This window comes from Lagenorhynchus albirostris, chromosome 2 (assembly GCF_949774975.1).
Source record: "Lagenorhynchus albirostris chromosome 2, mLagAlb1.1, whole genome shotgun sequence".
NCBI classification, from domain to species: domain Eukaryota; kingdom Metazoa; phylum Chordata; class Mammalia; order Artiodactyla; family Delphinidae; genus Lagenorhynchus; species Lagenorhynchus albirostris.
In genome coordinates, this window is record NC_083096.1 from 97665543 (window position 1) to 97781699 (window position 116157).

At 39.7% G+C, this 116157-nt stretch overlaps 1 long non-coding RNA gene across 1 annotated transcript; it reads right to left on the reverse strand.

Annotated features, from left to right (window-relative positions):
- Nucleotides 1-3136: 3136 nt before the first annotated feature.
- LOC132516055 (uncharacterized) lies at nt 3137-101696 on the reverse strand. The gene is made up of 3 exons (XR_009539242.1): nt 101551-101696; nt 19108-19137; nt 3137-3438 (listed from the first exon to the last, which is right to left on the reverse strand). It is a non-coding gene; the product is annotated as an uncharacterized LOC132516055 (long non-coding RNA).
- Between the last annotated feature and the right edge of the window lie 14461 nt (nt 101697-116157).

The window sequence follows — 116157 nt, forward strand, 5'->3', positions numbered from 1 at the left end:
ATATAGGGAGAAATGCTGAATGTAAAAATGAAAATAGACAGCTTTGACCTAAAAGATTTCCCACTTGAAGGAGTCAGGCACCTAAGAATCTATGGGCTCTGTTATTTCCTCTAAATCAGGACGGAGACCATGTTTGTCTCAGATGACAATAATCTTCTTAAGCCAGATGGCACCGGGCAACCTGACATTTTCCATGCCTCTCAGGATTCTGCAGGAGCAGCAATGGATTTGGCAATTTTATTCTCTTCTCAGGGATGTTCTTAAATTTTTTCAGAGAATTGCTATAACACCCTTTCTTTTTAGATTAGCAAACTGGACAAAACTTAGAAATAATTGTGCTGTGTAACTTATCTTCAAAGCAGTCAATCCAGAAAGACCACTGTGAAGGTCTACTGGACAAAAGTTTCAAGACCATAAATGAGATGTTTGTATTGGAAGAGATCTGAAAATCATCTAGTCCTGTGGTTCTCAACCACAGAGCAGTGATCAGGTGTAAGAGCTGTTCTTTGGAAATTATTTATTTTTAAAAAATAGATTAGATTGCAGATAATTCCTATGACGGTCATCAGGCTTACTCACTTGCATTCTGAAATGCTTTCCTGACTGGGAGTAAAGAGGTGGAGTTAAACAGCAAGTTTCCTGTGAATTGCTCATAACCCACAGTCTATCTTATCAGCTACATGGTTAGTAAGATAACAGACATTCTGTTAATTATTATTGTTGCTGCAATTAGGAAAAAAAGATTGCAATCTTTTTTTTTTAAGTTATTTATTTATTTTGGCTGAGTTGGGTCTCCGTCTCAGTTGTTGTATGTGGGCTTTCTCTAGTTGCAGCGAGCCGGGGCTACTCTTTGTTGCGGTGTGTGGGCTTCTCATTGAGGTGGCTTCTCTTGTTGCAGAGCATGGGCTCTAGGCACTCGGGCTTCAGTAGTCGCAGCACGTGGGCTCAGTAGTTGTGGCACATGGGCCTAGTTGCTCCACGGCATGTGGGATCTTCCCGGACCAGGGATCGAACCCATGTCCCCTGCATTGACAGGCGGATTCTTAACCATTGCACCACCAGGGAATTCCCAAGGCTGCAATCTTATTTGTTTTGCATCCTTGCAAAATATTCATGGGTTTCACCTAAATCTGGGTCTGTGAAAAAGAAAATCATCCATTCTATACTGTGGTGGAGAAAAATTTGAGTCCCTCTGATGAAGCCCAACCCCATCCGATGTAAATGCAGCAAACAGCGACCACCGGAATCACAGGGAGCAGAAGCTTGGCTGGGTCTGGAACTCAAATCCTGAGTGAGCTCTTTCCACTAATCTCTGGTGATACCAGAATATCTGCCTTTAGGGTTGGTTATACATTACAAATAAAATAATTTTGAATAGTTCCATTGAATATCAGCAAGGAAAAGGAACGCATGACTATTTTGAGGAAAAGGACATAAAAATAATTCTTTAAAGATCAGACATACCAAGAAAGTAAAAGAGATAATAATAAATTTACAGAATGTAGCATTTGATTTATTGCAGAAAAAAGAGTAACATCTAAAATATTTCAAAAATAATATCTTGTAGGCATAATATATTCTTCCTCTGTGGCCCTTAACAAGTCTGTTATCTTATTCATTTTGACATTATCCTTGGGAGGAAGGCCCACTTTACAGAATGTAAACAGTAAAGAGAGTGTTTCGTGGTTTTCCAAGATTATATATTTGGAGGCAGGATGATACTGCAAATCCTGGTTCCACCCCTTTTTCTTTCTGAGCAACCCAAGGGAAGTTACTTTGCCTCTCTAGGCAAAGGTTTCCCCATCTATAAAATAGGATTAAAAATAACACCCATCTAACAGGATTGTCTCAAGGGTTACATAAGATCATGCAAATAGAGTTAACAACACATTTCATGGTAAACAGAAAATACTCAATAAATATCAGCTCCTCCAGAGAGAAAGGGAGAGCATATGTGAACAGTGATTTGTGATCTGCTTCTATTGGATTCTTTGGTAAACTGATGAGACAGCATCCAAAATACACCAATCTTTTAAAATAATTTTTGGCCAATTATGTAAACCAGACTGTCTACAGTTTTGGATCATGAAGAGAGGAAGAATGGGGAAATTGAGTGACCCTATGTGAATTTGCCCTATTCTCCATTTTCTGTGTCGCTGGGGTGTATGAGTGTGTGTGTGTGTGTGTGTGAGTGTGTGTGTGTGGTGATCATTACTGGAAAACAGTCTTCTGGAATCTGAAACAGAAGGTCACAGTATCATCTTGAAGTCTGCCCATCACATAGTGTAACCTGGGGATGAGATTGAAATGGAGAGATTCAGAACACTGCCTCAACACCGGGCAAACGATGTTCTATAATAGTGTGGTCCCAAGTGTGGTCCCCAGGCCAGCAGGAACAGCATCACCTGAAAACTTACTAGAAATAAAATTTTCAGACCTTACCCCAGATCTACTGAATCAGCAACTCTCGGGGTGCGGCCCAGCAATCTGTGTGATTGTGGTGCTGCTGAAGTATAAAAACCACTGTTCTCCAAAGAGTCCTCCCCAAGGAAATGCCCTTTTCTTCCTAGGCTATTGAACAAAAGCGACCAGAAACATATTCCTATGGCCTAACCTACTTCTTAGCACAGAGCCTCCATATGTATCAATAGTTTTGTTCTGGAGAACATTAAGTCACGGATAGAAGTGTCAAGATGAAATTAACATTATTTTATGTACTTGATCCAAAAAATTTAAAAATGAGGGCAATCAGAGACATAATATTCTAATTTCCTATTGTAGTTTGCTTTTTCCTCTAGGTTTAATAGCTTAACAACTTTTGAACTGGACAAGATCTTGGCATTTGTCTAGTCCAACTAAAGCCCAGAAGAGCCATCATGTGCTCAAGTACATGAGGTTGTTTACAGCAGAAAGCATAAAGACAACCCAGGCCTTTGGCCTAAAATTAGCTCACTGCTTTTCCAGTGAACTAATACACTGTGCTACTTTTTGAAAGGTAAAAATGCCATAGAAATTGAGGGAACTTAAGAGAAATTTTTTCTGAAATTCTAATCTGGCCTATCCCTAAACCCAGTTTCCTAATGCTTTTACAGATTCTGTAAAAGACATCTGCTCAAGTGACGGGTGACATTGCTATTGTCCAAAAAGTCATAGAGGAAATTTTCCTAAAAATCATAGGGTTAGATGGTGGATGGATGGATAAAAGCCATTGAGTAGGGGATCAAAATCTCTTAGGTAAAGAATTACAGTTTTTCAAACGTCCTCCACTCCCCAAATACACACACTCCTGCGTCCCAGGAATCTCTAAGAGACTCCTCCTGCTCTCTCTCCCCAAGTTGAGATTCAATCATTGCTCCTGAAGTAAGTCTCCATGGTGAATTCCAGGATGCATTCTTCCTCCCAAGAGGATTCTTTGATTTAGCATGAAGTTCAAAGCCCCTGTAAAAGATAGAAATGTCCATGTAAGAATGTCTGGAATGGCTGTATCAGGCTTTCTTGGGGACTGAGAACCTTGTGTTGATAAGAGAGGTATTGCAGTGTGGTCACTGGGGCTGCCATGTGACAGTATCAGAAGAATGTAGTAGCTTTGTGGGGAATAACATTAAAACAATGCCTACAAAATGACTAAGTCAGTTACAAAATATAATTGTTCTAATACTCAGATTATTATCGTTAAGTATTTATAAAATATTTTCAAGGACTCTATCATAAGTCGGTTTTACTCTATTTTCTTTTCCCAGCAGATTTAAACCTGGTCTCCCTCCTCACAAGCCCATGGCATCAGGCTTTCCATATGTTTCACATACAAGGGGTACCAATTAAAAGCATTGTTACTCTTTTTTTGACAGATCTTCAGAAGTCAATCATCTTCCTAGAAATTCACATTAAGACCTTCGTTAGCAAGTTGTATGCACTTGATTTTGCCTGATTTTAATACAGAGGTACTCTTTCTAGTACACCAGGAAACAGTTAAATGAGATCAGCTAGAATTGCCTTCAGCCAACAGGGAACTTGTATATCCCCCTTCACTAACCTTGCATTTGATTACACTATAATCACAAAGGAGGGAATGGTTAGATCACCCACAGTAAATATAATACAACAAATCTAACCCACTTTCCAGTTTCAGGATAGGACAGGCTTGTGGAGACAATGTGACATGATGCTAAAAATAGAGAAGAACCTTGTAGTCAGAAGAGAAAGTTTCACTCTTTACTCACTGAGTAACGGTAGGCAGCTCAAAGTCTGAACTTTCCATCACCTGTTAAATGGAGATGGTAATGACAGTACCAGCTTTACATATAAGAAAAAGTGGCCACCAACACCCAAACTAGAGTGTTTTAAATATATTTTAGCCTTATCATCAGCAATTCTATCTTTGGAGTAGAATTATAGTGTCCAAAGAGATTCTTACACAGATCATTAAGGGTCACATACATGGACATTGACTTCAGCATCCTTTGGAGTGAGGTAACTAGAGGTAATCTGGGTGCACATCACTGAGAGAATGCGTAGAGGAAGTTATTTGTCATTAGGTAAATGTATCATAGGGAAAATGTACACATTGTATGGTAGTTAGAAGCAAGGGACTAAATGTACACAGAGTACGTGGATGAATCTTAAATATACGGTCCTGAGGAAAATTTTAAAGTAAATAGAATTATAAAACATAAATTAAATGTAGACAAAAACATGTATTTTGAAAGAACACGTACAAACCAAAAGGTACAGAATGAATACATTATAATGGTTACCTGTGGGGAGGTGGAATGGGAATGAGCAATAGGAATAAAATGGAAGAAAATAAAAAATAACAGAGGAGTCTTGCTTTGACCAGTGATGATAATGTGCCATCAACTGAGGGCATCATTAACTCAATCCTCTGATGTCCAGACAGTGAAAAAAATATTATATAAATGGTATTTGTCAAGAAGATAATTGTTGCCTCCCCGCCAAACTCTTCATCTCTTTCTTTCAACTCTTCATTGAAGAATTTTCCTTCCTTTGATCCTCATTCATTAACCATAGCAATTCTTCCATTAGAAAAATTGATATGAATAACTTATTTATATATTGTTTTTTGTATCCCATTGTCTTATTCACTCTAATACTATTTTTTTTTATTACTGGATAGAAAGAAAAGATTAAAATAAAAGGCTCTCCCTTTTATGGTGGAATTTAACACCAAGGTAAATGGGTGGACTCTTTGAGAGCATGGTGGATCCTCCACTGGTGCCAGATCACAGACATTAAATGTCATCAGAGACCTGTGACTGTAGATTGAAAATTTGAATAAGATCTCATATATAATCAAAAAACATCACAAATAGCTGATTATTCTCTTCTCTCTTTGAAAGTTGGCTTAAATTAGAAGTTTTCAGGTCAAAGTTGTCCCCCTACCATTCTTCCCCAACACACACATGGCTTATTCAGTGAATATATCTACTTTAATCTACTAATACCTTTGCGATTTTGTGTGTGGAGTGATACAGGAGAAGTGAGGTACAGTTGAAAGACTTGAATAACTAGGACTTGGGGGTAACAAATAAAAGACTGATTAAGGTAAAACACAGTTTAATGGATGCACATCCAGCTTGTTGCCCAGCAAAATCTCTCTCATCAGTCACCCTCACACTGCCTAGTCATCTTGTTTACCCCCACCAAGGAAGTGAAGGAGTTACAGTGAGAGGCTCTCTTTTATGTATTAACAAAAGGGCAGGCGTTTGTAGGTGTAATGTGGAGGAGGTTTCTTATTCTGTGGATTATGTTTAACTTGTCACCTTGTCATCTTTCTTCTGTGTTTCTTATATTCCCGCTTTTACATCTTCACGTTGTTTTACTGACTCCTTTTTCCATGAGATGTTAAGGGTCATCAAGTTTTCATAGCCATTGTCAAGACACTGTCATTTTTTCAGGAAAAGCACTCACTGCACTTGTCCCTTTCTACCTGGTAACTTCTTTATGATATTTAAAGTGTTGAAGACTCTTCTTGTTCTTTCCTCATTTTGATTACTCAGTCTCCCAGATCTCCTAAGGCAATGAAAGAGCATAATATCTGGCCTGCCCTCAAGAGATTTATCTTCCAAAATAGCTTTCAAAAATAGTCTACAGTAAGACCATTGACAAATAAGAGCCTTAGACATCTCTTGCTCTCTCTCTCTTGCTGTCTCTTTTTTTACTTGATTTAGGAGCATTTCTGTAATAATTATTTCACCAGCATGCTCTGTGGCTTCCAAGAAACATCCAAATATTGAATAAAATAAAGAATTTTAAGACACCATTATTTATGGTATACTGACTTAAGTGGATGAATTTAATTTTAGTCATCTGTGGGAGTTTAAATTCTGTTATGATGTCCAAATAAGAATAAAATTCCATCTATATTATTTGCCTGGATTTCCTGTGGCCTGGTATTGTGGAGCACTGGAAAGTTTGACACAGAAATGTGTTGACCAGACTGGATGCTGCCAGTTGCTCTAACCAGTCATAAGCCATGGTTAGAAATTAAAGGCAGAGGAAGGTTGATTATTTTCCCTCCTGGTTTCTAAGGAAATACTGCTAGAATTTATGGATCCAAAGGGAAGAATGGAGTAGATGAATGATATTTTGTAATAATAAGAGCAGGTGTTGGTCATGGTATAGCCTTCTCTTGTCGTCTTGAGGAGCAGTTCAGACAACCAGCTTTCCTTAAATGCATTTCTACTCTGGTGCCTGGACTGAAATATACAATGCACAACTCTTTAAAAATCCTATGATTCAAAGCATAATCTTCATTTTCTGTTTCCCCTCAGAATGATTTGTCAGAAAAGAAAAGAACTGTGTCAAACAAATCTCCAGAAAAGCAAAATAACATAACCAATAAAGTCAATCATTTCTTTGATCATTTTCTTTATATTATCTTAATAATTTCTTATAGGAAAATCCAAAATCTACATTTCAAATGTTCTTACAGCTGACATGGGAGCAAATACATGGTTTGCTAGCTTTTCCCCCACAAGCCTTGATGTCACCAAACACATGATGCGGAATAAGATAGGGCTGAAACATTAATGTGAGAACTGGGAGAAGGTCCAGTCAGAGGCAGCTGTGTTGGAGTTAATGGAAATGATGCGGGGAGGGGAAGTGGGAAAGCACCAGTCAAAGGTGGTAAGGAGCTGGGAAACATGGCTGAGAAATAAGCTGAGGGAGAGATTTGGACTTGTGCTCTTTTCTATCCATCCTCATTGCACTAGAAGGGCAATAAGGATGTTTGCTGTATTGCCACTGCAGGACAGAAAACCAGCCAGGTCAGTGCAATGTTAGCCAGAAACAACAGAGCAGTGCCAGAGGCCAGCTAGAGGGGAAGCGGGTAACAATATATGCAGAAAGAGCAGCAGCCCCTGAGAATTCCTTCTACCCTTTCCCTCCTCTTTCCATATGCTGACGTTGTGCTAGCTTTGCAATGTGTCAACCTAGCTAGTATGAACTACATTTCCAAGAATTCTTTTTCTCTGTATTTCCAGTTAAAGACTTTTGCACAATATTGGATAGTAGAAGTGACATAGCATTCAGATTGTTTTGGTTTGGTTTGGTTTTGGGGTGGTTTTTTTTTGTTTGTTTTGTTTTTCCTCACAATGTCAGAGCAAGATAACCAGGAGTTTTTGAAGTTCATGAACATTGTCACCTTGCTGGCTTACTTCATGGACATGCAAATGATCCAGATTCTCTTAGAAACTCCTTCATGTTTTCTGATTCAAGAGCTAGATGTCTTGGGTCCACGATGAAGTGTTCCAACATCTCACTGCCGTGAGGTTGAAAGCAGTGAGAACTGACACAGGTTCCCATCCAGCACTGCAGGTTCCAACTCATGCTTATGAGCTCCAGTTTTTCCTTGCTGTCTCTGACTTTATATCCACGTTTCCTTTCTGACTGACTTCTCTACAGACTTCAAACTCCAGCATCAGAAATGAAGACAACAGCCCAGCAGAGACTGTTTAACCAGCTCTTTCCACTGTGTAGGCTTGAATCACCATAACAAATCCATTAATATAGCGAAATAAATGTATTTCCTTCAAGTGATTCTCCCTAGACTATACAGAGATCCAGTAGGTTACAAGCAAAGGAAAAAGCTTTCAGAAAGAACAGTCCCCTAGGTGAAGGCATGACAAAATTTGTCAAGGAACAGGGTCAACTGTGGAGAAGAGGAATGGCAAGGGGGTCATGAAAGAGTCTTGCTCCCCTACTGGGATGACTTTCCCATTCTGCCCCTATTCCTGAAACTTACCACAAGGATCACAGTTAGCCTGGAATTTAACATTTTCATGAAAGCTAGTTGATACTCCCAGAGGACTATGAGCTCACAGGCACACTAACAAGACATCTGATACCAGGATTAAAAAACAAACGGAAAAACTTATACCTGAAAAATAAGGCTTAATTAACCAGAGAGATAAATTATTTAAATTAAACATTATAATTGTCTTCAAAAAGATGAGGAAGATATTATTAACATAAAGAAAGAACTAGCAGTTATAGAGTATAACCAAGTGGAAATACTGTAGCAGAAATATAAAATTTGAAATAAAGAACTCAATATATGGTATAATAGAAGAATAAATACAGTTGAAGAACAAGTTAGTGAGCTGAAAGGTGAGAATGAAGAAATCTATGAAAGCACTAGGAAGAAAGTTGTGGAAAATATAAAGGAAGATTTAATAAGAGATGTGAAGAACAGAATTAGGAGAGTCAACATTTATATGAGAGTCACAGAAAAAGGGAGAAAAACAATAAAAAGTAAAGGTCTACTTGAAAGAATGAAGACCAATTATTTCCCAGAATTAGAGAAAGATGTAAGACCTTGGAATGAAAGGGCTCATAAATTATAAAATGGCATAACGAAGAAAAGAACTGTACTTATACATCTTATAATAAAATGTTAAAAATTAAAAGACAGAAAAAATTCTAAAATGCTGCTGGAACAAACTGCAGATCACCTATAAAGAAGTAAGTATAAAAGTAATATCAGATTTTGCAACAGTAACCTAAATGCAAGAAAACAATAGATATTGTTTTGAAAGAAAAGAACTTCCTTTTTTTACTTTCACAGCCAACTAAGCTATTACTGAAATGTGACAGAAAAATTTCCTTGGGGGCATATAAGGTCTCAGAAGTTTACTGCACAAGAACTTTAAAAAAAAAAAAACCTTTTGGAGAAAGTGCTTTAGCAAAACGAGCAAGAAACTCAGAAGGAAGCTATAAAATACGTAGTGTTTTCAGTTAACCAGTACTGCATAACAAATCACCCCAAAGCTTAGTGGTTTAAAACAATAGCATTTCTTTTGCTCACTAGTCTGCAAACTAGGCAGGTCTCTGGGCACAGCTCTCTCTACCCACTTTAGCAGTGGCTCAAAGGTTGGTGTGGAGAATTATCTGAAGGTTCACTCACTCATGTGACGGGCTCCTGGGCTGAAGAAGACTCAATCACCTGAAGAGTGGAATAGCTGGAACTGCTATCAGTATCTCAAATGTAGCGCTGACTCTCCACGTGATCTTTCCAGCACAGGGACTTCAAGGTAGCCAAATGTATAACATATTGACTCAGGACTCCCAAGGCATGTGCCTCAAGAGAAAAAGCCAAGTGGAAGTCATATTGCTTTTTGACCTAGCCTATTCCATCTTGTCTGTCAAGTACGAGTATGATATTTTACATTGTTTACAAGCTAACAAGTTAGCCTGCCACATTTTTATGAATGCTGGCAGAAGGCACAAGACTCTTGGGTCAAAGACAAAGGATAGATCATTACTTGCAGTAATAGCAGTAGATGGAGAATAAGCATTTTCTTCCGCTAATGCCTGGAGCCCCAGTTCCACAGGGTGATGAACAGAGGGTCAAGTGACAACTCCTCATACACTGGGTTGCATTACAGAAGAGGAGCATTGAGCTTAGGAAATACAAATATATTTTACTGGACAGTAAACATGCTCATCCTTTGCTCTGGAGAGTGACACTATCTCTATTCCAAGACTTTAAGCAAATCTGTCCTTTGCTCTGGAGGGAGATAACTATTTTATCTTCTAAGTCAGTTTATTACAGAAATATCCTTCCAAAGTTAGTCTAGAACAAATGTGGTCAATATCTCTGCTTGGAAGACATGATGAAATGCAAGAAACTGACAGAGAATTGTCTCTCAGGAGTCTCATTTCTACTGCATTTTATTTGTTAGAAGGATAAATATTTACTAAGGGAGATTGAGGCACAAGGACTTCTGCTTCCAACAAAGATGGAGTAACAGGACCAGATTCACTCTCTAGTCTGAAACCAAAAACTGGACAAAATATATGAAACAATGTTTTTCAAAACATTGGAATTAGACAATGAGTGATGGTAATCCCTGAGAAAACAAACAACATAAACCCTATGATTGCTCCAGCTACTGACTTGAGAGAGTTTTCCGGCCTTGACATAGGGATAGGGATCACAAGCAGAGCTCAGAAAATTCCCTGAGACAGAGCTGAGTGTCCAGGGAGATCAAGGTGGTTAGAGTTCCCAGGGCAGAGTACAGGCGAGGAGAGAGCTGTATCCAGAGATGGAACCATTGGACTAATAAACTTACTAAAAGTTACTGCTATCTTAAAAAAAAAAAAAAAGAACTAAAAAACCAAAAGAACTCCAAGTCTCAAGCTCATTTATATCAACCCAGAACTAAAACTGCAGAAAATAACAATAGGCAAGAGCTAGAGGACAAAAGAGAAATTTTTTTCAAAAATATGGAAATTAAATTGTGTTAAGATGATTGCTTGTATAGAAGGGAAATATGAAGGGTAATAAATTGACAGAAAAAAGTATGTGTAAGTAAGCCATACAAAAAGAAAAATAGAGTATTATTATTATTATTTTGTTTTGTTTTGTTTTGTTTTGTTTTTTGTTTTTTGTTTTTTGTGGTACGCGGGCCTCTCACTGTTGTGGCCTCTCCCGCTGCGGAGCACAGGCTCCGGACGCGCAGGCCCAGCGGCCATGGCTCACGGGCCCAGCCGCTCCGCGGCACGTGGGATCCCCCCGGACCGGGGCACGAACCCGCGCCCCCTGCATCGCCAGGCGGACCCTCAACCACTGCGCCACCAGGGAAGCCCTAGAGTATTATTTTTAATTGGCTAGATTATAATTTAATCTACCCAGAGGCAGGAGAAAATAGTTTTTAAGGAAAACAAGGTAATTAGAATATATAAAATGAGCTAGCAGAAATGTTTTAATATAAGAGTAATTAAAATAAGAATATATGGATAAATTTAGTGATCAAAAGAGGAGAGTTTTGGGCTTCCCTGGTGGCACAGTGGTTGAGAGTCCGCCTGCCAATGCACGGGACACGGGCTCGTGCCCCGGTCTGGGAAGATCCCACATGCCGCGGAGCGGCTGGGCCCGTGAGCCATGGCCGCTGAGCCTGCGCTTCCGGAGCCTGTGCTCCGCAACAGGAGAGGCCACAACAGTGAGAGGTCCGTGTACCGCAAAAAAAAAAAAAAAAAAAAAAAAAGAGGAGAGTCTTAGTTTATGTTTGCAAAACCAAGACCAGGAGTAGGTAGTTTACAAGAATCACCCAATTATAAGAAAAGGATAAAGAGAGTTGAAACTAAAAGGAGAAAAGACAAATATGCACCAAAAGAAAGCCAGGATAGAAATTTTAATATCAAAATACACTTGAAAATAAAAACATCATAAGAGTTGAAGAGGGATGTTCTCTAATGCTAAAAAAAAATGCATAATCATCAAGAAGTCACAGCTGGTAACTGGAAATACTAACTCACCTCTCTCAGAAAGTGATATGTGAAGCAGAAAATTTCTTGAGAATTAAAATGAATTAGCTATAATGAAAAGAGCATGGGACTTGATATCAATTCAAATTGATCTCATCTCTATTGGGTTCCAGTTTTCATCTCTATGTCCTAGCTTTGCTCCTTTCAACAAGTCACTTATCTTTGAATGTCAGTATCCTCCTCAACGATAGGATACACAATACCTAGCTGACCAACTGTGTGACTTGTTTGCCTCTCTGAGTGTCAATCTCCAATTTCTATGGTAGCTATTTAAAAGTACCTGCTACGCAAAACTCACCAGGTTGGTCAGCCTTAAATAAGAAAATGTATGTAAACTGTTTGGTGAAATGTGATGTCCTATATTTTATTATTGTTGTTCTTATCATTATAACAGCAATTTGCTCACTGTTTAGCTGTACTGATTTAAAAGTTAGAACATGTCAATGTAATAATATTATCATGTATGTCCACAGAATACATATATTTTCACACTATTTTTCACCACCCGAAGAGTTAGATGGTGTTGATATCTCCACTGTAAAGACAATGACACAAATTCAGAGAGTTCATGGAACTTGACAAGGACCATCTAGCTAGAAAACTAGAGCCTGTGTTGAACTCATATCATCTCGACACCACTGTTAAAATACATTATATTCACCAAGTAAAATACATGTAACAAATATTCTAATCAAACAGTGAAGTGACACTCTGGAATGAGTACAGACTAGAAAAGGAGATGGCCCCTTAGCCCTTAATGAGCTGTGGAGGGCATAAGGAAGTCATTAGAGAAGCAGTCAGGTTTCATTGCACCTCAGAGCATGAGAGAAACTGCAATGTCATAAATGCAGTGAGACGTCTACTTCCCTGAGTCCTCAGCCAATGGTAGCCAAGAATGGCACGGACAGCTTGATACTGTCAACTATTCCACACAATGCTCTATTTCAGAGGAAATGTATGGGGATAGTTTCCTCTCCTACACATGGCGTTTCCTCAGAAATCACAAAATGAAACCAGATGCTGAAACAAAGGAATGGTCTTTCTTAGCAGGGGTGGAACCAGTTGAATGCCCTGGTCTCTGTTCTCTCATTTATCAACAGCATCCAGGAACCCACTGCCTTTCTAAGCAGGAAAGGCACTCCATGTGCAATGGAGCCAAGAGGATAAGAAGAGTCTCAGTGGTGCGGTTGTTTGGAAGACACCCAAGGCATCTGTCAAGCACCTTCTCTCAGTGTTAGTGAAAGGCAAGACTGGGTTAAAATTGTGAGGAAGCCACTGTAAGTCCTCTCCCCTCCCCCATCCCATGTTTCAGAATCTTCTTGCTGGGAAAGTCCCATTTCCCTTTCCACTTACTGGCCAGCTTTCTCCTGCTTCCTCATTGCTCTGGCTACAAATCTCATTTTAATCATTTACACCTAGGGGTAAGAACAAAAGCTTCTGTTCTGGGGAAACTTAGCTCTTCAAGCTCCATCTCCAGTTGTTGACTGAGAATCTCAGTCACCTTATTGAGGCAATTTTGAGGAGAAAGAGGAGGAGCTATGTGTGAAAGAAGCTGAGGGTCCTTCCAGGCCTGTGAAATCTCAGAGCTGAGGTGTAGACTTCCTCCCAGGACTGCAGGGCAAAGGAGTGGGCAATTCCCTTTTCACTCGCCAGCTGTGAGATCCAAATCGCACCATTTATTAACCGAGAATTTTGAGGAAGGAAATTTTGTGGCTACCATGTCAGTGAGGTGGAAAAAATCCCATTAGGGGTAAGTGGGCTGTTTTACCAACCACAAAGAGGAAGTTAAAATCTTTACCCACTGAAGCATGTAGCTCTGCTATTTTGGGACCAGGAGTGATTAAACCAGTATTAGGAGAAAAGCAAACACAAATTATGAGAGTTTCTAATTAAATAACACACTTCAACCTTAGACTTTCCAGCAGAAGGTAAGACTTGAGAATAAACGTGGTCCCATCTTTTTTACTTTTAACCATAAAAGTTATCCACATTATGAACTTTTCACGGGAAACTAGTTAACCAGAGCCTAACCTGCTGGGGTATTATCAGAGCTGAACTGATTGAGGAAAGCAAATATCTAACTCCAGTCAGCTCTGTGTGGATGTAGGAAAATACTCACCTCCAGCCTGTTCTAGCCATTCTGTCCCACCTAAGGGGAGAGGGGGCAGGAAGTGAGAAACACTTCTGAAGTTCCCAGTCCAGAGGCACAGGCTCACTAAAAGACTGAGACCTAATCATAGGACTATAGAACACTTCCCCTCTCCCACACCTCACCACCACATTACTAAAGGCCTCTTGACAGCAGTTCCTTTCACCTGCATCATGTCTAGCTATCAAGATCCAGCAAGGACGTGGAGCAACAGGAACTCTCATACATTACTGATGGGAATGCAAAATGGTACAGCCACTTTGGAAGACAGTTTGGTAGTTTCTTACAAAACTAAATACACTCTTACCATATGATGCAGCAATCATACTCCTTGGTATTTACCTAAATGAGTTGAAAACTTAGGTCCACACACAAGCCTGCCAAAGGATAGTCACAGTGAAACGGAACAGGACCCTATGGTCCTTGACCCCCATGTCCTCTGCCTGCCTTTCTTCTATGGAAAAACTTTAGCTAAAGAATAAGTTTAATCAAAGAAGTCAGAAAATGCAGAAACAAAGGAAAACAGTCCAACAAGACTAAATAATAATAGTTTAGTCGTTAAGCATAGTCAAGGACTTTTAGTTCCTTCTCAAGGGCTATAGATAATATTCTGAGCCATATCCTGTGAGCTGTCACATAGGTACTGAAACCCCTACCACGTAGAAAAATTAACTACATGATGACCAGACTGTAACCATGACATGAACTGCCACAATTCTAAGAACTGGCCTCAAAGAAATAGGAAAAAACTGACCCTGGAATTGAAGATTTACTGTACCTAAAACAATCAAGATGACACTGATCAGACCACCCCATGACCAATTTCAAGATGACTGTCAGAGCTGACTGTGCTGTTGTTACATGTAGCCCCCTCCCTCCGCCTATAAAAGCTCTTGCCCCCGATTGTCAGTTGGGAGGGAGTTGGCCTCTGGACAGGAGTCCGCCCTCCCCCACATTTGCCGGCATCCAAAATAAAGGAAACTTCCCTTTCCACAAATCTTGGCTCTTTATTGGCTTTTGAGCAGTGAGCAGCTGGACCCCCCCCCACACACACACACTTTCAGTTACAGTAGCAGCTTTATTTATAATTGCCAAAACTTGGAAGCAACCAAGATGTCCTTTAGTAGATGACTGGATAAATAAACTGGGATACACCCAGACAATGAATATTATTCAGCACTAAAAGGAAGTGAGGTATCAGGCTATGAAAAGACATGAAAGAAACTTAAATGTGTATTACTAAGTGAAAGAAGCTAATCTGAATAGGCTGCATACTGTATGATTCCAACTCTATGACATTCTGGAAAAGGCACAACTATGGAGACGATAACAAGATCAGTAGTTGCAAAGAGTAGGCACAGGGAAGGATGAAAAGGCAGAGCACAGATGAATTTTAGGGAGCTAAAAATATGATTTTAAAAAGATGGATAAATGTTATCATACATTTGTCCAAATCCATTGAATGTCCAACACCAAGGGTGAGCCCTTAGAACTTTGGGTAATTATGATGTGTCAATGTAGATTCATCTGAAGTTAAAAATGTACCATTCTGATGGGTGATGTTGATAGTGGGGTAGGCTATGCATGTGCCTAAGGGGTATATGGGAAATAGCTGTACATTCCTCTCAATTTTATAAAAAAATATATTAAAAAATATAAAGACTTTAAAAAAAGAAAGAACCATTTGGCCATGCTATCTCAGTGTCTGACCACTTCCACCAAAAAGAAAAAAAACCCAAGTAAATTTCACTTTTCAGTACCAAATCTATGTGTAAGTTGCATGGCTGTTTGTTTAATAACAAGGGAGTGTGGCTGGAAAGTCAGAACTAGTGGTGGAACCCAAAGTGAGTAAAGACCACCCAGAGGCATTATTCATAAGCTATCTTCTTTGGTTATAAATCCTCAATAAAACCATAGTTTTATAACAAACATTTAGTGGAATCAAACTCGGGCATCTCAAGATTGTTATTAATTTCATTCACATTCAATCGGTCCAGTGTTGCTGGCCTGACACCTGGAGAGCACTAATTAAGCGATAGCAATGGCAGCAGGTGGTGATGTATTTCAAGTGTGCTTGCGAAAAATATTTTTTAAACAACTATTTTGGCAACAAAGTTCAGACCAACCCCTTTCAGGTTAGTAGGCCTTTAGGTCACATTTTGAAAGGCAAAGAGATTTCCTGTACAATAATCTTCCTCTATCTTTACTTCAATTGCAAAGTAAACTCACTGTAAGACATTTAATTTATTTTTCCCAGCAAAAGGATGATTGATTGCACCCAAATGAAGAAGGGGGTTCAGGAAGAGGAAAAGATAAATGAGCATTCCTCTGCCCAAAGGACACATTCAAACTCTTATGCTTAGCCCATAGGACGGTTCTGCTCTCCATCGTCCATATGCTGTAGTCTGGGGATCCAGTAGGGAGCAATTACCAACCATGTGTGCACATAGCATAAAGCATGGAGCACCGTGCAGCCTCCAAAGACTCTCAGTGTAACCAGAGTATATAGTTTCCTTTAAAACAACAATATTACAGTAACTATTCTCACACTGCCATGGAACCTGATTAAATGCTGGAAAAAATCTAAGCTTTTCTGCCTCAACCACTGCCTGGATTTGGAGAGGAAGAAAAGACAGAAAGGAACCCATAATGGAGGGTGAAGAGCTTGTCAGAAAAGATTTCACAGGAAGGATATCCCTTGGGCTGAGACTTGCAATATGAGTGGATACTCTTCTGGAATTCTCGAAGAAGGGGCAGTCTGAGTCAAGATTCAGAGGTGAGAAACAGCCTGGCATATCACATCCATGACTTCCACCTCATCCTCATTGCCTGGTGTGTGCTCATGATTTGGGACGGTAGCATCAAAGCCTGCACAGTTTAAGTGGTTCTCTCTTACTCTCTTCCCAGTGCCTGGGGTGCCAGATCCATTCTAAGGAGTTCTACCCTAGGCAATGAGCAACCTCAAGGCAAAGATAGCATGATCAGAGCTGTGCCTCAGAAAGATCACTCAGGTAGCAGGAAGAAGGATGAATGGCAGAACCATTCGGAATTAAATGTAACAGCCCAGAAAGAGTAAGAAAAGTTGCTGGCCTGAACTCAGGGCCAGACTAAAATATGTGGAGAACCTGAGTTGGCTAATTATTTGCCCCTACAAACTGGTATTTTCTCGAATTTGCTCTACATGTGTTTAGAGAAGGGACTGGGTGCTAATCAACACCCAGCCCTGTATTGCCCGCAACCCACCTGCTTGCCAAGGCAGCTTAGAGACCACCTGCTGTTACTAAAGCAGATTCCATGAAGGCCTCAACTCTCACTCCAACAGCTGCCATTTCCTCCTTAAAGGATTATGGTGTAAACAAAATTTCTAATGGTCTTTAAGCACCCCTTATAGATTAGCATTCTAGGCTTTAAGCTGGCTTGACATACCTCTTGGTCTGTCTGTGCTTAAACTAAATCATAGCAGAGTATTTAGGTAGGAAAAGATAGACACAGGCACTATTAAAAAGGAGAATGTGACGTGGTGACTGAAAAGCAGGAGATAAGGCAGAGGGAAAAAGTCAGTAATGGACAATGAGAAAGAAGAACTGGAAAGGCAGGAAAAGAAACTTGAAATAGATGGGTCTTAGAAGCTGTATTAGGGCTGAATAACACCCCTCAAATCACAGAGGCTTAACATAGGAAAATCTCAATCATGCAAAATCCAATGTAATTCCCAACAGGGAGGCCCTCCTGGGAGGCTCTTCTCAAAGTGGTGACTCAGGCTATTTCCACCTGTGGCTCTGCCTTCTCATGGTTTTAATATTGCACTGGTGTCAGTCTGCCAGCAGGTGTTTAGAGGACCATGAACCTCAGTTCAGAAGTAATGTATCACTTCCTCTCACATTGGTGGCAAAAACTAGTCATGGGGCCCACCTGGACATAAAAGGGACTAGGAAATGTAATATCCATCTGGCTGCTACTGTCCAACAACTCTGCACCACGGAAAGGGACCCCAAAACGGTCATCTCCCAGCCAACTCTGCCACAGACAACAAGGGGAGACAAAATTCAAACATGAGTAATTGATAAAGATTTTTTTTTTTTTAGATTCCATGAAGAACCTAGGGACAGGACAGGAATAAAGATGCAGATGTAGAGAATGGACTTGAGGACACAGGGAGGGGGAAGGGTAAGCTGGGATAAAGTGAGAAAGTGGCATGGACATATATACACTACCAAATGTAAAATAGATAGCTAGTGGGAAGCAGCGGCATAGCACAGGGAGATCAGCTCGGTGCTTTGTGACCACCTAGAGGGGTGGGATAGGGAGGGTAGGAGGGAGATGCGAGAGGGAGTGGATATGGGGATATATGTATATGTGTAGCTGATTCACTTTGTTATAAAGCAGAAACTAACACACCATTGTAAAACAATTATACTCCAATAAAGATGTTTAAAAAAAATTCGTTTTTCATTCATCAAATGAATGGGTAAACAAAATGTGGTATATACATAATATGTAATATTATCCAGCCTTAAAAAGGAAGGAAATTCTGACACATACCAAAACATGAATGAACCTTCAAAATATTATGCTAAATAAAATAGCCAGTCACGGGCTTCCCTGGTGGCTCAGTGGTTGAGAGTCCGCCTGCCGATGCAGGGGACACGGGTTCGCGCCCCGGTCCGGGAGGATCCCGCATGCAGCGGAGCGGCTGGGCCCGTGAGCCGTGGCCGCTGAGCCTGCGCGTCCGGAGCCTGTGCTCCGCAACAGGAGAGGCCACAGCAGTGAGAGGCCCGCGTAGCGCAAAATAAAATAAAATAAAATAAAATAGGCAGTCACAAAAGGACAAATATTGTATGATTCCTCTTCTATGAGGTACCTAGAGTAGCCAAAGCATAGAGACGAAAAGCAGACTGGTGGTTGTCAAAGCTTGTGGGGAGGGTGAATGAAGAGTTGTTTTTAATGGATATAGAGTTTTGGGGAAGACAAAAATGTTCTGGAGGTGGATGGTGGTGATGTTTGCACAATACTGTGAAGGTACTTAATGCCACAGAGATGGACAGTTAAAATGGTTAAAATGGCAAATTTTATGTTATGTATACTTTTCCACAATAAAATTGTTTAAAATTTTTCATGAAGTTCTCTAGTCCTGCTTAGCCCTGTAAAAATATGTAACAATGAATACTTACCAGGCATAAACCCTTCCAGGAAAAGGTTACCTATAAACAGAAAAGACATAACTTTTAATAATATATATATATATATATATATGTATTATCTACTGTAATTGAATTAAAAGCCACAGAATAATTTGTCTCCAAGGCAACCTTCAACTCTAGTAGAAACTGAATCCCACAGGTTTTCAGGTCTAGGCAAAAAGCAACTGGGTTTCTTTAAGGCTTTGCCTAGTTCCCTTCAGACCTGGATATGTACCCCAAATTTGTGGCAACTTGATCTATCACACAAATAAGGACCAGAATATCAGTGGAAGAAAAGCACGAGAGCAAAACATATATATACAATATGGCACTTCTTTTTCAAATTAATATGATATTATATACATAGTATATATAATATATATAATATTATATATATGCATGTATCACTTAAAAATTAACAGTAATCTACTGTAAGCAGTGTTATCACAAGAAATGGTTGATTTCTTCTGTATACTTGTCTTCTTTTTCCAAAATGTAGTAAATGTGTATTACCTTTATAATCTACTAGTCTAAGAGGCAGATAGTTTCTCGGGCTCTGAGATGGTTGATCTTGTAAACTTTGGGAAAAAACTTCCGAGTAGACGCAATAGTGGATCTCTGAGATACACCTTCCCTCCAGAGATTTCTTTTTTTTCTTTACTCAAGAACATTTAACACCTTCTAACTTGAGTAGGCTTAAGTGTCCGCTGTAACTTCATACTTCTCAGAGGACCAGAAGATAAATCTCTTGTCAAGGAACGTGCCACATAAACAACTTCCACAGTGATTTTAACCTTCCTAACAAATAGTTCTGTCACAAAGGGCACAGAGGAAGTGACAGGACATCTAAGTAAAATATGCAACAGTGGCAAGAAATGCATTTGTGAAACTGTCCCCCAAAGTCCTGACAAACTACATTTGTACTCTCCTTTTTCCTTTTTTGCCCACCATTATTCTGACCCTCTTGTTTTGAATTTCTTATTTGCTTGTCCTTCTTCAGTCATCTCTGCAGCATCCTTTAAGACAGTTATTGGGCCAAAGGGAACAGGAATTCATTGCTCACGTTATAAGTGTCTGGTGCAAAGGAAGCACTTAAGAACTTTTTTTTTTAAGGGGCCAAGACTGAAGACTGCAAAGCCGCCATTGCATTACAAATGCAGTGTTTGGCTAGTACTTCACTTTAGTCCTGCTACTAGGGAGGCTTCAATGGGGCCAAATTTGTAAATCCCTAAGGAGGAGCCAAAGTAGAGCGATTCATTTTCATTGCCTTTGGAGTAAGGGAAGGAATTATAAATTTGACAATACTTTTTGTTTTATACACTTTTATAAAGATTAAGGTGCGCATAATTTAAATACAAAAGTTCTTGCATTTCTTCTCACACCTTTTTCTTTCATTGTTTTTTTTTTAAATTTTATTGGAGTATAGTTGATTTATAATGCTGTGTTAGTTTGAGGTGTACAGCAAAGTGAATCAGTTATACATATATGCACTCTTTTTTAGATTCTTTTCCCACATAGGCCATTACAGAGTATTGAGTAGAGTTCCTTGTGCTATACAGTAGGTCCTTATTAGTTATCTATTTTATATATAGTAGTTTGTACATGTCAATCCCAATTTCCCAATTTACACTCCCCACCCCCTTACCCCTGGTAACCATAAGTTTATTTTCCACATCTGTAACTCTATTTTTGTTTTGAAGATAAGTTCATTTGTACTCTTTTTTAGATATGGGTTGATATCTCCTCCAAGGTGACTTAGGGTCCTAGAGGGTCAGAACTATGTTTTCTAGCTTCTCTTATATAAGGGGCAGAGTTCAGCACTTTGCCAGACATGTGGCGGTTGCTTAATATATACATGTTGATTCATATTTTTAATCAAGGAATATATGTACTTTTTGAACACAATGATAACAAAAATATTCTAAATATCAATATTTGAAAGACTTTCATAGAAAAAACAACAGCACAGTCTCCTGTACACATCCCCTATTCCCCACCCATCCTTGACTTAGGCAACTACTTTGAATTCTCATAGTCATTTCTGCTGGCAATTTTTCCATATTACTTTCTCATGTGCCTATTATTTTTTGATTTATCAAATTTACATCTTCCCTGTTGACTTTTTGCATCCGTAGAGGATTTAATGCCCTTACACCACCACTGCTCACACACTCAGTTCTCCTCTCCCCTTGTCCCACTAAAGGTATATCACAATGGTAGGAGAAATAATCAATGGACATATTACAAAGATAATGTAAATATTATTCACTGCTCAGCCACTGTATGCAATAATTACATTTTCCTTTGTTAACAACCTTCTGTTTTGCTTTCTTTTATCATTTGCAAAGGTTTCTATATGACTAATTACTCCATCATATTTGTTAAATATTTGTCTGTGTTATTTTTCAAGAGCTCTTTTCTTTCCCCTAGGGTTCTCCTCTCTGGATTTTTGCATCCTTCTGCCCAATGTCATCCTGGGACTTCCTTCTCTTGGCTGCTATTCCTTAGCTAGCTGTTTCCCAAGTCTTGTCTTCCTCTATCTAGATTTACCCATCATCAATAGCTTTCTATGACAGGATGCATGGAAATTACACCTTTTGAGATCTCATATGTGTAAAAGTTAATTATGTTTTCACACCTGATATCTGAATACAAATGAGCCAATGAATGCGACAGGGAATAGCATGTTCAAAGACCCAGAGGCAAGAAAGCATGGCACATCTGTGAAACTATAAAAGAGTCACTGGCTTGCCCCAAGCAGACGAACAATAAGACACTAGATTGTAGCATCATTTTTATAAGAAGAAAAGTTCAAATGAGAACAAAAGAAACAACTTCAGCTGACTATTAATTCAATAACTTATCAAAGCCAAGAATCATCTGGAAGAGCACAAGACAGTCTTATCTATAGAGTCAAACAGAGTTAGAGAAAATACCATTAATGATTTTACATTCTAAACCAAAATTCTAACAGCAGCAAGATGTTGTGGAAAAAGATGAGTCAAGGAAATGTTTTTCTGCTGCTTTCAATAATTTCTCCTGCTTCCGAGTGAGATGGTTATGGCTGTTTATTCATTGTAGTGGTTCTAAAACTTGACTGTGTATCAGAATTACAAGGAAAGCTTCAAAACAAATCAAGTTCCAGTTTTCACCCCTGACCTACTGAATGAGAAATTCACTTGGCCAGAGTTTAGGAATGAGAATATGGGATGAGGGGAAAAGAAACTGAGATTATTGTGGATCAGCAATTAATGGAAGCCCACCTCTCTTCCATGCTTTTAGAATGTCCAGTTACCCTCCTACTCAGGGAGCAAAGCCTATGCCTTATACCTCACTATATTCCAATGCCCAGAACTCTCTCTGGCTAATGGCACACACTCAGTAAACTTATGTTGGATAAAAGAATGGATGATACTCTTCACCTTAAACTATAATTGCTGATAATATACCTGCCCCACAACCCTACCACCCTTAACTACCCTGCAAGATACTTGAGGGCCTGAATGATATGCATTACATCAGCATACCTAAATAAAATACCCAAAGTATAAATACAGGAAACTGTAAATAAAATAAGAAGGAAGTTATTGAAATACAGAAGATACATTGTATGTAAATTTAGTATCTGTTTTAGCTGGTTATTTTCTTTCTGATATCAAAGGCTCAAGTCAAGGCATTTTGTTGCTGTTTTTTTAAAGAATATGGAAGCAAAACTAAAATTTCAAGATTGCAGATGAGGCTGAGAAGTAGGGAGAAGAGGAGACAGCCAAAGACCTCTGGGAGACTCTTCCGTGCTGAGGTAGAATTGAATTGGATGGACATAGGAGTCCTATTAACAGGAAATTTTGCAATGTTCTTCTTACACAACTGTTAATTAGCCGCATATAGTCTCTGTTGTATTTCTGGGTAAATAAATATTTACATTATGGAAACCATATCTGACTATTATTTGCAAGAGATAATGAACAGCTGACTAATACCATCTTTAGTGAGGACATTGAAAACTTCCTCATCCAGGAAGACGATACTTAACAGGGTAAGTTTAACCAGTGAGCTGCCAGCGTTTGAAAAAAGAATCAAATAATTACAATAACAAGCTTCAAAACAATTATCCTAAAAATTTTAAATTCAAGGGCTAAGACTTTGGAGTCATCTGAATCTAACAAATCTTGAAATATCGTGCCACACAAAAGTGTAAAAGTCCCAGACATGTAATTTTTGATGATAAGTCTTATACAAGGATAAACTTTGTGGTAAGAAATTTTCCTTCTTTTCCTTTGGGGAGAAAGAGAAATTCTGTCAAAACATCCTATGGTCATTTTCTTTCCTTTCAGTTTTTAAATTTTTTTCTGGTTATTAAAATAATAAGCATTTATTTGTAAAGTACACACAAGTAGAATATCATCATTTTTTTCTGAATTCCTTACACAACTGAAATATAGCATGTAAATTTAGAATCTTGACTTTTTTTCACTTATTTGTAAATAAATTTTTGACCTATTTCTGATTGTTCTCTTGTAATACATTCCAGAAGAACAAATAGGGTGTGAACACTAAGAATTTTAATATATACAGCCAAATTGCTTTCCAGAAATTTTGTACCAATATACCACCAAAATTTGATGCCCATTCTATTTCACTCTAATTAGCACTGGATTTTTAAAAAATTTTTCTTTGCTAATCTAAAAGACAGAAATGTAGTTTCCTTTTTGTTTTAATTAGCATTTATTTGAGTACTAGTAAGGCCGTTTACATTTTCCGGTTAGTTACAATTTTCTTATGTGAATGGGAGGTTCATGTCCTTTGCCCAATTATCTCTAAAGGTCTTACTGCATTAATTATCATTTTGTATGAGTTCTCAATATGTTAAGATTATAAACCTATCTATCATGTTTCATACAAATACCACTTTCTTGATTCTAAGTTGCCACTGATGGGAAGACACACCATTACTTTAATAACAGCTTTTAGAAAAAAAAAGAAATACTATATTTATAAGATGTTAATTATAAAATGTCTTGATTTCAGGGATGTTAAAATACAGGTAGTTTTAAAATGTTAAAATGTGGAGAATGTTAAAATATGGAGTTAGCTCCAAATCAATACAGTGTGAATTTACTGTGAATTCTTATAAATTAATCAGATCATCTGATACCGAACAGAGTCATATGACCAAATATCTAAAAATGTACCCAGTTTGATGAAATACATGAATTTTAATATGGGTCATTAATATGTTGAACCAGTGGCAGTTCCTTGAACTTGGATCATAAATTATTCTAAGCCATTTAGTTGATAAGTGCTGCTTGATAATGTAGAACTTGACAGACAAGAACTCTGCTGTGAATGTTAATATCATGTGACTTTTATGTGTCAGGAAACATACACATCTACCTATAGTCATGTATATATGTATGAATATATCTACCTATCTGTCTATCTATCCTGAGTATGTATGTATGTGTGTGTGTGTGCACGAGTGTGTGTGTGTGTATAATGTTCCATTAATATTGAGTGTTTAACATTTACGAAAGCTGCCATCATATGGCCACTTTACCAGAATTCTTTTCATGTTCATTATCCATCAAGAATCATAGAAATTCCTAGAAAATGTGGTTGTTTTAAAATATGAGTGTTTGTTCTAGTATGCATAGGATGGATAAACAACAAGGTCCTATTGTAGAGCACAGGTAAATATATTCAATATCCTATGATAAACCATAATGGAAAAGAATATGAAAAAGAATATATGTATATGTATACTGAGTCACTTTGCTGTACAGTGGAAATTAACACAATATTCTAAATCAACTATACTTCAATAAAATTTTTAAAAATGAAATAAGAGTGTTTGTTGATGTGGAGTTATATATGTAAAACTTATTATAATGGCATAGTGTAAATCGAATTTCTCTTACAGCATCAAAAGCTTAAATGTGGTACTGTGAGTATACTTCCTTACAAGCCAGTGGTCCATACGTAAGCCACCCACACACACACCCACACACCCAATAACAGTAATTATAGCTATCATGTATTGAGTGTCTGCTCATGCGCTAATCACTGTGGAAGAATTTTGTGAAGAAAGAGCAGTCCAGGCAGAACCAATAGATTGGCTCCAACTTCCTTGCTTATTCATTCCAATAATCACCTGTATGCCAGGCACTGTTCTGTGTGCTGGGAGTACTGAGGCAAACGAGAAAGACAAGGTCCCTGATCTGGTATTCTCATTGGGGTAGGCTTGCCATAAGAACAGACAGTAAACAAGTTAACAACTAAAGAAGAAAATGTCAGAGTGGGAGAAGTGCCATGAAGAAAATGAAATACAGTCATGTGGCCGTGACTGGTGGGAAGACCTGTCTGAGGAAAGGTGTCCTCATAGGGTGACCAGGACTATCTTCTTGAGTCTCAGACCCACCTGCAGCTGCCACTTTAGCTTCCTCTCTAGAACCGGCAGACTATGCTTCAAATTAATTGAAGTCTGATTGTCTTGCATTAAAAGGGGGATAATGACTTGTCTGTCATTTAAGAGTTTATATTTGGGTATAAATATTATTCAAACTGTAAGGTAATTGTTGGTTCTTAGCAGTATTATTTAAGATGGTTACTGGGTATCTTGTTCCTCGTGACAATAATAACTACCTCAGTAAGTCCCTTAACCAAAGGCTCTTTGGAGCTGTTTATCAGGGCAGCCACCAACTAAAGCCCATTAGTGGAGGAGATGTTCCTCCCAGTCTGGATGAGCAAACCCAGTTCCTTGGGGTCCTATGGTTGCTAAAGTGAAGCTCACTCCAGTCTCTGCATCCTTGTGCTCCATCACTTACCTGGAATGATGGAAAAATGCGATGTTTGTTCCCCACTCGTCTGGAGACATTTTTTTCCCTTTACCATGGTTCTAGGCATGGTGGGAGGGAGCAATAATGCATGCTTTTGTTTTGCTCACACCTATGAAACTACGTTTTCTGAGTAAAGGTCATTCTACTTTTAGTTGAATATTTAAAATTTGTCTTTAATTAGCCAGCACTACTCAGTCTGAATCACCTCACACTTATCCCAGCCCTGTTGGCTCCTGTCTTAATTTAAATTTTCAATACTTTGCTCATCATGAATTTTTTTGCATTAGTTTTTATTTTTCCAAAATATTGCATTAAAATATTATTTATCTTGATTACTGAGTTACTCCCTTAAATTTGGTACCTGAGATGAGCACCCTGCTTTCCTCACCCTAGTCCAGATCCTACCCTGAATTACTGTGTGGACCAGAGCCCACCTCCCAACCACATTGAACTGGGAGTAATAAATGTTTCTTGTGCTAAGCCACTGATGTGTGGGAGCAGTTGTTATAACACCTGAAGTCATTTACCTTAATTAATTCAATTTATTAATTTATCTTGGATTAACTGTATCCTGGATACGCAGTGGATGTTTCTTAAACTTATCCTTTATTTAATAAAGACTTCTATTTCTGTAATATCCAAGATTTTTCTTGTGGCTAACTCAGGAGATGTACTGATAATTAGCTTCTATTATCATTTTGGAATCCATTAAAAACCTTATATCAATGTGGTTCTGCTGAGAACGGTCTCCCAGTTCTGATAACATACATATCCAGTTCTTGAGAAACAGTATAGCATAGCGGTTATATGCACAGACTGTGGGGTCAGATGTTCTGGATCTGAACACAAATTTGGTAGACTGAGGAATCTTAGGCTCAATATTAAATTCTTTGAAACTCAGTTTCTTCATTAATAAAATGGGGCACGATTTAGCTTCAAGATGGCAGAGGAGTAAGAGGTGGAGATCACCTTCCTCCCCACAAGCACATCAAAAATACATCGATATGAGGAACAGCTCCTACAGAACACCTACTGAATGCTGGCAGAAGACCTCAGACTTCCCAAAAGCTGTGTGGCTGACAGGGTCTTGGTGCTCCAACTGGGGGTCAAGCCTGTGCCTGTGAGGTGGGAGGGCCGAGTTCAGGACATTGGACCACCAGAGACCTCCCGGCCTCATGTAATAACAAACGACGAAAGCTCTCTCAGAGATCTCCATCTCAACGTGAAACTGGCTCAACTCAATGACCAGCACGCTACAGTGCTGGACACCCTATGCCAAACAACTAGCAAGACAGGAGCACAACCCCACCCATTAGCAGAGAGGCTGCCTAAAATCATATTAAGTTCACAGACACCACAAAACACACCACTGGATGTGGTCCTGCCCACCAGAAAGACAAGATATAGCCTCCTCCAACAAAACACAGGCACCAGTCCCCTCCACCAGGAAGCCAACACAACCCACTGAACCAACCTTAGCCACTGGGGGCAGACACCAAAAACAACAAGAACTACGAACCTGCAGCCTGCAAAAACGAGACCCCAAGCACAATAGATTATGCAAAATGAGAAGACAGAGAAATACACAGCAGATGAAGGAGCAATGTAAAAACCCACCAGACCAAACAAATGAAGAGGAAATAAGCAGTCACCTGAAAAAGAATTCAGAGTAATGATAGTAAAGATATCCAATATCTTGGAAATAGAATGGAGAAAATGCAAGAAACATTTAAAAAAGCACCTAGAAGAACTAAGGAGCAAACAAACAATGATGAACAATACAATAAATGAAATTAAAAATTCTCTAGAAGGAATCAATAGCAGAATAACTGAGGGAGAAGAATGAATAAGTGACCTAGAAGATGAAAGAGTTGAAATAACTACCACAAAGCAGAATAAAGAAAAAAGAATGAAAAGCATTGAGGACAGTCTCAGAGACCTCTGGGACAACATTCAATGCACCAATACTTGAAATATAGGAATCCCAAAAGAAGAAAAGAAAAAAAAAAGAGACTGAGAAACTATTTGGAGAGATTATAGTTGAAAACTTCCCTAATATGGGAAAGTAAAGAGTCAATCAAGACTGGGAAGCACAGAGAGTCCCATATAGGATAAAGCCAAGGAGAAACACGCCAAGACACATATTAATCAAACTATCAAAAATTAAATAAAAGAGGGCTTCCCTGGTAGCGCAGTGGTTGAGAGTCTGCCTGCCGATACAGGGGACACGGGTTCATGCCCCAGTCAGGGAAGATCCCACATGCCATGGAGCGGCTGGGTCCATGAACCATGGCCGCTGAGCCTGCGTGTCCAGAGCCTGTGCTCCGCAATGGGAGAGGCCATAACAGTGAGAGGCCCACGTACCGCAAAAGAAAAAAGAAAAAATTAAATAAAAGAAAAAATATTAAAAGCAGCAAGGGAAAAGCAAGAAAAAACATACAAGGGAGTCCCCATAAGGTTAACAGCTGACCTTTCAGTAGAAACTCTGCAAGCCAGAAGGGAGTGGCAGGACATATTTAAAGTGATGAAGTAGAAAAACCTACAACCAAGACTAGTCTAGCCAGCAAGGATCTCATTCAGCTTTGACAGAGAAATTAAAACCTTTACAGACAAGCAAAAGCTAAGAGAATTCAGCACCACCAAACCAGCTTTACAACAAATACTAAAGGAAATTCTCTAGGCAGGAAACACAAGACAATGAAAAGACCCACAATAAAAAAACCCAAAACAAGAAAACGGTAATATGTACATACATATTTATAACTACCTTAAATTTAAATGGATTAAAGCCTCCAACCAAAAGACATAGACTGGCTGAATGGATACAAAAACAAGACCCATATATATGCTGTCTACAAGAGACCCACTTCAGACCTAAGGACACATACAGACTGAAAGTGAGAGGATGGAAAAAGATATTCCATGCAAATGGAAATCAGAAAAAGCTGGAGTAGCAATACTCATGTCAGACAAAATAGACTTTAAATAAAGATTATTACAAGAGACAAAGAAGGACACTACATAATGATCAAGGGGTCAATCCAAGAAGATGATATAACAATTGTAAATATTTATGCACCCAACATAGGAGCACCTCAATACATAAGGCAAATGCTAACAGCCATAAAAGGGGAAATCGACAGTAACACAATCATAGTAGGGGACATTAAGACCCCAGTTTCACCATTGTAGTGATCATCTAAAAAGAAAATAAATAAGGAAATGCAAGCTTTAAATGATACATCAAACAAGATGGACTTAATTGACATTCCATCCAAAAATAACAGAACATACTTCTCAAGTGCTCAAGGAACATTCTCCAGGATGGATCATATCTTGGGTCACAAATAAAGCCTTGGTAAATATAAGAAAATTGAAATCATATCAAGTATCTTTTCCGACCACAATGCTATGAGACAAGATATCAATTACAGAAAAAAATCTGTGAAAAGTACAAAGACATGGAGGCTAAACAATACACTATTAAATAACCAAGAGTTCACTGAAGAAATCAAAGAGGAAATCAAAAAATACCTAGAAACAAATGACAATGAAAACACAACGACCGAAAACCTATGGGATGCAGCAAAAGCAGTTCTAAGAGGGAAGTTTATAGCAATACAATCCTACCTGAAGAAACAAGAAACATGTCAAATAAACAACACAACCTTACACGTAAAGCAATTAGAGAAAGAAGAACAAAAAAACCCTGAAGTCAGCAGAAGGAAAGAAATCATAAAGAAATGAGCAGAAATAAATGAAAAAGATATGAAGGAAACAATAACAAAGATCAATAAAACTAAAAGCTGGTTCTTTGAGAAGATAAACAAAATTGATAAACCACAAGCCAGACTCATCAAGAAAAAAAGGAAGACGACTCAAATCAATAGAATTAGAAATGAAAAAGGAGAAGTAACAACTGACACTGCAGAAATACAAAAGATCATTAGAGATTACTACAAGCAACTCTATGCCAATAAAATGGACAACCTGGAAGAAATGGACAATTTCTTAGAAAAGCACAACCTTCCAAGACTGAACCAGGAAGAACTAGAAAATATAAACAGACCAATCACAAGTACTGAAATTGAAACTGTGATTAAAAATCTTCCAACAAACAAAAGTCAAGGACCAGATGGCTTCACAGGTGAATTCTATCAAACATTTAGAGAAGAGCTAACACTGATCCATCTCAAACTCTTCCCAAATATAGCAAAGGGAAGAACACTCCCAAACTCATTCTATGTGGCCACCATCACACTGATACCAAAACCAGACAAAGATGTCACAAACAAAGAAAATTACAGACCAATATCACTGATGAAAATAGATGCAAAAATCCTCAACAAAATACCAGCAAACAGAATCCAACAGCACATTAAAAGGATCATACACCATGATCAAGTGGGGTTTATCCCAGGAATGCAGGGATTCTTCAATATATGCAAAGCAATCAATGTGATAAAACATATTACCAAATTGAAGGAAAAAAAACCATATGATCATCTCAATAGATGCAGAAAAAGCTTTCAACAAAACTCAACACCCATTTATGATAAAAACACATCAGAAAGTAGGCATAAAAGGAACATACCTCAACATAATAAAGGCCATATATGACAAACCCACAGCTAACATCGTTCTCAATGATAAAAGACTGAAACCATTTCCACTAAGATCAGGAACAAGATATGGTTGCCCACTCTCAGCACTACTATTCAACATAGTTGTGGAAGTTTTAGCCACAGCAATCAGAGAAGAAAAAGAAATAAAAAGAAGAAGTAAAGCTGTCACTGTTTGCAGATCACATGACACTATACATAGAGAATCCTAAAGATGCTACCAGAAAACTACTAGAGCTAATCAATGAATTTGGTACAGTAGCAGGATATAAAATTAATGCACAGAAATCTCTTGCATTCCTATACACTAGTGATGAAAAATCTGAAAGTGAAATTATGGAAACACTCCCATTTACCATTGCAACAAGAAGAAAAAACTACCTAGGAATAAACCTACCTAAGGAGACAAAAGACCTGTATGCAGAAAACAATAAGACACTGATGAAAGAAATTAAAGATGATACAAACAGATGGAGATATATACCATGTTCTTGGATTGGAAGAATCAACACTGTGAAAATGACTATACTACTCAAAGCAATCTACAGATTCAATGCAATCCCTATCAAACTACCAATGGCATTTTTCACAGGACTAGAACAACAAATTTCACAATTTGTATGGAAACAGAAAAGACCCCAATTAACCAAGGCAATCTTGAGAAAGAAAAGCGGAACTGGAGGAATCAGGCTCCCTGACTTCAGACTATACTACAAAGCTACAGTAATCAAGACAATATGGTACTGGCACAAAATCAGACATATAGATCAATGGAACAGGATAGAAAGCCCATAGATAAACCCACACACATATGGTCACCTTATCTTTGATAAAGGAGGCAAGAATATACAATGGAGAAAAGACAGCCTCTTCAATAAGTGGTGCTGGGAAAACTGGACAGCTAAATGTAAAAGAATGAAATTAGAACACTCCCTAACACCACACACAAAAATAAATTCAAAATGGATTAAAGGCCTAAATGTAGGGCCAGACACTATCAAAGTCTTAGAGGAAAATATAGGCAGAACACGCTATGACATACATCAGAGCAAGATCCTTTTTGACCCACCTCCTAGAGAAGTGGAAATAAAACCATAAATAAACAAATGGGACCTAATGAAACTTAAAAGCTTTTGTACCACAAAGGAAGCCATAAACAAGAGGAAAAGACAACCTGCAGAATGGGAGAAAATATTTGCAAACAAAGCAACTGACAAAGGATTAATCTCCAAAATATACAGGCAGCTCATGCAGCTCAATATCAAAAAAACAAACTGCCCAATCCAAAAATAGGCAGAAGACCTAAATAGACATTTCTCCAAAAGAGATATACAGACTGCCAACAAACACATGAAAGGATGCTCAGCATCGCTAATCATTAAAGAAATGCAAATCAAAACTAAAATGGGGTATCACCTCACACCAGTCAGAATGGCCATCATTAAAAAATCTACAAACAATAGGGGCTTCCCTGGTGGCGCAGTAGTTGAGAGTCCGCCTGCCGATGCAGGGGACACGGGTTCGTGCCCCGGTCCGGGAAGATCCCACATGCCGCGGAGCAGCTGGGCCCGTGAGCCACGGCTCCTGAGCCTGCGCGTCTGGAGCCTGTGCTCCGCAACGGGAGAGGCCGCAACAGTGAGAGGCCCGCGTACCGCAAAAAAAAAAAAAAAAAAAAAAAAGTAAAAAAAAAAAATCTACAAACAATAAATGCTGGAGAGGGTGTGGAGAAAAGGGAACTCCCTTGCACTGTTGGTGGGACTGTAAATTGATACAACCACTATGGAGAACAGTATGGACAGTCCTTAAAAAACTAAAAATAGAACTACCATATGACCCAGCAATCCCACTACTGGGCCTATACCCTAAGAAAACCATAATTCAAAAAGAGTCATGTACCACAATGTTCACTGCAGCTCTATTTACAATAGCCAGGACATGGAAGCAACCTATGTGTCCATCGACAGATGAATGGGTAAAGAAGTTGTGGCACATATATACAATGAAATATTACTCAGCCATAAAAAGAAATGAAATTGAGTTATTTGTATTGAGGTGGATGGACCTAGAGACTGTCATACAGAGTGAAGTAAGTCAGAAAGAGAAAAACAAATACCATATGCTAACACATATATATGGAATCTAAAAAAAAAAAATGCTTGTGAAGAACATAGGGGCAGGACAGGAATAAAGACGCAGATGCAGAGAATGGATTTAAGGACATGGGGAAGGGGAAGGGGAAGCTGGGACGAAGTGAGAGATTGGCATGGACATATATACACTACCAAATGTAAAATAGATAGCTAGTGGGAAGCAGCCGCATAGCACAGGGAGATCAGCTCAGTGCTTTGTGTCCACTTAGAGGGATGGAATAGGGAGGATGGGAGGGAGACGCAAGAGGCCGGAGATACGGGGATATATGTATATGTATAGCTGATTCACTTTGTTATACAGCAGAAACTAACACACCAGTGTAAAGCAATTATACTCCAATAAAGATGTTAAAAAAAAAAAGGGACATAAAATGGTACCTATCCCACAGTGCTGTGTGAGGGAGAAATGAGGTAAAACTCAGCATATAGTCAGCACATGGTAATTATTAGTAGTTATCCTAATATTCTTTTGGGTGGAGGTCACTTTTTACCTCTCCCACTTTGGTATTCATTGTAAATCTGAATTGAGAAGATACTTACCAACTAGCAGTGCTGATTTGTTTTAGCAGAACCATGGACGCTAAAGCAAAATTTAAACTGAAGCTTAAAAAGCTGCACAGTAAAGAAGTTCCATGTCAGTCCTGTTGCTGGGAAGGCAGTAGTATCAAAAGGCAGGGTCACAGGAGCCTTTGGGATTTCCATAGCCCAGAAGCTCAGGTGCCAACCTGACTCCAGAGAGCTTGGGTTCCTGCCCATAATGGGAGCTGTCAGCAGGGGAGTTATAAATATATATGGAATCTCCTCTCCCATTGGATGAAATTCAAAATATGCACTGGCAATGAGAATTAAGATATCTTTGCCAAAAAGAAATCAAGAAAAACAATGGACATTGGAATTTTCTCTGGAAGTCTACTTCCCACAGGGAGTTTTTTTTTTGCTTGCTTCCTTGCTTGTTATCTGTAAATGTCTCAATTCACAGAAAAGGACTAGTAACAGAAAAAAAGAATATTACAATATTATCCCATGTCTCAATGGAAACTTTTAGAAGAGGAGATCAGATAGGAAAATTAACTTGCTCTTTCAATTTACCAAAAAGATTTGTGTCCCGGATTATGGACTCGGATTCATTGAGCTTAAAGCCATAAGAAACCCTTGAAAGCACTCAGACACCTCCTTCTCCCCGCGCCCCTCCTCCTCCTCCTTCTTTTTCTTCCTCTTCTTCTTTGCAAATGAAGAAACTAAGGCCTCAAAAGGAAGGAGAAGGGCTTCCCTGGTGGCGCAGTGGTTGAGAGTCCGCCTGCCGAGACAGGCGACACGGGTTCGTGCCCCGGTCCGCGAAGATCCCACATGCCACGGAGCAACTGGGCCCGTGAGCCATGGCCGCTGAGCCTGCGCGTCTGGAGCCTGTGCTCCGCAACGGGAGAAGCCACAACAGTGAGAGGCCCACGTATCACGAAAAAAAAAAGGGAAGGAGAAGCTAGGTCCCCTGACTCTTGGTCTACTGCTTATTCAGTATGATTCTTCACCTGGCATATGTTCCCCAGTCTTTCTTAAGAGTTCTACAGTCATACAAAAGCCCAGCAATGACTTTCACGCTGCCCAAAGACCTCATAGCAGGACACTATAAACATGATAATATTTGTAAATTCCAAATTCTTCTTATACTTTTAAATATTTGAAGTGGAAAGGATCAAGCAATGGTTTTGAAACCAACACCAATGTCTCTTTCACGGGATAAACGTTACATTTTAGTTGCTTGGGGCTGGGACCGCAGACATACATCTGCTCTTTTATTTGGAGACTTGGGCCCTCTCAGATAAGATTTGTGTTTTGAAAGAACACAGAAAGAAGGAGGAGCAGCTATGGAGGGGCTGCTAACCAAGGAGATTATCTTTGAAGGCACCTATGGGTTATGAGACCCTAAAGGCATAAAACCCAAAGAAATTATGCTTCCTTTATGTATTCATGCAAAGAACATACATGCCATGCACTGTGTACAAACTGGAGAATCAAAGGCTCTGCCCCAAAGGGGGGCAAACACGTAAGAATCTATAATGCAACCTGATAAACATAGTAACTAGCCTGGATTCTAGATGTCAGGCAGGGCTACAGCAATGGGGACTAGTGACCCAAGTTTTGCAGGATGAGTAAGTTTAGGTGGACAAGATAGGAAGGGTGTTCCTGACAAAGGAAACAGTAAATTGTTGTTCATCAAAGGTGGTGACTGGTGACTAAGTTCTGAAGGATGAGTAAGAATAAGTAGACAAGATAGGAAAAAGCAATCCAGAAAGAGGAAGCCAAGTAAATCTTGAAAGTTTCTTTCCAGTCCTGATAAGCTCATGAAGGGCAGGGGCCATGTGCTGCTCAACTTTATCACCCTAACTCTAGCACAGAGCCTAGCAGAGGGTAGGGTATGTGGAATGAATGGCTGTTGAGTAAATGATGGATGGATGCAAGGAGCAGGCACTCTCCTTTTCAGCCTGCAGAATTCCACACTCTATCCCAAATGGGGCCTGAGAATCTATGTACTTTTCCAAGCTCCCCTGAACCTCTGGCATAAGACATTCATCAGACACTATGACCAAGGGTAACACCTGGCAGCAGCTGCTCAGCTGTCCAAGACACACCAATCTGAAGAGGAAGGTACTGTTTTCCTAATTTTGGGCTCTGGTGGGAAATGAAGTAAATCTTAACAAAGAGATAAAAATAAGCTGCAGGATAAATCAAGTTGTCCCTTAATAAAAACATGGACTAGGGCTTCCCTGGTGGCGCAGTGGTTGAGAGTCCGCCTGCCGATGCAGGGGACACGGGTTCGTGCCCCGGTCCGGGAAGATCCCACATGCTGCGGAGCGGCTGGGCCCGTGAGCCATGGCCGCTGAGCCTGCGCGTCCGGAGCCTGTGCTCCGCAACGGGAGAGGCCACGGCAGTGAGAAGCCCGTGTACCGAAAAAAAAAAAAAATCCACCTTAAAAACATGGACTAGGGGTATGGGTGGGCGGTGGTGAACAAATTAAATTCCCCTTAGAGAGTGGACAGTCTTCCTTTGATGTTGCTTTTTAAATTAAGGATCTTTTTATAGTATCTGGATAAAGTAAGCTGTTCCTCTAGCTACACAGCTGACTGAATTCAAGAGGAACGTGGCTGAAGCTCCCCAGATCCCTAGTCTCTGAAGCCTTCTCCTGCTTCTGGAAACTAGAGTTTGGGCTAACAAGCCTTTGGTTGTGAGAGCATTGGGGAAAATCATTTTCATCATGTTGGATTTTTTATATAAAAATAATACACACCAATGTTATTTTTTTCAAACAGAACAAAAGGATAACATAATCAAGTAATATTCATAATTGTTGGACCTAGGTGATGGGTAAATGGGCAGGGGGCTCATTGTATCATTCTTTCTATCTGTGTATGATTAAAATTTTCCATAACAAAATGTATTTTTAAAAGGAGTTTTTATCCATCCCCGTGGTCTATATCACCTTAGGCCTCCAATTCCAGAGTTAGACATGGTAATGATCTCTTCTATAACCTTCTAAACATTTTCTGACCATTTACAAACACATATATCCATGTACAGAGCCTTACTTTTAAAGTAGTATCTCATATGCATATTATTCTGAACCTTCATTTTTCTTTCTTCTTAACAATACATTGCAGAATTCTTTCCACAGCAAAGCATGCAGCTCTCATTCTTTTAATGGCTATAGTATTCCATTAGAAGTAGCTATCAACACTCTGTACACTCTGTGGAATTCATTTTTTTATATATTTGCAAATACAATAGGTGAAAAAGTGTTTCATTAATTATAAGTAAGGGCCAGCATGTTTTCATATGTTTATTGGTCATTCACATTTCTTTCTTTGTGAAGTTCTCATTCAAATCTTTTGCTCATTTCTCTTTCAGGAAATTTTTTGTCCTATCTTTTATTTGTCTGTAATGTTTCTCTAATAATAATAAGGCATTTTTCCTCTTATCTGATGTATGCTGAAGATATTTGGGGGCACAGTGTAATGATGTGGTCAAGAGTAACACTCTGGAGCCAGATGACAGGGCTGCTGGAACCCTTGTCACTCCTGACAGGTAATACGGCCAGTCTATTCCAAGCATCCATCCATTGAATTGTACTGTTGGTAAAAAATGTTACAAGACTTGCCACTCTTAATACCAAAGACACCAGATAGGAAAAATTTTATCAGCGCATGTATGCGCGCGCGCGCGCGCACACACACACACACACGCACACACACACACACACACACACGCTAGGAGCCTTCCTATGAGCCTTTCTCAAGAACTTTCACAGGTGGATCCAACCGCATCGACCTCTGCCAAAGCCTTCAGTCTTTTCATCTTCCAGAACGATGACCCGTTTGGAAATACCACCCCTCCAGGGTGCCCTGACTACTGAACCACCCCCATTCCCACCATTTCCTCTCCTCTTCTCCTCTCTCTCCTCTCTTTACCCACTCACCCACTCTTCCCCCTCACTTCTTGGAGTCCTCTCTGTTGGGGAAACTCGGCATACACAGAAGAGACGGCCTGGTTATTCTTGATTCCCCACCCAAGATGCAAGCCTCTATCCTCTCCTCTCATCACAACTCCGCATTCCTCTTCTCCTCCTAAATCTTTCCTCTGAAACTTCCGTCACTCTCATCCCATGATAAAGCTCCCTACATCTTCATGGAGCTTCCCTCTTTGCCTTAAGTAAGACTTAGCTCCCTTTCCTGAGACACCAATCAGCCTCTTGAGTGACAGCTGCTCCTTTTCCCACATCCCATATAAAACTCTGGGGTCTGAAGATTAAAACAGGATCTTCCTTACTCCCTACTGTTGCTTTCAGACCATTTCCTATCCACACTTTTGAAAAAAGCCTCTATTTCCTGTCACCAAACCTACAAACTTACCTGCAGCTGTATCCTTAATTTCTATCTCTTTTTCTCCTATTTCAATATTCCTTCCTGTTTAGAGTTGACCTCTCCACTTTTGCTCGGGGCCGCATTCCCCTTACACTTCTGGAGGTACTTTATTCCACTACTTTTCCTCCCTCTCCAGTACCTCCCTCTCCTGTACTTTTCCTCCCTCCCCTGTACCTCCCTCCCCTGTACCTCCCTCTCCTGTACCTCCCTCCCCTGTACCTCCCTCCCCTGTACCTCCCTCTCCTCTACCTCCCTCTCCTGTACCTCCTGTACCTCCCTCTCCTCTACCTCCCTCTCCTCTACCTCATCCATCTCCATGAATGACTCCTTCCCATCCACACAGTCTGCTGAACGTAGTAAGGGATCCACTGGACAATGATTAACTGCACAGACTCTGGGATCAGGTAGCCTATGGACAATTCCTGACTCCACCCTTTATAGCCACGTGGCCTACACAAGTTCTTTGCCATCTGTGAAATGAAGATCATAAGAATATCTCGCTTTATGAAGATTACATTAGTGAATATGTGTAAAGCATTTAGAGCAGTGCCTGATCTACAGCAAGTATTATCGAAGTGTTTGCTAAATAATTCACAATTTAAAACATGTCTCTCCTTTCACACACAAACAACAGTGTACTCATCCTAGATCCCACTTTCCTCTCCAGTCACCACCCCGAATTTTCCTCTTCCCTGACCAGCCACGCTTTTTGAAACAGTCTCTTGCATTCACTTCCTCCACTTTCCAACCTTGTATTCATAACCCAACTTGCTGCAGATGGAATTCACTAAATCTACTCTTACCAAGGCTAATACTCACAACTTCCTAGTTGAATCCAATAGCTGCTTTCCAGCCTTTATTGATTTGTCATTAGTGTTTAATGTCACCAAATATCATCCCCTTGAAAGGCTCACTTCTGACTCTACAGCACCATCACCTTCTTGTGATTCTCCTCCTAACCGTCCAGCCACTCCCCTTTGCCCCTTTTATGTTCCTTTTCTTTGGCACAGTCCCTGAAACAGTGATGTCCTCAAGGTTCTGTTCTAGGTTCCTCGGTAACCCCAGGCACTAACAAAGCTTCGAGTACCATTGCTGTGCAGATAATTTTCTAATCTCAATCTCCATTCCAGATCTGGGCTGAGACATGGAGAGCTAGCTGCCTCCTGGACAGCCTCACTTGGATGAAGAGCTAAAACTAGTAAGTTTAAACGTGTCAATGAGTCTGCATCTTCTCAAACATCTCCTGCTCTCTGAGTCCCCTCTCTTAGAGAATGGTGCCAGAGTCCACCCTGTCCCCCAAACCCAAATCCCAGACTTACTTCCTGGGTGCTCCCCCCCTCCTAAGCCTCCACATCTGGTAAATCAGCTATTGCTCCAATATCTTCTAAGTCCATATTTTTCCTGCATCCCAATTCCACTAAGTTTCTGGCCTGCACCAGCCTCCCGACTTGCCTCTTCCCTCCTCACTGAAGCCAGAGCGATCTTTCTAAAACTCTGACCTGATGCTCTGTTTCCTCAGCTGAAAGCATGTCAGGGGCTACCTGTTGCCCTAGAGTCCATCCAAACTCTTAACCCAGCAACCAGGGTACACCAGAGGTCACTTTCACCTGCCGCAGAGCTGATTTTTAACAATCCAGGAATATTGCATGCCCGTTGGTAGTTGGTAGCTGATATCAGCCACAACAGGAACAGTCTATGGAAATCAGCCGACGCCCCCAGAGCTGGTTTACCTGCCCACATTCACCTACCACCTCATCCCCTAAAACTTCCCAGCTGCAGCTCTGCTCTCCAGCTATACTGAATCACTGCCAGTTGCCTCTCACTTCTGTGCCCGTGTACTACCACTGCTTCTGAAGGGCATCTCCTCCTCTTCTGTAGGCGCTCTCCTACTTATTCCTGCATTAGCACTCACCTCCTCAGGGGGGCCTTTCCTCAAATTGACAGCTGTACTCCTTCTGTGTGCTGCCACAGCACCCTGTCCTTCATAAGTCTGTGTCAACATCTATGTCTACATATAAAATGAGGGCTTGCTATTTGCCACACGATGGAAAAGAAGTTGACGTGCATGACCTCATTTAATCCTCACAATAATCATAGGAGAGGTTGACTGCTTAAATGAAGACATTTGGTCTTAGAGCAGTTCTGTAAGCTCCACTAGTTCAGAGGCTGCCTTGCACACCCAGTACATATGACAGTGCTGGTACTTAGTAGGTGTTTGACACAAGTAGATATTGAATAAATTAATTCTAAATCACTAAAATAACTGCTCGACAAATTCTACATTATAACATTCACAGGTCTTTGTCCCTACAACTTATTAATATTCATACATTCTCTAGAAGCATACAAATGATGCTGACTGAAAAGTTTACCCACTACCCTCCGTAAATAGCTGGTGCAAGAACCCTTTTGCAGGCGGCAGCAATCAAGAGAGCACCCTAAACTACTGTTAATCAGACCCCAGCCCCACACTGCTCCTGGGTTTCCATGTACCTGTCAAGCCTCAGGGGCTGGAGCTTCTCTCTTAAAAGCATTGGCTTCTTGAGGTTCTGCAAGATGCTTAAGTATTTTTTCAGTGTTTTGTTTTTAAGCTGTGATTTCTCCGTGACCATCCCTGAGATTCAATTAACCTTTTCCCACGGTTTCAAAATAGCAACCAAAAAGCTGGGTTTTGAAATTGAACCGGAGACAAGGGTTATGAACCTGAGTGCTCCCCCAGCCATTTGGAGGCACTGCAGACGATGAGGGCACAGCTTTCAAGAACTTTTACCCAGAAACAGTTTCTCCCAACAAAACGATGTTCATTTGGGAAAGAAACTGCTAACAACCGATTTTACCTCTGGGATTTCTTTGGCGTTCATGACGAGTGTCTATAGCACCTGGGTCAAATGAGAATTATTTGTGTGATTTACTTGAGCCTCTCAGGAAATGCCAAAGTTCCAAATATTCTGGTCATTAAAAATTCTTGGAAAGAGGAGAGTGCTCCAATTAGACCCAACTATAAGAGCTTTGATGCAGGACGAAGCTCCATCTGGACCCCAAGTAATCACTGAGGAATACTTTTTCACAGGGAAGTAAACCATGCTCTCATCTAGCTTTATGTCTTCCATTGGTCATTGCAGGGTTTGGAACTTCCACTTGGAAGTCGTTGGTGAGAATAAAAATATTTTCATTTATTATTTTATCCACAGCACCCACTTTCAAATAAAATGTTTCTCCCTCCCTCTTAGGGTTTTTCCTAGGTTTGAGTTAATTCTTTGCACAGGGAATAAAGCTGGTGCCAAGTACAAGTTAATAATTATATTATGCTTATTCTCTGGGGAAGCTGAAGTCTGATCAACTTCCTCCACATTGTAGAACTGTTTCTTCTTTCCCTTGAAGGTTTCCTTGCTCTCCCCCACCCTCCCCCCAACCACCACACACAAATGATTCGTGTTTACCTTTTCTGTCCTAGTCTTCTTTTGCAAATCACTTTATTCTCTGTAAAACGCCTTTGATAATGAGGATCTCTAACTGTCTTCTCACATCCCATTGGCATTAGATCAATTGTACAAAGGTTATCTTGAGGTTTCGTCTAGACTTTTAAAGAAAGCATCCTGGAAATAGTTCCAGGCTTTTTGATTAACTAGGCAGTTCTGGAAATCGTCTGCTTTTGTCATTCCTCACGTGAATTACGGTATTCATCGCTGGCCCTCTGTATCAGGGTGTGCTGCTGAGAGTTTCTGCTAATACAGGATGCAACAGTTTGGATTCTCATGAAAGTGTTCATTCTGAGGTCATTTCACCTTTATATATGAATCTTTATTTAGATCTTAATAAATGAGAGAGTCAATGTTAGACCTTTACTAAAAAATTCTACCAAGCCCTTATCATAGAGATCAGTGTGGCCCTCAAATTTTTTTCCTTCTGATGGCCTTAACCTCTTTTGGCTCAATTTAACTTTGTTTCAAAGGAATTTGGATCAGAGAAGACTGTGTAGGCAACCACTCTTCATGATTATCAACTTTGTTCCTATGTGGGAATCTACATGCACAATTCAGAAAACTATGGTGACTATAATTTTATTCAAATTGATCAGTAGCGTGTGGCTGGCTGCATGGGTGACGTCAACATGTTGATTACAAAACAAGATCAGCTCTACCTTCATGAGATGGGGCCAAGAGCTGCTTCTTGCTAAGTAGTCTCTTGCATACTTTGTCACTAAAAGAAAGGCAGGGAAGGAACTAACCTTCATTGAGTGCCACATGCCAAACACTCCCGCAAACAATTTACATGGGTTTAACTGAAAATTCATGATTACAGGAGGGTGTGAAATAGCTCTTTATAACAATAAGAATGGGGAATTCCTTAACCTAGGGGTGTTATGGATTTTACAGATTCTTGTTCAGTCTGAGGGAAATTTCTTGAGGGAAGGGGTTGAGTAGCTGAGTTTAAAAGACTTTCCTGTCTTGAATAATTATTGGTCCAACTCATGAATGTATTTTCTCAGTTGCTGCTTCCTGCATTATTAGCTTTGCCCTATCTCTGTGTTATTAAGTATTTAAAGCAGCTCGTTAATAATTTACTGCTCTGCTTCTATATGGCTGTTCAGCTGCTACCCTAAGGTTGGAATTTCTCCTGGGTTGCAGCTCAGTTCTTATGTTGGCTCTTGTTCTGCTTGGGCTGCCGGTCCTTCTCCCTTTTTCAGAAACTCATGGCGATATTTCTGGTTGACTCCTGATGTTACACCTGCTAACTCTTGCTGATTCCTCCCAGATATTTCAACTCCTGGTCCGTTCTGGACTTGTTCCACCTTTTTTGGTTTCCCATTTTGTATAACCGCACTCTAGATCTGATACACAGGACATGATTGACAAAGGCACATATGGTTGTCTATATCTAGGGACCTCTGTATGGTTACACTGAATAGATCACATTGACCAAAAGTTATGACCAGGATGATTCTGGAAATTATTCTTTCCACTGGCCTACAGGTCTAGGCTTGAAAATAAAATCAAAGAGTAATCAAGTTGTTGATCCTAAAAACCAACAAATAGTTGCAGGAGAATCTAAATCTGCTTACCTATTTTCTTGAGGAGTAGCATGTAGTGAGTTAATAATAAGTAAGGAACTATATGTCAAAATCATTTTCTGATGTTGCATAAGTCTTATATGACACCATACAATTGGAAATCTCTGATTTTCTGACTACAGAATGGACTTAGTATAGTGCTAGTTACCAGATATTTAGTGTAGTTTCTTTCCTGATTTCAAAGACTATTTTTTAAATATTAATTTTTTGGAGAAAATTTTTTAAATTTAAAAATAGTCTTTTGTAAAAGGCTTGGCAATTCCTGCATGAGAGGAGAATGATTACAAACTGATTAAATGCTGATTAAATGTAGCTTATCTCCCAAATGGCTGTCATCAATTCTTTCCCCCCTTTTACATGCACACAACACCTCCATCTAAAGAGAAGTCCATTCCTTCACCACTCAGAATCTGAGCTCTCCCCTGAGTGCTTCAACCAATAGGATATCATGCAGATGACATTGTGTCAGTTTTGGGTTTGGTCTTTGTAAGGACTGGAAGTTTCCATGTCCTGGAGCCCTGAGCTGCCATGTCAGAAGTGCAAGATACTTTGCTAGACAGAAAGACTACTTGGAGGAGCTCAGAAATGACAGACATGTGATGAAGAAGCCATCTTGGACACTCAGCCCAGTTGAACCTTCACATGGTTCCAACTCAGCAGCTCTACAACAGCAACTGTACGAGAGACCCCAAGTGAAGTCTGCCCAGACAAGCTCAGTCAACTCACAAAACTAGGAGAGATAATAAGAAATTGCTGTCTTAAGCCACTAAGCGTTAATGTGTTTAATTACATAACTGTAGACAACTAAGACAAATGATTCTCAAGGTTCAGGATAAGGCAAGAATCCAAACCAAGTACTTCCCATTAAAAATTTTATCTCTGAATTTCCCTGTCCACATCCAACTCATTTGGCCTTTCTCCAGTTGTTTTATCCATAATTTTAGTAATGAATGTGAATTATACTGTTAAGCCTAAGTCTTATATATGCGTACATGTATATATAAATCTTAAAATTTGTTTATAAATTTACTATATAAATACACACAATTCACAAAAGCTATTGGCACATCACAAGGTCAGGATGGTAGGATTAATGGTGGGGAATCCCAATGGAGATCACCAAATTTTACATGTCAATGATTTATTGGGCAGCAAGAATACTTCATCTGATATATGCTCTTATTCTTTTTCCACAAAAAGATACTAATGGAAGCCATTGTATGGTCCACTAAAAATATCCAACATGATAATTTGCTATCTGGCTTCCAGGAGATATTAATCCTTTGCCATAACTAATGGACTTTTCCAGCCGCCAGAAAGTGGAAATATAAAGATCCACAGTTGGATTTCTGAACATCAGATCAGTCTTCCTGCTGAAACCCTCTGACTCTATATCTTAATTTCAGTAACTGGACTTCTGATTTGCCTTTTTTGTCCAAAAATAGAGAGGAAGTGTGTAGGGGAAAAGTAGCCAATATATTTTACATTTACAACATACTAGGCATTTTTCTATGTGCTTATAGGTCATCTCCTAGTCCAAGGATAAAGGTGCTTTCTTTCCCTCAGTTCTCTGCATCTCAGCAAATGTCACTAGTGCCCATCAAGTTGCATATTCCCTAACCAAATGAAATCTTTGATGACTCTCTTCCCTTCATACTTTGGGGTTTTTTTGTTTTGTTTTGTTTTTTAATTTTTTTAAATTTATTTTTGGCTGCATTGGGTCTTCATTGCAGAGCACACAGGCTTTCTCTAGTTGCTGCGAGTGGAGGCTACTCTTTGCTGTGGTGCACGGGCTTTTCATTGTGGTGGCCTCTCCTGTTGTGGAGCACGGGCCCTAGGCACGCAGGCTTCAGTAGTTGTAACTCATGGGCTCTAGAGCGCAGGCTCAGTAGTTGTGGCGCACGGGCTTAGTTGCTCCGCAGCATGTGGGATCTTCCTGGACCAGGGCTCGAACCCATGTCCCCTGCATTGGCAGGTGGATTCTTAACCACTGTGCCAACCAGGGAAGTCCCTCACCTCATACTTTGAATCAACTCCATTATCAAGTCCTGTCATGTCTATCTCTAAAACGACTGAATTTTACACTTTAAATGGGTACAATTAAAACAAATGTTATGGTATGTGAATTATACCTCAATAAAGCTATTATTTAAAAAAATTTAAAATACATCTGGAATCTTTTCACCTCTCCTTGTCACCACCACTGTCATCCTTATTCAAACCTCCATCTTCTTTTGCTGGATTACTGCAGCAGCTTCCTACCTGGTCTCTCTGCTTTAGGTCTTGCCCTTTTATGGTTTATTTCCACGTAACAGTCAAAGCAATCCTCTAAGACATGGTAGAGTCAGCTTGTATGAGTTGACAAGTGCTTATTGTTAAGTTTTCAAGAATTTTCTAAGCCAGTTGTTAAGTACAGACATCATTAAAACTTAAATTTTTTAAATGTATAATTAGATAAATTTTAATAAAACAAAGGATAATATTCAAAAAAATTAAAAAAGAAAGAAAAAGTGATCCTCTAAAAACATAATCCCTAACATGTTGGTTTCTTGCTCCAAACCCATCCAACAATTTTTCATCACACTGAAAATAAAAGCCTTCCAGGCCCCACATGATCTGGCCTCTCTTTCCAACTTCATATCGATCACTCTCCACCTGTTCTCTTTACTGCTGCCACACAGAACTTGCTCTTTCTAGAACGTGCCAAGTTCGTTCCTGTCTCAAGAATGAATAGTCTTAGCATCATTTGTTCACTCTTCCTAGCACGTCTTTCTCCAGATCTTTCAGATCTCTGTTTAGTGTTTTCTCATCAGAGACCTCCCAAGGCAGTTTTATATGAAATAGTAGTCACCCACCTCCCTCACCCTCAATTTACTCTTTATCTCTTCAACTTGCTTTATTTTTTTCTTTATAATGTTCATCATTACATGATTTTTTGTAACACTGTTATTTGTCCACAGCAATATGGTCTCCATGAGTGGAGAGGCTCTGTCTCCAGCACTTAGAATAGTACCTGACACACAGCTGGTACTCAAGAAAATATTGTAGAATGTTGAATGAGTGTGAATGATGAATGAAGAATGAAGAAATAAATATTATAAACATCCCTCTTTGCTAAATTCACCAGTTCTTCCTCATATCACAGACAGCAACCTAGCATAATGAGATTATGCTCTGATTGGGTCTTATTTCCCCCCAGAGCTCTGTGGGTTGCCAAGGTCACAGTCACTTTGAAGAAATACCAACAACCTCAAACTGGTGGGAAGAAAAGTTTTCTAATATGCCCTCATAAAAGGCCAGAAATGCCCTTCTCCCATCAAAAGGACACTTGGACCAATTAATAAGCTCTGGGCAACAAACATATTTTCCTAAAATTATCCATCCTGTAGCCCAATAACATAGTCCCCAAATGATTTATTGCATATGAGTATATGGCAAGCCCTTGCTGGACATTAAATATGTAAAAAATAAATTCAATATAGTCACTTGGAAGATCCCCTCTGCTTCCTGTGACTAATTTTATATACATGGTTTAAAAAATGTACCTGATTTTTCGATAATATAATTATTTTTAAATTTCAAAGAATTAACATATTTCTTATTCTCTACTGTGGTAAGAGCTACCTTAAAGTCACTCCTTCCCATTGACGATTTCCTCTCTTAGTGTATATTCTCCTTCTGCCCTCCCGTCAAAGAATATATCCATCTTCTTTTCAAGAGGGTAGCCCACTCATTGTGCTCTTGATTCCACTCCTTCCCACTACACTTCCATCATTCAATGTCTATAATTTTCATTATGATATATCTCAAAAGAACATCCCCATTCTGCACTGAAGTTGTTTCCTTATCCATCATCACTAATTTCCTCCTCTAAGCCCAGTACCACTTTCCACTTTCTCTTCCTCCTGGAGCTCTCTAAAAGTGTTAGACACTGTTGACGTCTGCCTCCTCCTCAGACCCTCCTCTCCCTCAGCACAGTGCTCCTGGGCTCTCCTGTCCTCTGCCCCTCTTCTCCCTATCACTGCTCAACAGGCTCCCTCCCAGGTTTATCTTCAGCTTTGCACACCCTGCACGTGGGGAGCCTTCAAGACTCTGCCTTTTAGCCATATTCCCCTTTGATAATCTCACCTGCATCCATGGTTTCAACTGTCATCTCTTTAGGGGGTCCCACAGGTCTACATCTTCAATCATAATCACAATCCTAAACTCTATTCCATAGATCCATATGCCTGCTAAATATTTCTATCTGAAATTCTTCAAACTCAGCATAGCTAAAATAAAGCTTATTGTTTTCCCATTTCACAAGTCAGTTCTTTCTAATTTTTCCATTAATGACAACACCACTCTTCAGTCATCTTCAACTCCTCTCTCTCTCTCTCTCTCTCTCTCTCTTTCTCTCTCTGTCTCTCTTTGTCTCTCTCTCTGCCTCTGTAGCTCTCCTCTCTCTCTCCTTTGCTCCCCAAACCCATCAGTTTTCAAGCTTTGTTGATTTCCTGTGAAGGTTGTCTATGTATGTTCTGTCCTTTTCATTATACTTGACAATGCCCTGGTTCTCCCTTTAGTATCTCCTGCCTAGACTCTTCAAGTAGTCTTACAGTATATGTGTTGCCAAAGCGAGCACTTCAGGTAGTCTTACAAATGTCTTCAGTTTCTCTCCAACCCCTTTAATTAGCTTCCAAAACCTCCAATGCTTGCCATATCCTGTTGAATAGATTCTAATTTCTTTAGTCTGAGCTTTAATGCACTATTATTTCTCTATGTGGTTTCTTACCCTCCACCAAAAGTGTACTACCCACTTTTTTCCTGAGTACACCTTTTGTTTGAGGACCTTCATATGTCTCCTAATACTCTCCTTCACCTAGACTAACTTTCCCCGTTTCCTTCTCACAAAATCTTACTTTTTGTATCCAGTCTGAAGGACGCATCCTCTATTAAGTCAACAGAAATCGATGACCAACCCCAGACAACAGAAGTCTCTCCTTCCTCTTACATCTATAAAATGTTGCTTACACTTCAATTTTAAAATTGTGGTTGTGTCTAGCTACTTCCTCAACTGTATTTTAAACTCCTTAAAAGTAAGGATGGCTTCTCTGGTAGATTATATTATTATTCTCAAATATTTACTGTCTTTGTGGAAGAATCATAACTGTCTGCCCTTCATGGGACGTTTAGCTACATGACTGGCTTTGGCCAATTAAATCTGAGCAGAAGTGATATATGCCACTTCTGGTCCATCGTGTGTTTCTGTCATCTCTTTTGTCCCCCTGCCACAAGATAGGCTTGTCCCAATTAGCTGCTCCTCTTGTCCAGATGCCAGAATAAAAAAGATGGGAAGTAGAGGTACACCTAACTCACAGTAGACATTAACACAAATGAGAAATAAACCATTGTGCTGTGAGTTATTGAAACCTGGGGGTTGTTTGTTAAGGCAGCATAACTTAGCCTACATTGAATCCACTTCTTATCCAATTCAACAAATATTCAGTCATTCATTTCATAATCCTGAGATTATACCCTATGCCAAGACTACTTTAAGTATCATGAAAATTACAAAAATTCATGAAGTGTCATGTCTGTCTTCAATTGTCTTAGTTCTGAGTAGTAAGATAAGACATGTTTTCGGGTTACTACAATACAATGCAAAATATCATAAATCTCTTTGGAGACCTGCAAACAAAGAGCCACTAGGTTTCAGGAAAGGGAGAAATAGCATTACACTGGAGAAACCAGAAAAAGTTGCATAAAGTATTATTTGTATCTTGCTCTACACCTAGCATATAATAGGTTTTAAAGATGTGCTGAATAGAGAAATAAATGAATTAATAATAAAGCAAAAAACATGGACAGTTAGTTTAGCCAATAAAGGCTGACATTTCTGTGTTAATTAAATCACTTAATTTGCCACATCAGGGCAAGTGAAATGGTTCAGGGTAAAAGAACTCAGGCACTTAAGAACTTGTGAGTGGGTGAATTTGCTTTAACTAGATCCTCTGATTAAAGAAATCTTACTCATTGACACTGGCATCTTTTAAGCTCCAATTATTTCTGGTTTGTCATGTGGCTTTTCATATGATCCACTGCTTTTAGCAGGCTGCTTAAGCAAGTTTATCTCCTAGTCAGCAACCAGAGGGTTCCTATTTTCAGTTTTATTCTTGATGGGAACCATCAAGCAGAACCTTTGGGGCTAGTACTTCCAAGTTCATTAGGGCTAAGAGAACTCGGTCCAGGGATCAGTAAGGCATGTACAAGTCCCCAAAGTGGGCAAAGATAGTCACCTTAAATAGCTTAGCACAGAATTTTTAGAATAAAGCTTTCCCTCCATAACTCTGACACATGCTTCTGGGATGATTCAAGTGATAAATGCCCTATTCCTGGGTTAATAAATTACAAATTCGGGAATGATTTAAATAGCTTAATCATGCACCCAGTGCCACAAACAGGAAAACGTTGAGTCCAGGAGGACAGGACAGGAAGGCCATAAATGAACTCTTGTCCTAGCTTTCCCCTAACCTAGACTGTGCCCGTAGGGCAAAAATTCTGTCTCTCGGGTCTCTTCAGCTCTGAATTTCTCTGAGTCTGTGAAACTATGCATATTCAAAAAGATTTGCCTCTGGGAAGTTGATAGCCTACTTTCACTGGACATTTTTCCAAATGACAGTGGGACTGAGGATCCTCCCCCTTCCCCCATGGTTAACTAACTAAGCAGGGTGAGCAGGTTTTGTGAAATGCCAGCCCCAGAGGTTACCACAGTAGAAGCCACAGATGCCTACACCTGAATGCAAGTGCCCCCACTGGAATAATATCTTTCGATAATGCTAACATGGCGACAGTGGTATGAAAGGGGCTCTCTTTTCCAAGAAAGACCATTCTCTAATGATAAAGTGATGATGCCAAGGGTGCTGAGTCTATGACAGAGTTTCTGAGAGAAGAATAATGTCACACTCTCCACAGCTCAAACCCAAGCTCAACAACATAGTCATTCCTGACTTTAGACAAGTTGCTGACTCTCTTTGTGCCTCTGTTTTCAGATCTTTATGACAACTACCTTGTGTAGCTACGATGAGGTTATTTTGCGGATGTGAAAGTTCCCAGGGCTCCACAAGCTTTCACATGAACTTAATGCATGTTACTTTTCTTCCTCTCAGGAGGCCCCCTTAGTCCACTTTGGTTCCTATCTTGAATATTATTTCATTAACTTTTTTTTTATTTTTTTCACTTCTTTTTAAAAAGATTTTATTTTATATTGGAGTACAGTTGATTAACAATATTGTGTTAGTTTAAGGTGTACAGCACAGTGATTCAGCTATACATATATGTGTATCTATTCTTCTTCAAATTCTTTTCCCATTTAGGTTGTTACAGAGTATTGTGCAGAGTTCTCAGAGTTCTCGCTTTATCTTTTAGTTAAATACTGCTTTCCCCTATGTTTAATATGCTTCACAATAAGCTGAGAAACCACACACACACAAAATTGTCTAATCCAGGATGAAAAAAAGTGCCAAATCATCTAGTGTAGACCCATCATCTACTTTTAGGCTTATTGACAAAATTTGAGATCTCTCATTATCCCTCACAAATTCCCTTGGCCCATAACAACTTTAGTTTTAAAGTTCCCTAAATACTAAGCAGCACTATCTCCTGGCTCATCTCTGATAATTACCCCAGAAGCTCCCTTTCTGGAAGCTGGCAGTCTTAACTCACCCCAACTCCCTCCCCAGCTACCCAACTCACTCAAATTCCCGTATCCACCCAATGCTCGCAGTGGCTTCCACCAACAAATTGTTCTTAACACTGTCCGCTCTCATAACTCTCAAGAGTAACACTCACCACCCTCTCATATAGCTGAATGAATGCAAAGGGGTTTCATACCCTTCCTTTTTATTCTTTGTCTCTATATTTCAATATTTTCAGGCATAATATTGGCTGTGTGCTTCAGTTAGCAGAGGAAGAAATTAAAGGACAGGAAGATGAATGATTTACCCAATGCCAAGAAATTAACAGCAAAGGTCAAGGTTAAAACTGAGCTCCCTGCCTTTTCTTAATAGCAGGGTCCCTGGTTCAGGGAAGGCTCTTCATAAACATTTGTTGAATAGGTATTGCATGAATGAATGCTCTGTTTCCTCCACTGTAAATTGACAGTGACACTGACACTTTTCTGAAATTGGTGCAACCTATTGTTGTCTTCAAGATTAAGTGTTGGGATATTACTTAGGAGTCCAGATGTCTGTTTAGCTCTGGTGCTTCAGGTTAATAAGATGTGGTAATACACACACACAAAAATACAACTTTCAGAGATTTCATAAGCTAAGACAGAAGACAAAACAGAGGAAGTTGGTTAGTCTCATTCTATGAGGAGACAGAGGAAGGAAAATGATCAGGGCACTAGTGTTATAATTTATTATGTGCTTTCATAAACCTTAGCTTCTTTGAAACTCACATCAACCCTATGGGGATGGTAGGGCAGACATCATCTCCATTTAGCCTTTGAAAAATTGAAAACTCAAAGAATTTAAGTGAATATTCCCAGCTTACAAAGTTAATAAGTAGTGGAAACAAAACTAGAGCCCATGTCTTCTCTTTCTAGATGAGAATTAGTCATTCTTGTGCTATCAATCATCAGTTATAAAGCATTTAACCCTTGATGCTGAGTATGGCTTTTTTTAAATGGGTGTATTCTACCTTCCCACTTAAGGACACTGAGGGCAGGGCTGTGTCATATTCATATTTGATTCCCTGTATCTAAGTTGAGTTTCTTTCACAAAGTAAACCCTAAATGACATTTAATAACAATGCTATTATTCTGATGGATAAAAATAACATTTTTAAGGAACAGGAGCTATATTTAGCAAGTTGGCTCTTTCATGCTATTGACTAATTAATTCCCTGGTCACATTACCCAGGCAAGATTGAAAAGTTTATTTCTTAATGCATGTCCCATCAACTTTAAGCAACATTTTTTTGAGGGAAATTGGGTCATTTTAAGAGAAGTGCTTTTTTTTTTTTTTTTTTTTTTTTTTTTTGCGGTACGCGGGCCTCTCACTGTTGTGGCCTCTCCCGTTGCGGAGCACAGGCTCTGGACACACAGGCTCAGTGGCCATGGCTCATGGGCCCAGCCACTCCACTGCATGTGGGATCTTCCCGGACCAGGGCACGAACCCGCGTCCCCTGCATCGGCAGGCAGACTCTCAACCACTGCACCATCAGGAAAGCCTGAGAAGTGCTTTTAACTCTTTCTGAAATGTGCCTTCTTCTGGTGTCTCTAAAAAAATCCCTGATTTGCCAAATGATGAAAAATATATTCTCTCCTGAACTCTAGGATTAGAAACATGCATGTTTTTTATTTACATGCAGCAGATAGCATGGCCTGTGATTAAAAGGTAATCCAGACGCACAGGACCTCTGAGGAAACAATTCCTGCACAGTAAAGCCGTGGGAGGTTTGGCAGTCCGGATGGCTCATTCATCACAGTACGGAAGGCAACCTCTCAAGAACTTGTAAACGAGATGAAGAGCTCTCTCGGAAGGTTAGGGCAAACATGTACCAGCCCTCTGTGTTCTCTGTTTAGGGTCATTTCACTTATGATCATTCATCTTAATCTTCAAAATTCTGGGAAGTATATGATACATCAGGAGGGAGGTACCATATTTCTAAGCTGCCAGACTTTAATATGAAAAAGAAATCCTTTCTGGATGACCATAATTTAAGTCAGAAACAGCGGGACAGAGTGCAGAGTTATGCATGGATTGTTTAGTCAAAAAAACCCTAATAACTAACAGAGCAAAAACTGGATTTAGGAAGCTAAATTGAAAACTTATTTTGGTGAGCTTCAGAAGGGACACTTCAGAACAAAAATTGACCATAAATTTTACCACATTTTGCTTTTTGAAATGAAATTCTTTCACTTCAGACTAAATACCACCACTTATTTCCCCTTCACCTCTACTGCTATATTTCTGGAATATATTCCCTGTGATTTCCGTAGATTTTGGTCTTATTTGCAATGGAAAAGGAATTTGGTGGGTTACATATCTCTAGAATCTCTTTTTGTAGTTTGTTCTAACCTATTCATACCCCCTCTCCTACTATGTCACACACCTCTGGACCACTTGGCAACTGTAATGAATGAAAATGGCTGGTCCAGAGGCAGCTCAATTTAAGGCAGAGAGCTCCAGGTGACAAGCCAACTGGGTTGTACAGGTATCAGGCCTGTGACTTCAGATCAGTAGCATCTTATCCTTCTTCCTGTAACAAGCACTAAATCCTACAGGTAACAGGCATTTAAGAAACACTATATCACTGCAACAACTTTATGCCAGCATAAGCCCACAGAAATGGAGATCAGTAAAATACCTAGGAAGTTACTGCACAAAGTAATTGAACAGCAGATAAAAATTGTACTCTAATGTTGGTTCTGCTGTTCATTTGTTATTTTATTCATGCATTCAGCAAGTAGCTGTTGAATGGCTACTAGGTGCTGGCCACTAGAAACGTCTTGGTAAACAAGACAGATACGGTCCCCACAATCACAGAATTTACAATCTAGTGGGAGAAGGGGTACAGAGAAGTTGAGAGGAAATCACGGTAGCTTGTATTAATGTCATCAAAAAGGAAGAATTATAGTGCACTATTGAGACCACAAAGGAGGGGCAACTACTGCAGGTAGGTGTGTGTGTAGAAGCTGGTCAACAGGGGCTCATAGGATTAAACTGTAGTTGATAGTTAGCTTGATAGAGGGGTGGGAGGTGGGCAGAGGAGGAGCCAGCATGTACAAAGGCCCAGAGGCTAGAAAGAACATACTGTTAATTCCACATGTTTGACAATCTTCCCACAATTTCTTTTCCTCTCTGTGACTGAAGACAATGTCGTGGCCAAATAATTGGGCAAGACTGTGTCTGGAGTTGCTGAAACCTCTTGCCCATAAATGTTGTTTTCTATGTTTAAAAAGGTTAAGCTGTCTGAGTATGTCATTTATTGCATTCCCACTTAAAACTGTGATCAACTTGCAGACAGGGATCATAGCTCACTGTATTTCCCAGAACCCATGGCCACATTCTGTACACATTGGAAGCTTAAGAAATGCTTGTGCTAAACAAATAGATAAACAACAAAGAAAGGTCAGCACCCAAGCTAGAACTCCCAGAATTTTCAAGGGAGTGGCAATGTTTATCCAACAGGGGTTTTTAGCCAGTGTTACTTGCTTAAGTTCAACTTTAGGAGCTTAGTCACAAAGATCCTCATTAAATAGTATCTTAGCAATCCAAATAGTCGCTGACCCTCTGACTTGAGTTAGTTGACCTGGTTGATTAAGGAAGCCAAAATCAGGAGCTTCAAATCTCAGGAGAGGTTTGTTAGCTTCAGGGAGAGAAAGGAGATGCAGTACCTAGTCTCATACATCAGCCATACCCTGAGCTCTGGCAGGCTGAGGGAAACAGCATTGCGTATAGCGCGTGGCCCATATTATGGGCTAGGCACTGTATTAGGTGCTGTTGACATAAACATAAATAAGAAGTAGTTCCTGTTCCTAAGGTGGACCTGGCACACAGTAATTGTTCAATAAATATTTGTTTAAAAACTGAGTGAACACAATCCCACCTATTCAAATAAATATTATAAAATATGTTGCAGTTTTGTTTTTCTAGTGGGGCTCTCCCCTAGGCTGTAGAAATTTTTGTGTCGTATGAACTCTTTGTAGTTTCTACGAAAGGAAAATTCTTCCTCTCAGGTCCTGAAGGAACCCCTACAGCTGCTTTTGAAAACACTAAGAGCTGCAGCTGAAGAAAGGACCCTGATCCCCCTCTCACGGAGACTGCAGTGTAAGCCTCTGTTCCAATGTTACCCTACCCTGGGCACAGCTGTTGGACCAAAAGAGTTGCTCTGAGCATCGCAGCATGGGCAGTAGCCCTCAGTAAACTGCAGGCATCCTGAAAGAATGCTCTTCTACAAAAAACACACATTTTATAAGTAGCAGGACTCCACTCCAGCCCTTGGATTGCCCAAATCCAGGGCTCACAGCCACCAAGAAGAGAGAGTCCTAACAGAAGGGATCATTATTTCCCGATGCAGAAAACAACGTATTCCCTTCCTCTGAAACCTTAAAACCACATTCATTAGTGTCATATTCAGTCATAAACTTACTCGGAATAAGATCTCTCCCTCTCCTCGGTAGGCATAGTCTCAAATCTCAGGGAGTCAAGTTCTTATGTTTACCACCCTCAATAACACTTGTCAGGAGCTCTGGCTTTTGAGTCCCCTTTGCCGTGAGCAAGCCATGTTTCTTCCAGGGCACTTTCCTTGGGCATCTTTGGAATGAATTGCAGCCAGGACTTAGCTATTTCTTGGGTGAAGAAACCTGCTTGGTTTCTCATATTTGGGGAATAATGTGGATGACTGGGTGTGTGAGAGAAATGAGAAGGGCACTATGACCCCTCTGTGAGTATTAACCCCTTGTAGTGATGGGGCAGCAGGGCAGGAAGACAAGATTAACCAAATGGCAATACAGTAACAAGCTCAAGATGCAATTTTTATTACTGTCTGTACAACTTACATGGACTTGGGAAGAAAAGAAAATAATAATGAGCTGCAATACCCCACAACTGAGCTTTATTGACAAAAAATGTTTTTCATCAAAACCCAACTTCTTTCATTCATTTCTTCCCTACTTCTCACTTCCTCAAGCTGACTGAAAATATTTTCTGCCCTGGTTTCTTCCATGTGGTTATTTGATCATCCATCACTCACACAGCAAATATGTATTGAGCTGCTGTCCTGTACCAGGCACTGAGGAGTATGTTCCAGAGCTTCTATCTAGTAATTAAATATTTGATGCATAGGGTGATAAGCACAGTAAAAAGAAATCTACAAAGCATGAGGACAGGGAGAGAAAGGCATACATATGTCAAGATCTCTTGATTTTCTGGGAAAATAAGTACAGGCAGAGGATCAGGTGGCCAAGACAGAACTCCAGGGAAAGGAAAAGTACTAACAGCAGCCAACACTTACTGCTGTGTTAGGCACTGATGTGTTTACAATGTGCTAAGCACTGTTCTACGTTCTTTACCTGTGTCAATCTCTTTAATCCTCACAAGAACCAGATGACAGAGTCTCTATTATTATTTCCATTCTAGCAACTGATACACAGAAAGACCAACTAATTTGGCTGAATCACACAGCTAGACAGTGTCAAAGGCACAATGAGAACCAGAGCCTGAGCTCTTAACCACCAGATGATAGCACAGACAGAGATACATGCAAAGGTCCAGAGATGAGAGGTCAGGGCCTTCTGGAGGAAATGGCAGTCAATATGAATGGGACAGAATCTTCATGAGGGAGCATCGGAAGCAAATGGAAGTGAAGAGGTAATATGCAGGATGATGAAGAATCTGTGTACCCTGCTAAAGTTCTTACTTAACCCTGAGAGCAATTGGAGCCATGAAAGTCTTTATACCCAAGCTCAGATCTACGTTTCAGGAAGATGACCAACAGCACAGTACAGAATGGATTGCAGAGGGGTCGGTGAGCAGGAGACCAGTGAAAACAGTCAGATAGCTGTACAGGTGATAAATGGTGAGGGGCCCGACAAAGGGAATAGGAGCAGGAAGGGAGGAAGGGAGAACAACAGGAGCTATTTAAGTGATAAAATTTACAGAACTGGGAGGGAAACTGGGTGGATGTAGAAGTTGATCCAGAAGAAAAGGAAAGGATAACTTCTAGGTTCAGGATAGGGTAGAACCTATGACATTAACCAGGACACGGAATGTAAGAGGAGTGCCCAGTTTAAGAAAAAGACAGTTTGTTCAGTTTGGGAATATTACATTTGAGATGCCTGTTCTCGCAATCTATTGCTACATAACAAACCATCCTAAAACAGCACTTTAAAATAATAATTTGCGATGGTTGCTCATGGTTCTATGAGTCAACTGTGTTCAGCTGGGCAATTCTTGCTTGTAGGCTCTCAGATAATTACTGTCAGTTGTTGGCTGGGCTGCAATCTTCTAAAGGCTCAGTTGGGCTTGTTGTCCAAGGTGGCTCACTCACGTGGGTGGCAATTGTTGCTGCCTTTTGGATAGGAGTTCAGCTGGGCTTTTCCACCTACACGTGGCTTCCCCATATAGCTTGAGCCTCTCTCAGCAAGATAGCTGGGTGACAAGAGATAGAGTCCAACGACCAAGCATTTTAAGAAGCCTAGGCAAGGGGCTTCCCTGCTGGCGCAGTGGTTGAGAGTCCGCCTGCCGATGCAGGGGACGCAGGTTCGTGACCTGGTCCGGGAGGATCCCACATGCCACGCAGCGGCTGGGCCCGTGAGCCATGGCCGCTGAGCCTGCACGTCCAGAGCCTGTGCTCCACAACGGGAGAGGCCACAACAGTGAGAGGCCCGCGTACTGCCAAAAAAAAAAAAAAGCCTAGGCAAAAGCTGCAAGGTTTCTAAGGACATAGCTTTGGGAACCATATCATGGTGAAGAGTGACTCACAGGGTCATCCCAGATTCAAGGAGTGGAGACTCCATGGGGCTTGAAGATAGAGAAGCATACTTCATCAAGCCCATCTTTGGAGACTAATGCAGTTCCTTTGGGACATGCAGTTGGAGAAGTTTAATTGGTATTCAAGTTATGGGTCTCTAGTTCAGGGAGAGATCTGGGCTAGGGATCTAGCTGGGAAGACAACCAATATGCAATTGGTGATTGAAACCATGGATGTAGATGAGATCTCCCAGGGAGAATGTGCAGAGTGCAACAAGAATGAGACCTGGGGAAGAACCTTGAAACACCAACATCTGAAGGGTAAGCAATGGAACAGCAATTCTCGGTCTCCTAAAAGAGCCCAAGAATGTGGGGCTATAGAAGCAGAGAGAACCATGAAATGATATGTTTATATAAGCCAAATGCAACGTGTCAAGGAAAGGAAATATCAACAGTGCCAAATGCTGCAGAGAGGCAAAGTCACGTGGGGCCTGAAAACTATTTTCACCAGATTTGACAATTAGGTGGTCATGGGTGACCTCAGTAGAAATAGTTTCAGGGAATAGAAAAAGCAAAGAAAAAAATAAAACAGACTGAAGTGGAATAGACTGTGAATGGTAGATGAGAGAGACAAGGCAAGAAGCTATCACAAGACATACAGTTGAAGGAAGGTTTGTGTTTTAAGATGCTTAGGGCAAGGGCTCTGGGGTCACATTGACTGTTTGCATGGATTTGCATTTCGGGTCTCCCAGCTGCATAACTTAACCTCTCTAACACTCAGTTTTCTCTGAAAAGGTAACATTTAAGCTGACACTGGAAGTATGAGCAGGAATCAGTCAGGTAATGGGTTGGGAGAATAAAGTTCTTGGCTGGGGTAACAGCAAGGATGTAAGTGAGTCAGGACCACGCTTGGCTTGTGTGAGGAAAAGACTGGAGTGGGACCCGCTGGCTGGGGAGGCGGTCAGGAGTAGCAGGAGATTGAGCTGAGGAGAAAGGAGTCCGTCTTTCTGGGCTTTATACTTGCGGGAATTTCATTCTAAAAGCAATGGAAGTCATTGGAATATTGTAAACAGAGGAGTGACATTATTTGACACATTTTTAAAAGATCACTCCGCTTTAAAAGTAAACATACACCTACCCAGCAATTCTACTCCCAGATATTCACCCAAAACAAATGAAAACATGCATTCACAAAAAGGCTTGTGTCGAGAATATTCATAACAGTTTTATTCGTAATAGCCCAAAACTGGAAACAGTCCATATATCTATCAATTTTTTTTAAATTATAAACACACTGTAATATATTCTTAAGTGGATTATTACTCAGCAACAAAAAGAAATGAATTACTGGTACTGCAACAACATATCTCATGATTCCATTTATATGATATCCTGGAATAGGCAAAGCTAACCTACAGTGGAAAAAACTTAGAACAGTGGTTTCCTTGGAGATGAGAGTGGGAGCAGGGATTGCCTGGCGAGGGTAGAAGGGAACTTTCTGAAGTGGGGGTTACTGTTATACTTGATAAGGGTTAGGGTTACACAGTCAAAACTCAGCAGATGTAAATTTAGGAATTAAATTTTACATTAAAACAAACAAGACAAAGAACTACTCAAATATTGAACTCCAGTTAACTATATGTAAGCTGAAGTGTTTAGAGGCAAGAATACTGATGTCTACAATATCTTTGAAATGCACCCAAGATGGACTAGGGACTTCCCTGGCAGTCCAGTGGGTAAGACTCCTCACTTCCACTGCAGGGGGCCCGGATTCAGTCTCTGGTCACGGAACTATGATCCCACATGCTGCACGGTGAGGCCAAGAAAACAAAAAGATGGACTAATGGGTGAATTGAGGGATAGATGGGTAGAGAGAAATGTACTAAAGCAAGTATATGTATTATGTGCTGAATTTTATCACCTCAAAATTCATAAAATCCTAACCCCTAGTATCTGAGAATGTGACCTTATTTGGAGATAGGGCCTTTAAAGAGGCAAATAAGGTAAAGTAAGATTATATGAGTGGGCCCTAATCCAATATGAGTGGTATCCTTATAAAAAGAGATTAGGAAACAGACAACACAGACTGACGGACAACCCTGTGAGGACAGACAGAAGGCAGCCACCTCCAAGCCAAGGGGGAGGCCTCAGAACAAACTAACCCTTGATTTTGAACCTCTGGTCTTCTGAAACTGTGAGAAAATACTTTTTTGTTGTTTAAGCCACTCAGACTGTGGTATTTTGTTATGGCTGCCCTAGCAAACTAATACGCATAAGTAAAGTGTTAAAGGTAGAATCTAGGTGGTAGATATGAATGTTCACTAAAAATTATTTCAACTTTGCTGAATTTTTCATAGTCAAATGTTGGGGGAAAGTCACTCTGATCTCTGTGTACACTGCATTTAGGGAACAACTGTGAAAGTTGGGAGGAGGCTATTACAGTGGCCAAAGTGAAGAGTGATGGCAACTTGGACTAAAATGGTGAGAGTGGACTTTGACTAAAATGGTGAGAAATAGGCAGATTTTATATTTATGTTGGAGATAAAAACATCAGGGCTGTCTGAGAGATTGGATATAGAATATGAATAAAATTACAAATTCAAGGATGACTGCTATGTATTTCTACAATTGTCTGGCCAGTGGTATTTACTAAGATGGAAAATATCAGAGGTACAGGAGTAAATCATATTTTGTTTTGGTTCTGTTAAGTTTGAAATGCCTATGGGTGATCCAAGTGGTATTGTCAAGTAGTAAGTTAAATATAAAATTTAGAGCTCAGTGGATACAAAACATGTAAACTGTTTAGCACAAGGCCTGATAATTAGTAAGCATAATAAATGCTTAGTATTATTTCCAATCATTTTAATTATTATAGGAGCTGTGATAGAGATAGATCTATTAACATTGTATATTGGTATATTCTGCCTTAGAAAGGAGATAAGATTAAAAACATATAGTTGGTTCTTTGAGAAGATAAACAAAATTGGGAGCTTCAAGATGGCGGAAGAGTAAGACGTGGAGATCACCTTCCTCCCCACAGATACATCAGAAATACATCTACATGTGGAACAACTCCTACAGAACACTTACTGAATGCTGGCAGAAGACCTCAGACCTCCCAAAAGGCAAGAAACCCTCCACATACCTGAGTAGGGCAAAAGAAAAAAGAATAAACAGAGACAAAAGAATAGGGATGGGACCTGCACCAGTGGGAGGGAGCTGTGAAGGAGGAAAGGTTTCCACACACTAGGAAGCCCCTTCGTGGGCGGAGACCGCGGGTAGCAGAGGGAGGAAGCTTCGGAGCCATGGAGGAGAGCGCAGCAATAGGGGTGCACAGGGCAAAGCAGAGAGATTCCTGCACAGAGGATCGGTGCCGACCAGCACTCACCAGCCCGAGAGGCTTGTCTGCTCACCCGCCAGGATGGGCGGGGGCTGGGAGCTGAGGCTCGGGCTTCGGCGGTCGGATCCCAGAGAGAGGACTGGGGTTGGCTGCGTGAACACAGCCTGAAGGGGGCTAGTGTGCCACAGCTAGCCGAGAGGGAATCCGGAAAAAGACTGGAGCTGCCAAAGAGGCAAGAGACTTTTATTTGCCTCTTTGTTTCCTGGTGCGCCAGGAGAGGGGATTAAGAGCACGGCTTAAAGGAGCTCCAGAGACGGGCGCGAGCCACGGCTAACAGCAAGGACCCCAGAGACGGCATGAGACGCTAAGGCAGCTGCTGCAGCCACCAAGAAGCCTGTGTGCAAGCACAGGTCATTATCCATACCTCCACTCCCGGGAGCCTGTGCAGCCTGCCACTGCCAGGGTCCCATGATCCAGCAGGAGAACACACGGCACCTCACGCTGGTGCAACGTCACACTGGCCTCTGCTGCCACAGGCTCGCCCCGCATCCGTACCCCTCCCTCCACCTGGCCTGAGTGAGCCAGAGCTTCCAAAGCAGCTGCTCCTGTAACCCTATCTGGTTTGGGTGGGAACAGACGCACTCAGGTGACCTACATGCAGAGGCAGGGCCAACCAAAGCTGAACCCCAAGAGCTGTGCAAACAAAGAAGAGAAAGGGAAATCTCTCCCAGCAGCCTCAGGAGCAGCGGATTAAATCTCCACAATTCAACTTGATGTACCCTGCATCTGTGGAATACCTGAAGAGACAACGAATCATCCCAAATTGAGGTGGTGGACTTTAGGAGAAACGATATATATATATTGTTTTCCCTTTTTCTCTTTTTGTGAGTGTGTATGTGTATACTTCTGTGTGTGATTTTGTATAGCTTTGCATTTACCATTTGTCCTAGTGTTCTGTCTGTCCGTTTCTTAGGTTTTTTGGTTTTTCTCTACTATAGGTTTTAGCGCTTGTTATCATTGGTGGATTTGTTTTTTGGTTTGGTTGCTCTCTTCTTTCTTTTTTTTATTTAAAAATTTTTTAATAATTATTTTTTATTTTAATAATTTTTATTTTATTTTATTTTATTTTATTATAGCTACTTCTTTCTTTCTTTCTTTTTCTCCCTTTTATTCTGAGCCGTGTGGATGACAGGTGCTCCAGCCAGGCGTCAGGGCTGTGCCTCAGAGATGGGAGAGCCAAGTTCAGGACATTGGTCCACAAGAGACCTCCCAGCTCCACATAATATCAAATGGCGAAAATCTCCCAGAGATCTCCATCTCAACGCCAAGACCCAGCTCCATTCAACAACCAGCAAGCTAAAGTGCTGGACAACCTATGCCAAACAACTAGCAAGACAGAAACACAACCCCAACCATTAGCAGAGAGGCTGTGTAAAATCATAATAAGGTCAAAGACACCCCCAAAAACACACCACCAGAAGTGGACCTGCCCACCAGAAAGACAAGATCCAGCCACATCCACCAGAACACAGGCACTAGTCCCCTGACCAAGAAGCCTACACAACCCACTGAACCAACCTTAGCCACTGGGGACAGACACCAAAAACAATGGGAACTATGAACGAGCAGCCTGCAAAAAGGAGACCCCAAACACAGTAAGTTAAGCAAAATGAGAAGACAGAGAAATACACAGAAGATAAAGGAGCAAGGTAAAAACGCACCAGACCTAAAAAATGAAGAGGAAATAGGCAGTCTACCTGAAAAAGAATTCAGAATAATGATAGTAAAGATGATCCAAAATCTTGGAAATAGAATGGAGAAAATACAAGAAGCATTTAACAAGGACCTCAAAGAGCTAAAGAGCAAAGAAATAGTGATGAACAACACAATAAATGAAATTAAAAATTCTCCACAAGGGATCAATAGCAGAATAACTGAGGCAGAAGAATGGATAAGTGACCTGGAGGATAAAATAGTGGAAATGACTACTGCAGAGCAGAATAAAGAAAATAGAATGAAAAGAATTCAGGACAGTTTCAGAGACATCTGGGACAACATTAAATGCACCAACATTCGAATATAGGGGTCCCAGAAGAAGAAGAGAAAAAGAAAGGGACTGAGAAAATATTTGAAGAGATTATAGTTGAAAACTTCCCTAATATGGGAAAGGAAATATTTAATCAAGTCCAGGAAGCACAGAGTCCCATACAGGATAAATCCAAGGAGAAACATGCCAAGACACATATTAATGAAACTATCAAAAATTAAATAAAAAGAAAAAATATTAAAAGCAGCAAGGGAGAAACAAATAACACACAAGGGAATCCCCATAAGGTTAACAGCTGATCTTTCAGCAGAAACTCTGCAAGCCAGAAGGGAGTGGCAGGACATATTTTAAGTGATGAAGGGAAAAAACCTACAACTAAGATTACTCTACCCAACAAGGATCTCATTCAGGTTTGATGGAGAAATTAAAATCTTACATACAAGCAAAAGCTAAGAGAAGTCAGCACCAGCAAACCAGCTTTACAACAAATGCTAAAGGAACTTCTCCAGGCAAGAAACACAGGAGAAGGAAAAGAGCTACAATAACAAACCCAAAACAATTAAGAAAATGGTAATAGGAACATACATATTCATAATTACGTTAAGTGTAAATGGATTAAAAGATCCAACCAAAAGAAATAGACTGGCTGAATGGATAAAAAAGCAAGACACATATATATGCTGTCTACAAGAGACCCACTTCAGACCTAGGGACACATACAGACTGAAAGTGAGGGGATGGAAAAATATATTCCATGCAAATGGAAACCAGAAGAAAGCTGGAGTGGCAATTCTCATATCAGACAAAATAGACTTTAAAACAAAGACTATTACAAGAGACAAAGAAGGACACTACATAATGATCAAGGGATCAATCCAAGAAGAAGATATAACAACTGTAAATATTTATGCACCCAACATAGGAGCACCTCAATACATAAGGCAAATACTAACAGCCATAAAAGGGGAAATCAACAGTAACACAATCATAGTAAGAGACTGTAACTCCCCACTTTCACCAATGGACAGATCATCCAAAATGAAAATAAATAAGGAAATACAAGCTTTAAGTGATACAATAACAAGATGGGCTTAATTGATATTTATAGGACATTCCATCCAAAAACAACAGAATACAGCTTCTTCTCAAGTGCTCATGTAACATTCTGCAGGATGTAACATATCTTGGGTCACAAATCAAGCCTTGGTAAATATAAGAAAATTGAAATAGTATCAAGTATTTTTCCTGACAACAATGCTATGAGACTAGATATTAGTTACAGGAAAAAAATCTGTAAAACTACAAACACATGGAGGCTAAACAATACACTACTAAATAACCAAGAGATCACTGAAGAAATCAAGAGGAAATCAAAAAATACCTAGAAACAAGTGACAATGAAAACATGACAATCCAAAACCTACAGGATGCAGCAAAAGCAGTTCTACAGGGAAATTTATAGCAATACAATCCTACCTTAAGAAACAAGAAACATCTCAAATAAATAACCTAACCTTACACCTAAAACAATTAAAGAAGAACAAAAAACCCCAAAGTTAGCAGAAGGAAAGAAATCATAAAGATCAAATCAGAAATAAATGAAAAAGAAATGAAGGAAAAGATCAATAAAACTAAAAGCTGGTTCTTTGAGACGATAAACAAAATTGATAAACCATTAGCAAGACTCATCAAGAAAATAAGGGAGAAGACTCAAATCAATAGAATTAGAAATGAAAAAGGAGAAATAACAACTGACACTGCAGAAATACAAAGGATCATTAGAGATTACTGTGAGCAGCCATATGTCAATAAAATGGACAACCTGGAAGAAATGGACAAATTCTTAGAAGAGCACAACCTTCTGTGACTAAACCAGGAAGAAATAGAAAATATAAACAGACCAATCACAAGCACTGAAATTGAAACTGTGATTAAAAATCTTCCAACAAACAAAAGCCCAGGACCAGATGACTTCTCAGGCGAATTCTATCAAACATTTAGAAAAGAGCTAATACCTACCCTTCTCAAACTCTTCCAAAATATAGCAGAGGGAGAAACACTCTCAAACTCATTTGATGAGGCAACCTGATACCACCCTGATACCAAAACCAGACACAGATGTCACAAAGAAAGAAAACTACAGGCTGATATCACTGATGAACATACATGAAAAATCCTCAACAAAATACTAGCAAACAGAATACAACAGCAAATTAAAAGGATCATACACCATGATCAAGTGGGGTTTATCCCAGGGATGCAAGGATTCTTCAATATACGCAAATCAATGTGATACACCATATTAACAATTAAAGGAGAAAAACCATATGATCATCTCAATAGATGCAGAAAAAGCTTTTGACAAAATTCAACACCCATTTATGATAAAAACCCTCCAGAAAGTAGGCATAGAGGGAACTTATCTCAACATAATAAAGGACATATATGACAAACCCACAGCAACCATCATACTCAATGGTGAAAAACTGAAACCATTTCCACGAAGATCAGGAACAAGACAAGGTTGCGCACTCTCACCATTATTATTCAACATAGTTTTGGAAGTTTTAATGACAGCAATCAAGGAAGAAAAAGAAATAAAAGGAATACAAATCAGAAAAGAAGAAGTAAAGCTGTCACTGTTTGCAGATGACATAATACTATACATAGAGAATCCTAAAGATGCTACCAGAAAACTACTAGAGCTAATCAATGAATTTGGTAAAGTAGCAGGATACAAAATTAATGCACAGAAATCTCTGGCATTCCTATACACTAATGATGAAAAATCTGAAAGTGAAATTATGGAAACACTCCCATTTACCATTGCAACAAAAAGAATAAAATATCTAGGAATAAACCTACCTAAGGAGACAAAAGACCTGTATTCAGAAAATTATAAGACAGTGATGAAAGAAATTAAAGATGATACAAACAAATGGAGAGATATACCATGTTCTTGGATTGGAAGAATCAACTTGATGTAAATGACTATACTACCCAAGGCAATCTATAGATTCAATGCAATCCCTATAAAACTACCACTGGCATTTTTCACAGAACTAGAACAAAAAATTTCACAATATTTATGGAAACACAAAAGACCCCAAATAGCCAAAGCAATCTTGAGAAAGGAAAAGAGAGCTGGAGGAATCAGGCTCCCTGACTTCAGACTATACTACAAAGCTACAATAATCCAGACAGTATGGTACTGACACAAAAACAGAAATATAGATCAATGGAACAGGATAGAAAGCCCATAGATAAACCCATGCACATATGGTCACCTTATCTTTGATAAAGGAGGCAAGAATATATGGAGAAAAGACAGCCTCTTCAACAAGTGGTGCTGGAAATCTGGACAGCTACATGTAAAAGAATGAAATTAGAACACTTCCTAACACCATACACAAAAATAAATTCAAAATGGATTAAAGGCCTAAATATAGGGCCAGACACTATCAAAGTCTTAGAGGAAAACATAGGCAGAACACTCTATGACATACAACACAGCAAGATCCTTTTTGAACCCCTCCTAGAGAAATGGAAATAAAAACAAAAATAAACAAATGGGACCTAATGAAACTTCAAAGCTTTTGCACAGCAAAGGAAACCATAAACAAGACGAAAAGACAACCCTCAGTATGGGAGAAATATTTGCAATGAAGAAACTGACAAGGATTAATCTCCAATATTTACAAGCAGCTCATGCAGCTTAATATCAAAAAAACAAACAACCCAATCGAAAAATGGGCAGAAGACCTAAATAGACATTTTTGCAAAGAAGATATACAGATTGCCAACAAACACATGAAAGAATGCTCAACATCATTAATCATTAGAGAAATGCAAATCAAAGCTACAATGAGATATCATCTCACACTGGTCAGAATGGCCACCATCAAAAAATCTACAAACAATAAATGCTGGAGAGGGTGTGGAGAAAAGGGAACCCTCCTGCACTGTTGGTGGGAATGTGAATTGATACAGCCACTATGGAGAACAGTATGGACAGTCCTTAAAAAACTAAAAATAGAACTACCATATGACCCAGCAATCCCACTAATGGGCCAATACCCTGAGAAAACCATAATTCAAAAAGAATCATGTGCCACAAAGTTCACTGCAGCTCTATTTACAATAGCCAGGACATGGAACAACCTAAGTGTCCATTGACAGACAAATAGATAAAGAAGTTGTGGCACATATATACAATGGAATATTACTCAGCCATAAAAAGAAATGAAATTGAGTTACTCGTAGTGAGTTGGATAGACCTATAGTCTATCATACAGAGTGAAGTCAGAAAGAGAAAAACAAATACCATATGCTAACACGTGTATATGGAATCTAAAAAAAAAAAAAAAAAAAGGTCATGAAGAACCTAGGGGCAAAACGGGAATAAAGACGCAGACCTACTAGAGGATGCACTTGAGGATGTGGGGAGGGGGAAGGGTAAGCTGGGACAAAGTGAGAGAGTGGCATGGACACATATACACTACCAAATGTAAAATAGATAGCGAGTGGGAAGCAGCCACTTAGCACATGGAGATCAGCTCAGTGCTTTGTGACCACCTAGAGGGGTGGGATAGGGAGGTTGGGAGGGAGGGAGATGCAAGACGGAAGAGATATGGGGATATATGTATATGTATAACTGAATCACTTTGTTATAAAGCAGAAGCTAACACACAATTGTAAAGCAATTATACTCCAATAAAGATGTTAAAAAGATAAACAAAACTGATAAACTCGTAGCCAGACTCATCAGGAAAAAAAGAGAGAGGACACAAATCAATAAAATTAGAAATGAAAAAGGAGAAATCACAGATGACACTGCAGAAATACAAAGGATTATGAGACTACTACAAACAACTATATGCCAATAAAACAGATGACTATGAAGAAATGGACAAATTCTTGCATAAGTACAATTTTCCAAGTCTGAACCAGGAAGAATTAGAAAATAGAAACAGACCTATCAGAAGTAATGAAATTGAAACTGTAATTAAAAATATTCCAACAAACAAAAGTCCAGGACTAGATGGCTTCACAGGTGAATTCTATCAAACATTTAGAGAAGAGCTAACACTGATCCTTCTCAAACTCTTCCAAAAATTTGCAGAGGGAGGAACACTCCCAAATTCATTCTACAAAGCCACCATCACCCTGATACCAAAACCAGAAAAAGATATCACAAAAAAAGATAATTATAGACCAATATCACTGATGAACATAAATGCAAAAATCCTGAACAAAATGTTAGCAAACAGAATCCAACAACATACTAAAAGGATCATACACCATGATCAAGTGAGATTTATCCCCAGGATGCAAGGATTCTTCAATATATGCAAATCAATCAATGTGATACACCATATTAACAAATTAAGGAATAAAAACCATGTAATCATCTCAATAGATGCAGAAAAGCTTTTGACAAAATTCAACAACCATTTACGATAAAAAACTCTCCAGAAAATGGGCATAGAGGTTACCTACCTCAACATAATAAAGGCCATATATGACAAACCCACAGCAAGCATCATACTCAATGGTGAAAAACTGAAAGCATTTCCACTAAGATCAGAAACAAGACAAGGATGTTCACTCTCACCACTCTTATGCAACATAGTTTTGGAAGTCTTAACCATGGAAATCAGAAAAGAAAAAGAAATAAAAGGAAGACAAATTGGAAAAGAGGAACTGTCACCATTTGCAGATGACATGATACTATGTATAGAAAATCCTAAAGATGCCACCAGAAAACTACTAAACCTAATCAATGAATTTGCTAAGTTTGCAAGATACAAAATTAATGCACAGAAATCTCTTGCATTCTTATACACTAATGATGAAAAAGCTGAAAGAGAGATTAAGGAAACAATCCCATTTTCCACCACATGAAAAAGAATAAAATACCTAGGAATAAACCTATCTAAGGAGGCGAAAGACTTTTACTCAGAAAACTACAAGACACTGATGAAAGAAATCAAAGATGACATAAACAGATGGAGAAATATACCATGTTCTTGGATTGGAAGAATCAATATTGTGAAAATGACTATACTACCCAAAGCAATCTACAGATTCAATGCAATCCCTAGCAAACTACCAATGGAATTCTTCACAGAATTAGAACAAAAAATTTTACAATTCATATCAAAACACAAAAACCCCAAATAGCCAAAACAATCTTGAGAAAGAAAAACAGAGCTGGAGGAATCAGGCTCCCCAACCTCAGACTATACTACAAACCTACAGTAATCCAGACAGTATGGTACTGGCACAAAAACAGAAATATAGATCAATGGTACACGATAGAAAGCCTAGAGATAAACCCATGCACATATGGTCACCTAATTTATGGCAAAGGAGGCAAGAACATACAATGGAGAAAAGACAGCCTCTTCAATAAGTGGTGCTGGGAAAACTGGACAGCTATACGTGAAAGAATGAAATTAGAACACTACCTTACCCTGTACACAAAAATAAACTCAAAATGGATTAAAGACCAGACACTATAAAACTCTTAGAGAAAAAAAATAGGAAAAACACTCTGATATAAACCACAGCAAGATCTTTTTTACCCACCTCCTAAAGTAATGAAAAAAAAACAAAAATAAATGAATGAGACCTAATTAAACTTCAAAGCTTTTGCACAGCAAAGGAAAACATAAACAGGACGAAAAGAAAACCCTCAGAATGGGAGAAAATATTTTCAAATGAAACAACGGACAAAGAATTAATCTCCAAAATATACAAACAACTGGTGGAGTTCAATATCAAAAAAACAAACAATTCAATTAAAAATTTAGGCAGAAGACCTAAATAGACATTTCATCATAGAAGACATACAGATGACCAAGAGGCACATGAAAAGATGCTCAACATCACTAATTATCAGAGAAATGCAAATCAAAACTACAATGAGGTATCATCTCACACCGGTCAGAATGGCCATAATCAAAAACTCTACAAACAATAAATGCTGGAGAGGGTGTGGAGAAAAGGGAACCCTCTGGCACTGTTGGTGGGAATGTAGATTGATACAGCCACTATGGAGAACAGTATGGAGGTTACTTAAAAAACTAAAAGTAGAGCTACCATATGACCCAGCAATTCCACTACTGGGCATATACCCTGAGAAAACCAAAATTCAAAAAGAGACATTGTACAACAATGTTTATGGCAGCACTGTTTACAATAGCCAGGACATGGAACCAACCTAAATGTCCATCAATGGATGAATGCGTAAAGAAAATTTGGCACATATATACAATAGGATATTACTCAGCCATAAAAAGACACGAAACTGAGTTATTTGTAGTGAGGTGGCTGGACTTAGAGTCTGTCATACAGAGTGCAGTAGGTCAGAAAGAGAAAAACAAATACCGTATGCTAACACATATATATGGAATCTAAAAAAAAAAAAAATTGGTACTGATGAACATAGTGACAGGACAGGAATAAAGATGTAGACATAGAGAATGGACTTGAGGACACGGTGGGGGAGGGGAAAGCTGGGCGAAGTGAGAGTAGCATCGATATATATGCACTACCGAATGTAGAATAGTTGTCTGGTGGGAGGCAGCAGCATAGCGCAGGGAGATCAGCTCGGTGCTTTGTGACCACCTAGAGGGGTGGGATAGGGAGGGTGGGAGGGAAGCTCAAGAGTGAAGGAATATGGGGACATGTGTATGCATATGGCTGATTGATTCACTTTGTTGTACAACAAAAATTAACACAGTATTGTGAAGCAATTATACTCCAGTAAAGATCTATTTAGGGCTTCCCTGGTGGCGCAGTGGTTGAAAATCTGCCTGCCAATGCAGGGGACACGGGTTTGAGCCCTGGTCTGGAAAGATCCCACATGCCGCGGAACAACTGGGCCCGTGAGCCACAACTACTGAGCCTGCGCATCTGGAGCTTGTGCTCCGCAACAAGAGAGGCCGCGACAGTGAGAGGCCCGCACACCGCGATGAAGAGTGGCCCCCGCTCGCCACAACTAGAGAAAGCCCTCGCACAGAAACGAAGACCCAACACACCCAAAAATTAAAATTAAAATTTAAAAAAAGATCTATTAGGGGCTTCCCAGGTGGCGCAGTGGTTGAGAGTCCGCCTGCCGATGCAGGGGACACGGGTTCGTGCCCCAGTCTGGGAAGATCCCACATGCCGCGGAGCGGCTGGGCCCGTGAGCCATGGCCACTGAGCCTGCGCTCCGCATTGGGAGAGGCCACAACAGTGAGAGGCTCGCGTACGGCAAAAAAAAAAAAAAAAAAAAGATCTATTAAAAAAATATATTTTTTTTAACTATATATATTTTTAAACTATATATATATAATTAAATCTGAGCTGCTATGTGAAATGGTTAATATAAAGCACATGAACGAGATCCTGCGCTGAATAAGACAGGGCTGAGAGAGAGCTTGGTATGTCCTGTTATCTCATCCACCCCTCAGGCAACGTCACTTCCTCTGATCACCTCAGAGAAATGAGAATTTATTGTCCATTAAATAACTCTTTATAATGTTTAATTACTGTTGCAGTCACTGTTTTCTTTTTTTCTATTTGAATTGGTCTAAAAATAATGAGAGCTCAAATTATTGGCTCCAGAATGCAGCTTCTTAAAATCTTAATATATGGTATGACTATGTTTATGTTTACCTGATATGCCAGAGTCCCTGGATGGATTTTGCATTATTCTTGGATGCAAAAAAATTTAATTCATTTTAGACATCTTTATTAGAATTTCATATTCTTCATCAGAGACAGCACACAGATAGAGCCCCTAGATTACCCATGTAGGCAGGAAAATTGGGGAAAAAATGAAAACCTGTCATCTATGTCATTATCTCAGCACTAAGTCTTTAGGGAGTAGGAAAAGTGTCACTCAGAGCATCCCTGCCATTGTCTGAGCTGCATCAGTACCACCAGCTGTCTGACACGATCATTTGGAGCTTGCTGAAACGTGCATGTTTTCTCTTCCATCTATGCATCCCCTCCCTCTCCTTGGTGGAAACAAGACCAGGGTTTATTCAAACTCAATAGAAAATAGTAGCAAGCACCATCTTGGTTTGGCTTTTCTTTTCATGATAACAGCTAATAACTCACTTGAGAGCTTGACAAAGGGCTAGGCGCCATGCTAAGCGCCATTTCATTCAACCTTCCCCGCAACAGTCCCATGAGGTGGTATCTATTATTATCCACATTTTACAGATGAGGTATCTGATGCTCCAAGAGGTTAAGTAATCTGCCCAACTAGCAAGTAAGGGAATTGGAGTTCAAAAGAAGTCAGATGGTCGATAGAGAAAAATCTTCTAACTGCTGTGGCTTCAGCATCACTGATGGGAACGACTCAGGAGCCCAGAGGGTAAGGAGGGTGGGCTGATCCTCCTGAATCCTCAGCAACAGCCATGAAGCTACACAGCTCCTGTTCTGCCTCTGAGGACACAGCTGAATGAGTAGCCTCTGCTCTGTATGAATTCGGAGGTTTCCCTGGTAAGTCCCTCGCCACAGACCCCCAAACCCGCCTAACTCTCAGCTCATGTCTGTAGTGATTTTACCAGGGCATAAACCTTCACATGTCCCCACATGAAGCTGAACACAAATACCCCTTCAAAAAGTAAAGGTGGCTTAAATTCACACTAATCTAGACGTGACATGTGTTGGTTAGATTTAGCTATTGGGGACTGCAGAGAAACAGAGGAAGAGCAGCTCACTATAAAGGGCACGGAGGGACCTGGAGAATATTCAGAAATAAGCATGTAGGTTCTGACATCAAACTATACTTACCAAGTTGCTGATTGTCAATCAACCCATTCCAAGAAGGAATTAAAGGTGATGTACACTGGCCCCCTACCTATTCTTCCCACTCTGGAGCCTCACAATCTAATGCATGGGACTTCACACACAAAACCAAGCTCCCACCTTGCCTCCTGTCTCCCTTGCTGCTATTTATATGCAATTTATATTGATAAGCTAGTTATTTGAAGAAATGAATCCATTTCCTGGCAAAATCTATTTATACAACTGGTATAAATCAGCGCTTCTCCAGGGCTTCGTCCCACGCTGCTCCACTGTACACAGAGGGGGCAGCATTTTCCTCATGACGTGGAGAAGGGTGATCACAGGTGGGAAACTGTCCCACGGGCTTATTCAGACCTTGTCTAAGAAGTCCCGCATAGCCATTAACTTTATTCCTGAAGAGGCTTCAAGAAAGGACTGATAAAGAGATTTGCCTGGGAGTACTGGGGTAATCTTATTATTTACGTCACAAAATCAAGTTAATGCCAACCAAGTACTATAAAGGTTTATTTACTTACTTTATTTTCCACATTAAAGTAGAGCTGGATTGAGAGGCAACCCAGCCAGAGAGCTGTCCCTAACACCAATCTAAAAGGGGAGCCAGAAAACACCTGGTACTACAACCTCGCCAAGATGTGGTAAGATGGAAGAAATGTGTATTGACCTGACTACTTTTAGAATACTGAATATGAATGGAAGGAACACTGTCTCCTAAAAGGAGTGAAAGAATCAAAGGGACAAGTTAAACTGCCTTCTAAGGAGGTAGGAAGTGTTAGCCCCAGGGTTGTTGCTTTGCTGGATGAAATTTGCAAATTTGGGTCCAGAGCTGAACTGCTCCGGACTACAGAGAAGAGGCAGAGCGCTCTTACCAAATAGCACTCTGATTCCTCTCTCTCTGTTTGAAGGAATGCCAAATTATTCCTTTGCCCAGGGGAGCCACCAGTCTTGGTGTGGCCCTGGAGGGAGAGCTACATGTGGACATGGGTTGTACCTGTTTTGTTCGGAACTGTTCACTAAGCATCTAGCTCAGTGCCAGCCAGAGCACTCACCCTAGAGGCATGCCATGGCTCTGCTCCAGGGGGTGCTATTCACAGAGTGTACAGGCACTGTGTTCAGCCTCACAGATGGTGCACCACCTTTAGGGCTGCATATAGTGGCCTCTGAGATTTGTTGGTTGACCTACTGAATGAAAAAATGACATACAGATGGAGGAGGCATTAACATTTTCCCACCACTCTTTTCCCCACATTCACTTCATTGTCTTTATTTAGTCTCATGCTTGCTTTTTTTTTTTAACATCTTTATTGGAGTATAATTGCTTTCCAATGGTGTGTTAGTTTCTGCTGTATAAAAAAGTGAATCAGCTATACATATACATATATCCCCATATCTCTTCCCTCTTGCATCTCTCTCCCTCTCACCCTCCCTATCCCATCCCATCCCTCTAGCTGGTCACCACACACCAAGCTGATCTCCCTGTGCTATGAGGCTGCTTCCCAGTAGCTATCTATTTTACATTTGGTAGTGTATATATGTCCACGCCACTCTCTCATTTTATCCCAGCTTACCCTTCCCCCTCCCCATGTCCTCAAGTCCATTCTCTAGTAGGTCTGCGTCTTTATTCCCGTTCTGCCCCTAGGTTCTTCATGACCTTTTTTTTTTTTTTAGATTCCGTATATATGTGTTAGCATACAGTATTTGTTTTCCTCTTTCTGACTTACTTCACTCTGTATGACAGACTCAAGGTCCATCCACCTCACTACAAATAACGCAATTTCATTTCTTTTTATGGCTAATATTCCATTGTATATATGTGCCACATCTTCTTTATCCATTCATCTGTCGATGGACACTTAGGTTGCTTCCATGTCCTGGCTATTGTAAATAGAGTTGCAATGAACATTGTGGTACATGATTCTTTTTGAATTATGGTTTTCTCAGGGTATTGGCCCATTAGTGGGACTGCTGGCTCATATGTTAGTTCGAATTTTAGTTTTTTAAGGAACCTCCATACTGTTCTTCATAGTGGCTGTATCAATTTACATTCCCACCAACAGTGCAAGAGGGTTCCCTTTTCTCCACACCCTCTCCAGCATTTATTGTTTGTAGATTTTTTGATGATGGCCATTCTGACTGGCGTGAGATGATATCTCATTGTAGTTTTGATTTGCATTTCTCTAATGATTAATGATGTTGAGCATTCTTTCATGTATTTGTTGGCAATGTGTATATCTTCTTTAGAGAAATGTCTATTTAGGGCTTATGCCCATTTTTGGATTGGGTTGTTTGTTTTTTTGATATTGAGCTGCATAGTCTCATGCTTTCTTTTTTTTTTTTTTTTTTTGCGGTACACGGGCCTCTCACTGTTGTGGCCTCTCCCGTTGCGGAGCACAGGCTCCGGACGCGCAGGCTCAGCGGCCATGGCTCACGGGCCCAGCCGCTCCGCGGCATGTGGGATCTTCCCGGACCGGGGCACAAATCCGCGTCCCCTGCATCGGCAGGCAGACTCTCAACCACTGCGCCACCAGGGAAGCCCATCATGCTTTCTTAATTTGACTTGAAGAGGGCTGGACCGCTCTTTCTACCTCCAGTCTCCTGTGTTAATTCATTCTACTCAGTAGGGGTAGGCTATCTAGAGTAAGACCAGATCATGCCACTTCCTTCCTTAAAAGCCTCTGATGGCTTTTCATTGCCAGTGGAAAGGCCAAAATTCTTAGCATGGAAAATAAGACCCCCTGTGAGTGGTCCCAAGTTGAGGAATCCAGTATCATCTCTTACTACTTCCTCCTTTTTAGCTCTGTGCTCCAGCCATTGCCAGTGGTCAGATTCACTCTATGCTTTCTCACTTGAGGACCCTGCACATGCTACTCCCTCTACCATGGATAACATTTTCCCCTTTTCCACTATTGGTATGGATTTTCCACGAGTATATCTTTAAAAATAAATAGTTTTGCCAAATTATTATAGATTTTTTCATAAACTTTTAGTTTTAGAATAGTTGCAGATTTACCAAAAAGTTGCAAACATAGTACAGAGAGTTCCCATACCAACACTCAGTTTCCCCTGATATTAACATCTTTTGCTAGCATGATGCATTTGGCACAACTAATTAACCAATATTGATACCTTATTATTTTTTTCTTTTTTATTGAAATATAGTTAATTTACAATGTTGTGTTAGTTTCAAGTGTACAGCAAAGTAATTCACACACATATATATATATATATTCTTTTTCAGATTCTTTTCCATTATAGGTTATTATCAAGATATTGAGTATAGTTCCCTGTGTTATACAGTAGGTCCTTGTTGTTTACCTGTTTTATATACAGTGGTGTATATATGCTAATCCCAACCTCCTAATTTATCTCTCCCTCCCCACCCCTACCCCAGACTATCCCCTTTGGTAACCATAAGTTTGTTTTCTATGTCTGTGAGTCTATTTCTTTTTATAAATAAGTTTATTTGATGATACCTTATTATTAACTAGAGTCCATACTTTATTCAGATTTCTTTAGCTCTTACTAATGTCTTTTTTCTGTTCCGGCATCCTATCCAGGATATCACTTTACTATTAATTATGATATCTCCTGAGGCTCCTCTAGGTTTTGACAGTTTCATAAACTTTCCTCGTTTTTGATGGCCTTGACAGTTTTGAGGACCACTGGTCAGATATTTTGTACAATGTCCATCTACTAGAATTTGTCTGGTGTTTTTTTCATGGTTACACAGGAGTTATGAGTTTGGGGGAGGCCGCTCTCATTACATGATATCAAGAATAAATGCTATCAACATGTCTGTTAATATCAAATCACTGTTAATGTTCACCTTGATCACTTGGCTGGGACAGTGTTTGCCAGGTTTCTCTTTGTAAAGTTACTCTGCACACTCTCCATACTGTAATCTTTGAAAGGAAATCACTACATGAAGCTCATATCCAAGGGGCTGGGACATTATGCTCCACCTCCTTGAGTAGGAAGCATCTACATAAATTATCAATTTAGATTTTTTAAAACATTTTGGGGCTTCCCTGGTGGCACAGTGGTTGAGAGTCCGCCTGCCGATGCAGGGGACACGGGTTCGTGCCCCGGTCCGGGAGGATTCCACGTGCCGCGGAGCGGCTGGGCCCGTGAGCCATGGCCTCTGAGCCTGCGCGTCCGGAGCCTGTGCTCCGCAACGGGAGAGGCCACAACAGTGAGAGGCCCGCGTAACACAAAACAAACAAACAAACAAACAAACATTTTGTTCTCTCGGATACCTATTTTTACTCACAGGTTTCCAATAACCAGTTTGGCTTATTCTCAGTGGATTGTTTTGACTTTGGGTAGTCACAGAATTAGGATAAAAGGTACATATACGGTTCAGTTTTCTAATTTCCTTTCTAAGGCCTAGCTTCTAAACTGGAATTATTTGTTACATTTTAAATATATAATTTGTACTCTTTAATCTTTACAGATGATCAAGAATATCATCTATTCTTTAGAAAGAGAAGAAGCAAAAGACTTGAAATGTTAATGATTCAAGTTAGCAGAAAGTGAAAATTGTTGATAAACTGGACACTATTGTTTTACATATATCTGCCTAGGGAGAGGTGGTAGAGGAATTCTTAAAGCTGCATAAATACTTTCTAACCATCCAAGGGCAGTTCAGTGCACTTTCAAGAATTTGTTCTTATGTCCCCCAAGTCCCATTCCAGTACATGTTATTATTTGTGTATCATGATCTAGAGCAGAAAAGGGTAACTTTCCTTCATGAGTGCCTGCCCTGTATGTTCTTCAGTTAATATACTTTACTAAAATAAAGAATTTGCCACTGTCTATTATCAGATTCAGACAGAGTATTCTGTTCTTGAATTGGCATGTCTCTGGAGTAAACATCTCTTGGCAAAACATTTGTGTTTGTAAAACCTTTGTGTTTGAAAAACAAAGAAACCTACCACCCAAAAAGAATCTTATTTTAGCCTCCCATAAAAATCAGCTTGAAAAAATGCAGCAAAGTACATTTAAGCAGTAGCTAGTTCATCACTAGTTGTTACCCTGAATTCAGCTAGTTTTTTCCCAAGCTAACTTATGTGTAGTTAAGGCCTAAATCTACATCCTTCTAGATTTACAGTAAAGTTTCTTTCCCTAAGTACTTCCAATAACTAAACAGTTAACACATGGTTCACATGGCCTGAATCTGATTGCTGGAATCTCCCTAAAAGTGCTTTCCCTGGGGCAGAATTTCCCTGAGAAAATAAAAGAACAAAAGAAATGAAGTCAAACTTTATTTTGGAATTTCTGTATTGGTAAGGAAATGGAGCTATTAATCACAGAAAGTAGGTCTTCAAGTTGAATTCTCTAAAACAGAACTGCATGGTACTTGTAAATTTAAAATACAGAAAGCAAGCAAGCCATTGGCAGTAGAATGAGTGATTTGGAAGCTTCACATTAGTCATTTTATTTGATTTTGAAGTGACCAACCATAAGAGATATATTATGACTGCCCAGTTATTTCCTTATATTCTGAACAGGTGACTGTGGATATGTCCCAAGCATACACGACATGGGAGCCAACACCACCAGGACTATGTGAGGGCCTGCTAACAATTCTTCCCAGCAAGAAGAGTCACCCTGGAAAGCTATACACATCTATATGGGTTGATATGAAGGGAGAACTACAGTTACCACATTTACAAAACAGTACACAAAATAATACCTAGTTTTTGGTAAAATACAGAGCTAGAGTATAAATGTCTATATATGCCAAAAAAAGGTATGGAAAGATATATACACTAAAATGCTAACAGTGCTGAATAGTAAGAGAGTGAATGATTTTTATTTTCCTCTTGTACTTTATTACAGTTTCTGAATTTTTCTAATAGCATTTTTTTCTTCTTTTTAAAAAAAGATACACCTAAACATACCTTTTCTCTTTCCTGCTAGAATTTCATTTCTTTTTTACTGTCATATTTTTCTTAACACTCTTCAAGTGCAACACTTACTATCATACCCTTCACTATTTGCAACTAAGTGGAAGGAATTCAGACTCTGAAAAAAAAAACATGTTGATGATATGATATCTAATAGTGATGAGGATAAATTGGAGGCCACATAGAAAAAATTAAAATTCCATTTTTTTTTTCCTAGAAGAATTTTTAAAGGCCCTTTAAGGTTTATATAACAATCTGGCTATACATGAAATTGTTGTATTTACAGTATCTGTTATCATTGGTGGTCATAAACATAACTTGATTTTTTTCCAACAGAAAGAAAAGTATGCAGTGTTCTCTTGTTAATTCACATAACTAAACACCTCGAAATCTCCTGGAACTGATAAAGTTTATCAGAAGCCCTCTCCCAGGAATGAAGGGAAGTTTATGCATTTAACAGGCATAAGTTCTCATATGCAGAGTATTTTTTTTAAACTTGTAAAATACAGTGGTTTCTGGCAACAAAACTTTAATAAGCATTAACTTTGATGGTGCATGAGGAAGGATACTGGCAATTACAAGAGAAAAATATGCTCTTCATATGCCCTTGACTGCTTCTTCTCTGGGCACAGGTCATTCTGTGAAGCAGACACACAGTTGCACAAGGGATGGACATGCACAAAGTTGGGGGGAAGGGCAGGGGATGGTCGGGGAGACAACCACATAACCAACCAGAGTCAACAGGGCAATGTTCCAGACAATCTGAAAACTTCATTGAATGCAGAAAACCACAATATGGAGGTTGAGAACACAGGTTCTAGTACAGTGATTCAACATGTAGTGTGCATGGAAATCACCCAAAGGAGCTAGAGTGTGCCCAAGAATTTGCATTTTTAATAAGTTCACAGATATTGTTGATGCTGCTGGTCTGTGGGTCACACTTTGAGAATAAACAGAATCAAGTGCCTCAAGTACAGTCTCTACCACTTACTGACTACCCGACAGCAAGCAAATGAATGTGCTAATCCCTTGCCAGTCAACTCTGTGAAATGGGGCCATAATAGTCCCTGCCTCACAGTACTGTTGTAAGGATTAAATGAGAGATGTCATCTAAGGCTCTTGGCAAAATACTCAATAAACATCATAATTGTAGTTTTGATATTATTATTCCTCCTTTTTTTTAACATCTTTATTGGAGTATAATTGCTTTACAATGCTGTGTTAGTTTCTGCTTTATAACAAAGTGAATCAGCTATACACATATATATATGTATATATACATATATATATATATATATATATCCCCATATGTCTTCCCTCTTGCATCTCCCTCCCTCCCACCCTCCCTATCCCACCCCACTAGGTGGTCACAAAGCACCGAGCTGATCTCCCTGTGCTATGGGGAATGGTAAGCTGGGACAAAGTGAGAGAGTGACATGTACATATATACACTACCAAATGTAAAACCAATAGCTAGTGGGAAGCAGCCACATAGCTATTATTTTTAATATTAATATTGTTTTGATAGTTTATCTAACCCCACAAAGCAGTTGAGGACACTGAGGCCCCAAGAGATTGAGTGACTCTCACATGGTTCCCGAGCCAATGACCAGTACAGCTGGGATGTGGACCCTGAGCTTTCAGGCACTCTCACGACACCAGACTGAGCGTGCCCTGAGATATTTTGAAGAGATTGAGCATTTTTCAGCTGGTCTCAAACCCATGATCTTCATGTTGGAAATAAATACAAAAACTAGCCTCCAAAGGACATGAGCATCTAATAAAGCTGACTAACAAGAACCTTGCACCGCTTCTGCCAGATTGAAAGAGAACGTACAGTACTGGGTTATCAAAACAGGAAACCAAGGCCGTGCTGAATGAAGAAACTGTTAACGGCCCTAATAACTGAGGTGCTGGCATTACCCTTATTTCTGGAGAAGGCGAGGAGTCTGGCTGACATTAAACACATCCCTTAACCCCCAGGAACATGTAACGGGGACAATTCACAGTCACAATATGAACCTCCAGCAGGACGCTTGGGATAACAGGAGGTTATTGTCAGAGCATTGCCTGCCTTTGGCCTGCTGAGAAAGAAAGAATTCCTTAACTTTAGCTTTAATAAAGTGCACAATTATGCATTTTAGAAGAACAGAACAAACGTCCTTTCCCCAGCCAATAGAATGTGATGTGCTTTTCAATAAAGCTGCTGAGAAGGGCAATAAATCCTAGCCTGGTTGTAATACTACGTCTAAGCTGAAAAACAAGGAATAAGATGCTCTTCTCAAGTCTCCAGTCAGCTTTCCGCTTTGGGAAATTGGGACATTAGGGAGAAACAGAGATCCTTAGAACATTTTCTTCAAGGCAGATCTGAAAGGAAGATTACTAAGAATAACTTCAGAACATTCAGAAGATTCCAGTAATTTTTACATAAACTCAGAAAATTGCTTTGAATTTTACTGAATTAACAATTTAATTCCTAGAATTATTATGAGGATTCATTTGATTAATATATAAAAAGAGCTTAATACAGGCCCTAGCACATAGTAAGTGCTCTATAAGTGTTTGCTGTTATATTAATAATTAAGAATTATTATGACGATTTGGTATTATTATAAAGTCACAGGGTTTACAGGTTGGTTCAGATCTCTGGGACTCTCATGACTATGTGAGGTAAAGAAATTTGCTCTCTCATTGGGCTAAAATAGAGAGAGAAGGAGAATGATTGAGGGGAAAATAAACATTTTGACAATAAAAGTTTTATTAAACATGGAAACAATCCTTTTTACGAAGAACTGAATTTAATGTTTTGGGTGGGAGAGTGGTTGTTTTGTTTAGTTTTGTTTTCATGAGTTAACATATTCTATGGAGAAACATTCAGGACTTTTCAAAACCACAGTCGAAGGCTTTTAACCTGAGATAGTCAGAATATGTGCATAAACATACAAGTAGGAAGCATTATATGTCTTTTTTTCTTACTTTCTAGTTCATCAAAATCAGGTTAGTTAATAGTGAAATAATCATCTCACAGAATATTTTTCTACCATATCTGTTTCACTAATTATAATTTTTGTTTTATAATTTTTAAAGTCTTCTTAAAATTTTTAAGAATACTTAACTTTATTTATTTATTTATTATTTTTGGCTGTACCAGGTCTTAGTTGTGGCTTGTTGTGGCATGTGCGATCTTTAGTTGTGGCATGTGGACTTCTTAGTTGCAGCATGTGGACTCAGTGGCATGCGGACTTAGTTGCGCCATGTATGTGGGATCGTCGGGTTCCCCGACGAGGGATCGAACCCAGGCCCCCTGCATTGGGAGCACGGAGTCTTACCCACTGGACCACTGGGGAAATCCCACTAACTATAATTTTTTCATGGGCCCTGACATCTTACTGAGTTCTGAATGACCATTTGTATTATTATTTTTGAACTGGACAGTTCCACCTATTCATGGTACTAGGGCCCAAATGTTTGTATTTTAATACAGTATTGGAAATACAAAATTATGCAGCTATGGGCTTCCCTGGTGGCGCAGTGGTTGAGAGTCCGCCTGCCGATGCAGGGGACACGGGTTCGTGCCCCGGTCCGGGAAGATCCCACGTTCCGCGGAGCGGCTGGGCCCGTGAGCTATGGCCGCTGGGCTGGCGCGTCCGGAGCCTGTGCAAAAAATTATGCAGCTATTCATGAGGGTAGCATAAATATGATCCCAGGCAAGTCAAAAAGTATGCTGATTGAGTTATCCTCCACCTCAGCTGACTCCTACTGACCCAAAACACACTCTCCTCCATGTCCCATATAGTCCCCTAACTTCCTACAAGGGGTGACTCTGAAACCGAAGCATTAGGTAGGATTGTGGTTAAATATTTTGCTTGATCTTAACTTAGGTAACATAATTTCATACAATAATAAGTAGAAGTCAAGAGAGGGGAGGGAATTCCCTGGCAGTCCAGTGGTTAGGACTCGGCCCTTTCACTGCAGTGTCCCAGGTTAGATCCCTGGTTAGGGAACTAAGATCCCCCAAGCCGTGCAGTGCGCCCAAAAAGGAAAAAGAGGGGAGTAAAAAAGAGAGAGGAAAAATGGGGGAGGGGAGCCAAGATTTAATGTTAACTACAGCCCCTGGAAAAGAAGTCCACCTTAGATAAACTTGTTCTTTGTTCTCTACCATACTTATTCCGCGGCAAATTTATATCTTAGACCAACATGTTCTGTTAGTGGAGGATGTCTAGACACCTTTCCCGTTCCACTCTGCCATAAAGGCAAGCACCTTTTGTTTCTAAACCTACTGACTGGCTACATCAGGTACAAAGTGTTATCAAATTAACCTAGCTCTAAATGCTACTTTCCCCAGAAAAACTTTGAGGAAATCAAAACAGCAGCAGGTTATCCAGGCAAATACTTATTTAGCTGTCATTAGCTCTCAGTGGGAGTCCTAACTCTACCACTAAGGGCAAAAGAAGGCAACATTATTTCTCAACTTCAACTTTTGAATTCTTACTAACAAAAAGGACTTTTTTATTCTTTATTAAAGCTTAGGAGGAAATAGTGATATATCTTTGATCACTATAATGCTTTACTTACAGAATACAATAAAGACATTTCTCAAATAGAAAAATACAGTGTGATCTTCATCTGCACATAGAATTATGTCCTTCATAGCAGAATTCAGGCAGATCAGCTAGCTAATTCTGGTCCAAATCACAGTGATACATTACATAAAAATTCATGAAAGGAACAAATTTTCTTTCTCTAGAAGGCTTCCAGGCCATCTTTCTCAAAGCTCCACTAATAGTTCTGTACTTCAGAGCTTAGGATGCCCTAAGCTCTGAAAGACCAGTGGCTGGGCAGTAACGTAGTGCCACCTAGCTTCCCTCCTGAGGGATATTTGTCCATCACTAGATGTTCTCAAATGCTTACAGAAACTAGACTGGATTCAGAAATGTGCTGAGGCTTTATGAGGCAGAAATAGAGAAAGGAGAAAGTTTCTCCTTTCATATTCCTGCAAAGACAACTGACCATCAGAGGTGGACCCTGGACTTAGGCAAGATCTTCTACAATCTAGAAGTCCCACCATCCTATCTAACCTTTCCCCACCCCATCACCCCTACACTCTGCAGGAGGAGAATATGTATTGTAGCACATACAGTGCTTATGGTGGTGACTACCCACATCGCGTATTCCTTCTAACCACCTCAACATATGCCATCAGTATTCCCACCTCTGTTGTAAATGCTTTCCCCAGACTAAAGTTTCCTCCCCATTAATTCTCCCTTTCAAATCCTTCCAATTTTTCAAGTCCCACTTCTTTTATGCAGTCTTCCCTAGCTATACCAAACTCCAATAATAATTTCATCTCTGAGTTACATTGTGTTTTCAGTTCTTCCTTGTGTCTTTTGTTACTCTGCATGCACTTCCTTGCCCATTCCAGTCGTGTACCTGGAGTGTCCTACTCATCCTTCAAGACTCATCTCTGCTCTCTACACTGTTCTTGACCACACACACTCCCTCCTTCAGACAAACTGAGACACTGCCTCCTTGGTGCACATACATCTGTTAGGGAACTCATTTTTTTCCTCACCCTATTAGAATCTAAGCAGGGACTGTGTTTTAGTCTTCTGCTTTAAAATAATCATTGATACATTGTTATTGAGTTAATAAATGGTTGAAAGAATGAAATAAAACCTTTTAATTATTTCATGTGTTATTGCTCATTGTTTCTCCAACTAGTCTACATTTCCTGGGGAAAGACTATATCTTTTAGTCTTTCCATTGCTATAATCCTGAACACAATGACCAACCCCTGCCTAATCCCTTGTGACCTTATCAAAAACAAAAACAAAAACCCTGCATTTCCCTCGTGAATTGACTTTCCCACTCTCTGAAGCAGTCTCCTCTTTCCTCACATCGATACTACCATTCTCATTCCCAACTAAAGACTGCTTCTTTTTTAAAAAATTTTATTGAAGTATAGTGGATTTACAATGTTATGCTAATTTCTGTTATACAGCAAAGTGATTCAATGATACATATATATATTCTTTCTCATTATGTTTTTTGAATATTGAATACAGATCCCTGTACTATACAGTAGGACCTTGTTGTTTATCCATCCTGTATATAATAGTTTGCATCTGCTAATCCCAAACTCCCAATCCTTCCCTCCCTGACATCCTCTCCCCCTTGGCAACCACAAGTCTGTTCTCCATATCTTTGAGTAGAGATGTTGCTTCTTATTTCACTGAAAAGTAGAAGCAATCAGGGTTTCTGGCAGTATAGTTGACCAGAAACTGTAAAACCTGCCTTCTACATAATATCTAAAAATGCTCAATAAAGTATTTTTTAAAACCCTTTGCATATGATTGGTGAAATGGCAGGAAAATTAGGGAAATGAGAGGAGGAAAGAAATAAGATGGGAGAGAAATGAAGCATACGAGACATGCTAGGCATGTGCCTTTGGTTTCATTGCTGAGGAAGGACTGGAGATAAAACTTATGGTGGCCCACGGCATGGGAGCGGGTGGGAGTCTGTCCACAGAAATCCAAGACATGGTCTATTCTCAACGCATTAGCCAGAGTGATCATTTTAAAGTGTCGTTCAACGGCTCACAACCCTCCAATGACTCCTTATTTCCTTGAGAGGAGAATCCCAGGCCTTTAAAGGCTCTCTGTGACCTGAGGCTCTTCCTCCCTCCTTGAACTCCCTCTTGTTTCTCTCCCTCTCTCTTCTTCCTCTCCAGCCACACTGGCCTTCTTCCTCTTCCTTATGCTATTGATATCCCGGATATAAATAGCCATACTATTGTCTACATCGGGTCCTTAACTCTTTCTATTTCCCTTTCCAGTTCCCTAAACTTCATGTGACTTATCCCTCACTTCATTCAGCTCAGCGCTCAATATAACATCCCAGAAAGGCCTTCCCTAACTGCATTATGAAAAAAAAAGAGACCCCACACCCTTCACTCTCCATCCTCTTACCCAGCTTTATCTTGCTTCACAGTGCTATCACTGCCTGAAATTACACTTCAAATTTTTATTAAGTATTTATTACCTGTGTTCTCCACCTGAATATGAACTTTATGAGGGAAGAGACTTTCTCTTTCTCATTTACATCAATAAACCAATCCTAGACTGGGCTGGAAGAGAGGGGTGCTTTATTCACACATAATTTTTCAGAGCAGTAGGGACTTTGGAAGAAAGTTGGCACCAAGGGAGGTGTATTCGTCATTGGGAAATAACTGCTATGATATACAACCCCTGAAGTTCAGGAACTTAACACAGTAAAGGTTTATTCCTTGCTCAGATGGAAGTCCTCACAGGCGTTCCTAGTCAGATGGCCCAATGGGTGAGCAGGCACCCTCAATCTAGGGGCTCTGCTATCCCCTAGGACCTTGGAATCCTCCACTGGATCCTTTGCATCTGACCAGAAGATGAAAAACTAAGGAGAGCATAGAAAATTATCCAGAGGCTTTAGGCTTTAGGAACTTGTGAGTTCCTTTTGTCAGAACTCACAAGGCCATATCTAACTGTGAGGGAGTCTGGAAAAGCAGTCTACCTGATTCTAGAGGGACGAGGAAGTAGGGTTTGATGCACACATAGCATAGTAGGGTCTGTGCAAAAAGTAAATAGCAGGCAATGCACAGCTGAGGTACAAAGGATGAGAAACTTACCCTGGAATAGTGTTCTAGAGGAAGGGAACAGCAGATGCAAAGGCAAAGTGGTGTGGGAAAATGATAGTCCATTTTAGGAACTTCAGGTTGTAGATATGACTGTATCCATTGTGAACATCCAATGCAAAATGAAAAGGTGTAAGGTTGAGGAAATAGGTAGAATCTAGACTATGAAAGACCCTGTATGCTGTGACAAAGGGTTCAGACTCATCCTGAGGGTGGCAGGGAGCCACTGAAGGATATTAAAGGCAAGAGTTGGAGAATAATATGATCAAATGTGTGTTATTGAAAAATCACTCCGATGGCTGTATGGAAGATGAATTTGGGGTAGAGAGAATGGAGACAGAATAATTAGACAGGAAGCTATTGCAGAAGTATCAATATAACAAGAAATGTTGAGGGATGGGAATCAAAGCTAAGATAGTAGTTATATAGTGCTTGTTTAAAAATTTTTAAAGTCTCATGAGCAGATTTATTGTCTTTGATGAGCTAAAGACTCTAATATTATTCCTGGAGCTTAGAAAATCATCTAACACAGGTTAGCAAAGTCACATTTTAATTAAATTTCTAATTGGATTTTTAATGCTTGTCATTAAAAATTAGAGGTCAGTCTAAATGGATAAAGCTATTTCCAATCGATGCTAAGAGATTACTTGGGGCGGGGGAGCAGGCAGTAAAAGGTATGAGTGAACTTTCACTTACCTTGATAGTGTGTGTAAGAGTGGGAAAAATTGATGAACATCTCCCCGCATACCCATTGTGATAATATGATTCTAATCAAAGAACAGATGAAAAGGATAGCTTTTTCATCATAAACTGTATTCAACTCTACTAGATAAATTAATATCACACTTCAATTAAATTGTTTTAGGTGTTTCTATAACCACAACTACTAACATTTTTACATTTTCTCCTTATAATTATAAACTTTTCCATTTCCCTGAATCATTACTGATCCACAATACTAATCCTCTCTTTTTCTTTTTTATGGGGAGGAGGGGAATCATATTTTTTAATTCAAAAAAATTTTTTTCAGCTTTCTTGAGTATAATTGACAAATAAAAGTTGTATATATTTAAGGTATACAATGGGATAGTTTGATATATGTATCCATAATTACCAAAATCAAGTAAATTAACACACTTATCACCTCACATAGTACCATTTTTATTTATTTGTTTATTTTGGTATGGTGAGAACACAAGATCTAGTCTATTAGCAAGTTTCAAGTACAAAATACAGTATTATTAACTGGTCACTATGCTGTACATTAGAATTTATTCCTCTTATAACTGAAAGTTTATACCCTTTGACCAATATTTCCTTATTTTACCAACCCTCCAGTCCCTGGTAACCACTATTCTACCCTGGTTCTATGAGTTTGACTTTTGTAGATTCTACAGATAAGTGAGATAATACAGTATTTGTCTTTCTCTGTCTGACTTATTTTACTAAACATAATGTCTTCCAGGTTTATCCATGTGGTCACAAATGACAAGATTTCCTTCCTTTTATGGCTGAATAATATTCCATCGTGTATATATGCCACATTTTCTTATTCATTTGTGAACAGATACTTAAGTTGTAGGTTGTTTCCATATTGTGGCTATTGTAAATAATGTTATAATGTTATAAGCACAGGGGTCCAATATCTCTTTGAAATCCTGATTTCAATTCCTTTGGCTGTATACCCAATAGTGGGATTGCTAGATCATATGCTAATTCTATTTTTATTTATTTTTCAAATCTCCATGATGTTTTCCACAGTGGCTGATCCAATTTACATTCTCATCAACAGTTTACAAAGGTTGCTTTTTTTCCATACCTTCACCTACAAGTATCACTTGTGTTTTTTTTAAATTAATTTTTATTGGAGTATAGATGCTTTAGAGTGTTGTGTTAGCTTCTACTGCAGAGCTAAATGAATCAGCCATACATAAACATATATCCCCTATCTTTTGGATTTCCCTCCCATTTAGGACACCACAGTGCATTAAGTAGAGTTCCCAGTGCTATACAGTATGTTCCCCTCAGCTGTCTATTTTATACATAGTATCAATAGTGTATATATGTCAATCTCAATCTCCCAATTCATCCCACCCCACCCCTTTCCTCCTTGGTATCCATACATTTCTCCTCTACGTCTGTGTCTCTATTTCTGTTTTGCAAATAAGATCATCTATAACATTTTTCTAGATTCCACATATATGCGTTAATATACAATATTTGTTTTCCTCTTTCTGACTTACTTCACTCTGTATGACACCCTCTAGTGTCATAGAGAGTGCCATCCATGTCTCTTCAAATGACCCAATTTCATTCCTTTTTATGGCTGAGTAATATTTCATTGTATATACGTACCACACCTTCTTTATCCATTCCTCTGTTAATGCACATTTAGGTTGCTTCCATGTCCTGATTATTGTAAATAGTGCTGCTATGAATGTTGGGGTGCATGTGTCTTGTTGAATTATGGTTTTCTCTGGGTATATGCCCAGTAGTGGGATTGTTGGGTCATATGGTAGTTCTATTTTTAGTTTTTTAAGGAACCTCCAACTGTTCTCCATAATGGCTATATCAAGTTACATTCCCACCAACAGTGCAAGAGGGTTCCCTTTGCTCCACACCCTCGTCAGCATTTGTTGTTTGTAGATTTTTTGATGATGGCCATTCTGACCCGTGTGAGGTGACACCTCATTGTACTTTTGATTTGTATTTCCCTGATAATTAGTGATGTTGAGCATATTTTCATGTGTTTGTTGGGCATCTGTATGTCTTCTTTGAAGAAATGTCTATTTCCGCCTTCCACCTATTTATTAATTGGGTTGTTTGTTTTTTCAATATTGAGCTCCATGAGCTGTTTGTATATTTGGAGATTAATCCTTTGTCCATTGCTTCATTTGCAAATATTTCCTCACATTCGGAGAGCTGTCTTTTTGTCTTGTTTATGGTTTCTTTTGCTGTGCAAAAGCTTTGAAGTTTCATTAGATCCCATTTGCTTATTTTTGTTTTTATCTTCATTACTGTAGGAGGTGGGTCAAAAAAGACCTTGCTGTGGTTTATGTCAAATAGTGTTCTTCCTATGTTTTCCTCTAACAGTTTTATAGTGTCGGTCTTACATTTAGGTCTTTAATCCATTTTGAGTTTATATTTGTTTACATTGTTAGGTAGTGTTCTAATTTCATTCTTTTACATGTAGCTGTCCAGTTTTGCCAGCACCACTTATTGAAGAGGCTGTCTTTTCTCCATTGTATGTTCTTGCATCCTTTGTCATAAATTAGGTGACCATATGTGCGTGGGTTTATTTCTGGGATTTCTATCCTTTATCATTGATCTATATGTCTGTTTTTGTGCCAGTACCATATTGTCTTGATGACTGCAGCTTTGTAGTATAGTCTGAAGTCAGGGTGTCTGATGCCTCCAGCTCCATTTTTTCCCTCAAGACTGCTTTGGCTATTCGGGGTCTTTTGTGTATCCATACAAATTTTAAGATTTTTTGTTCTAGTTCTGTAAAAAATGCCATTGGTAATTTGACAGGTATTGCATTTAATGTGTAGATTGCTTTCGGTAGTAAAGTTATTTTCACAGTATTGATTCTTCCAATCCAAGAACATGGTATATCTCTCCATCTGTTGGTATCATCTTTAATTTCTTTCATCAGTGTCTTATAGTTTTCTGCATATAGGTTTTTTATCTACTTAGGTAGGTTTATTCCTAGGTAGTTTATTCTTTTTGTTGCAGTGGTAAATGGGAGTGTCTCCTTAATTTCTCTTTCAGATTTTTCATCATTAGTGTATAGGAATGCAAGAGATTTCTGTGCATTCATTTTGTATCCTGCAACTTTACCAAATTCATTGATTACCTCTAGTAGTTTTCTGGTGGCATCTTTAGGATTCTCTATGTATAGTATCATATCTTCTGCAAATAGTGACAGTTTTACTTCTTCTTTTCCAATGTATATTCCTTTTATTTCTTTTTCTTCTCTGATTGCCGTGGCTAGGACTTCCAAAACTATGTTGAATAATAGTGGTGACAGTGGATATCCTTGCCTTGATCCTGATCTCAGAGGAAATGTTTTCAGTTTTTCACCATTGAGAATGATGTTTGCTGTGGGTTTGTCAAATATGGCCTTCATTATGTTGAGGTAGGTTCCCTCTATGCCCACTTTCTGGAGAGTTTTTATCACAAATGTATGCTGAATTTTGTCAAAAGCTTTTTCTGCATCTATTGAGATGATCATATGGTTTTAATCTTCAATTTGTCAATATGGTGTATCACATTGATTGATTTGCATATATTGAAGAATCCTTGCATCCCTGGGGTAAATCCCACTTGATCATGGTGTATGATCCTTTTAATGTATCATTGGATTCTGTTTGATAGTATTTTGTTGAGGATTTTTGCATCTATATTCATGAGTGATATAGGTCTCTAATTTTCCTTTTTGTAGTATCTTTGTCTGGTTTTCATATCAGGGTGATAGTGGCCTCATAGAATGAGTTTGGGAGTTTTCCTTCCTCTGCAATTTTTTGGAAGAGTTTGAGAAGGATGGGTATTAGCTCTTCTCTAAATGATAGAATTCACCTGTGAAGCCACCTGGTCCTGGACTTTTGTTTCTTGGAAGATTTTTAATCACAGTTTCATTTTCATTACTTGTGATTGGTCTGTTCATATTTTCTCTTTCTTCCTGGTTCAGTCTTGGAAGGGTAAACCTTTCTAAGAATTTGTCCATTTCTTCCAGGCTGTCCATTTTATTAGCATAGAGTTGCTTGTAGTAGTCTCTTAGGATACTCTGTATTTCTGCAGTGTCTGTTGTAACTTCTCCTTTTTCATTTCTAATTTTATTGATTTGAGTCTTCTCCCTCTTTTTCTTGATGAGTCTGGCTAATGGTTTATCAATTTTGTTTATCTTGTCTAAGAACAAGCTTTTAGTTTTATTGATCTGTGCTATTGTTTCCTTTGTTTCTATTTCATTTATTTCTGCTCTGATCTTTATGATGTCTTTCCTACTGCTAACTTTGGGTTTTGTTTGTTCTTCTTTCTCTAGTTCCTTTAGGTGTAAGGTTAGATTGGTTATTTGAGATTTTTCTTGTTTCTTGAGGTAGGCTTGTATAGCTATAAACTTCCCTCTTAGAACTGCTTTTGCTGCATCCCATAGATTTTGGATCGTTATGTTTTCACTGTCATTTGTCTCTAGGTATTTTTTGATTTCCTCTTTGATTTCTTCAGTGATCTCTTGGTTATTTAATAACGTATTGTTTAGCCTCCGTGTGTCTGTGTTTTTTATGTTGTTTTCCCTGTAATTGATTTCTAATCTCATAGCACTGTGGTCTGAAAAGAAGCTTGATATGATTTCAATTTTCTTAAATTTACTGAGGCTTGATTTGTGACCCAAGAGGTCATCTATCCTGGAGAATGTTCTGTGCGCACTTGGGAAGAAAGTGTAATCTGCTGTTTTTGGATGGAAAGTCCTGTAAATATCAATTAAATCTATCTGGTCTATTGTGTCATTTAAAGCTTGTGTGTCCTTATTAATTTTCTGTTTGGATGATCCGTTGATTGGTGTAAGTGAGGTGTTAAAATCTCCCACTATTATTGTGGATGACTTTATTTCCCCTTTTATGGCTATTAGCATTTACCTCAGGTATTGAGGTGCTCCTGTGTTGGGTGTATAGATATTTACAATTGTTTTATCTTCTTCTTTGACTGATTCCTTGTTCTTTATGCAGTGTCCTTACTTGTCTCTTGTAATAGTCTCTATTTTAAAGTGTGTTTGTCTGATATGTGTATTGCCCCTCCAGCTTTCTTTTGATTCACCTTTCTATGGAATATCTTTTTCCATCCCTTCACTTTCAGTCTGTATGTGTCCCTAGGTCTGAAGTGGGTCTCTTATAGACAGCATACATATGTGTCTTGTTTTTGTATCGATTCATCTAGTCTGTGTCGTTTGGTTGGAGCATTTATTGCATTTACATTTAAGGTAATTATAGATATGTATGTTCCTATTACCATTTTCTTAATTGTTTTGGGTTTGTTCTTGTAGGTCCTTTTCTTTTCTTGTGTCTCCCACTTAGAGAAGTTCCTTTAACATTTGTTGTAAGGCTGGTTTGGTGATGATGAATTCTCTTAGCTTTTGCTTATCTGTAAAGTTTTTGATTTCTCCCTCGAATCTCAATGAGATCCTCACTGGGTAGAGTAATCTTGGTTGTAGGTTTTTCCCTTTCATCACTTTAAATATATCCTGCCACTCCCTTCTGGCCAGCAGAGTTTCTGCTGAAAAATCAGCTGATAACCTTATGGGGATTCCCTTGTGTGTTATTTGTTGTTTTTCCCTTTCTGCTTTTAATTTTTTTTCTTTGTATTTTATTTTTGTTAGTTTGATTAATATGTGTCTCAGCGTGTTTCTCCTTGAGTTTATCCTGTATGGAACTCTCTGTGTTTCCTGGATTGACTATTTCCTTTCCCATGTTAGGGAAGTTTTTGACTATAATCTCTTCAAATAATTTCTCAAGCCCTTTCCCTTTCTCTTCTTCTTCAGGGACCCCTATAATTCGAATGTTGGTGTGTTTAATGTTGTCCCAGAGGTCTCTGAGACTCTCCTCAATTCTTTTTATTCTTTCGTCTTTATTTTGTTCCTCAGCAGTTATTTCCACCATTCTATCTTCCAGCTCACTTTTTCATTCTTCTGCCTCAGTTATTCTGCTGTTGTTTACTTCTAGTGTATATTTCATTTCAGTTATTGTGTTGTTCATCACTGATTGTTTATTCTTTAGTTCTTCTAGGTCCTTGTTAAACATTTCTTGTATTTTCTCAATCCGTGCCTCCATTCTATTTCTGAGATTCTGGATCATCTTTACTATCGGTTACTCTGAATTCTTTTTCAGATAGTTTGCCTATTTCCTCTTCATTTATTTGATCTTGTGAGATTTTACCACAATCCTTCATCTGCAACATATTTCTCTGTCATCTCATTTTGTCTAACCTACTGTGTTTATGGTCTTCTTTCTGCAGGCTTCAGTGTCATAGTTCCTCTTGCTTCTGTTGTTTGCCCCCTGTTGAGTGAGTTTGGTCCAAGGGCTTGTGTAGGCTTCCTGGTGAGTGGATGTAGTGCCTGCACTCTGGTGGGTGGGGTTGAGTCTTTTCCTTCTGTAGGGCAGGTCCTCATCAGGTGGTGTGTTTTGGGGTTTCTGTGGGCTTAATACGACTTAAGGCAGGCTGTCTGCTGATGGGTGGGGCAGTGGTCCTGTCTTGCTGGTTCTTTGGTGTGAGGTGTCTAGCACTGGAGCCTGCACGCAGTTGTGTGGGGCTGGGTCTTTGTGTTGATATGGATACTTCTGGGAGCATGCATACTGATTACTTTTCCCCAGACCCAGGAATTCTCTGGCAGTCCAGCATCCTGGACTCTACGCTCCCACCCTGAACACCCAGGCCCAACCCCTGGCTGGGGAACCAAGAACCAACAAGCTGCACAGTGCAACCCAAGAAAAAAGAAAGAAAAGAAAAGACAAAAAAGAAAAGAAAACAAACAAAACTCAAGAGAAATAGCAAAAACAACAGCAAAAAACAACAGCAACAACCACACATCACACACTTACACACACACTCACACATACAGAAAAAAGGAAAAACAAACACACAAAAAACCCAAGGGGACAGGCAAACAAACAGAAGAATTCTAATATGAGAACAGTCAATAAGGACTAAACTAACAAAAACCAAGAATGACAAATAAAACAAAAAGCAAACAAACAATAAAAACGGAAGAAAACATAAAATATACACATTAAAAGAATGAAAAAAATGAAAAAAAAATTTTAAAAAGAAAAAAGAACAAAGATAAGAGAAAACACTGCAAAGCAACAAAAAAGTAAAGTAAAAATAGAAAAATAAAAAATTATATATATTAAAAAAGTAAATAAATTAAAAATGAAAGATAAGAAATAATAAAAGCAACAACACCAACAACTGAGTAAAACAAAACAAACAAAAAATAATTGTAATAAGAATATTTTCCTGGTGCCTCCTCTGTCAGTATCCTTGCTCCCACAGTGAGCCAGAGCCAATCCTCACCTCCCCTTCCAATACCTCTAGTTAGGTCTCTGAACCTGCGGTGGGCACTGTGGAGCCAGCTCAGACTCTGACCTGGCCTGATCCCCACGTGTACTTGTCCTCTGAGTCCAGTGCTGTGAAGGCTAGACAAGTCTCAATTGTTGAAACACTCATTGTCTATTCAGGTATTCCACAGATGCAAGATTTACCCAGCCAATCGTGGGCTGGGTAATCCACAGCTTGTGCAGCTGCACGGAAAGATTTCTGTTCCACTTCCTTAGTCACCCCGCTCCTGGAGCTCAGGTTTGGTTTTGACTCCACCTTTGTGTGTGCACTGCCCTCAGGCATCTGTTCCTTGCCCCGGTGAGAGGGGACAAAACCAGCAGTTGCTTGAGGCACACTTACTCACTCATGTTGGGGTAGGGGTACTGAGACCATGAATATAATGTTTGCAAGTTGCCTGCGGCAGCAGGACCAACAAGCAGTTGGAATAGACTGTGGCACACTTGTTCTGGTGGGTGTCCCTCCCAGTGGAGCTGGCGTATGGGACTGGTGGCAGCCCTTCACCCTGCACACCTCTCAACAATGGCACCTCACTTTTCAGGCAGACTACACTCTCTCTAGGGGCATTCCTGGCCATGTACCCCCTCATTCCCATCCCCTCTACTATATCCATGTTCCCAAAAGCTTTCCTCTCCCCAGCTCCATTCTCCCAACCCCATACTTCAGCACTCAGTCCCCGTCAGCATCAGCGGACTCTTGTCCCTGGCAGGGGTGCCCAGGGCTGATTCCCAAGGAGGCTTTGGAATAGTTGGCACCCAGGCACCCAGAGCCCTCGTGGGTAGAGGAGACCCAGGCCTGAGGGGGGAGTGGGCCCATTCAAATGGGAGTTCCTCCCAGTGCCGGAGGCCAAGGAAGCCTTGGGAAGGGAAAGGGAAGGGAGTTATAATGGCGGCTCCACCCCTTGTGCACCACTCAACAATGACACCTTGCTTTTATGGTATCTCAGGTTTTTTCCGCAGACTTTCCCAGTGGTGGAGCTCCTTACTCCTGTCCTTTCAGGCTGTCTTTTCACAGCCAACAACTATCTCCTCCCTGGGTCGGCGTTACAAACCTCACTTTCCAACACCCAGACCCCTTTCACAACAGGCAACTCACAATTCAGGCTGGAACACGCAGAGGTGCGGTGTAGAGCATGCGTGCAATTCTTACTTTGTCCTGCCTTCCACAGACCATCTGCTGCATTCTCCTTTGATCCCCTGGAGGTCCTTTTCTGTCCCAGCTGATTTCCACAGGGTGAGGGAGTTTTTTTGAGTGTGGGGACCTCCCTTCACCATCAGCTTCCCACTAGGATTGCTGGTCCCTTTTTTTTATTCCACTTTTCTTTTTTTCTTCTTTCTTTCATACTTTTAGATGTCTGAAGTCTTCCACTAATGTTCAACAGGTGCTCTGTGGGAATTGTTCCATTTGTAGATGAATTCTTGACGTACTTGTGAGGAGCAATGAATTCCACATCCTCCTATTCCACCATCTTGACTCCTCTCTCTTGTCGGTTTTTTTTTTTTTTTTTTTTGGCTGCATTGGGTCTTTGTTGCTACATTCAGGCTTTCTCTAGTTGCGGCAAGTGGGGGCTATTCTTCACTGCAGTGCACGGACTTCTCATGTCAGTGGCTTCTCTTGTTGTGGAGCATGGGCTTCAGACACGTGCTTCAGTAGTTGTGGCATGCAGGCTCAGTAGTTGTGGTGCACGGGCTTAATTGCTCCGTGGCATATGAGATCTTCCTGGACCAGGGCTCGAACCCATGTTCCCTGCATTGGCAGGTCGATGCTTAACCACTGTGCCACCAGGGAAGCCCCTCTTGTCTTTTTGAGAATAGCCATCTTAACAAGTGTGAGGTGATATCTCATTGTGGGTTTGATTTGCATTTCTCTGATAATTAGTGATGTTGCTCACCTTTCCATATATCTGTTTGGAAAATCCTTGGAAAAATGTCTATTCATATCATTTGCCCATTTTTAAATCAGCTTATTTGGTTTTTGCTATTGAAAAATACCTGTACACTGAAAACTATATGACATTGATGAAACAAATTGAAGAAGACACAAAGAAATGGAAAGACATTCCATATTCATGGATTGGAAGGATTAATATTGTTAAAATGTCCATACTACCCAAAGTGATCTGGAGATTTAGGTGATCCGTATCAAAATACCAGTGGCATTTTTCACAAAAATTTAAAAAAAAATCCTAAAACTCATATGGAACAAAAAAACCCTGAATAGCCAAAACAAACTTGAGAAGGAAGAGGCATCACTCCTCTTGATTTTAAACTATATTACAAAGCTATAGTAAGCAAAACAATATGGTACTGGAATAAAACAGAGTCATAGATCAATGGAACAGAAGAGAGCCCAGAAATAAACCCACACATATACAGTCAACTAATATATGACAAAAGCACTAAGAATACACAATGGGGAAAGGATAGTCTCTTTAATAAATTGTGTTGGGAAAACTGGATATCCACACGCAAAAAAATGAAATTGCATTCTTATAACATACCCAAAAAATCAATTCAAAATGGATTCAAGATGTAAATATAAGACCTGAAACCATAAAACTCCTAGAAGAAAACATAGAGGAAAATCTCCTACCAGAAACAAGACAAAAAGACAACCCTCAGAATGGGAGAAAATATTTGCAGATGAAGCAACTGACAAATGATTAACCTCCAAATTATATAAATAGCTCATGCAGCTCAATATCAAAAAACCAAACAACCCAATCCAAAAATGGGCAGAAGACCTAAATAGACATTTCTCCAAAGAAGACATACAGATGGCCAAGAAACACATGAAAAGATGCTCAATATCACTAATTATTAGAGAAATGCAAATCAAAACTACAATGAGATATCACCTCACAACAGTCAGAATGGCCATCATCAAAAAATCTACAAACAACAAATGCCAGAGAGGGTGTGGAGAAAAGGGAACCCTCTTACACCATTGGTGGGAATGTAAATTGATACAGCCACTGTAGAGAATGGTATGGAGTTTCCTTAAAAAACTAAAAGTAGAACTACCATATGACCCAGCAATCCCACTACTGAGCATATACCCAGAGAAAACCATAATTCAAAAAGACACATGCACCCCAGTGTTCATTGCAGCACTACTTACAATAGCCGGGACATGGAAGCAACCTAAATGTCCATCAGCAGAGGAATGGATAAAGAAGGTGTGGTACATGTATACAATGGAATATTACTCAGCCATAAAAAGGAATGAAATTGGGTCATTTGTAGAGAGGTGGATGGACCTAGAGACTGTCATACAGAGTGAAGTAAGAGAAAACAGAAAGAGAAAACAAATATTGTATATGAATGCATGTATGTGGAATCTAGAAAAATGGTATAGATGATCTTATTTGAAAAGCAGAAATAGAGACATAGATGTAGAGAACAAATGTATGGATACCAAGGGGGAAGTGGGGGAAGGGATGAATTGGGAGATTGAGATTGACATATATACACTATTGATTGATTGATACACTATTGATACTATGTATAAAATAGACAACTAATGAGAACATACTGTATAGCAGCAGTCCACAACCCTTTTGGGACCAGGGACCGGTTTGGTGGAAGACAATTTTTCCATGGACAGGGGCCAGGGAGACAGTTTCAGGATAATTCAAGCACATTACATTTATTGTGCACTTTATTTCTATTATTGTTACATTGTAATATATAAAGAAATAATTATACAACTCACCATAATGCAGAATCAGTGGGAACCCTGAGCTTGTTTTCACTTGCCACTCACTGATAGGGTTTTGATATGAGTCTGCAAGCAACTGATTTATTATGGTCTCTGTGCAGTGAAACCTCTCTGCTAATGATAATCTGTATTTGCAGCCACTCCCCAGTGCTAGCATCACCACTCAGCTCCACCTCCAATCATCAGGCATTAGGTTCTCATAAGGCATGTGCAACCTTGACCCCTCGATGCACAGTTCACAGTAGGGTTTGCGTTCCTATGAGAATCTAATGCTGCCACTGATCTGACAGGAGGTGGAGCTCAGGTGGTAATGCGAGCAATGGGGAGCGGCTGCAAATACAGATGATGCTTCGCTCGCTCACCAGCCTCTCACCTCCTGCTATGTGGCCTGGTTCCTAACAGGCCAGAGTCCATGGCCTGGGGGTTGGGGACCCCTGCTATATAGCACAAGGAACTCTACTCAGTGCTCTGTGGTGACCTAAATGGGAAGGAAATCCCAAAAAGGGGGGTTATATGTATATGTATAGATGGTTCACTTTGCTGTACAGCAGAAACTAACAACATTGTAAAGCAAATATACTCTAATAAAAATTAATTAAAGAAAGAAAATCTCCTGATATTAATCTTGGCAATTACTTTGTACTTGACAACAAAAGCTCAGGAAACGAAAACAAAAATAAACAAGTAGAACTACATCAATCTAAAGCTTCTGCATGGCAAAGAAAACATTCAACAAAGTGAAAAGGCAACCTAAGAAATGGGAAAAAATATTTGCAAACCAAATGTCTAAAAGAGGGTTAATACCCAAAACAATTCTTAATTAGAATGATTAGAATGTGCAATCTAGATATTTTAATGTCACTGAAAGAAAAAGAGGAAGAAAACCAGTGTGTTTTTTATTTCTACTCTGAAAAAATAATTAGAAAGATTCCAGAAAAGAAGAAGGCAAATTAAAGCATCAGTAATACTTTTCAAAAGAAACCTTTACAAATCTAAAATCACTTTTTATGATAATACCTATTATATTGAAATGGTAGAATTACGGGTGAGTGACTTATTTTTCTCCATCAAACTCTCTGTGTAAGTACATTACTTCTATAATAAAAATGAATAAAGATAGATTCACTTTGACAAGTTAATTTGCTCATAAAGTTATCATGGATTCCTGAGTTCAAATCCCCACCACTTATGTGACATTGAACAAGTTAATATCATTATTATCATTATTATTATTATCATTACCAGCAGTATTATTAATGCAATAGAAAGCATTCAGCATGTATGTTGTGCCATTCTTTTAAGCACTTCATGTACATTAGCTCATGTTAGTGAATCTTTCAAAATATACTTCTTCACCTATTAAAAAGTTGGTAATAACTCCTTAAATAGCAATTATGAAGATTAGATGAGATTATATATTAAAAGCATGTGGCAAACTGTATGATATTATGCATGTGTTGGTTTGAATCTTTGTACATTCTGATTATAAAGAACATTCAGATAATAAATATAAATTCACCGATGCTTTGCTTTTAAAAAGAACAATGGGGGCTTCCCTGGTGGCACAGTGGTTGAGAGTCCACCTGCCGATGCAGGGGACACGGGTTCGTGCCCTGGTCAGGGAAGATCCCACATGCCGCGGAGCAGCTGGGCCTAAAAAAAGAACAATGGTAGTTTTGTCCTACCACTGAACTTTAAGAAATTGGCTTCTTTTAACCTTAACTAGTTTCTGAGAAGCAGATACATGTAATGAACTGAAGTAAAAATTGTTATTTTGGTTTTAGGGCTTAGTATTTTCCACAGTTCAAAAGATGGTGAAAGCACTTATTGCCAGAAAAGTGCTAGGGAGGAGAGCCGGAGAAGGGGGGAAATTCCCAGTCCTTGATAACAGAACAATGGAATCAGGTTCTGAGCTCTCCGTTCAACCGTCACTGCTGTTTCTGATGCTTCGCTTTCATGCTCTTCACAGACTAAAACGACTGTGTATTCACAGTGAGACACGCTTCTCTCCCTTTGCTAGTTTAGTTTATAAAATATGCAAATTATTTTTCAGACTGCAACAAATGAAGGTAAGAAGAAAGGTTGCCTGTGTCCAGAAAAATCCTTACCACCGGTGCTGAAAAGACTGACTTAGCAGAGTGCCACACTGTATCTCTCTAGTTCAAATTTTGGGCTATGTTCTACACTTCATCCCCTCAAAAAAAGAACCTTTTGGTCATCAAACTGTTAAGCCAGAAACTTAGAACTATGCCTTGGTCCTCCTCTTCTGTCAACAAACCCCACGTTTCTATCCCAAAGGCATCCTGTCACCTCTCGCTGATCTCCATTTCTATTGTTGCCCCACTGTTATGCATCTCCCCTGAACTTCTACAACAGCTTCTAACTCTTCCTCTCTTCTTTCATCCCTGATCGAATATGTCTCCCCATTTTTCTCTCGCACTTTTACTCTATTCTAGGGTAATTCCTTCAATTCAACCTCCTAGATCTATGCTGTCCAATATGGTAACCACCAGCCACAGGTGGCCACTGAGCACTTGAAACATGGTTGGTCCAGAATGAGATGTGCTGTAAATACAAAATACACACCAGGTACTCAAACATTTTGAATGAAAAATAAAAGAATGTAAATATCTCATTAATAATTGTTCATATCTATTACATTTGAAAATGATAATATTTCAGGTTAAATAAAATATATCACTAAAATTAATTTCACCTGTTTTTTCACTTTCATAAGGTGGCTGCTAGAAAAATTTAAATTATATATATGGTTTGCATTGTACTTATTTTGGTTAGATCTCTTCTCCATTGCTAATTCAGTTGTCAGCTGCTACATTCAACCTTTTTACTGAGGGGTGTGGGGTATTTTGTAAATCAAGTTTTTAATTTCCTAAAGCCCTTTTGTGTTCTCTAGTTGCTTCTTTTTTGTAGCTACTACTCTTATTTTGTGAGTTTAAAAGCTTCTCAAATATTTCTGGAGATAAACAGAATTTTATTAAATTCCTATATCCTGTACTAACTCTATTTCCTCAGGATTTAGTTTCTCTATTTTCCCCCCTTTTTGAAGCCTCTCTTTCATGCTGCTGGTTTCTCCTCCAGTGGTTTTGATTCTTGGCTACTCATATCTAAAATGAGTATCTGTACTGATCAGTTATTGGTGGCTGCATTCCGTTTCCTGAGCCCAAGTGAAATGGCATTTCCCTTAGCAAGGAATAAGGATATTGATCAATGTAATCCTAAATGTGAGTGGGCAGAGACATGTGGCCTAGCTGGCTTCTCTTTAGGGCACATGAAGAACTTGCCTTTTCCGTACAGAGACTCCTTTTTTTTTTTTTTTTTTTTTTTTTTTTTTGCGGTACGCGGGCCTCTCACTCTTGTGGCCTCTCCCATTGGGGAGCACAGGCTCCGGACGCACAGGCTCAGCGGCCATGGCTCATGGGCCCAGCCGCTCCGCGGCATGTGGGATCCTCCCAAACCGGGGCACGAACCCCTGTCCCCTGCATCGGCAGGTGGACTCTCAACCACTGTGCCACCAGGGAAGCCCCAGAGACTCCTTTTGATAATACCTGGAGCACTGCCCTAATTATCTCTCTGGCCCCAAGATTTACTTTGGAGCTCCTCAAGGTATATCATCCATTCTATTTAAAGTTTTCAGCTTATTGCAAGAAATAATTTTAACCTAAGGAATGGAAACTAAAACTTGTTACAGAACCATGTGGTAGTGGAGTCAAGAGAAAGAAAAAAAGAGAAGAAGAAAATACAATATATCATCACAGAAAAGTTTTCAGACTTACCCAGGCAGTTAGAGCTACGTCTTCTTCATAGCAGCCCAAACCTTGCAAGAAGGCAAGACAAGGTACAAATGAGGGACATCAACTATCCATATATCTGATAACAAATTTCTCATCCCTAAATCTATCCCAAAATGAGTTGAGCTGTCTTGGAGTTCTCCTCATTAGATAACTTTGCGTTGGGTAAATAGGAGACGAAATTAAAGTATTCAACATGTTTAAAACTGATGATTTCTAAGGTCTAGTCTAGGGAGGTACCAAGAAGAACATCCTGGGGTGTATCAGAAATAACACTGAACTGGAAATCTTGGCATAGAGTCCCAGCACTGCCAGTAACTGACTGTACAACTCGGGAAAGTCTCTTTAACCTCTCTGGGACTTAATTGTGAGCAACTCAGAAATAGTTTGTCTTTCCCAGAGACAGACCGCCTGGGTACAGTGGACTTCCTTTTGGCTCAGTTGTCTCATCTGTAACAGGACTCAGGAAAAGTCCTCTATAAAGGGCCAGATGGTAAATGCTTCAGGTTTTGCAAAACCTAATACAGTTTCTGTAGCATTTTCTGCTTCTCTCTCTCTCTCTCTCTTTTTTTTTACAATGTTCTAAAAATGTAAAAACCATTCTTAGTTCATGGGCCCTACAAAAATAGGCCACAGGCCATAGTTTGTCTATCCTTGATCTTCAGAGATAATAAGAGTACTACTGCATAGGCTTGTCGTGTCTATTGAAAGAGTAAAGCATGTAAAGCATTGGAACACTGCATAGTACATAGGAAGCTCTCAAAAATATTAAATGGCATGGTTACTACTATAATTGTTATCATATCTTCAGTATCTAGCTTAGCATTGGGAACACATCATGACCTCAGTAAATGATTATTAAATAAATTAATATGTAAAGGAAGGGGCTTGGACTCCATAATATCTGCGCTCTCTTCAAGCTCTGCAATTCTATAACCCTCCCTTCTCAGAATGCGTGTTGACAGCAAGCATTGGCCCAGTGCTTGAAGGGAAGTCTGGTGAGAGTTGGAGGTGATGCCAAGTAAAGCCGGCAAAAATATTAACCTGCTGAAAAAAATGTTTCAATATATAAGACTGAAATAAAAACCTGAAAGGCCAAAAGTCCTAGAAAAGTACTTAACAAATCCAAGTATGATTTTTGTTACATATATTTATGCAAAGTACAGTTTGCCAATTTAATTTAGAAAGCCTGTCTTTTCTAGTGAAGTGAGCTACTCCCTGGAGCCTTGATATCATCTCTTGAAAAATTTCATGAATTTACGATGACCTAATTTTTATCCACAAATGACAGAAATTAAACATTGAAGATGGTGAGGGGAGGGGGAATTAGATAAAAGTGGTCAAAAGATACAAATTTCCAGTTATGACAACTAAGTACTAGGGATATAATGTACAACATGAATATAGTTAACACTGCTGTATGATATATGTGAAAATTGTTAAGAGAGTAGATCCTAAGAGTTCTCATCACAAAAAAAAAAATTTTTTATCTATGTAAGATGATGAATATCTACTAAACTTACTGTAATAATTATTTCACAATATATGTAAGTCAAATCATTATGTTGTATACCCTAAACATAGTCACTGCTGTATGTCAATTATATCTCGATAAAACTGGGGAAAAAAATTGTAGGTGCCCTGAGGTTCCAGCAATACTTTCCTTTTCTCCATCAAAGATTATACCAACAATTTAAGATGACACAGATCAATTATCAAATTAGTAAATATCGGTTAACATCTTTGGAAGCTGAATATACAATGAGCCAACTAACATTGCCCTGTTATAACCCCATTGTGTATAAAAATTAGGTTTAAATGCTTAATGAATTGTGAAAATATAATTTCTAAGTTATTACTCTTGTAGAGGTGACTAATAATCATATTACTGACTTAAAAAAAAAAAGAGAAAGAAAGGCTGTCTTTCTTCTAAGCCAGTGATTCTCAAAGTGCAGACCTCGAAGGAGCAGCAACAATAGCACCTAGAAATTGGTTAGAAATACAGATTCTCCTCCCTGCTCCAGACCGAGTCAGAAATTCTGGGAATGGGGCCAGCAATCTGTGGTGGTAACCAGCCCTCTAAGCAGGATCAAGTTTGAGAGTCACCATTTTAAACCAGCCCCTTCCTCAATCATCTTCTTAGTCTTATCACCTTAGTCCATTCAAGCTGCTAAAACAAAAATACCATAGACTGGGTGGCTTCAACAGCAAACATTTATTTTTCACAATTCTGGAGGCTGGGAAGTCCAAGATCAAGGAGCCAGCAGATTTGGTGTCTGGTGAGGACCCACTTCCTTGTTCATAGATGGCCATCTTTTCACTGTGTCCTCACATGGGGCAAAGGGGCAAGGGAGCTCTGGGGTCTCTTTTACAAGGGCACTAATCCCAATCATGCAGACTCCACTCTCATGACCCAATCACCTCCCAAAAGCCCCACCTCCAAATACCATCACACTGGGGATTAGGTCTCAGCACACTGGGGATTAGGTCTCAGCATATGAATTTGGGTGGTGGTGGACATTGGCGGTGTGAGGGGGGGCGAATGTTCAGTCTTTAGTCTCACCAAATTCAGGATTTGGGGTCTCTTCTTCAATTAGCATAATCTTTAAAGAACCAGAACAAGTCTCATTTTTCTGTTCTCCCAATTCTTGGATCCTTTCTCCTCTCTCTCCTTCCCTTATCCAGTCCCTTCCCTTTCCTTATATCCCCTTTCAGTGCCTATGTTCTGGGCCAGGCTTTCCCAGACCACAATGAGCACGTCATTTGCTGAAATCTTTAGTATTAACTCTACTACAATTTAAACTCTAATCACCCTCTGTCTTGCACTGTTACTAAGTTGTTTTATTGATTCAAACTAAAATCATTTACTAAGGTTCTACCTGGAGCCAGACTCTGGACTAGACTCTGTGACGGTTCAGACATAGAACCTATCTCCAAGGAAATAATCTAGTAATGGATGAGAGGAAACTTACAAGTAATAATAAATGTAGAAAGCATGCTTAAAGGGGGCACAGATAAAAGCATCATTTCTTGGTCTTTAAATAGCACTCATATGTATTTGACTTCCAAATTTACATCTTCAGCCTGGACCTCTCCAATGGTTCCAATATCATAAATACAACTCCACACTCCATATCTAGACCTGAATGCCACAGAAACACCGCAATCGTAGCATGTTCACAACTGAAATTATAACCTTCCTCCAACCGACTCCCTTCCCCATCTTCCCCATCTTTCTTTCACACTTCACATCTGAGTATGATTTCCTGCCAGCTCTACTTTCAAAACAGTTGCAAAAGCTAACCGTATCTCATCACTTCCACCATTACCACCAAGGTCTTAGCCTTTGGACAATGCTCTTGCTTTCATGCCAGCCTATTTGTAACCCAGCAGCTGAAACAATCCTTTTGAAATATAAGTCAGATGATGTTACTTCTCAGCTCAGACCCTGCAATGGCTTCCCATTGCTCTGTGATTAAAAGCCAAATCCTTAAATAGCTATGGGATCTGCACCCCGTCCCCCTCCCACCATCACACATCTGCCCTCCTCACCTGTTAGACTCACTCACTCTTCTCTGGACTCCCTGGCCTTGCACTTGTCATTTCCTCCCCCTCAAGTACCTCCCAGCTCACTTCCTCACTTCCAACAGGTCTCTGGTTGAAGATCGTTTCTCCATGAGGCCATTCTACTCGAAATTGCAACTATTCTCCCCCCACTCTGGAACTCTATACCGTTTTCCTGTCTTATTTTTCCCAGGACATTTATCACCATCTAACATAGAATATATATATATTTTTGTATCCCCCCCCCAACTAGATTATAACCTCCATGAGAGCAGAGACTGTTGTCTACACAGAGTATATATTTGTTGACTAGATGAGCAAATGAAACAATGATGTGTTACAGCAGTCCAAAGAAAGGGCAGAGTACTTCCGATCAAACGAATAAAGAAAGGTTAGGGTGGAGGTAGCATGTGAGTTTGTCCTCCAAAACTTGGTAGAGGTTAAACAATAATAGATGGTTCACGGAGGCTTACCTTTTTTTTTTTTCATGAATAAGTTCTGAGGATCTAATGTACAGTATGGAGACTATATTGAATAATACAATATTGTATACTTGAAATTTGCTGAGAGTAAATCTTAAACAGATCTACTTAACCCTTTATGGATACTTACTTATGGAGACTTCTCTTTTTACCAAACCTAGGAGAGCCCATTATCCCCAAATGTAGCTAAAACATTGTACTATTATGGTATAAAATATATTAAAATTATATTCTTTCAATGTTAATATTAATAATATTATTACATTAATACTAATTATTAGTAGAGTCAAAAATAGTTTTAAATTGTTCTTGTGAAAAAGTGATTGAGTGGAGCAGGCAGGGAATGAAGACCTTTGTAGGCTCTGGACAGGACCCAGGGTGCACACAAAGGCTTTCAAGGTGAGAGAGATGAAGATGTGGAGCCACTGACTTCCTTTTCTGGGTCAAGGTGTAGCCAATGATCCTTTTCTGATGAGATTAGGGATATTTGTTCTTCATAAATTGATGGAAGAGCGATTTTGTTAGGCGATAAGAGTAAAAAGCTTAGCATTAAAGAAGGTGTGTGTGTACGTCAGTAAGCGAGTGTGTGTGTGTGTGTGTGTGTATGTGTGTGTGTGTGTGTGCATGCATATGTGTGTGAGAGCTATGGAAACAAAGAAAAGGGAGAGGAGCTGCTTCCAGACAGGGTACAGTGAGCACGACTCAGGGAATACACAATAATGGATAAATAGTTGTCAAATGGATGAAGTCCCACCAATTTAAAATAGCCCCAAGAAGAATCTTCCTAAGCCCTCACTGATGATTTTTTGATTCTCCTAAAACTCAGCTCGTGATTTACCTCCCCCAGGAAAACTAAATGGTGCACCAATCTTATCTTCTCTGCAGAAAACATGGCATCCAAAACAGAATATTTATGCTAGAAAGAACCTTGAGAGTTGCTTATTCCATTCACTCTCATTCTCCAATAAGATGGGGGGCTTCTGATATGTGTAGAGCCTGTTCAAGGTCACAGAGCTGGTTAGTATCAGATCCTGCACTGAGTCCAGGGCTTCTGGCTCCATGTCCAGGACTCCTTCTCCTTCACCAGCTGACACTGTTCCACTGTATTGTTTGCTTTATTGAACAACAAAGCAAGTCAGGTGGCCAGTACTTGTTGGTGTATTATCTGACATTATCTTGCAGAACTTGGATTCTGGCTTACACTTGAGTTCCTACTGAAGGTCAAGGTTGGCTTAACAGTTGTTCATTTCATTCATTCAGTAAATATTTATGGAGCCCTTACTCTGTGCCAGGCACTACTGATCCAACAATGAACATGACAATCATGGTCCTGTCTGCACAAGAGCTGCTTACATGTTGGTAGAGGTGAGAGAAAACAAGAACAAATAAAATTACCAAATACTGAGATAAGTGATTCGGAGGAAACAAACAAGGTGGCTGTGGTAGAGAATAGAAAGGGGACCTACCTTAAGTAGGGTGGCCAGAGGAGGTTGCTAAGAAGTGTCACCCAGGCTGAGTATGAGGTAGGGGAAAGAGCCAGGCACTGGAAGAGTTTCTAGACAGAGGGAACAGCAAATGAAAATCCCTTGAGGCAGAAAAGAGCTTCGCATGCCTGAGAAGCCAAGAGAAGACCTGTGTGTCTGGATCACAGTGAGGGAGGGAGAGAGTGGAGGCAGGGCCAGGGAACATAGGACGTGGATGCCCTGGTTTGGAGCTTGAATTTTATATCAAGTACATGGAAAGGCACTGAAGGATCTTAAGTACATGGTTTTATTGACATATTAATAAGTTCCACTCACGTCAAAAGGGAAAAACTCACTCATCATAACTCTGCAAGGTAGGTACTATTATGATCACCATTTTATAGCTGAAGCAATTGCAGCACAGAAAACTTAAATAAATTGCCTAAGTTCATGGAGCTAGGAAGCGGCAGAGCCAAGATTCAAATCCAGGCCATATGATTCCTGAGTATTCACTCTTAACCACTACACTTTTTTTTTTTTTAACATCTTTATTGGAGTATAATTGCTTTACAATGGTGTGTTAGTTTTTGCTGTATAACAAAGTGAATCAGCTATACATATACATATATCTCCATGTCTCCTCCCTCTTGCGTTTCCCTCCCACCCTCCCTATCCCACCCCTCTAGGTGGTCACAAAGCACTGAGCTGATCTTCCTGTGCTATGCGGCTGCTTCCCACTAGCTATCTATTTTACGTTTGGTAGTGTATATATGTCCGTGTCACTCTCTCACTTCGTCCCAGCTTACCCTCCTCAAGTCCATTCTCTACATCTGTGTCTTTATTCCTGTCCTGCACCTAGGTTCTTCAGAACCTTTTTTTTTTTTTTAGATTCCATATATATGTGTTAACCACTACACTTTTGGTTTTTGCTGAATAAGAATTTGGTGAGGTGGGGCAGAGGGCAAGAGTGGAGGTAGAGATATCAGTTAGGGATCTATTCCAGGAATCTAAGGGAGAAATAATGGTGCATAAATCAGGATGGATGGAGGAGGTACTGGAGATGGAGAGAAGCTGATGGAGTTCAGATATATTTTGGTAGTAAAATTGACAGGACTGGATGATGCAGTGGCTATAGGAGGTGAAGAAAAGAGAAGAATCAAAGATAGTTCTTAAATTTCTAGCAAAAGTCATAAATCAGGCTTCTGGGGGTACCATTTATTTAGATAAGAAAGACTGGTAGAGAAGTGAAACAGGTTTTAGAGGTAAAAAGTCCAGGTTTTTGATTTAGCTATCTTAAATTGGACAGATCAAGTAAATGTTTGAATGAGTCTAGAGCTCAGGGGGCTGGATATAAAAATGTGTAAGTCATCTGCACAAAGATTGTTTTTAAAAGCCATGAGAATGGACAAGCCAACGTAGGGGAGAGCATAGAGAAAGAAAGGAAGAAAGAGAGAAAGAGAGAGAGAGAAAGAAAGAAGAAAAGAAAGAAAGAAAGAAAGAAAGAAAGAAAGAAAGAAAGAAAGAAAGAAAGAAAGAAAGAAAGAAAGAAAGAAAGAAAGAAAGAGAAAGAAAGAAAGGAAGGAAGGAAGGAAGGAAGGAAGGAAGGAAGGAAGGAAGGAAGAAAGGAAGGAAGGAAGGAAGAAAGGAAGGAAGGAAGGAAGGAAGGAAGGAAGGAAGGAAGGAAGGAAGAAAGAGGATCTGAGACACACTCTGAGGAGAGGATGGACCTCAGACCTTGATTAGAGATGGGTCCATCAAAGGAATTCTGAGATGCTTTGGACAATGAAATGGGGGAAGCCATAAAGTATGGTAACAGAAAATCCAAGACAGGAGATGGTTTCATAAAAAAGGGAGTTGTTACTATGTCAGATGTTGCTGAGAAGTCAAATAACAGGGGTGAGTTATATCACCTAAGCCATTTCATACCAGTGACTCCAGGAAGCTCTCATCAGTTAAAGACCTGCCCAGCCAGTTCCCACAAGTAGGAAAGTCTGCATTTAAGTCTTCATTCCTTTTTTCTTTATTTTATTACATTCAAAGTCCCATCAGTGAAATACCAAATTGAATCATTTCTACCCCTGAGAGGTAGTAAGTTTCAGATGATTTCTGGATACAGGAGATTTGATAAGGAAGAGGAGGGAGAGAGAGTGTAAGGGGGGAAGAGAGGGTACTGTCAAAGTCAGGGAGAGGGAAAAGCAGAAATGATGGGAGACATCAAATGGCACAAGAAAATAGCCTGGGGCCTGCTCACTGCACTGAGTCACTTCTGTTTTAAAATGGTACTCTGGCTGACATTTGATTTGATAAATGAGTGTAAAATCTCCCTTACATTTCCTCAGGGTATAAGCAAACATTCCCTTTATATACGATACACCATTGATAATGAGGTTCTTAACACACTCTCTTTACAGTCTTTATATCACCATCCTCCTTGAGGATGTATTAGGGACATAATTAAGAACAAAACTCTTATTAACATGTAAACACCACATGATGCCACCATTGGACTAACAGAGACGTGGGGAATGAGAAAGACACATTTGGTGACTTGTATCTTCAGACCAACCCACAACCCTCAGGAGTGTGCACGTGCCGCAACCCTCAGGAGTGTGCACGTGCCGCAACCCTCAGGAGTGTGCACGTGCCGCAACCCTCAGGAGTGTGCACGTGCCGCAACCCTCAGGAGTGTGCACGTGCCGCAACCCTCAGGAGTGTGCACGTGCCGCAACCCTCAGGAGTGTGCACGTGCCGCAACCCTCAGGAGTGTGCACGTGCCGCAACCCTCAGGAGTGTGCACGTGCCGCAACCCTCAGGAGTGTGCACGTGTGCACTAGGAGGGCTCCCTTCCTAGTTGGGGGCTGGATGGACTTGGATTCTAGCTGGCACACTTGAGCCTGAACCCACTGGTTGTCCACTGCTTTACACTCTTAAATCTTTGATCTTTCACAGATCCTGAGGGGAGACTAAGCTGGAAAACTGGTTCACCTTCAGTGTCAAACGTTCCCCATCACCTGATGGGAAGTAGAAATGCCATTCGTCAAAGTACTTAATTCTTTAGAAACCTTGATTTCACAGGTCTTTAGAGGAACAAAACAAAGGAAGTCAGCATCCTCTCCGCCACTTGTGGTTAGGAAAACAATGATGTCATGTAACAAATGTTTCTTAATAATAGAAAATTCTACTCAGATGAATGAATAAATAATGAATGAACTAACAAATTAATGAATGAAAGAAAAGGCACATTATAAATTGATTCCCTATAGATTATTCCAGATACTCTTCCAGGGGCTGTGATTCCTTCCAGACTCCAAACAGGGCATGAGATGGGGACAGATAGGACAGGAATACAGGAAAAAGCTACAAGGGGGATAAACAAAGAGACCTTGGCCCCTGGGTAGTGGCAGTGACTATCATCTGGACATTTGTCCTTGTGGAGTCTTTTAGACAATCAGAGCCAACTCTTCTCAAATCCCTTATCTGAGGACAAAACTTCCCTGACTGTGCAAAAATGAAGCAGCTGATGGCCTCCATAAGGAGGCATTTTTGAAGAGCAAGCATTTCCCCCGTTCAGGGCAACCCCCTTCAGAGAAGGTTAGCGTTCCTGGAGAGGCTCCAAACTGTCCAGAGAGACTCTGTCCTTGTAGTCTAAACGAGGAGAAAAGTCAGCAAGATTCCTTATAAAACAGCACACACAAAGAACAACCAAAAAAACCCTTTCGCTTGGGGCCTAGAGGATTACAAAGTGGGGGGTGGCCAAGACACGTGAGTACAATCATGGTTCCTGGGGCCTCGGGGCCGCAGTAAGTGGATGGCAAAGTCAGAACTGTGATTTGGCTCTCAGGTGACGATGCCAGGCAGAAGTGCCCTCACTTTTCTTTTTTGTTTTTCATTAATCAGTGGCATTTCCTATTTAAGCCCTAGATTGCTCCACTTAGAGGTGTTATAGATCCAGTTGTTTGATGGGTCTCCCTCATGGCAATGGTGCCTTGATAAGATTCCGTGACCAGAAGTGAGACTACATTGTCCTGTCCATGACTTTCTCCATGTTCTTTTCTCACCTGCAAGGGTGAGAACCCTCTACTGTCTCTATCATCTCCACTTTGAAAAATGGGCAATTGTCTGTAATTATTATCTGTGCCTAGTATCAGTACCTTGAAGCAGTATGGAGTAAAGAGCAAACACATCAAATAAAACTGGCTTAGCATCCCAACTCCACCATTCACTAATTGTGTGACCTCAGATAAGTTCCTCAACTTCTCAGAGCCTCAGTTTTCCAAATCATAAAATGGATCTGTGAGTCTGTACTACACAGGATTATTGTGAGGATTACACGGTAACATATACAAGCTCATCACACACTGTTGGCATTTGGTGAGCACTCAGTAAACGCTGGTTCTGTTCTGTCCCAACAGGATGCTCGCTCCAACCAGAAATGACTCTACTTTTCCCACACACTCTCCCAGAGTGTTTATTATTTGCCCATTTACAGAATGTCTATCATGTCCTGCTTTATGCTCTCTACTGCACTGGAAGCTTTTTCAGGACATGGGATGTGCAGTGTGTTGTTTCCTCATTTCCCTACTGCTTGGCATCTACCTTCACATGAATAGCACTCCGTGAACATTAGTTAAAGGAACAAATCTTTCTCTCTTATCAGAACAGATCAGAAGGTAAACATTCCTCCAAGTCGTCCTTATTTACAAGTCTTTACAAAGAGAAAGGATTCAAGAAGTTCAGTAACATATTTGAGATGGGGGAGGTGAGTGCCTCCTTCATTCTAAAGGTTTCACTTTATGATCTTATCTATTTCTCACATCAAACCTCCTTTAGCCCCAACTTACAAAAAGGAAATAGACTCAGAAATATAAATAGTTTGCCCAGGATTTCACAAACTATAATAGCATTTTAGTTACCCTAATTGAAATATTTCTATGCAAAATTAAAAGCGATTGAGAAAGAGACAACGGTTTGGATCCAGAGTCCCTGGCAATCATTAGTCTTAATCAGTTTTCAGTTATGCCAGACACTACCCATAAGTGACAATAATAACTGAGAGTCTGGTAACAACTTGGTCAATTTATAAAAACTGTCCATTGTTTTCTTTAAAAAAACAAAAAGCAACTTCCTGGAGCCCACAAGCCCTCTTTATTTACTAAAGTTCCAAATCCCATGGTTATCTTTTGTCTCATTCCAATATGCAAGGCCCTTCACCTAGTTGAGAGATACTTGTCCAGAGAGATGTTATTTTAAAGGCTGAACTTTGCACGCTCAGCAGTCTTGCCCTTGAATCAGAAACAGTCTGTTCAACAGAAGTCCCTGGAACTTCACCATCCAAACAAACATGGGGCTCAGGAACACCTCCCCCATCTCCGGGGAGAGGGTCCAGAGAACCACAGAATTAAAACAGCCCTGCCGTCTTTCCTCAACACAGGATTTTCTCTCCAAAGTGTCTGTACTTCAAATCTCTGATTTATGTAAGAGAGAAAACTTTACTTAGGTTCTAAGTGTCCTTAGTATTTTTTTTCTTCCTCCCAAACCAAGGCAAACACAGGTTCACTATAACATGAGACAGCAGTGGTAGCTGAGGCCCAGGAAGGGGTGGGGGTGAGGATGCAGGGGTGAAGTCAGAGGAGAGCACAGTATCTAGAAAGGAGCATCTGAGATTATTTTGAAACACAACATTAGAATCCATAAATCTAGGAAGTGAAATTCCCTCAGGTTCCATAGTCATGTTATCTGGATGGTTTACACAGAGTTAAAGCCTCGGGGTTAGTATAGAAGCTACCCAGGTTTTAGAGCACTTCCTTTTCATTCTCTTCCATTCTCTCCTGGGATCCGACATGTGGCCTGATCCCCAGCTCTTCATGGCCCTGCAATCTTGGCCTGCCTTGGTCACCAGACCTCTCTCTCCTCCCCTTTTCATTTTGGTGACTATTCAACACCATCCTTAGGTTTCCATTGCATGCCTGGGGTGTGGAGGGTGTTTCTGCTTCTACTTCGTTGTTTGATTCTATCTGTCAGCCACGTAAAAGTCACCCTACATCCTTATATGTGCACGGTTCTATAGGCATATTTGAATTTCAAACAAATATGTGATTTTACAAACACAGTATTTTACATACTGCTTCCCAGTCCAGGGGAAATATGTCCATAATATCAATTATGTTTTCAGGGAGATTGATCATATTTCTATAAATCACCTCTGAATTTACCCCTGAACCAATAGGCAGGTTTTAGGGATCAGAAATTCTCCCACAAGAAAGTCCTTTAAAATAGAACGATGGTCCTAGCTTGGTACACTCATAGAGGTAAACCAAGCTTATCAAGGCCAGGCCACCACACTTCCATTTGTATTGTTAAGATGGGTTTTATAATTGCACAATGGGAGTCATTGATTCAGAAAGAGTGTAAGTTAATTAATGGATAATAAATCTATAACAGGATATTGAAAGAGACTCAGAAGCATCCAGAATCATTACGCTCAATGGCCAAGGGCAATTTCTGTGAACACACATGAAATATCCCTTGATACTACTAGAAAAGACCTCTTTTTATAAAAGGATAGAAGGAATAAGTGTGGTATCTTTTACATGAGATGAGAGGGTCTGAGGGAAAGACAAATCAACCTGTCTTCTCAGGAGTGACCAGAGTCACTCGGAAATATTAGGGCTTCTTACAAGAAACAGTGAAGAGGGCCCATTTTAAAGTACTTTTCTTTTTCTCCTTGTAAAAGATGAATGATATTTTTGACTGATGATTGGTTCCAGGAACTAAAACTGTGGAACAGACTTGAAGGAGAGCTGGATGGGAGACACAAACCCAAACTTTAGAGGATGGGTGATGGGAGGAAAGGATTGCAATAACAAGAGTTTTCTGGAGTATGTTTGATTTTCAGAAAAGACAGGGGCTCTTGGGAACAAACTTGGCTAGAGTTATCTCAACATCCTGACCCAGCCCTGGGGAAACTTGTGGGTTAAAAACAAAAGGCAGCACAGAGGTCAGCTTCAAAGGAGCCCAATAACATTGTGATACCTGCGGAGGAAGGATTCTCTCCAGACTTCCTGAGAGAAACTTCACCAATCACTAGGGTGAGGAGGTTACTTATGGTGGCTCTGGGTGGCAGCCAGGTCAGCCTCCTGGGCACAAGCAAGAGCCGCATCAGTCAATTAAGATCATGATAACTTCTACAAATACTCTATCTTCCTTCAGTAAGCATCTTCTAGTCATACGTTCTCCAGCTGTCCAAAGTTCCCATCTGCAATGAGGTTTTGAAAATCATACCCAAATGCAGTGTGTTTTGGTTTCTAAGAAAGTTCCAGAGCTAGTTAGCCTCTAGGTGACACAAACTGCATTTATCTCCAGATCATCTGTTCTTGTCCTCTCCCAAACACTGATTCAATATTTTTTAATTAATTCACTTTATTCTTTAGAGAATTTCAGGTTTGCAGAAAAATTGATCAAAATGTACACAGAGTTCTCATATTGCCTCTATGCCCCCCCACACACACACACTCTCTCTCTCTCTCTCACTTTTTCTCTCTCTCTCTCTCACAGTTCCCCCTATTATTATCCTCTTACATTAGTGTGGTAAATTTGTTACAATTGATAAACCAATATTAATACATTATTATTAACTAAAGTCCATAGTTTACATCACGGTTCATTTTGGGGCTGTACAGTTCAATGGGTTTTGACAAATGTATCATGACTTGTATCCACCATTGTAATTTCATACAAAATAATTTCACTCTCCTAAAAATGCTCTGTACTCCACCTAGTCATCCCTCCTCTTTTCCTGTGAACCCCTGGCAAGCACTGAGCTTTTTACTGTGCCCATCAATTTGCCTTTCCCAGAATGTCATATGGTCGGACTTGACCTATTCATATTGGCTTCTTTTGCTTAGCAATACGCATTTAAGTTTCCTCCATATCTTTTCATGGCTTGGTAGTTCACTTCTGTTTGATGCTGAGTAATATTCCATTGTATGGATGTACCACAGTTTATTTATCCATCCACCTACTGAAGGACATCTTAGTTGCTTCCAATTTTTGGCTATTATGAATAAAGCTGCTATAAACATTCATGTGCAGGTTTCTGAGTGGACATAATTTTCCAACTCATTTGGGTAAATACCAAGGAGCATGATTGCTGGATCATATGGTAAGAGTATGTTTAGTTTTGTAAGAAACCACCAAACTGTCTTCCAAAGTGGCTGTGCTATTTTGTATTCCCACCATCAATGAATCAGAGTTCCTGTTGTTCCACAATTTTGTCAGCATTTGGTATTGTCAGTGATTGGATTTGGGTCATCTTAACAAGTGTTCAGGGTATCTCATTGTTTAATTTGTAATTTCCTAATGACATATGATGCTGAGTATCTTTTCACATGTTCATTTGTCATGTGTATGTCTTCTCTGGTGAGGTTTCTGTCAAGGTCTTTGGCTTATTTTTTAATCAAGCTTTTTAGTTTCTTATTGTTGAGTTTTAAGAGCTCTTTGTATATTTTGGATAATAGTCTTTTATCAGATACATAATTGGCAAATATTTTCTCTCAGTTATGGGTTATCTTTTCATTCTCCTAACAGTATCTTTCAAAGAGCAGATTTTTTAAAATTTTAATGAAGTCCTGTATATCATTTTTTTTCATGGATTGTCCTTTTTGGTGTTGTATCTAAAAACTCATCACCATACCCAAGGGCACCTAAACTTTCTCCTATATCATCTTCTAGAAATTTTATAGTTTTATGTTTTACTTTTGGGTCTATGATCCATTTTGAGTTAATTTTTGTGAAAGGCATAAGGCTTGTTTCTATATTTTTTGCATGTGGATGTCGTTATTTCAGCATCGTTTGTTGAAAAGACCATCATTTCTCCATTGAATTGTCTTTGCTCATTTGTCAAAGATCAGTTGACTATATTTCTGGGAGTCTAATCCCAGACTCTCTGTTCTGTTCTATTGATCTATTTGTCTATTCTTTTACTAATACCAATTTTGTCTTGATTACTGTAGCTTTATAGAAAGTCTTGAAGTGGCATAGTATCAGTCCTCCAGCTTTGTTCTTCTGTACCAATATTGTGTTGG